The following is a 144,179-nucleotide window of genomic DNA, read 5'->3' as shown; positions in this document are numbered from 1 at the left end:
GTGTTCATAGCACCTTATGATCACAAAATTATAGTCCAGAGACTATGAGAGGAATTTTACGGAAAGTGCCAATCCAGTTTCGCAGCAAGCGTGGTGATGAAGGAAAACTTCTGAACCCAAAAAAGAAGGATTCTAAACGGTTTGGAGAAACAATGCTCCAACTAAGAGCAGATAAGGAGCTCTAACCTGAAGAAATAGAATGCCTTAAGATAGCTCTACATAAGAATGAGGTAGAGTTTGAATCTAAGGTATCATTAGAAGATGTCAAGAAAAGGATCAAAGAAAATTACAATGAAGATCCCTTGGTATGGGGGGATAAAAATCAACTCAAAGCTTGCCTTAAAATTAAGTAAGGCAAAGAATATGAATTTGTCCGTTGTAAGCCTATCCCAATGAATATTATTTATCAAAGGGATATGCAGATTATAATCAAGGAACATTTGGACCTTGGTTTAATCAAAGCAGAAATTTCACCATACAGTGGCCCAGGATTCCTGGTAAGAAATCATGGTGAAATAAAAAGGAACAAACCCATACTAGTTATTAATTATCAAGAGATTAATAAGATTCTAGAGTTTGATGGGTATTTTATACCTAGTAGAGAACATCTAATTAGTTGCATACGCAATGCCAAGATATTCTCTAAGTTTGATTGTAAGTCTGGTTTTCATCAGATTCGAATGGAAGAAGGAAGCAAAAAATTCACAGTTTTCTCCACACCACAAGGACACTATATCTAGGAGGTATTACCAATGGGATTGGCTAATTCGCCACATATATTTCAAAGGAAAATGGATAATGTATTTAAAGATTATTTCAAATTTATGTTTGTCTATATTGACGATGTTTGATAGCATCAAAAAATATGGAAGAACATATTAAGCATATAGAGATTTTCTCTGATGTTTGTAAAAAAAAAGGAGTGGTTCTCTCAGAAAAGAAAGCAGTTATTGCCACAAGAAAAATTGAATTTCTAGGAATAGAAATCGATGAGTCTGGAATTATTTTGCAAAATAATATAGTAGAAAAGATGCAAAATTTTCCAAACGAGTTAAAAGAAAAGAAACAACTTCAAAGTTTTCTGAGAGTTGTTAATTTTGCTGGAATGTTTATAAAAAACCTAGAAAAACACAGGAAAGTGTTTAGTCCATTATCAAAGAAAGATGCAAGATTTATATGGACATAAGAACACAGAAGGACTTGTCTATTTAAATGAGATTTGTAAAAATCTTTCGAAAATGGCTATTCCTCAATATGAAGATGATCTGGTATTATATACTGATGCCAGTGATCATTATGGGCAGCAGTTCTTACTAAGCTCACACCCGACGGAGAACAACCACACAGGTATTGCAGTTGTTTATTCTCAGATGCAGAAGCCATTAGATGACATATCAACGAAAAAAATATACTGATCAACAAACGGCCGATATTTTCACAAAACAATTACCAGAGATTAAGTTCTCTTATTTCCGCAATATGCTTGGATTAATTGATTTATCTTGATATATTTAGTTCTTGCGATTATTCAGTTTGTATTGCAGGAAATAAACGGAAATAAAAAGAGACAGTAGGTAATACAAAATAAAAATATTTCATTTAAACAACTTGCATCTTACATCCCTAACTCCATCTTCTACCACCCTCAACCAGTTGTGCAACCAAGCGGTCAGCTTACTGATGGAGGTACGTAAAAAGTCATATGAGGAAGCAATCTTCCTCAGAGTCCTCTGCTCTTTTAAGAGCATGAGGAGGTAAACGCCATCATCAGAGAAGGCGTATGATGGATCAACGACATAAAGGAGTCGCTGAAATTTCTTCAGGAGAGCCATCTCCTGAGCAGTAACGCCTCGTACTCCATCAATGGAGGACCGAAGCTCTTCGACCTTTGACCAGACTGCCAGCGTCTTCTCAAAAACGCTATCTTCATAAGCAGCCTTGCGAGAAGCTAATATTAACTCTTCAAATTCTTTCATTAGATCCGGCTCATTTTAACAGCCTACTTTCGCCATGTTGATATGTGTTGTGTGTAAAGCTAACCTCTATACCTGTTTTTATAGATAAAGTGATTAAAGGGTATCTCTCTCTCTCTCTCATGTTGACAGACACTAGAATTTAAAGAGGCTTTCTGATTAAGCCATCGACGGTTCATTATCCAGGATTAGTCTTTAATCCACATGTTTAAGGGGAAAAATTGTTAAGTCATTAATTAAATAGACTTCTCAACCGTTTCCTCCTAACTACATTACGCATATGATTAATTTTACCTGGGCGAGACACTTCCACATCATTGCGTAAAAATTACTCAACTTTTCAACTGCTTCTGAATGACGTGACAACTTTCACTTTTTAAAAAATTCAAATAAATTCTTTTACCGCCGCCCAAATTGTTCAAAATTTACAAAACACTCTCCACTAATAGTCCTCCACGTGGACTAACTAGTGATAATCTGAACCGCAAATACATACTCTTCATTTGCAACCGTGCTGAGCTTACCTTGCTATTGCAAACTCTATCACATATTCATCTAACCTGCAGGTACTAAGTTCGAACACTTGTGTTAAATCAAGAAAATGGCTGCCTCAATTTCTCATAATACAGTCGCTATTAACTTCGCGTCCATATTTTCCATGCCCAACAAAGCAATGAAAGCCATGTTTCGCACAATCAAAAATTCTGGGCTTCGCTCCTTTCTGGGCTGCAGCTACCAATAATCAGACACACTACTAAAGACATTCTTCGAGTCTGCCCACATGAAGAACGGTGAAATCATTTGTGTTGTCGAAAAAAAAAGACTTCTGTTCACACAGAAGATGTTTGCTGAATTGTTCAGCTTACAAACGGAAGGAGTAACTGATTTCTCTACACTGCCTCATGGAAATATTGATATCTGGCGTAGTGATTTCTCATACACAAACTCTCCAATTTCACATCCCACTTGTCAGAAACGTGATTTAAAAATTGAATACAGACTGCTAGCAGATATCGTCGCCAAAGGACTACTTGTCAAAGCCGGTGCTTATGATAAAATCACTTTGGAGAAATTTCTGGTTATAGCCACTATCTCATCAAAATTGCAGGTTAACTGGTCTGACGTTCTCTTCAGAATATTGGTTACCATGATCAACAAAAAAAACCAATCACAAGGGTTTGTGGTTCAAATCTGCCACATTTTGATCGACTCCGGGGTTCAACCGGTTGATATGATAGATGTTGGCAAAACTAAGCTCTTCAACTGGATATCGGTTGAAAAATTTATCCAAAAGAATCGACCGGCTAAGGAGATAATCTCCATAAAGACTGAAACCGGGGAAAAGTTTGTCAAACAAAAGAAATCATCCACAACCATTTCAACTGCCAAGGAAACCAAGAGAAAGCTGGTTCCAAAGACAAGCTCTGATGATGAGTCCAAAGATGACGTTCCAGTTGCTCAAGTTTTCAAGAAAAAGAGAACTGCACAGCCAACCAAGATAAGATTGGTCAAACATCTTTCGGCTCCACTTGTTCCTTCCCCTATCCCTGCGATCTCAGTCATGAAACAAAATGGGATTCGTATTGCTGAAAAAGAGATTGAATCGTCTTATTCTGGATTCCCCATCATTCTCTCTTCAGATAAGGGCAAACAGGTGATGATCGAAAATCCACCTCTAAACAATGCAGTTCATTCGGCCATAGTACTAGCTAGCAAGCGTGTTAATGAGGCTGTCCAGAAAAAGATAAAAATGTTTGACAGATGGGTTAAGTATCGAACTGCTGTAACGTTTGATTCTCTACTTGAAACCGGCAAAATTAAAGCATCTGCTAAGCTAGAGCGGTCCATTTTGGAATGGACAGAAACGGCTGATATTCAAACCGCTCTTCAACAAAGAGACTTTCTGGAACTTCAAATGAAGGAAAGCACTCTCTGAATCATCATCCGGTTGAAAAGAGATAATTTTGACCCTTTTTGTCCTACTGCCAAGGATGATTCGGCAGTCATCTCTAAACTTGAGATGGACGCATTGTCACTGGCTATGAGAGTCGCCCAAATGCGACAAGATCTTAATCTCCCCACTGTTACAGATCAAACAAAGTTAGACTCTCTAATGGAAATTCATGAAGATCTAAGCTCTGAACAGTGTCCAGTCATCCCTACTGAAAAGGACTCCTCATCTATCTCTCCCAATACACACACTAAACCTCCTTCAACAGTATTTACTGTACCGACTCAATCGGGTGATGCAGAAACACAGATTCATCAGATTGCCACCGGTATTCCATCCGTGTCTCCATCAATCTCTGCAATGGATAAGTCTACCCAACCGCCCACACGTGATCCCTCAGCTGATCAAAAGGTTTCTGTTGATGCGGCAGAAATATTTTTATCTGACTTTGATAAAGTTGTCACATTTCGGGATGATCCAATGATGTCTTCACCAGTTTCTCCCACCAAGGATGATCCAAAATCTCCCTCAGAACAACTATTGTCATCACTCAAGGAAGCACATATAACTCAGATGAATGATCCTTTGGTGCATGTAAATTCTCCTCCATCAAGTTCTTCGCCAACAAAGCATGAGGCACCAACTGAAACCGGCTCTAAAAGCTCTGCCTCGGCTGAGTATATTGATCACATCATTGAGAATATTACAGCTGAACTACATGAACTAGAACCGTTACAAATTGCTGAGAAGCTGCCCTCCTCTCAATTGATCACTCTCGAGCACAGCTGATTATCTGGAGAAGACAAACTTGAAGAACATGTATCTCAAGAAGAAGCTCTAGAAGAAAGCTATCAACAGCGAATTCTAGCAAGATTGATCACTATGGATCAATCAATTCTGGCGTTCAATCACAGACAATCTGATCTACAAGAGGTTTTCGATCAGTAAAGTCGGCTGTTCGCGCTGATATTTCCAACATAGAAACAAGTTTCTCTATCAAGCAAGCCAAACACAACTCTAAACATCTCAACATGTGCCTTGGTCTTTCGGAGCAAATGACTCGACTGCAGACAAATCTTGAACAACGCCTCGATGCCCAAGGTGCTCAGCTTGCGGAAATTATGACTTTCCTCGTACACGGGGATGTCAAAAAGGGAGAAAGAGATCGGCAAAAGGCAATTCAAGAAGCATAACTATCTGTACTGAAGGAATTACATGAGTCAAGATAAAAGAAAGACAAAGCTAAATATGGGGAACAAAGTTCAGGTTCAAAGAAGGGAAATTAGTCATCTCGAACAGTTGTGAAACATTTTGAATATTGTAATTTCATTCACTTAATGAAATACAATTCTTTCGCTCATACTAAATCTTATTGTGAATAAATCTTCCAACTGGGTTTTTTCATCACCAAAAAGAGGGAAATTGTTGAAGAAAATATTATTCCCAAGAATTTTGGCGTATGACAAAAACTAGACAACACTGCGGTTCATATATATGACATTATATCAGTTCAACCGTCCAGCTCAAATAATGATGTACCTTTCTAAACCGGCCTAAGCTAAAAGGAGTCTCAACCGCTTAACAGAATTGGATCATTTAAAGGACCATTTATTACTCAAAGACATTCTCTGACCGGTTTAATACATTCGAAGTATTACATCATCTTGAGGTCAATGTATATACATCTGCTCCAAGATTGATTAGCATTTATGATCTTTTCCCAAAGAAGAGAGACCAAGTATAGACTGCATGTTCTGATGCTAAATACAGTTACTATAAAAGGAACTCCTCAGGAAAAGCACTTCAGAACGGTGCTGGGCAAAAGGAAGATTAAATGCGTTCATTAAAGAACATTTAATGCTCATAAAGACGACAGAAACTCATCTGTTCAGAGTTTCAGGTTAACGTTGCTATGTCCTTCCCGACCGTTAAGAAAATCGTATATATTAACGGAAGAGTGTGCCAAGAAGGAGCAGTTCTTTTCAGCTCACAATTGAATCATAACAGCTTGCTTGCATACTTGAAAACATCTCTGAGCGCTCCTAAAAGTTTACATACTTATTCGCTCAAATCAGCACGCTTTCAACAGCAAATCTTTTGATCATCTTAGGATCATTTTCTTGCTACTCACATCAAACCGTTCATTCTCATCAGTAACCTGTTGGTTATTAGATCAAGTCTTGTTATCTGGTGAACTGAGTGTTCTTAATATCCAGAAGTGTAAAGTGATCACTAAGAGTTCCAATACAGGCAGTGTGATAAGTCCTGATTGGAGTGGGCTGTTGCAAATACGTTGTAAAGTCAAAGTCTTTTAGTGGAATCCTTCCTGAAAAAGGAAGAAGGGGTGACGTAGGAGTATTTAATCTCCGAACATCCATAAATATCTTGTGTTATTTACTTATCACAAGCTCTTACATTTTTAACCGCAATTTGTTAAGTCTGCTAAAAGTGTTTGAACCGTCATTGGAATTTTGAACCGTTTTCCGCACTCATCAGTGGTTCAACTTTCCAACCGTTTGAGAAAGAATTTTCAACCGCCTAAAAACGTTTGAAAAACTAATTTTAATTAAGAAAACTTGAAAGAGTTCATTCATCCCCCCCTCTAAACTCTTTCTCGATCTTTAAAACATTTATTATAGATTATAATTCTATTCTTAAAATAAATTATAAAATTTCTTTGGGACAGATTCAAAAACCAGTTTATCCTCCTCAACAATCTTTTATTATAGAAATTAATAATAAAATTTTTAATTTTACTTTTTTTTCAAAATTATTTGACAATGATTTGTTACATGAAACGTCTGCTATTCGTTTTACTTAAAACGTACTAGAAATTTTTTTTCCTAAACCTCACATAGCATCAGCCTACCATATAATTTACATAAAATATTTTTGACATCATTTTAAAATAAAACAACAAACATTTTACTAAATCTAAAAATAACATTTGAAAAGCATAGCTCATACTATAATTTCTCAAAAATCACTCATAAATAATCGTCGTAAAAATATCTTTAACATAATTTAAAATCATAAAACATATACTACTGCGGAAACTAGCGTCGGTCTTCGGGTTATGTACACCTTCAGTCCAGCAAAGTCAACCATCAAGACCTCCATTATCATAATTAGCATAATCACATGCATCAATCACAGGTAGTGAGTCTAAAGACTCAATACACCATAATCTTGATAACAAATAATACATATACATATCACATGCAACAGTGAAAAATACTTGTACTTAAAAATATTTTTTTCATGAAGATGCATAAACTTTAAACATAAACATTTCCATAAACATTTCATGATGCATAAACTTTAAATAAAAATATTTTCATGATGATGCATCAACTTTAAACATAGAAATTTTCGTAAACATTTCATAAACATTTTCGTAAACATTTTCATATTATCCTCAACATATTAATATGAACATGCATAACATAAACCTCAACATTTTCCTTTTCCTCATTTCATAACATAAATCCTTTCATCATGAGCATATGCATATTTATTTTTTATTGAATTCAGATCGTTAATTGTGACTTTCCGCAAACCTCAAAAATTCGATGGATCCATCTACATGAAACCGCAGTACTGGGCGACGGGGAACACCAGCAACATTCTCACCGGTTAACTGGGCCCTGGCCTATCCTCATCGAATGGAAATACGATCGTCGGGGCTCCCTCGGGGGCCTTCTCCCATAGAAGGGCTCCCTCTGGGGCCTTTTCTCACGCATGGGTTCCCTCTTGGGCCTTCTCCCAAAAATGGGCTCTCTCTAGGGCCTTTTTCTCTCACGATACTCTCATTCTTACATCAAATCCTCATATCCTCAATAGCCAAAATTACTTGACTTCCTTTAACGTTTTACATTTTCATCACTTCATAAAAATCATGAATTTAATATCATTTTCTTTTTAAAAACAAGCATGCAACATATCTTTTAACGTTACCGTTTTATCATAAAAATCCATAATCGTTTAAACTAAACATTTGAACATATTAAAAATCATAAACATTTAAAATGACATTTTAACCTCAAAACCGTTAAAATAACATTTTTACATATTAAATCATAAACATATAAAATTCCCTAAACATTTAAAACATCATTTTAACATATAAAATTTCATAAACATCTTTAACTACAGAAAATAATCATATTAGCACATAAAACAGCATTCAGGGCTGTAAGGCCCGAGAATTTGATTACCGTAATCGGAAATGATTTGGGTGTATTTACCGTAATCTGAGATTAAGCTGGAATGATTTATTGAGTAATGGAGATGATTATGGATAAAACGGATCAGACCGGGACAGACGAGAAAAGACACGAATTAGGTGCGAGGGAGGTGCCACTCGCGCACATGCGCGACGTGATGCGCGAGCTGTGCGCGAGTTGGGCAGAAGATCCCGCGCATATGCGTCCACAGAACCTCGCGCATATACACCGAGGTGAGGCGCGCATATGCGCGAGAGATGCCGAGACACACGCGCCGAGAAATGGTGTCTCGCGCATATGCGCGATGTCAGTGCGCGCATATGCGCGAGTAGTCCTGTAGCCAAAGTTTTGAGACAGAACCTTTGGCGCATATGCGCGGAGTTGAGGCGCGCATATGCGCCAGAAGTTGTAAAGCAGCGCATCGAGACCAGTAGGTCTCGCGCATATGCGCCGGTTGGGGTCGCGCATATGCGCGAGACATGCAGATTAAAAATCAGCCACGTTTTATTGGCAAGAGATTTGATATATATATATATATATATACATACAAACGTAAATACCGGCGCATATGCGCGAGACATGCAGATTAAAAATCAGCCACGTTTTATTGGCAAGAGATTTGATATATATATATATATATACATACAAACGTAAATCTTGAAGGAAATCGAGGGAGAAGCTCGAGGAAAGAGGAAAAGGGTTCCAAATCGTAAAATTTTGATTTTTACGAGATCCGCCCGTCTGATTTTAAATCCGACTTCAGTACTGTGTTCCTAGCGACGACAGCTACAACTGGACGTAAGTTTTGTTACATTTAGATATCGTTTGAAATTATGATATTGTCAGAATCGAATAGAAGTCATATATGATGTTCTTGACATGTTAGACATCATAGAATCGAAGTCAGATTAAGAAACAGACTGGTTATGTAATTGTTATGATTTTTGGAATTGATTAACTGAGATTCGATATCAGATTTGTATTGTTATTGGAATTATGAGTTGCACCGATATTGATTATGAGTTCTGGTATTATATCTGTGATGTTGGAATTGACGGGGTTATCGGGACTGTATTTTTATGCCGTCAAAACATCAGTAAATTGATATTGATCAGATTCGGTATTGACTGAGATGGTATTGTGATATCATATGTCGATGGGCATTGATCAGATTATGTTTTGATTTGAGTATTAATCAGAACAGGTTTTGAACTGAGTTGTATACTGATATTGCGTCTGTTCGGTATTGTTATTACCAGAGTGAGAATGGACATGATTGAATGCAGGACTTCGTCTTCGTCAGAGCGAGAAGATAAATGTATAAATTAATGTTGAGTTGGGATTGCACAACTCGAGTGAGGTTTGGCTCGAGTTTCCCTAAATCACATACTTTATCTTATTGTATTGATTTGATTGATGTACTTGTTCTCTTGATTTATAGAAGCAGGTATTAGACGAGTAATCTTGTGACAGAAGTGCCCGATAGTGGTGGGATCGCCACGGGCACATTGCACAATGTCACAAGATAGTGTATTGGCGATTGTGCCAAAGTCTGTCACCGGATGTTTGGCTATCGATGTGGATAGAATTATAACTTCTTCTATTACTGATGATCGATATTATATCGATGTGGATAGAATCGGAGCTTCTTCTATTAATGGTGATCGGTACCGTATCGATGTGGATAGAATCATAACTTCTTCTATTACTGGTGATCGATATTATATCGATGTGGATAGAATCGGAGTTCTTTCTATTACTGGTGATCGATACTATACCGATGTCGATAGAATACGAGCTTCTTCTATTACTGGTGATCGATACCATATCGATGTGGATAGAATTGGTATTTCTTCTATTACTGGTGATCGATACCCTATCAACGTGGATAGAACTGGAGTCTTTTCTATTACTATTGGTCGATATGGGAATGCTAACTTCTGGAAACCGGGATCCCTAGACTAGGATTGAGTCTAGTCTTAAATGTGAAGTCATGAGTCTAACTGACAGTTATATTGATTCATGTTGATTATGTTCCTGAATATGGTACATATTGATTTATGTTCCTGATGATGGTACATGTTTAGAATAGGATTTATTCTTGATATGGATTTATATTCTGATTTGAATACATGTTAGACATATTTGTTATATGCTTTTATATTGTTTTTATGATTGCATGTAAACATGATTTATACTGAGAATATAATTCTCACCGGAGTTATCCGGCTGTTGTCTTGTTTGTATGTGTGCATGGCAACAGGTGGGATAGGATCAGGGTCAAGAAGAGAAAGAGGCTGGACGAGATAGCGTGGAGATCCGGGCTTCGAAGCAACTTAGGATTCAGCACTGATATATATAGTTGAACCTAGTTGAATTCTTGTAGATAATACAAGATTTGTATGTTTATGTTTAATATGTAATTTGAATTGAATTACATTACGTTTCCGCTGTGTATTTTAAAAAAAAAATTTAGACCCTGTTTATTATAATTATTTGAATTATTCCTAAAGACGATTAAGGAATGAATTAGCGTCCGGGTCCCCACAACAGGTGGTATCAGAGCATTAGGTTCCAGAACAGTAGGTTCTAGAACTGTAGGTTCCTGAGATTGAGATAGAAGAGAGTGAGCGGGGTAGAATGTGTTTTCTTTCCTGCATGTGATTGCTAGCATGTGATCTACTTATAATGTGGAATTACATTGTGTATGCTAGCATGCTATTATGTTTACTGTTTTTAAATACATGTTACCTGAATACCTGAGTTGATTTGGTAATATGTCTGATTTGAAAATGAATCAGAACCAATTCTTGATCAGAAGGTAAGCTGATCAGGAAGGGACTGAAATTGATTTATCTCATGTGGTACTAACCCTTGTGATAATCAGATATCCCTCCCAGAAGAATTAGAGAATTGGGTAGTACTTCGATTGATCAGATGGATGAGACAGAAACTTTGATGGAAACACAGATGAAGAGGTTTCAATCGTTTCAACCGCCGATTTTGAGGGGTACTGAGATTTTTGAAGAGTGTGAGAATTGGTTAGATGATATAGAGATACTGTTTGATTCACTTGATTATCCAATCGAACAGAGAATTAAATTGGTGCCCAATCAGTTACACGAGGTCGTTAGGAGTTGGTGGATTACAACCAAAAGAGTATTAGAACAGAGAGGTACTGTGATTTCATGGGAAATATTCAGAACTGAATTTTATCGAAGATTTTTCTCAGTTTCGTACCGGGAGAACAAGAAAGCAGAGTTTGAGAGTTTGAGACAAGGCCAACTGAATATTGAAGAATATGTTGCGAAATTCTCTACTCTACTGCGTTTTGCTCCTAATGTAATTGGGAATGATGAAGCTGTAGCAGATCAGTTCATCAGAGGATTGAACTCGGAGATAGTTGCATTGATGAATATGCAGCGACCTTACCATTTTGCTGATGCCTTGAGTAGAGCGAAGAGAGCGGAGGCGAGTCTGATTAGACAATTAGGAAGGGTGTGTGCGATGCAACCCCAGACACAGCAATCCCCTCTCCGATTTGGTCGCGGCAGCACGAGTGGAAAGCAAGATTTGCTGAAAGCTCGAAAGAAACCATTCAAGAAGTTAGGGAATGGACTGAGCGGTTCATCTAGCTCCAGTAGTTCTAACCCGAGTTATACTGGAATTTATTGTAAGACTTGCGGAGGGAGACATCCCATGGAACAGTGCCAGGGAGTGACTGGTCGGTGCAATATCTGTAAACAGCAGGGACACTTTGCTAGAGTCTGTCCACAGAGAAGTTCCCGAAGATTTCAGGGAGCAGAATCATCTGGTGGTAGTGATCGAGGAACAGACCCAGGACACATGTGATGATATAGTGGCAAGTAATAATCTTTTATGATTATGTTGCATATGTATTGATATATACTAATGCATTCCATACGATTATCTTTGACTGAGTTGTATTGATATATGTTGTACCTGCTGGGTCTGTATTACTGTAGTATGGATCTTTGTCCCTTTTGGGGAGAGGAATTGATATCAGTGAATTCTGTGATATATTGGGTACTGCAGTAAGAAGAAAATGAGATTGAATTAGATTTTATTGTACTTGTGTTATCTGATTCTGATTACATTATTGATATTAATATGCTAACAAGTACAGAACTATTATAGATTCTTGCCAGGATATGGTAAGATTCGGACCTGAAATAGCCAATGAACGAATGATATACGGTAAGGATTCTCGATTTTGAACTCCTTGATATCCGTATTATGTATGATTCGATGATTATCGAAAAAAATGGAGTAATTCCTTATGTATTCAGTTGATTACTGAAGTTGAGCCTATCTGGGAATGATTTGTCAGTAGCAGGAGAGTTGCTATAGTCGTTCCAAATGAATTCAGGGTTTGTCTTATATCAAGGAGAGTGACTTCAGCCTTGATTTGATATCAGGTATGGATTTCGTTTTAGACTTCTGTACAGAATGATATTGATTGAATTGAAAAAAATTGAGATGTCAGTTAGAAGATTTACTGCCTGAGAGTTAGAGTTACATCTGATTATGTGTTTCTCTGGGAAATACTTCAGTTCTGTGTATGGGTTGATAAATCCTGTGTTCCGAAGTGTTCTGATGACCTTATGCTCATTGTATCTATGAGATCTTGATATATTCGCAGCGTATGATTGATTGAATCGAACAGTTGAAATTTGTATTGAATATTCTGGGAACTGAGATTGTTGTATACAGAATTGTTCGGCTATGAATCCAAATTGCAACAGATTATATTCAGAGTCTGTGATATCTAAAGATAGTATACTGATTGATTATAGCACAGTTGAGACAGTGATCAGATTGTTCAGAACTTGATTTCGATAGTCAGAACAATGTGTCAATCAGAATACCAGGTAGGTAATGCTTTATTTTATATAATTAGCTGATTTAATTGTGCCAGATATTTTGAATTTGAAATGACAGGTATTGTCAGATGCACCCAGTAGTAGATTCAGTATTATTCTGGTAACAGGAAATGTGTGATAACTCGAATGGACAATCTTGATGGAAATAAACGAAATCATTATGTCAGAATTTATATTGAAATGTCTAGATCGCTGACAGATGAAGATAGGAAGATAGAAACCAGGAAATTGTTTATACAGATTATCGATTCTTGAATAGAAATGGGGGTACATTTCTATGAATTTTGTAATGAAACTATCGAAAATCTTGCTATGACGGTGATATGATGTAATTATGATTGAACGATTGTTCAAATCGGCATATGTATATTGTACAGGATGACGTACAGGTATGACTAGATGACTGAGAGATATGTCAGAAAAGGGGTCAAATAGTATTGAATGCCAAAGTTGATTATATCATACCATGATTTTTGGTTGATTTTGGTACTTTTGGCAGGATATATAGCATAATTTGTCATCTATGGTTTATAGATTGACGGATAGTTGGAGTGGACTATCTAGATACTGGAGGATATCCAGGAACTGTAGTGCTGGATTTTAGCACTAGTGACCTGATGTCTTGTCACTTTATGAATTATTGTACAATAATGATAGCTATCAAACGAGCATGGAGATAGCTACAGACGAGACATTGTACAGTGAGTACTGCAGATTTTCGCTGAATGGGAACGATATTACGGTAATATCTGAGATTGCATTTGATAACAGCTGATGATATTGATTTGGTATGAGCTGTTGATTAGTATATACGGAGGTTGTATAGCCAGTATTTGCAGGTAATTTTATCAGAATGGTTTGATAGAATGAATTTGCTGAAGTAACCTCTATTATACATTCCTTCTTTATCTGATTTGATCGCCTGTGATTTCGAGGACGAAATCATATCTTAGATGGGGAGAAATGTAAGGCCCGAGAATTTGATTACCGTAAACAGAAATGATTTGGGTGTATTTACCGTAATCTGAGATTAAGCTGGAATGATTTATTGAGTAATGGAGATGATTATGGATAAAACGGATCAGACCGGGACAGAAGAGAAAAGACACGAATTAGGTGCGAGGGAGGTGCCACTCGCGCACATGCGCAACGTGATGCGCGAGCTGTGTGCGAGTTGGGCAGAAGATCCCGCGCATATGCGCGGAGTGATGGCGCGCATATGCGCGAGCTGTAGTATGCTTTGTCCAGAGAACCTCGCGCATATACGCCGAGGTGAGACGCGCATATGGGCGAGAGATGCCGAGACACACGCGCCGAGAAATGGTGTCTCGCGCATATGCGCGATGTCAGTGCGCGCATATGCGCGAGTAATCCTGTAGCCAAAGTTTTGAGACAGAACCTTTGGCGCATATGCGCGGAGTTGAGGCGCGCATATGCGCCAGAAGTTGTGAAGCAGCGCATTAAGACCAGTAGGTCTCGCGCATATGTGCCGGTTGGGGTCGCGCATATGCGCGAGACATGCAGATTAAAAATCAACCACGTTTCATTGGCATGCGATTTGATATATATATATATACATACAAACGTAAATCTTGAAGGAAATCGAGGGAGAAGCTCGAGGAAAGGGGAAAAGGGTTCCAAATCGTAGAATTTCGATTTTTACGAGATCCGCCCGTCTGATTTTAAATCCGACTTCAGTACTGTGTTCCTAGCGACGACAGCTACAACTGGACGTAAGTTTTGTTACATTTAGATATCGTTTGAAATTATGAAATTGTCAGAATCGAATAGAAGTCATATATGATGTTCTTGACATGTTAGACATCATAGAATCGAAGTCAGATTAAGAAACGGACTGGTTATGTAATTGTTATGATTTTTGGAATTGATTAACTGAGATTCGATATCAGATTTGTATTGTTATTGGAATTATGAGTTGCACCGATATTGATTATGAGTTCTGGTATTATATCTGTGATGTTGGAATTGACGGGGTTATCGGGACTGTATTTTTATGCCGTCAAAACATCAGTAAATTGATATTGATCAGATTTGGTATTGACTGAGATGGTATTGTGATATCATATGTCGATGGGCATTGATCAGATTATGTTTTGATTTGAGTATTAATCAGAACAGGTTTTGAACTGAGTTGTATACTGATATTGCGTCTGTTCGGTATTGTTATTACCAGAGTGAGAATGGACAGGATTGAATGCAGGACTTCGTCTTCGTCAGAGCGAGAAGATAAATGTATAAATTAATGTTGAGTTGGGATTGCACAACTCGAGTGAGGTTTGGCTCGAGTTTCCCCAAATCACATACTTTATCTTATTGTATTGATTTGATTGATGTACTTGTTCTCTTGATTTATAGAAGCAGGTATTAGACGAGTAATCTTGTGACAGAAGTGCCCGATAGTGGTGGGATCGCCACGGGCACATTGCACAATGTCACAAGATAGTGTATTGGCGATTGTGCCAAAGTCTGTCACCGGATGTTTGGCTATCGATGTGGATAGAATTATAACTTCTTCTATTACTGATGATCGATATTATATCGATGTGGATAGAATCGGAGCTTCTTCTATTAATGGTGATCGGTACCGTATCGATGTGGATAGAATCATAACTTCTTCTATTACTTGTGATCGATATTATATCGATGTGGATAGAATCGGAGTTCTTTCTATTACTGGTGATCGATACTATACCGATGTGGATAGAATACGAGCTTCTTCTATTACTGGTGATCGATACTATATCGATGTGGATAGAATTGGTATTTCTTCTATTACTGGTGATCGATACCCTATCAACGTGGATAGAACTGGAGTCTTTTCTATTACTGTTGGTTGATATGGGAATGCTAACTTCTGGAAACCGGGATCCCTAGACTAGGATTGAGTCTAGTCTTAAATGTGAAGTCATGAGTCTAACTGACAGTTATATTGATTCATGTTGATTATGTTCCTAAATATGGTACATATTGATTTATGTTCCTGATGATGGTACATGTTTAGAATATGATTTATTCTTGATATGGATTTATATTCTGATTTGAATACATGTTAGACATATTTGTTATATGCTTTTATATTGTTTTTATGATTGCATGTAAACATGATTTATACTGAGAATATAATTCTCACCGGAGTTATCCGGCTGTTGTCTTGTTTGTATGTGTGCATGGCAACAGGTGGGATAGGATCAGGGTCAAGAAGAGAAAGAGGCTGGACTAGATAGCGTGGAGATCCGGGCTTCGAAACAACTTAGGGTTCAGCACTGATATATATAATTGAACCTAGTTGAATTCTTGTAGATAATACAAGATTTGTATGTTTATGTTTAATATGTAATTTGAATTGAATTACATTACGTTTCCGCTGTGTATTTAAAAAAAAAAATTAGACCCTGTTTATAATAATTATTTGAATTATTCCTAAAGACGATTAAGGAATGAATTAGCGTCCGGGTCCCCACAAGGGCACTGCCATGACGATTACTAATTTTTAGGTGTAAAATGATCGTTTTACTCTTGGACGTAAAATTTCACCTTTTTGACATTTTCTTAATTTCATTGACTCTATCATATCCCAAATAATTATTTAAGCTTACATGAATTCTTTTCATATTTTTATTTGGCTTAAATCGATGACTTTTAAATTAATTTTTAAACATAACATATTAATGCGTTTTAATCCCGAATTAAACCAAGACTTAATATAAATTTCCCAAATTAAAAACTTAGACTTTTAATAATTATTTGAGCTTAAATATAATTTTTCATAATTTTATTAATCTTAAAACTAGGCTTTTCAGTTAATTCGTTAATTAGCGTTTCGTGCGGCAATTAAATCCCGGATAATTCCAAAACTCAATATTTTGATTCAAAATTTTAAATATAGCATTTTTATTATTTATTATACCCTTCCAAGTCATGAGCCACACCCGTGGACCGATGGATTCAATTTTTAGCCTTTTAATTTTCTTTTTTGACACCTTGTTGAACACACCGAGCCATCTCCTAATTTACTCGAGCCACGCCCTAGCCACCTCAAGCCAAACCCAAGCCAACCCACCAAGGGACCACCCTGACTAGCCGTGGCCCCTCGACCTAGCCCCTAACTCACGCACACACTCCTGGACAGACCACCATTCTGCACGTGAATCTCTTCCACAAGACTAGGACTTCTAGTTTGCTTAGGACTCAACCAAGCCATAAAACCACTGACCACCCATGACCTCCACTGACCCTAGGCCAGTACCAGACCCGCGCTACCCCCAGCCCGAGCCCTGAGCCACGGACAAGCCCAGCAAAGTAGGCCCCAGAAACTGCGCATGGTTGAAACTCACGCAAGAAGACTCCTAGTCATCCTAGGTCACCTCCAGCCGAGCCACCACCGAACCCACCTAACCCTAACCATCCCTGGACCAAGCCCATACCCAGCCCATAGCAGCCCAAGCCCTGGATCCCACGCAGCGAACCACCAAAGCATCACAGAAGCCTCGCGCGTAACTACTGCCCATGAACTCCATCATGTTCCCTCGAGCCACAACGCACCCAAGCTGCGCCAGCCCCTGCCCAGACCCTTGTGCACCCTCCTGGACCCCAATGAGTCAACCTATCCCAGCCCAAAGCCCTCTGGCCGAGCCCCTCACTCTCTGCAAGTCTGCACATCAAGCGCCTGCAAGTGTGCTCTCGGGCTAGGACTCCTTCCCAGCCCTTGTCCACGAGTCCTATCATGGCTATGTTGGATCTGGTTTTCTACACGCTCAAACGCAGTGGAAGTTTTAAAATTTTTTATTTATTTTGAAAATCAAAATTTTATTTGGTTTGTACGCTCGTATGATTTTAACAAAACATACATAGGATGTTAGAAAATTATACCTTTGGTGAATAAATCACTGGACTTCAACTAATCCGGTATAAACGGATTAGCTCTTGTTGATTTCCTACGAACTTTCTTCAAGGGAGTCCTTGTTTGATCCTCCTATCAAGTCCACGACTGAATTGTATGTTCATATTCCAAATTGCACTAGAAATATTGGAAGAGATTTACGATGGAGATTAATTATCGAGAGACGACTCAAACCCTAAAATATTTCAAGGAGGCCGAAATATTTGAGAGAGGAGGTGGTGTGATTTTCGAAAATCACTTTGAGGTGGTGGCTAGGGTTTCTCTACTCTACTCTTATTTATATTAACCCATGACCTAATTATCATAGTATAATAATTGGGCCTTTAATGAACATTAATTGGGTTGATTAATTAATTGGGCTAGTCATACTAGTTTAATGCATTAATCAAGGCCCATTAATAACTTTAATTATTTAATATGTTGGACTTGTACTCCTACAAGCTCATTAAACATATTATCCACCATATTTAATTAATTAATCAACTCAACTTTTGAGCTTAATAAATTAAATACACTATAAATTCAACATTTGAATTTAATTTTTAAATTATAAATTCAACTACTTGAATTTTCATCACCTCCAAAATTTAATATTTACTAAACCCAACATTTGAGTTTAATAAATTAAATTCTCAAATTTTATAAATTCAACTCCTTGAATTTATTCTCTCAAAATTTAATTATCATAAATTCAACTCCTTGAATTTACTATATAATATAAATTCAACTTCTTGAATTTATTCTCTCAACGGGAACAAACAATCCAGTACTTGTGTGACCCTCAATGGTTCAGGGATACAGCTAGCCGTGGGTTCACAAATCTTTGTGATTCAGGACATAATCCTTTATTCGGGCATACCCTAGTTAGCCCCATTCTTTTTATCATCACCTTGATCAAGAATGTCAGAACTCATTTCTGATTGCACCCATCGGATCATGGTAAGAGCGTCTAGTAGCATCGCCCCATGATCGATCCCCTAGGTATCACTGATAGTGCCTGCAAGAACCAGTCGATTATGATTAGCGTACAGTACGGTCCCTTCATCTCATATATCCCGATCGAATCTTCAACCATTGGTTCATCGAGAGTTGCATAATAATTCGATAACTATGTGATAACTATAATAGTGGCATCGCGTGTACTATTTGAGAACTCCTTCTCCAATGTATATCTCGTACTCTGATCAGAGATTCCATGCACTATTATTTCATTAGATCACATAGGATATACACACCCGTAGGTGAGCGATGAATCCCCGACTACAATGCACTGGCTTCTATATGTGTCGCAACTGTACCCAACCTCGCCACCTGATGACTCTCATGGAGCCGGTAAACGAGTCAAAGCACAGCCCTAGCATATAGAGCCTCAGTGTTGTCCCGGGTCGTAAGGACTAATGGTGTACAATCATAACCACGGACTTATCCTCTCGATGAATGATAACCACTTGGAAAGTCCGAGGGAGGGTTGTTCGGTATAATCATCATATGACTACCCATCTGCATGTTTGGACATCTCTATGCCCTTACTAAGAAACGCAGTACACAACATCACAGATGCTAGTCTCGAGCTCAAGCGACCTTTATCCATGTTTTAGGCGGCTGAATCGACTAGGAACGAATTTAGATCATGCAGTGTTTACAAACGAGATTCAACATCGAATTACGATTCATTTGTATTAAAGTATAATCAAGGTCTTTATCTATGTTTGATAACAGGGGTATACAGATAAAGAAATAACAAACCATGAAATGATGAATTATATTAAAATAAAGATTGTCAATTACAACCGAGTCAATAAAATCCCTAGCCAACAGTTGGCTTGCAGGGCATCTACTCTAACAGGCTAGGACACCTTCCTTGACCCCTCACGACTCTAGCCCAGCCCCAAATACAACCGAGCCAAGCTATGCACCATACATCCAGAAACCCGATCACCTATGGCCCAAACGTTCAAATTCGGTTTCAGCGTAATCGGTTGGTGTTTGCAGCGCGTGTATGTGTTCTTAGGACTCTTGAAATCGTGTAAAAATAATCCTTGATTCTCCCCTAATCATGGAAGCCCCTTTTTACATGAAAACAACAACTTTTGGATCACAAATCATGCCTTAGATTTCATGTTCATGCAAAATCGAAAATAGTTAAAAACGTCACTTGTTTTCATACAAAACATGATTAAATAAATAATATGGTGTGATAGATGATTAAAAAAAGAATATGGTGTGCCTTTGCATTTTAAACGCACGAAGACGTTGGCGATTTAAGAACGGCAACGACAAGACGATGGCTTGATTATTCCCTTTGCAAATATCGAACTTCCACTTGCAAATATTGTGTGTGTCGTGTATAGTGTGAAAAGAAGGGTCGTGGTAGTTTGTTGGGTGAGGGAGGCGTGTGATGTGTGTGTATTATGCGGGTGGTTTGTATTTTAAATACTAAATAAACCCCTAACAAGGCTTAGGCCCAATAAGAAAGTTAATTAGGCCCAAATAGCCCAATAGTGCTTAATTAAAATATTAAAAATAATTTTGTTTAATAAAGTTTATGAATTTATTAGCCGGGTTGCCAAAACGTTTGTATTTTTGTTGAAAAACCAACACCGATAAAATTTATGTCGCGGCGTATAAAATCACCTAAAAACCCCTTACTTTCAAAAGTAAGAAAAAGCATCAACCCTCTTTTAAATAATTAAAACAACTATTTAATAAAAATATTTTCTATTTTTCAGTCCTCGGTCTCCGTTCCTCGATCGCAACTCGAATAACCTTTAAAAATATATTTTAATGCAATAATGTGGAAAAGTATATTTTAAACATGTCAATATGCACAACATAATTAATACAATTAAAACATTTAATTGAAATACACAAGTAATTTAATAATTTGTATCCATATGGTTCGCGTGGACCTTCAAATTTTCGGGGCGTTACGATCTTCCCCCTTAAATTGAATTTCGTCCCCAAAATTCGCTTATCCTTGCTAATCAAAAGTTTACACTTAGTTCTAATATCCCAAAAATCCACGTTTTTGCTGCGCTACTCTTATAAAACTTAAGCTCTAGAATGTCCTTACGTCTGCTTGATCCCAAGTAAATTTTATTTCTAAATCCTTATTTGCAAATCACAACTTAAAAAGACTCATAATGACTTAGTGCTGTTACTATTATAACTTTGAGTTTCAACTTTTCTTACAATTCCTAACATTAAAAGATGGATGACCAGACTTATCGTATATTATTTTTCTTATTTATACCCAAAATATTCATCAACTTATCATATTTCAATCTTAAAATCCCAAACGCATCTGTTAACGCTTAGATTTCCAAGCCTAATATCGATTCATTCTTAAAAACCCTTGATTAACATTCCTTGTAATATTATAATCAATATATCTCAAGGTTCTATATTCTTAAAAGTCTGAATCATCGAAAATTCTTATCATTTAACACATTCAATTCTCACTTATCGCTAAACTAGTCCCCAGATTCCTTAACAATTGAAAATTAATTCTTAATTTCCTCAAAATTATCTTAATTGGTCCTAACTTTCGAAAATCCTACGATTAACCCATAAATTTTTGGCGTTCTTAATTTCCTTCTACAGATTTCCCATAACATAATTTCAAAATTTTATACTTATTTACCCAAAATCAATTCTCATAACCAATACTACACTTCCATCAAAACTTAAAATCCCAATTTATATGTTTTCTTACTCCCAAGTCATTGAAAATCCTCGAATCATTATTTCTTATGAGTAATTCCCCAAAATTAATTCAACTAGTAACCATGAATCATAAATATTTTTTTAGAAAATCTACGTGTCTCAAAGACATTCATAATATCCACGATTAACTTATGGCCCAAACAGTAGAACGTCAATACTAAAATCTGAAAATCAACATAATCCAATTCCACCACGAAGCCAACATGCGTTGAAATCAAATAATTTCTTATCATATCATATCACGTATAAAAATTCTAGAGCAAATAAAACATTTATCTTCATAAAGCTATTAAACATGTGACATAAACATATAATTCATGTACTTATGCACGTAACATCATATTAAATCATATAAAGCATGTAAAACTTACAAGTTTGAGGCTTGACGACTGATCTTCCCGGCACTGATGGTGGCACAACCCTTTACAGTACTTTTGCTCTGATACCAACTGAAACGTCTGCTATTCGTTTTACTTAAAAAGTGCTAGAAATTTTTTTTCCTAAACCTCACATAGCATCGGCCGAACCATATAACTTACATAAAATATTTTGCACATCATTTTAAAATAAAACAACCAACTAACATTTTACTAAATCTAAAAATAACATTTGAAAAGTATAGCACATACTATAACCTCTCAAAAACGACTCATAAATAATCGTCGTAAAAATATCTTTAACATAATTTAAAATCATAAAACATATACTAGTGCGGAAAGTAGCGTCGGTCATCGGGTTATGTGCACCTTCAGTCCAGCAAAGTCAACCATCAAGACCTCAATTATCATAATTAGCATAATCACCTGCATCAATCACACCTAGTGAGTCTAAAGACTCAACACACCATAATCTTGATAACAAGTAATACATATACAGATCACATACAACAGTGAAAAATACTTGTACTTAAAAATATTGTCTTAATGAAGATGCATAAACTTTAAACATAAACATTTCCATAAACATTTTCATGATGCATAAACTTTAAATAAAAAACAATTTCATAATGATGCATCAACTTTAAACATAGACATTTTTATAAACTTTTTATAAACATTTTCGTAAATCTTTTCATATTATCCTCAACATATTCATATGAACATGCATAACATAAATCTCAACATTTTCCTTTCCCTCATTCATAACATAAATCCTTTTATCATGAGCATATGCATATTTATTTTTTATTGAATTCAGATCGTTAATTGTAACTTTCCTCAAACCTCAAAAAGTCGATGGATCCATCTACATGAAACCGCAGTACTGGGCAACGGGGAACACCAGCAACATTCTCATCGAATGGAAATACGATCGTCGGGTCTCCCTCGGGGGCCTTCTCCTATAGACGGGCTCCCTCTGGGGCCTTTTCCTACGCATGGGTTTCCTCTTGGGCATTCTCCAGAAAATGGGCTCCCTCTAGGGCTTTTTCCCTCACGATATTCTCATTCTTACCTCAAATTCTCATATTATCAATAGTCATAATTACTTCACTTCCTTCAACGTTTTACATTTTCATCACTTCATAAAATCCATGAATTTAATATCATTTTCTTTTTAAAAACAAGCATGCAACATATCTTTTAACGTTACCGTTTTACCATAAAAATCCATAATCGTTTAAACTAAACATTTGAACATATTAAAAAAAATAAACATTTAAAATGACATTTTAACCTCAAAACCTTTAAAATAACATTTTTACATATTAAATCATAAACATATAAAATTCCCTAAACATTTAAAACATCATTTTAACATATAAAATTTCATAAACATCCATAACTATATAAAATAATCATATTATCACATAAAACAGCATTCAGGGCACTGCCATGACGATTACTAATTTTTAGGTAAAAAATGACCGTTTTACCTCAGGACGTAAAATTTCACTTTTTTGAAATTTTCTTAATTTCATTGACTCTATCATATCCCAAATAGTTATTTAAGCTTACATGAATTTTCTCATATTTTTATTTGGCTTAAATCGATGACTTTTAAATTAATCTTTAAACATAACGTATTAATGCGTTTTAATCCCTAATTAAACCAAAACTTAATATAAAGTTTTCAAATTAAAAACTTAGACTTTTAATAATTATTTGAGCTTAAATATAATTTTTCATAATTTTATTAATCTTAAAACTAGGCTTTTCAGTTAATTCATTAATTAGCGTTTCGAGCGGCGATTAAATCCCGTATAATTCCAAAACTCAATATTTTGATTCAAAATTTTAAACATAGCATTTTTATTACTTATTATACCCTTCCAAGTCATGAGCCACACCCGTGGACCGATGGATTCAATTTTTAGCCTTTTAATTTTCTTTTTTGACACCTTGTTGAATACACCGAGCCATCTCCTAATTTACTCGAGCCACGCCCTAGCCACCTCAAGCCAAACCCAAGCCAACCCACCTAGGGACCACCCTGACTAGCCGTGGCCCCTCGACCTAGGCCCTAACTCACGCACACACTCCTGGACAGACCCCCATTCTGCACGTGAATCTCTTCCACAAGACTAGGACTTCTAGTTTGCTTAGGACTCAACCAAGCCATAAAACCACTGACCACTCATGACCTCCACTGACCATAGGCCAGTACCAGACCCGCGCTACCCCCAGCCCGAGCCCTTGAGCCACGGACAAGCCTAGCAAAGTAGGCACGTGAAACTACGCATGGTTGAAACTCACGCAAGAAGACTCCTAGTCATCCTAGGTCACCTCCAACCGAGCCAACACCAAACCCACCTAACCCTAACCATCCCTGGACCAAGCCCAGACCCAGCCCATACCAGCCCAAGCCCTGGATCCCATGCAGCGAACCACCAAAGCATCACAGAAGCCTCGCGCGTAACTACTGCCCATGAACTCCATCACTTTCCCTCGAGCCACAACGCACCCAAGCTATGCCAGCCCCTGCCTTGACCATTGTGCTCCCTCCTAGGACCCCAATAAGTCGACCTATCCCAGCCCAAAGCCCTCAGGCCGAGCCCCTCACTCCCTGAAAGTCTGCACATCCAGCGCCTGCAAGTGTGCTCTCGGGATAGGACTCCTTCCCAGCCCTTGTGCACGAGTCCTATCATGCCTAGGACACCTTCCTTGACCCCTCATGACTCTAGCCCAGCCCTAGAACAACCGAGCCAAGCTATGCACCATACATCATGAAACCCGATCACCTAAGGCCCAAACATTCAAATTCGGTTTCAGCGTAATCGGTTGGTGTTTGCAGCGCGTGTATGTGTTCTTAGGACTCTTGAAATCGTGTAAAAATAATCCTTGATCCTCTCCTAATCATGGAAGCCCCTTTTTACATGAAAACAACAACTTTTGGAGCACAAATCATGCCTTAGATTTCATGTTCATGCAAAAACGAAAATAGTTAAAAACGTCACTTTTTTTCATACAAAACATGATTAAATAAATAATATGGTGTGATACATGATTGAAAAAAGAATATGGTGTGCCTTTGCGTTTTAAACGCACGAAGACGTTGGCGATTGAAGAACGGCGACGACAAGACGATGGCTTGATTTTTCCCTTTACAAATATCGAACTTCCTCTTGCAAATATTGTGTGTGTCGGGTATGGTGTGAAAAGAAGAGTCCTAGTAGTTTGTTGGGTGAGGGAGGCGTGTGATGTGTGTGTATTATGGGGGTGGTTTGTATTTTAAATTCTAAATAAACCCCTAACAAGGCTTAGGCCCAATAAGAAAGTTAATTAGGCCCAAATAGCCCAATAGTGCTTAATTAAAATATTAAAAATAATTTTGTTTAATAAAGTTTGTGAATTTATTAGCCGGGTTGCCAAAACATTTGTATTTTTGTTGAAAAACCAACACCGATAAAATTTACGTCCCGGCGTATAAAATCACCTCAAAACCCCTTACTTTCAAAAGTAAGAAAAAACATCAACCCTCTTTTAAATAATTAAAAACAATTATTTAATAAAAATATTTTCTATTTTTCAGTCCTCGGTCTCCGTTCCTCGATCGCAACTCGAATAACCTTTAAAAATATATTTTAATGCAATAATGTGGAAAATTATATTTTAAACATGTCAATATGCACAACATAATTAATACAATTAAAACATTTAATTGAAATACACAAGTAATTTAATAATTTGTATCCATGTGGTTCGCGTGGACCTTCAAATTTTCGGGGCGTTACGATCTTACCCCTTAAATTGAATTTCGTCCCCGAAATTCGCCTATCCTTGCTAATCAAAAGTTTACACTTAGTTCTAGTATCCCAAAAATCAACGCTTTCGCTACGCTACTCTGATAAAACTTAAGCTCTAGAATGTCCTTACGTCTGCTTGATCGCAAGTAAATTTTCTTTCTAAATCTTTATTTGCAAATCACAACTTAAAAAGACTCATAATGACTTAGTGATGTTACTATTGTAACTTCGAGTTTCAACTTTTCTTACAATTCCTAACATTAAAAGATGGATGACCAGACTTATCGTATATTATTTTCCTTATTTATACACAAAATATTCATCAACTTATCATATTTCAATCTTAAAATCCCAAACGCATCCGCTAACGTTTAGATTTTCAAGCCTAATATCGATTCATTCTTAAAAACTCTTGATTAAAATTCCTTGTAACATTATAATCATAATATCTCAAGGTTCTATATTCTTAAAAGTCTGAATCATCGAAAATTCTTATCATTTAACCCATTCAATTCTCACTTATCGCTAAACTAGTCCCCAAATTCCTTAACAATTGAAAATTAATTCTTAATTTCCTCAAAATTATCTTAATTGGTCCTAAATTTCGAAAATCCTACGATTAACCCATAAATTTTTGGTGTTCTTAATTTCCTTCTACAGGTTTCCGATAACATAATTTCAAAATTTTATACTTATTTACCCAAAATCAATTCTCATAACCAATATTACACTTCCATCAAAACTTAAAATCTCAATTTATACATTTTCTTACTCCCAAGTCATTGAAAATCCTCGAATCATTATTTCTTATGAGTAATTCCCAAAAATTAATTCAACTAGTAACCATGAATTATAAATATTTTCTTCGAAAATCTACGTGTCCCAAAGACATTCATGATATCCACGATTAACTTATGGCCCAAACAGTAGAACCTCAAAAAGTCGATGGATCCATCTACATGAAACCGCAGTACTGGGCGACGGGGAACACCAGCAACAATCTCACCGGTTAACTGGGCCCTGGCCTATCCTCATCGAATGGAAATACGATCGTCGGGTCTCCCTCGGGGGCCTTCTCCTATAGACGGGCTCCCTCTGGGGTCTTTTCCCACGCATGGGTTTCCTCTTGGGCATTCTCCAGAAAATTGGCTCCCTCTAGGGCTTTTCCCCTCATGATATTTTCATTGTTACCTCAAATTCTCATATTATCAATAGTCATAATTATTTCACTTCCTTCAACGTTTTACATTTTCATCACTTCATAAAATCCATGAATTTAATATCATTTTCTTTTTAAAAACAAGCATGCAACATATCTTTTAACGTTATTGTTTTATCATAAAAATCCATAATCGTTTAAACTAAACATTTGAACATATTAAAAATCATAAACATTTAAAATGATATTTTAACCTCAAAACCTTTAAAATAATATTTTTACTTATTAAATCATAAACATATAAAATTCCCTAAACATTTAAAACATCATTTTAACATATAAAATTTCATAAACATCCATAACTATAGAAAATAATCATATTAGCACATAAAACAGCATTCAGGGCACTGCCATGACGATTACTAATTTCTATGTAAAAAATGATCGTTTTACCCCTGGACGTAAAATTTCACCTTTTTGACATTTTCTTAATTTCATTGACTCTATCATATCCCAAATAATTATTTAAGCTTACATGAATTTTCTCATATTTTTATTTGGCTTAAATCGATGACTTTTAAATTAATCTTTAAATATAACGTATTAATGAGTTTAATCCCGAATTAAACCAAAACTTAATATAAATTTTCCAAATTAAAAACTTAGACTTTGAATAATTATTTGAGCTTTTTATTAACATTAAAACTAGGCTTTTCAGTTAATTCATTAATTAGCGTTTGGTGCGGCGATTAAATCCCGGATAATTCCAAAACTCAGTATTTTGATTCCAAATTTTAAATATAGCATTTTTTTATTTATTCTACCCTTCCAAGTCATGAGCCACACTCGTGGACCAATGGATTCAATTTTTAGCCTTTTAGTTTTCGTTTTTGACACCTTATTGAATACACTGAGCCATCTCCTAATTTACTCGAGCCTCGCCATCGCCACCTCGATCCCAACCTGAGCCAACCCACCTAGGGACCCTCCTGACCAGCCCTGGCCCCTGGACCTAGCCCCTAACTCACACACACACTCCTGGACAGACCCCCATTCTGCACGTGAATATCTTCCACAAGACTAGGACTTCTAGTTTTCTTAGGACTCAACCAAGCCATAAAACTGAAAGGGGATCGGTTACGGTGCCTGGATGCGCAACGGATGTTTCAAAAAAATGATTTTCAACAAGTGAAAAACGAGCACCCACTAGTAGTGTAGCAAATAGCAATAAAAACACAATATGACATTCATAGGGTGTTTAAGAGTATTACCTATCAATCTCAAGAGATTGATGATAGCTCCAAATAAGGTGTAAACACCTTAGCTCTTGAATGACAAGACAAATCTTCAAGCCGCCTTGTTCTTGGACTCCTTTCTTCAAAATTAGTTCCACCACTAACAATGTAGATCCACTCTAATTTATCACTAGAAAAATTAGAGCAATTTTCTTTGAGAAGTGTGTGCTTTCATCAACAAGTGAAGAAGCAAAATGGAGGAGAAAATGGCTATGAAAATTTCGGCCATGAGGTGTTGGGAGAGAAGGGAGAACAACTTTCCAGGTGCTTGAAAAGTGTTGTGTATCCCCAAGGCATGCCATGCCTTGGATGTGGAAAAAGTTGTCTCCCAACTCTTCACCTCCCCGTGCACATTTTATTTGGGCTTGTAACAATTACAAGGTCAGTGGACTTTTATTTAAATGTCTCAAATATTTAATCTTTACTTGATTTTACTCAAGCCCACTAGTTGAATAATTATTTCTAATTGGGCTCTACAAGGCCCAATGTTGTTTAATTAATTCAACATTTGAATTAATTTAATTTAGTCCATAATAATGTTTATGAAAATCATAATTTTCAAATACATTATTTATTTGGCCAACTTTTAATTTAGGAACACTTCCTAAAATTAAAAGTTACATTCTCCTTATAGAAGTCACACTTCTATTTTATTTACGCTTATAAACTCCTTTATAAGCGGTTCAACACATTGAACTATTTTACTTCTCAACGGGATCTAAAAAGTTAGCACTTGTGTGACCCTCAATGGTACAATGATACAACTAGCCGTGGGTTCACATCACAATTTGATTCGGGACTAAACATGTCTTTATTTGAGCATACCCCAGTTGCTCCATTCTTACTTATCAACTCCTTGATAATAAGAACGTCAGAACTCAAGTCTGATAGTACCCAACCAATCATGTTAAATGCCTAGCAGCATCGCTTACATGATTCCATCAAGTGATAGTGCCTGCAAGAACCAATATCTATTATGGTTGGCGTACAGTACGGTCCCTTCATATCATATATCCCGACCGATTCGACAACTATTGGTATATCGAGAGTTGTCAAAGAATCGATACTATGTGTCATGTGGTAGTTGCATCGATGGTGTAATCTATGAAACCCCTTTCATAATTACCACCATACTCTGATCAGAGATTTCATATTACATATACATGTGATCACATATGATATCCATACCCGAAGGTAAGCGCTGAATCCACTACTACAATGCATCAACTCCTATATGGTTCGACAAAACACCCAACCTTTCCACCTGATGACCCATGAGAGTCGGTAAACAAGTCAAAGTGTAATGCTAGCACATAGAGTCTCAATGTTGTCCCGGGTCATAAAGACTAATGGTGTACAACCATAAACTAGGATGTTTCCACTCGATAAGTAAGAACCATTTTGAAAGTCCTTTATGGAGGGTTGTTCAGTGCACTCTACAAGGAGCACCTATCTGCATGTTCGGACATCACAATGTCTCCTACCAATGAAACATGGTACTCACATCGCAGATACTAGTCTCAAACTCTAGCTGCCTATATCTTTCTTAGCGGCGGCTGAATCGACTAGGAACAGTTTAGAATATACAGTATTCCAAATATGAGTTTCATGATACTCATCATATGAGCTTCTCATATTCTTTTTACTATTTGTATATTCAAGGATTTTATCTATGCAACTAGCATGGGTATACAGATAAAGATGTGACAAAACAATAATTTCAAATATTATTAAAATAAAGATTGTTTATACATAGAGTTTCATTGTGAACACTCGGCCAACACTTGGCTCGACGGGCACCTACTCTAACAATCTCCCACTTGCACTAGAGCCAACTACCCATATGCTTCAAACCCATCGATTCGCGATGTTACTCGAATAATGGTCCAGGAAAAGGCTTAGTTAGTGGATCAGCAACATTATCTGCGGAGCCGACTTTGTCAATCGAGACTTCTCCTCTTTCCACAATCTCTCGAAGGATGTGGTACTTTCTCAATACATGTTTGGACTTCTGATGAGACCTTGGCTCCTTTGCTTGAGCTATAGCTCCCGTGTTGTCAAACAACACTGGGACAAGAGCAACTCCATTAGGAATGACGTCCAACTCTTGGACGAAATTCCTTATCCAAATAGCCTCTTTTGCTGCATCTGATGCAGCAATTTATTCGGCCTCAGTGGTGGAATCCGCAGTACTGTCTTGCTTGGAACTCTTCCCAGAGACAGTTGAGCATGAATATGAACCCAGAGGTTGACTTAGAGTCATCGATATCGCTTTGGACCAAGAACAATTCATTGGTCCTTCTCAAATACTTGAGGATGTCTTTCACAGCTTTCCAATGTGGAAGACCGGGGTTCGATTGATATCTACTCACTACACTTAGTGCGAAAGCCACGTCAGGACGTGTAGATATCATCTCATACATGATGCTACCAATCGCAGATGCATACAGAATGCGTGTCATCGCCGCTATCTCTGCATCAGTCTTGGGAGACCTAGACTTGGATAGGGACACGCCATGACACATTGGTGGATGTCCTCTCTTGGACTCATCCATCGAGAACCGCTTCACATTGGTATCAATGTATGTGGACTGGGTGAGACCAATCAATCTTCTCGATCTATCTCTATAGATCTGTATTCCCAATACAAAATATGCTTCACCCAAGTCCTGCATCGAGAACTTATCCGCTAACCATATTTTAGTTGATTGCAACATTCCTACATCATTACCAATTAGTAGAATGTCATCAACATAAAGCACCAAAAATGTCACAGAACTCCCACTGACCTTCTTATACACACAGGGTTCCTCAGGATTCTTAGTAAAACCAAACTCTTTGATTGTACTATCGAATCTGAGGTTCCAACTCCTAGATGCCTGCTTTAGACCATAAATAGATCTCTGAAGTTTGCATACCATATGTTCACTTCCGACAGATGTAAACCCTTCAGGTTGAGACATGTAAATCTCTTCCTTAATATCCCCATTAAGAAAGGCTGTCTTGACATCCATCTGCCATATCTCATAGTCATACCATGCAGCTATGGTTAGCAATATCCTTATAGACTTGAACATTGCAACTGGAGAAAAGTTTTCCTCAAAGTCAACTCCTTGTCTTTGAGTATATCCTTTTGCCACCAATCGCACCTTGATGGTCAATACCTTCACATCCACCCCAAGTTTCCGTTTGTAAATCCTTTTACACCCTATGGTAACAGTTCCCTCGGGTGGATCCACGAGATTCCACACTTGGTTCGAATACATGGAATTCATCTCAGATTCCATTGCTTCAAGCCATTTGGATGAATCGGCATCAGATAACGCTTCCTTGAAGGTCCTTGGATCACATCCATGGTTAGGCTCATCATGGCCCTCTTCAAGAAGCAGATCATACCTCATAGGTGGTCTCGAGACTCTCTCAGATCTTCTAGGAGCTTGTAACTCCTCTCTTGGCTCTTAGGGTGTGGGTTCTTCAATTGTGGGTGTCTCTCGAACCTCTTCGAGTTCTATCATCTCCCCTTATCTATCCAATAGAAATTCCTTTTCCAAAAAGGTAGCATTCCTAGAAACAAACACCTTTGTTTCTTTAGGATGATAGAAATAGTATCCAACTAAATTCCTTGGATATCCCACAAAATAACATAAAATGGATCGACTATCCAATTTATCTCCCACTACCTGCTTCACATAAGCAGGGCATCTCCATATTCTAAGATAAGAATATTTGGGAGGATTACCCATCCATATCTCATATGGTGTCTTATCAACTGCCTTTGAATGGACATTGTTCAACAACAGTGCCGCTGTCTCAAGCGCATATCCCCAAAAGGATTGCAGCAACTCCGTGAACCCCATCATAGACCGAACCATGTCCATCAACGTCCGGTTACGAAGCTCCGAAACACCATTCAACTGTGGTGTAGCAGGCGGATTCCACTGCGAGAGAATCTGATTCTCCCTAAGATACTCTTGGAACTCGGCACTCAAGTACTCACCACCTCGATCCGATCGAAGTGTTTTGATGCTTCGTCCCAACTATTTCTCTACTTCACTTCTGAATTCTTTGAACCTTTCAAAGGCTTCAGACTTGTATTTCATCAAATACACATACCCAAACCTCGAAAAGTCAACGGTAAAGGTGATGAAGTAGGCATGTCCATGCTTAGTGGTGATGCTAAGCGGACCGCACACATCGGTATGGATAAAATCCAATAACCCATTAGCTCCCTCCACATGGCCCGTAAAAGGAATTTTGGTCATCTTTCCTTTTACACAGGATTCACAAGTTGGGAGAGAATTAATATCAGACATATCAAACATGCCCACTCCCACTAGCTAGTTCATCCTTCTTAGGGAAATATGTCCTTATCGAGCATGCCATAATTGTGCCGAATTAAGAGTATCTTGCTTTCGCTTGTTTGTTGTTATTATTGCTTGGACATTTTTTAGTGGAATATCTTTCAATTTTAAGTTATAGAGATCGTTTTCAAGTTCTTTAGTACCAATTAAATATTCATTCTTGTAAATGTTGCAAACACCTTTGCTAAATAAACAAGAATAGTCATCTTTATCAAGCATAGAAATGAAAACAATGTTTTTCACCAAATCAGGTACAAACAAAACATCTCTTAAAATCAACTTAAAATCATTTTTCAACAATAAGTAAACATCTCACACGGCCTTGGCAGCAACTCTTGCTCCATTGCCCAACCTCAAGAAGGTTTTACCTTCCCTAATTCTCCTACTTCTTCCCATCCTTTGTAAATCATTACAGAGATATGAGCCACAGCCGGTATCCAATACCAAAGAAATAGAGTTAATTGAAATGTTTACTTCAATATAGAACATACCGTTTCCAGAACTCTTCTGGGCAAGATATTCTTTGCAGTTACGCTTCCAATGTCCAGGCTTTTCGCAGTGATGATAAATATCAGCAATCTTGTCAGCCTTTACTGGTGTGGCTGCCACAACGGGATTCGGAGCTTGCCTCTTCAAGGGCACGTTCTTCTTGGGACGTTGAAAAGAACGCTTCTTTCCCTTCCCAGGTGGACCAGTCTTCGTACCAGATGAAGAGCCCACATAAAGAACCGACTTCTCAACTTTTATAGAAGCCTGCATATAACACTTGGCTTTCAAGTCAAGGTCACACCATTCCTTGTAAGTCTGCAATTCCTCAGGAGTACAGTCAGTCGGAGCCTCAATAGGGGACGACTCAGTAAGTGTATACGCTATCCTTTCCGAATTCAAGACGATTTTCAGATTTCTTAGCCAATTGAGGTAATTAGGTCCGGTTAATACATGTTTGTTGAGTATTACAGATAGAGAATTTCGAATCGAAGACATTGTCAAAAAGTATTGAAAAGTAAAACAGATAAATGTTAATGACTATTTTTAAAATATTTAGTAAGATATGAAGTATGGACTTTTACTTCATAAATTTTTACTCCCACTGTTTTCACATTTTTCACTACCCTCTAGTGAAAACGGGAAACTCCTTTCCTCAGTAGGTATGTAAGGTCCAATTAGCAAATCATGATCCCGAATAATATCAACCAATCACAATTCCTAAGAGGTAGTTTTCAATTGCATCATCATGCAACCCTCTACGTAAACTTTTGTCTCACATTTGATTAGGACCCAATAATATGACGTCGTTCATCTTTACGTGTCAAGCCTTACCCATCGATGTTGAACTTTAATGGACGGTCGCCATGAGTTCCCTCAATAATATGGGCCGAAATCATGGGAGTTCCACGTAATTCACATCACCATGTCAATGGATGTCACAGCATTCCGGTGTCCAGGGCCCCCCAATAATATGAGCCGAGCCCCGAACACGGGTAGCGTTCATCATGCACCCATTGTCGATGGAAGACATGAAAATTATAAACAACTTTATAATTCCCTTTTTCGGGCTTGATATCAATTTTGAATCTTATTCAAAATGAGGGTTTTTTAATTTTGAAAGGTCTCATCATTAATTTTATTTAAAAGCTCGCCATGTTTGATCGTATGTTTGCCGGATTCATGCAACTTTGTTATTATCATAATAATAACGCACATACTCATTATTTATAACATATCATGCATTTATTATAAACAGTAAACAAAACAAGGATGATCAATCGCCCCAAAACTAATGGCCCATGTGAGCTAAACACGGGCCTAGGTCCAATCCTAGGGAAATGCATGGGATGCAAATGTAACTATTACATAAGCTTCCAATATTTACATGTCTTCGATCTTCATAATCATCAAGGCCACCATCTTCCAATCTTGATCTTCCACTATACTAATATTTACAAATAAATATCCATGGCAAATAGGGATACATCTCATGGGGTGGGAACGGGCCATAAACCAAGCTCACTCTATAAATTGATAATTATTACAATCATTCAACACAAAATATCCTAGCATACACCTAGCAAATTGGGCTTGGGCTTTTGATCATCCTTTATGCATAATATCACATATCATACACCATCAATTAATTATCACAATAATTAATTGATCCAATATTATATATCTTGATTCAATCACTAACCACCACGATTATAAACTAAATTAACAAATTATACAAACTCTTTTGTCTACTTTCTAACTAATTTATTTATAACCGAATTTCTTGTAAATCACCATTTACTATAAATAATTAAAGTCCAACTTCAATTATTTATTTTATGAGATAACATGTACAACTTTTGTGGATTTAAACTTAATGGCCAAAAAAATATTTTGGCTCATTTAAATTCACAAATTGTGTTAGTCATCTAATGGCCCAACAACTTCAAGGCTCATGACACTTTGATATTCCAAAAGACTTTTGAAAACCCTAGTCGTCATCGCCGTCGCCGGAGCTCTGTCGCCGGATTCCGGCCAACTTACAAAAAATTTTATTTTTTTTATATATTTTTCGAAGGGGGCCGAAGGGCTGCCCTTGCTGCCCGAAATGGGCAGCCCCTCAGGCAGCCCGAGCTGCCCGAAATGGGCAGCAACTTGCTGCCCAAACCCCAAAAACCGGCCTTCGATTTGTCGTTTTGATTGTCTCATGCGGTTAGAAATTGACCTAAATATAATATCATGTATTTGCTACACTAAAATTGTAGCCATAGCTCATGATACCACTTGAAAGGGGATCGGTTACGGTGCCCGGATGCGCAACGGATGTTTCAAAAAAATGATTTTCAACAAGTAAAAAACGACACCCACTAGTAGTGTAGCAAATAACAATAAAAACACAATATGACATTCATAGGTTGTTTAAGAGTATTACCTATCAATCTCAAGAGATTGATGATGGCTACAACTAAGGTGTAAACACCTTAGCTCTTGAATGGCAAGACAAATCTTCAAGCCGCCTTGTTCTTGGACTCCTTTCTTCAAAATTAGGTCCACACTTACAAGGTAGATCCACTCTAATTTTGCACTATAAATATTAGAGCATTTTTCTTTGAGAAGTGTGTGCTTTCATCAAAAAGTGAAGAAGCAAAAATGGAGGAGAAAATGGATATGAAAATTTCGGCCATTAGGTGATGCGAGAGAAGGGATAACAACTTTCTTGGTGCTTGAAAAGTGTTGTGTATCCCCAAGGCATGCCATGCCTTGGATGTGGAAAAAGTTGTCTCCCAACTCTTCACTTTCCCATGCACATTTTATTTGGGCTTGTAACAATTACAAGGCTCATGGACTTTTATTTAAATGTCTCAAACACATTTGAGACCATTTAATCTTTACTTGATTTTACTCAAGCCCACTAGTTGAGTAATTATTTCTAATTGGGCTCTACAAGGCCCAATGTTGTTTAATTAATTCAACACTTGAATTAATTTAATTATTTGGACCCTACTAGGCCCACTAGTGTTTAATTAATTCAACACTTGAATTTAATTTAATTTAGTCCATAATAATGTTTATGAAAATCACAATTTTCAAATACATTATTTATTTGGCCAACTTTTAATTTAGGAACACTTCCTCAAATCAAAAGTTACATTCTCCTTCACACCTCTATTTTATTTACGCTTATAAACTCATTTATAAGCCGTTCAACACATTGAACTATTTTACTTCTCAATGGGGTCTAAAAAGTTAGCACTTGTGTGACCCTCAATGGTTCAATGATATAACTAGCCGTGGGTTCACATCACAATGTGATTCGGGACTAAACATGTCCTTATTTTAGCATAGTACAGTTGCTCCATTCTTACTTATCAACTCCTTGATAATAAGAACGTCAGAACTCAAGTCTGATAGTATCCAACCAATCATGTTAACCGCCTAGCAGCATCGCTTACATGATTCCCTAGGTATCAAGTGATAGTGCCTGCAAGAACCAATCAATTATGGTTAGCTTACAGTACGGTCCCTTCATCTCATATATCCCGACCGATTCGACAACTATTGGTATATCAAGAGCTGTCATAGAATCGATACTATGTGTCATGTCGTAGTTGCATCGATGGTGTAATCTATGAAACCCCTTTCATAATTACCACCATACTCTGATCAGAGATTTCATATTACATATACATGTGATCACATAGGATATCCATACCCGAAGGTAAGCGGTGAATCCACTACTACAATGCATCAACTCCTATATGTTTCGACAAAACACCCAACCTTTCCACCTGATGACCCATGAGAGTCGGTAAACAAGTCAAAGTGTAATGCTAGCACATAGAGTCTCAATGTTGTCCCGGGTCATAAAGACTAATGGTGTACAATCATAAACTAGGACGTTTCCACTCGATAAGTAAGAACCATTTTGAATGTCCTTTATGGAGGGTTGTTCAGTGCAATCTACAAGGAGCACCTATCTGCATGTTCGGACATCACAATGTCCCCTACCAATGAAACATGGTACTCACATCGCAGATACTAGTCTCAAACTCGAGCAGCCTATATCCTTCTTAGCGGCGGCTGAATCGACTAGAACCAGTTTAGAATATACAGTATTCCAAATATGAGTTTCATGATACTCATCATTTGAGCATCTCATATTTTTTCTACTATTTGTATATTCAAGGACTTTATCTATGCAACTAGCATGGGTATACAGATAAATATGCGCCAAAACAATAATTTCAAATATTACTAAAATAAAGATTGTTTATACATAGAGTTTCATTGTTAACACTCGGCCAACACTTGGCTCGACGGGCACCTACTCTAACAAAAACCACTGACCACCCATGACCTCCACTGACCCTAGGCTAGTCCCAGACCCGAGCTACCCCCAGCCCGAGCCCCTGGGCCACGGACAAGCCCAGCAAAGTAGGCACCAGAAACTGCGCATGGTTGAAAGTCACGCAAGAAGACTCCTAATCATCCTAGGTCACCTCCAGCCGACCACCACCAAACCCACGTAACCCTTACCATCCCTGGACCAAGCCCAGACCCAGCCTATACCAGCCCAAGCCCTGGACCCCACGCAGCAAACCACCAAAACATCACAGAAGCCTCGCGCGTAACTTCTGCCCATGCACTCCATCACGTTCCCTCAAGCCACAACGCACCCAAGCTACGCCAGCCCCTAACCAGACCCTTGTGCACCCTTCTAGGACCCCAATGAGTCAACCTAGCCCAGCCCAAAGCCCGTGGCCGAGCCCCTCACTCCCTGTAAGTCTGCACATCCAGCGCCTGCAAGTGTGCTCTCGGGTTGGAGTCCTAGCTTGCTAGGACTCCTTCCCAGCCCTTGTGCACGAGTCCTAGCATGGCTAAGACCCCTTCCCTGACCCTTCACGACTCTAGCCCAGCCCTGGATACAACCGAGCCAAGCTATGCACCATACATCATGAAACCCGATCATCTATGACCCAAACGTTCAAATTCGGTTTCAGCGTAATCGGTTTGTGTTTTCAGCGCGTGTATGTGTTCTTAAGACTCTTGAAATCGTGTAAAAACAATCCTTGATCCTCCCTTACTCATGGCAGCCCATTTTTACATGAAAACAACAACTTTTGGATCACGAATCATGCCTTAAAAATTCATGTTCATGAAAAAACAAAAAAAGTTAAAAACGTCACTTGTTTTCATACAAAACATGATTAAATAAATAATATTGATAGACCTAAATTAATTGTGGCGATGAAAATCAAAACCAGCAGATCATTCGTTAAAAACAGCAGACATATGTAAAGCAGAATTTAGCGTATTGATAAACCAGAAGCAGTACACAGTTTTAACCAAGTAGAAAATTAGAAGAAGTACTAAGTTTATCATAACGGATATAGAATCAGAAGCAGAAGATAGGACTTAACGGGACTTAACGTCTTAACGAAATCAGCCTTAAATGTTACCGTTACTTTACCTAGTACCAGTATTAATTGCAGCATTAATTACTGTACGAAGTCATTTAATACGCTTTACCAATTTCAGTATAAAACAGGACTGATTGTTTTGTAGCTTTTCTGCAGGAACCCATTTCGGTAATAAAGCTGATTGTATCAGAAGACAGGAGACAATCTCTGATTATAGACGTTGGACTCAAGTTACCTATATATATGGAACAAACCCATATAGAAGAAAAAGCTGAATAATTTTCAATCCTATCTATCCAACGTTTTCTTGAGCAAATTGCGAATCTTTAAATATCTTTTAGCTCAACTTATAGAAAAGTAGCACACGCTTCATAGCATATATCCGATCTGATTGAGATTATCTTGTGTTACTGTTTCTTACACTCTTTAAAATCGCTCAAATATTTATATCTTGTTGAGAAGAGTTTGTAATCTGAAAAAGAGTCTTTTCCAGAACATTACTGTATTGTATTTCAATTGTGTTGAGAAGCTAAGAGTTTCAGTAGGCAAAAGGTAAGCCCTGCTGAAGTGGGTGTGTACAAGTTTTGTACTGTAATATCCAAAGTCTTTTAGTGATACCTTCTGGAAACAGAAGAAGGGGAGACGTAGAAGATTTTATCTTCGAACTTTCATAAACAACTACTGTCTACTGCCTACTGTTATTACTGTTTTCACTTACTCCATCGGATTGTTTCCGCACTCATTATTGTAATATGCTGGAACTATACACAACAAGATAAGCTATTATCTCTAGCAGGATTTTAGCATCTCCTTTACGTGAAAAAGTTTGAGAAATGGAGTTGAGTTTATTCACCCCCCCCCCCCCCCTCTAAACTCTACATCGATCCCCAACAAATATGGTGTGATAGATGATTGAAAAAAGAATATGGCGTGTCTTTGCGTTTTAAATGCACGAAAAAATTGGCGATTGAAGAACGTCGACGACGAGACGATGGCTTGATTTTTCCCTTTGCAAATATCGAACTTCCTCTTACAAATATTGTGTGTGTCGTGTATGGTGTGAAAAAAAGAGTCCTAGTAGTTTGTTGGGTGAGGGAGGCGTGTGATGTGTGTGTATTATGGGGGTGGTTTGTATTTTAAATACTAAATAAACCCCTAACAACGCTTAGGCCCAATAAGAAAGTTAATTAGGCCCAAATAGCCCAATAGTGCTTAATTAAAATATTAAAAATAATTTTTTTTAATAAATTTTGTGAATTTATTAGCCGGGTTGTCAAAACGTTTGTATTTTTGTTGAAAAACCAACACCGATAAAATTTACGTCCCAGCGTATAAAATCACCTCAAAACCCCTTACTTTCAAAAGTAAGATAAAGCATCAACCCTCTTTTAAATAATTAAAAACAATTATTTAATAAAAACATTTTCTATTTTTCAGCCCTCGGTCTCCGTTCCTCGATCGCAACTCGAATAACCTTTAAAAATATATTTTACTGCAATAATGTAGAAAAGTATATTTTATACATGTCAATATACACAACATAATTAATACAATTAAAACATTTAATTGAAATACACAAGTAATTTAATAATTTGTATGCATGTGATTCGCGTGGACCTTCAAATTTTCGAGGCGTTACATTACAAATAACTGTTAAATATAAAAATCAGATAATTGAAAAAACAGAATTATACAAATTTATATCTTACGATAATAGAAGAGGAAATAGTTTCTCTTAAATAAAGTATTGATAAAATTATTTTAGTCATTAATCAAATTAAACTAGATGTTCATATACAAACAAAAGAAGAAAATAATATTGTTTCTATTGCTACTTCTTCTATACAATCCCTTCCAGATATAAAAGATTTCAAATTTAAATCTTCTGTTTCTGATATAGAAAAATTATTAGAAGAAAAATTTAAACATCTTAATTTAAATACTCTTAGTGAAGAGTTTGAAAATATTGATAATCATTTTGATGAAAAAATTAATAAATTTAAATGGGTATATAAACCTACCCAAAATAAATATTATTACGATAGACCTACTCCCATGGATGTTCTTATTGAAGAACAAGAATATATTTTTTCTAATAGTTATAATCGAAAAAGTATTTATGAATGGAATATTGATGGTTTTAGTGATAAAAAAATTTATAATACTGCTCACAAAATGCTTATGTATAGTACTGTGTGTAAAACTTCAGGCAATAATGATAAAAATATTGTTATAATGATTATAGCAGGATTTACTGGCCAACTTAAAGGTTGTGGGATAATTATTTAAATCAATCTTATAAAGATGATATTATAAATTTAATAAAACTTGAAAATAATATTCAAACAGAAAATGTAGTATATTCATTAATAATGACAATGATTGAACATTTTACTTGAAGATTCACTGATAATGGTGAAAAAATTCGTACTTTATTAAGTAACCTAAAATATAAAACTCTTACTGATTTTAGATGATACAAAGATACATTTTTATCTCGAATATATGAGATACCAGACTGTAATAATAGTCTTTGGAAAGCCAAATTGATAGATGGTTACTTTTTCTATTTGCTGAAAGAATTAGAAAAGTTTTAAGAAAAGATGATATTTATATTACATATGAGAATTATACTTATGAAAAATTAATAAGTACTTGTATTCAAGAGGGTTTAGCTCTCTGTAATGAATTAAAATTAAATAATCAAATTAAAAGACAGAATTTACTTTAGAAAAAACAATTAGATAAATTTTGTGATCAATTTGGTATAGACCTATTTAATAAAGGAAAGAAGAAAATCAAAGATAAAAAAGAAAAACTTTATAGAAAGAAAAGACATTTGTCTGATATACAAAAAGATAGAAAAAAGAAAAAAAAGAAAGCCGTGATTTACGGAAAGCAGAAAAATATAAAGACAAAAATAAATTAATTATTTGTAGAAAATGTAAAAAGCGAGGACATTATGCTAATCAACGTTGGGCTAAAAACAAAATTAATAATTTAGATATTGATGAAAATCTAAAAGAAACATTATTTAAAATTATAATGGATTCAAATAATAATTCTGACAGTGAAACTAAAAGTTCGTTAGAATCTTATATTTCAGAAGAAATAATAGATAATGAATCAGATATTTCAGATTTAGAAGAATGTGATAACTGTATACAAGAAAAATCTTGTATAAATCATATAGATGATAAAAATGATGCATTTTATAAATTAATGTCTCAATTTCAAGATTTAAATCTTAATGTTTTAACAAATAATAATATTTTAGAATTTCTTAAAATGATTTAGGATTTAATATTAAAATCTACAATTATAGATCAAATGAAAAATACTGCTTCGACTAGCAATAATAATAATATTCTTGTTAAACAAGAACAAGCTTATTCTATGAAAGAAGTAAAAAAATCTTCTATAACAAAAATATAGTAAACAAAATCCAGTTACTATACAAGATCTAGTTAAAGAAATAGAAAATCTTAAAGAACAAGTAAAACTTTTACAACATAATAATAATAGTTTAAATGATCGTATTTCAATCATTGAAACTAATAATAACAATTCAGTTAATAATTCTGAAAGTTTTGATAATCTTCAAGATATTTCCTTTCCTGATCCAAATCAAAAATATTTATCTGTTTTAAGCATGATTATATCTCAAAATGGTATACCAATATTACTTTATTAATTGAAAATTCTTATAAGAAAATTTTCATTGCTATGATTGATAGTGGTGCAGATTTAAATGTTATACAGGGAGGATTAATTCCTATGAAATATTTTCATAAAACTACTCATTCTCTTTCTCATACAGGATGAGAACCTTTAGAAATAAATTATAAATTACCAAGAGTATATATTTGTAAAGATAAAAACTGTATTCAAACCAGTTTTTTATTAGCAAAAGATATTTTTAGCCAACTTATACTTGGTCTTCCTTTCATATATCAAATATATCCTTTAACTTATGTTGATGAAACAGGTATTATAGGAACTTTTTTAAGGTAACCCTATTTCTTTTAAATCATAACTAAACATGTTCATAGAATTTTAAATGAATTACAAGAAAAGATTGAAAGAAAGTCTTTTCAAATAAATTCTTTAAAAGAAGAAGTAAAAATTCTGACTATAGATGATAAATTAAAAAATCCTAAATTACAGGAAAAAATCAAAATTATTTATAATAAATTTTCATTAGAAATATGTAATAATCTTCCAAATGCTTTTTGGAATAGAAAGAAACATATTATTTCTCTTCCATTTGAAGAGAACTTTGATGAAAAGAATATTCCTACCAAGGCTCGTCCTTGTCAAATGAATTCGGAATATTTAGAATTATGTAAAAATAAAATTCATTCATTATTAGAAAAAAGTTTGATAACATCTTCTCAATCACCTTGGTCATGTATTGCTTTTTATGTTAATAAACATTTTGAGCAGGAAAGAGGTATTCCTAGATTAGTTATAAACTACAAACCTCTTAATAAGGTTTTAAAATGGATTAGGTATCTTATTCCTAATAAAAAAAAGATATATTAGATAGACTTGTAAATGCTATTATATTTTCAAAATTTGATTTAAAATCAGGATTTTGGAAGATTCAAATAAAGAATCTGATAGATATAAAACTGTTTTCAATGTTCCAATAGGACATTATGAATGGATTGTTATGCCATTTGAATTAAAAAATATCCCTTCAGAATTTCAACAATTATGAATGATATTTTTTATAATTACAGCAATTTTATAATTGTTTATATTGATTATATTTTAGTATTTTCAAATGATATTGAAACACATTTTAAACATTTAGATATATTTAAAAATATTGTTATTCAAAATGGTCTTGTTATATCAAAATCTAAAATGATTTTATTTCAAACCAATATTAGATTTCTTGGTCATATGATTGAAAAAGAGAAAATAATTCATATACAAAGAAGTATTGAATTTGGTTCAAAATTTCCTGACATTATAACTGATAAAACTCAGTTACAATGATTTTTAGGTAGTTTAAATTATATTTCTCCTTATATTAAAAATCTTACTAAGGATTCTGCCATTTTATATGACAGATTAAAGAAAAATCATTTACCTTGGTCTGGAAAACATACTATAACTGTTAAAAATATTAAAGAGAAGGTTAAAAATCTTCATTGTCTTATGCTTGTTAATCCCCAATGGGATTAAATTGTTGAAACAGATGCTTCTGATATAGGTTTTAGTGATATTTTAAAACAAATTGACCCCAAAACAAAACAAGAATATCTTATTCGATTTTATTCTGGTAAATGGAATTGTGACACCCTGTCTTGAAACTAGACCTCAAGGAATGCCACATTCCCTAATAATACCTCATAAGAGAATTCTGTCTCTTTAGAAGTATCACAGGCAGTAATAAGAACTATCAAAGAATTTTATTAGCGGAAGCGAAACGTACAAGTACTAGTAAATTACGATAAAGTTTTACATGTCCAAACTAACATAGACGGTAAGAGTGACAATGACATAAACATTTCAGACAAACTGACTCATAGACTAAATGACTTATTATGCCTTCCAGCAATTTATTCCAGACAACAACTGGCGGATCATACATCAACATTTCTTTCTTTATCCAAATCCTGGTTACCTGGCTCTGGAAATTACAATAGATAAAGAAAAATAGAGAGGTTAAGTCTTTAAGGACTTAGTGAGAATTAAATAAGGGTAAATATGATACTCAAATTTGAAAGAATGATACAATAGACAAAAGAATCAACATCCGGTTATATGAGTACACCAAAATAATGGTTAGTAAAGAATAACGAGCCAAGTGAACTAATATACCCGGACCAAAGTCACGTTGTTCAATGAACTCAATCTCCAGACCAAAGTCCGTTGTCCAGGGCTCTGTTTTTGTCAATCACCTTATCATTCAGTCATTCATTCATTTATTTGATGATTAACCAAAACTTCATTCAGTGGAAGCTTGATAAGAATCACATCTAGTATGATGATATTACAATGAGAATGTTACATTGAAGAATTCACTCATTTCGGAAAGGTAGTACCAGCATGAATAAGGAGTTAGTTCGATAGAAAAGGACATTCAGGATGGGACATATTTCATATGCATCAACGCGATTCAAAGATACAGAATTTATGCACAGGCGTAAAAAATCGATAATCCGTAGTGAATATCGTTAAAAAATATAACATATCATATCATAATTTCCAGGCCAAATGCCAAAGGCTATATAAGAAGAACGGTAAAAGTAAATTCCTCACCTTGAGACTTACTATAGATGAGAGTGAGAGTTCCAAGTTCAAGTCAATCCTATTGACCAATATGATTATCATTAGTATAGTAAACATTTTTTATATAGATTATCCCTAAATTTTTACCAAAATAAAGAATATAACTTCATAAACTTTATTTATTGACTAAAAGTTCATAAAAAAATTATTTTATTTCTTTAATATTTCTTTGTCAAAAATTATTTTCTAATAGTCAAAACTATCTTTTAAAATTTATAATAATTAATATTTGACTTCAAAAATTACAATATTTCCTATAACAACTCTTATTATAATATTAACTGAAAAGAATTCAAAATAGATAATATTTTAAATTATTTTATCATTAATCGATATATATAACATTTAATATATAACTCACAAAAATCATAATAAATAATTTGTGAGTCGAAAAATTATAAAACTTCATAACTACTTCCAATGATATATTTTTCAAGTATTGAAGGCTGTGAACATTTATACAAAGGTTTATAAGATCATGTAGATAGTAAATCATATCCGAAAATCATAGTATTTCCCTTTAAAAATTCACAGTAAATGCAATACTCATCCAAAATTTACGAAACTTGTACAGTAGCCTAGAATCATACAGAGCATGCTTCGGAAAATAAAATTTTCATTTTTTGCCGGAGCATGTTTTACACGCGCCGGTTTCGGCGGCGCGTGGCCGTCTTCAGGCCACCACGCGCGGCCACCCTTTTTCCAGAAGACGTAAAATACGATTTCCTACAACTCTTATGTTATAAGTTTTCTGAAATTCCCAGCCGAAACGTGCCAGAAAAGGAAAAACTAGTAAAACTCACACCCTGACTTCGGCTGCCGGAAAACACTATTTCCAAGGCCGATTCCGGGAAACCAAAGACATGAATGAGAAGTATGACATACAATGAACAAGTTTCGTGTTTAAACTAAGGTGAAATACGGTCAAGAAAATTACGAAATATGGGAGCGAAAACAGTACCTGAAAACCGAGTTTTCCGGCACTATTCCCTTCCCGGACAGTAGCGATTTCTGAATTTTAACGAAAAATCGGTTGATGATTTTTCGACACCTCATTTTGTGATATATTTCTGGGTAATTTGAGAGTCTTGTGGAATTTTTATAGAATATTTGGAAGGGTTTTGGATATATAAAGATATTTTTGACCTTTTTTCTCTACTTTTTGAGCTATAAACTCTCACCACTCCACCCTATACTAGACCCACTCCTTAAACTCAAAAATTCAGGCTGAGAACTCTTGAAATTCCTGAAGTGAAGGGTGCATTTTATAGGCAATGATCAAACCTTATCTCCAATCTATGATGAACAAATCTTGATCACCGGTTGGGCAAGAAGGGAGGTGGTGTGTTGGTTAAGCAACTATGATGATGGTATGTAGGTATGTATGCATGTATGAATGTGTGTATATAAATATAATATATTAGTTATTTCATTCATTTTTATATATATTTAAAATATAATAATTAATAAAATTTAGTAATTATAATATATGCAAATACCATTTAAGTTATGGGGTGCTACAATCTCCCCACCTTCAAGGAATCTGGTCTCCAGATTCGAATAGCTCTGGGTATTGTTGTCTAATATCCTCTTCTTTCTCCCATGTGGCTTCCTCAATGTTTTGGTTCCTCCAGAGTACTTTGACGAGTTGAACTTGTCTATTGCGAAGTTCTTTGATTCTCTGGTCAAGTATCCGAACAGGTTGTTCCTCGTATGTCAAATCTCCTTCTAGGGTTAAATGTGCAAGGTCCTCTATGGGTGTTGAGTCATTGAAGCATTTTCTTAATCGGGATACATGAAACACGTTATGTATTCCAGATAGTGTCTTAGATAGCTGGAGTTGGTAAGCTGCAGGTCCTATTCTTTTCAGAATTTCAAAGGGACCTACGAATCGAGGTTGTAACTTTCCTTTTTTTCCTGCCCTTCGGATTCCCTTCCTGGGAGATATTTTGAGGAGCACTTGATCTCCCACAGCAAATACTAAGTCCTTTCTTCTTTTGTCAGCATAGCTCTTTTGTCGACTTTGGGCTAATTGTATCCTTTGCTTGATGACTTGTACTTTATCAATTGCCTCTTGTATAATATCTGGTTTTATGGAACGAGTTTTCCCATCTTTGGTGCACCGCCATTCTTCAAGATCCCAGTTCAGTGGGGAACGATATTTTCTTCCATATAAAGCTTCATAAGGAGCCATTTGAATTGTAGCCATGTAGCTATTATTATATGCAAATTCTATAAGGGGTAGATGATTTCCCTAGTTGTCTCCAAAATCTAAAACACAGGTGCGGAGCATATCTTCCAAGGTCTGGATAGTTCTTTCAGATTGTCCGTCTGTCTCAGGGTGCAATGATGTGCTGAAATTCAACTTTGTCCCAAGGCATTCCTGAAGCTTCTTCCACAATCTGGATGTAAATTTTGGATCTCGGTCTGAAACAATTGTTGAGGGTATCCCATGCAAACGAATGATTTCTTTTTGGTATAGACCAGCTAGTTTTTCCACTCGATACTTACTACTCACTGGAATGAAGTGAGCGGATTTTGTTAAACGGTCCACCACAACCCAGATACTATCAAAGCCTCCTTTCATAAGAGGTAACCCTAACACAAAATCCATGGTTACAAGATCCCATTTCCACTCAGGAATGGGGAGCGGTTGTAAAAGCCCTGATGGTCTTTGATGTTCTGCCTTCACCATTTGACATGTAAGGCATTTCCTTACGAAATCTGCAACATCTCGTTTCATGCCTTTCCACCAAAAGTTTTGTTTTAAGTCTTGGTACATTTTGGCTCCTCCAGGATGGTTGGTGAATCGAGATCTATGAGCTTCTTCCAAAACTTTCTCTTTTAATGAGACGGGTACATAAATCCGTTTACGATAGCAAAATATACCCTGAGGGTTGGTGGTGAAATCAGAATCTTGCTCTCCTTTGGTCTCTTTTAGCTTAATTACATCGGGATCAATATCCTGACTTTGCTTGATTCTGGAGTTGAATTCTGGTTCGACTCTTAGTCCTGCTAGATGACCACGTGAAAGTATGTGTAACAAGTTTTTTGACTTGACTTGGTTAGTTCCTCTTCCTCTAAGATGGGCTATACTGGCTCTACTCAAAGCATCTGCCACCACGTTGGCCTTCCCTCGATGGTATAGTATAGAGCAATCATAATTTTCTAGGAATTCCATCCACCGACGTTGTCTCATATTTAACTCCTTTTGAGTAAATAAATACTTCAAACTCTTGTGGTCAATATAGATGTCAAAGGTCGCACCGTATAAATAGTGCCGCCATTTTGCTAGGGCAAAAGCTATTGCACCCAACTCCAAATCATGAGTCGGATAGTTATTCTCATGAATCTTTAACTTCCTTGAAGCATAGGCAACGACCTTCCCATTTTGCATCAATACACAACCCAATCCTTCTTTGGAAGCATCAGTGTAAACCGTGAACCCTTCTGTTCCTTCTGGTAGGGTTAAGACTGGGGCGCTAGTAAGCATATGTTTTAGCACCTGAAAGCTTTCTTCACACCTTTGGTTCCATTGGAACATATTATCTTTGCGAGTAAGTTGGGTTAGTGGGGCTGAAATTTTTGCAAATTCTTGGATGAATCTTCGATAGTATCCTGCTAGGCCAAGAAAGCTTCGAACTTCAGTTATATTGCATGGTTGCTTCCACTGCATTATTGCATCTATCTTAGTAGGATCTACTTCAAGACCATTCCCGGAAATTATGTGGCCTAAGAATGTCACCTTATCCAACCAGAACTCACATTTGCTGAGTTTAGCATACAATTGATTTTCCTTTAGTGTTTGGAGAACTGTCCTAAAATGATGTGCATGCTCTTCCTTGCTTTTGGAGTAAACAAGGATGTCGTCAATGAAAATGACAACGAATTTATCTAAATAGGGTTGGAAGACTCGATGCATCAGATCCATGAAAGTAGCCGGCGCATTTGTCAATCCGAACAGCATCACTAAAAATTCGTAGTGACCATACCGAGTGTTAAAAGCAGTCTTGGGTATATCTTCTTGTCGGATCCGCAGCTGATAGTATCCTTGCCTTAGGTCCAACTTCGAATAAACTTTGGATCCTTGAAGAGCATCAAACAGTTCGTCAATACGCGGTAGTGGATACTTGTTCTTTATAGTGACATTATTTAGATCTCGATAATCGATGCATAGTCTTAAGGTGCCATCTTTCTTTTTCACAAATAACACCGGGGCTCCCCAAGGGGATGAGCTAGGTTGTATGTATTTTCTGTCAACAAGCTCTTGTAATTGGATCTTTAATTCTTTTAATTCTGCAGGTTCCATTCGGTATGGGGTCTTGGACTTGGGCATAGCTCCAGGTGATAGCTCAATGGAGAACTCAACCTCTCTTTGCGGAGGCAAGGAATTTATTTCTTCCGAAAAAACCTCGGGAAAGTTTTGAACAATAGAGATTTCAGATATCTTAAGTTGATCATGTGGCTTATTGATTAGATAAGCTAGAAATCCCTTCCCTCCTATGATAGCCTGAGCTTCTTTGGCAACTTTTGGTGTTACGGGAAAATACTCTACCTTGTGGTTTCCAAATTTTGCGTTTCCCAAATTTGAGAGTTTTACTTTTTTGGAATAACAATCTAATTGCGCTTGGTATCTAAACAACCAGTCCATCCCTAAAATGACATCGTAACCTTGTATAGGGAGCTCAAATAAATCAGCCATGTATGTTTCCCCGTCAATTTCTAGAGGACAGTCTTTGTAAAGAACTTCACTAAGTAACTTATCTCCCATTGGTGAACTAACTTCCAAGATATATGGTAGCTTTACAGATGGTGTCTCTAGATGGTGAACAAAAGTGCTAGAAACAAAGGAGTGTGTCGCTCCAGGATCAAATAAAACTTTTCCAGTTTTTGAAAGCAGAAAAATTGTACCTTCAACTACAGCAGTGGGATCGATATCGTCTTCATTTCCTGTGAGTGCAAAAACTCTGGCTGGAATCTTCCGTTTTTGAGCAGTTGGAGTTTGTAAAGGCCGAGATTTTTGTGGACATTGTTGAATACGGTGTTGATCACTTCCACAAACCAAGCATTTCCCATTCTTTCTCCAGCATTTGTCTTCGTTGTGATTAGCTAACCCACAGTATCCGCATCTTTTCTTGTTAGTTCCTTCTCGAAAATTTTGTTTTGATGGTCCTTTTTTCTTGCCATGCTGAATCTCGTTTCCATATCTCCTCTTCTTTTGGTTATTTTTGGGGAAATTGGGGTTACGGGATCTTTTTTCTTCTTCTTCTCTCTTAAGGAGTGTTTTGATTTCTGATTCCACTCGTAGATCCTTGTTGACTGCGATATTATAATCGGTTACTTCAGAGGATAGCGTTGACCATCGGATCTCTAGTTTTAACCCTTCTACGAACTTTCTCGTCTTCCTTGGTTCGTCTTCCACGAATTGAGGGGCATAGTGAATTAAGCGGTGAAACTCAGCCTCGTACTGAGCTACTGTCATAGATCCTTGAACCAGGTCCATAAACTCTCTTTCTCGAGCGTTTCGCACAACTTGGGTGATATATTTTCCTTCGAATTCTTTTGTGAAGTTCTCCCATGTTCTGGGTGTATTGTTTTGGTTCCACTGATGATTTGTGACTCTCCACCAATTGTATGCAGCATCCTCGAATTGGTACGTAGATAGATTTATTTTTTGTTCATCAGAGAAGTTATGAACGGAAAATATCTTCTTGATCTTGGTCAGCCAAGACTCGACTTGGGTTGCATCCGAGGTCCCTTGGAACCTTGGAGGATTGAATCGAAGAAAGCATTCAAAGGTCCGATCGCCCGTAACCTGGTTCTTGGTGGATTCTGGCAATATTGAAAGGATTGTTGCATCATTTCGAGTATATGGCGAGGATTAGGTTCTTCTTGTGGTATGCGCTCCTCTCTACGCTGATGATTTTGCTCTTCTTGCTTCCTTGCTTGGTTGCTTCCATTCGAAGATGCCATGAAGTTGCTATAGTGGGAATTTTATTTCATAAATAAGAACTTATGCAATAACAGTTTAAGTTAATCAATAACACATACCATGATATAATTATCATATCACAAAAGCAGTCATCATTTAGAGAAAAATGGATAACTACTAGAGAATTTACCATTCAGTCAGAAAAGTTATAACATCACATAATTTACTAGACCTACTAATACGAGATATCGTTAATTGATACAAAAAAAAAAACAAAAGGTGATGATTTTTTTTTTTTTTGAAAACAGTACGAGTAATAATCAAAGTCTAGAACAACTCCTCAGTAGTAACGCTCGACTCGGCGACAGATGCAACCTCATCATCTGATATCTCGATGATAACATTATCAGCAATATCTCCAACCAAAGGTAAAGGGTCCTCTCCCCAAAATGGTCCTAGCTGCACTATCAATGGCGGATCATCAGGAAACTCCTCCGGGTCAGACTCGTACTCAGAGTCTGTCAGCCACCCATCCTCCTCTAAAGCAGGTGGTAATGGGGGTAACTCGGGCTCCTGAAGTGGAAGAACTGGTGGATCAGAAAGAGGAACAACTGGTGGGTCAACAAATGGAATGACTGGTGGATCAACTGGTGGGACGACTGGTGGATCAACAGCTAGGTGATCGGTAGGAATGTTGCTAGGTCCTGCTCCATCTCGAAGGCTGGTAATACTTGCTAACACTGGCTCTAACCCATAAATAGCATAGTCGAACATAGTACGAACCTGAGTAAGAATATAATCAAAATGAATCTCAGAGTAATACTTTGCTCTCTTCAGAGCTCTCACCTCTCGATCAACAAACCCGCGTAAATCAGACAGACTCAAGATCATCCTATATCTCTCATACACCGTTCGACCTATGTCACCCCTATAGGGTGGAATCTGTCTCATCAGTGCATCCTCCAATGGAGTGGGATAATACTCTGGAATCCCCATGGCATCAAGGTGCCATCTATAAATAGCTAACTGGTTCCTCATGTCTTGATTCTCTCGAGTTAAACGATAAATCTCTTCTTCAAAAAGGACTCGATCAGTCGCCCTAGCGGCCCTCACTCTATCGCGATCCTCAGCAATCTGAAGAGTAACATGGTCGGGATAATATGATAAACCTCGATCTCCAGGTGTGAAATTCAAGGTCGGGAAATCTGTACGGACATAAATAGTGTCTAAACGACCTCCCTGACTACTGGTAGAGCCGGACATCCTGTGATAAATTAATAAATTTATGGAAAAAATAATTAGTGATGAGCAGATATTAGAAAAAAAAAAATATAACTAATTGCATTTTACATTTCTAGGTAACTTATCCTAGCATGTTTGGCTCTTATACCACCTCTGTGACACCCAGTCTTGAAACTAGACCTCGAGGAATGCCACATTCCCTAATAATACCACATAAGAGAATTCTGTCTCTTTAGAAGTATCACAGGCAGTAATAAGAACTATCAAAGAATTTTATTAGCGGAAGCGAAACGTACAAGTACTAGTAAATTACGATAAAGTTTTACATGTCCAAACTAACATAGACGGTAAGAGTGACAATAACAATAACATTTCAGACAAACTGACTCATAGACTAAATGACTTATTATGCCTTCCAGCAATTTATTCCAGACAACAACTGACGGATCATACATCGACATTTCTTTCTTTATCCAAATCCTGGTTACCTGGCTCTGGAAATTACAATAGATAAAGAAAAATAGAGAGGTTAAGTCTTTAAGGACTTAGTGAGAATTAAATAAGGGTAAATATGATACTCAAATTTGAAAGAATGATACAATAGACAAAAGAATCAACATCCGGTTATATGAGTACACCAAAATAATGGTTAGAAAGAATAACGAGCCAAGTGAACTAATATACCCGGACCAAAGTCACGTTGTTCAATGAACTCAATCTCCAGACCAAAGTCCGTTGTCCAGGGCTCTGTTTTGGTCAATCACCTTATCATTCAGTCATTCATTCATTTATTTGATGATTAACCAAAACTTCATTCAGTGGAAGCTTGATAAGAATCACATCTAGTATGATGATATTACAATGAGAATGTTACATTGAAGAATTCACTCATTTCGGAAAGGTAGTATCAGCATGAATAAGGAGTTAGTTCGATAGAAAAGGACATTCAGGATGGGACATATTTCATATGCATCAACGCGATTCAAAGATACAGAATTTATGCACAGGCGTAAGAAATTGATAATCCGTAGTGAATATCGTTAAAGAATATAACATATCATATCATAATTTCCAGGCCAAATGCCAAAGGCTATATAAGAAGAACGGTAAAAGTAAATTCCTCACCTTGAGACTTACTATATATGAGAGTGAGAGTTCCAAGTTCAAGTCAATTCTATTGACCAATGTGATTATCATTAGTATAGTAAACATTTTTTATATAGATTATCCCTAAATTTTTACCAAAATAAAGAATATAACTTCATAAACTTTATTTATTGACTAAAAGTTCATAAAAAAAATTATTTTATTTCTTTAATATTTCTTTGTCAAAAATTATTTTCTAATAGTCAAAACTATCTTTTAAAATTTATAATAATTAATATTTGACTTCAAAAATTACAATATTTCCTATAACAACTCTTATTATAATATTAACTGAAAAGAATTCATAATAGATAATATTTGAAATTATTTTATCATTAATCGATATATATAACATTTAATATATAACTCACAAAAATCATAATAAATAATTTGTGAGTCGAAAAATTAGAAAACTTCATAACTACTTCCAATGATATATTTTTCAAGTATTGAAGGCTGTGAACATTTATACAAAGGTTTATAAGATCATATAGATAGTAAATCATATCCGAAAATCATAGTATTTCCCTTTAAAAATTCACAGTAAATGCAATACTCATCCAAAATTTACGAAACTTGTACAGTAGCCTAGAATCATACAGAGCATGCTTCGGAAAACAAAATTTTCATTTTTCGCCGGAGCATGTTTTACACGCGCCTGTTTCGGCGGCGCGTGGCCGTCTTCAGGCCACCACGCGCGGCCACCCTTTTTCCAGAAGACGTAAAATACGATTTCCTACAACTCTTATGTTATAAGTTTTCTGAAATTCCCAGCCGAAACATGCCAGAAAAGGAAAAACTAGTAAAACTCACACCCTGACTTCGGCTGCCGGAAAACACTATTTCCAAGGCCGATTCCGGGAAACCAAAGACATGAATGAGAAGTATGACATACAATGAACAACTTTTGTGTTTAAACTAAGGTGAAATACGGTCAAGAAAATTACGAAATATGGGAGCGAAAACAGTACCTGAAAAACGAGTTTTCCGGCACTATTCCCTTCCCGGACAGTAGCGATTTCTGAATTTTAACGAAAAATCGGTTGATGATTTTTCGACACCTCATTTTGTGATATATTTCTGGGTAATTTGAGAGTCTTGTGGAATTTTTATAGAATATTTGGAAGGGTTTTGGATATATAAAGATATTTTTGACCATTTTTCTCTACTTTTTGAGCTATAAACTCTCACCACTCCACCCTATACTAGACCCACTCCTTAAACTCGAAAATTCAGGCTGAGAACTCTTGAAATTCCTGAAGTGAAGGGTGCATTTTATAGGCAATGATCAAGCCTTATCTCCAATCTATGATGAACAAATCTTGATCACCGATTGGGCAAGAAGGGAGGTGGTGTGTTGGTTAAGCAACTATGATGATGGTATGTAGGTATGTATGCATGTATGAATGTGTGTATATAAATATAATATATTAGTTATTTCATTCATTTTTATATATATTTAAAATATAATAATTAATAAAATTTAGTAATTATAATATATGCAAATACCATTTAAGTTATGGGGTGCTACAATCTCCCCACCTTCAAGGAATCTGGTCTCCAGATTCGAATAGCTCTGGGTATTGTTGTCAAATATCCTCTTCTTTCTCCCATGTGGCTTCCTCAATGTTTTGGTTCCTGCAGAGTACTTTGACGAGTTGAACTTGTCTATTGCGAAGTTCTTTGATTCTCTGGTCAAGTATCCGAACAGGTTGTTCCTCGTATGTCAAATCTCCTTCTAGGGTTAAATGTGCAAGGTCCTCTATGGGTGTTGAGTCATTGAAGCATTTTCTTAATCGGGATACATGAAACACGTTATGTATTCCAGATAGTGTCTTAGGTAGCTGGAGTTGGTAAGCTGCAGGTCCTATTCTTTTCAGAATTTCAAAGGGACCTACGAATCGAGGTTGTAACTTTCTTTTTTTTCCTGCCCTTCGGATTCCCTTCCTGGGGGATATTTTGAGGAGCACTTGATCTCCCACAGCAAATACTAAGTCCTTTCTTCTTTTGTCAGCATAGCTCTTTTGTCGACTTTGGGCTGATTGTATCCTTTGCTTGATGACTTGTACTTTATCAATTGCCTCTTGTATAATATCTGGTTTTATGGAACGAGTTTTCCCATCGTTGGTGCACCGCCATTCTTCAAGATCCCAGTTCAGTGGGGAACGACATTTTCTTCCATATAAAGCTTCATAAGGAGCCATTTGAATTGTATCCTGGTAGCTATTATTATATGCAAATTCTATAAGGGGTAGATGATTTCCCCAGTTGTCTCCAAAATCTAAAACACAGGTGCGGAGCATATCTTCCAAGGTCTGGATAGTTCTTTCAGATTGTCCGTCTGTCTCAGGGTGCGATGATGTGCTGAAATTCAACTTTGTCCCAAGGCATTCCTGAAGCTTCTTCCACAATCTGGATGTAAATTTTGGATCTCGGTCTGAAACAATTGTTGAGGGTATCTCATGCAAACGAATGATTTCTTTTTGGTATAGACCAGCTAGTTTTTCCACTCGATACTTACTACTCACTGGAATGAAGTGAGCGGATTTTGTTAAACGGTCCACCACAACCCAGATACTATCAAAGCCTCCTTTCATAAGAGGTAACCCTAACACAAAATCCATGGTTACATGATCCCATTTCCACTCAGGAATGGGGAGCGGTTGTAAAAGCCCTGATGGTCTTTGATGTTCTGCCTTCACCATTTGACATGTAAGGCATTTCCTTACGAAATCTGCAACATCTCGTTTCATGCCTTTCCACCAAAAGTTTTGTTTTAAGTCTTGGTACATTTTGGCTCCTCCAGGATGGTTGGTGAATCGAGATCTATGAGCTTCTTCAAAAACTTCCTCTTTTAATGAGACGGGTACATAAATCCGTTTACGATAGCAAAATATACCCTGAGGGTTGGTGGTGAAATCAGAATCTTGCTCTCCTTTGGTCTCTTTTAGCTTAATTACATCGGGATCAATATCCTGACTTTGCTTGATTCTGGAGTTGAATTCTGGTTCGACTCTTAGTCCTGCTAGATGACCACGTGAAAGTATGTGTAACAAGTTTTTTGACTTGACTTGGTTAGTTCCTCTTCCTCTAAGATGGGCTATATTGGCTCTACTGAAAGCATCTGCCACCACGTTGGCCTTCCCTGGATGGTATAGTATAGAGCAATCATAATCTTCTAGGAATTCCATCCACCGACGTTGTCTCATATTTAACTCCTTTTGAGTAAATAAATACTTCAAACTCTTGTGGTCAGTATAGATGTCAAAGGTCGCACCGTATAAATAGTGCCGCCATTTTGCTAGGGCAAAAGCTATTGCACCCAACTCCAAATCATGAGTCGGATAGTTATTCTCATGAATCTTTAACTTCCTTGAAGCATAGGCAACGACCTTCCCATTTTGCATCAATACACAACCCAATCCTTCTTTGGAAGCATCAGTGTAAACCGTGAACCCTTCTGTTCCTTCTGGTAGGGTTAAGACTGGGGCGCTAGTAAGCATATGTTTTAGCACCTGAAAGCTTTCTTCACACCTTTGGTTCCATTGGAACATATTATCTTTGCGAGTAAGTTGGGTTAATGGGGCTGAAATTTTTGCAAAGTCTTGGATGAATCTTCGATAGTATCCTGCTAGGCCAAGAAAGCTTCGAACTTCAGTTATATTGCATGGTTGCTTCCACTGCATTATTGCATCTATCTTAGTAGGATCTACTTCAAGACCATTCCCGGAAATTATGTGGCCTAAGAATGTCACCTTATCCAACAAGAACTCACATTTGCTGAGTTTAGCATACAATTGATTTTCCTTTAGTGTTTGGAGAACTGTCCTAAGATGATGTGCATGCTCTTCCTTGCTTTTGGAGTAAACAAGGATGTCGTCAATGAAAATGACAACGAATTTATCTAAATAGGGTTGGAAGACTCGATGCATCAGATCCATGAAAGTAGCTGGCGCATTTGTCAATCCGAACAGCATCACTAAAAATTCGTAGTGACCATACCGAGTGTTAAAAGCAGTCTTGGGTATATCTTCTTGTCGGATCCGCAGCTGATAGTATCCTTGCCTTAGGTCCAACTTCGAATAAACTTTGGATCCTTGAAGAGCATCAAATAGTTCGTCAATACGCGGTAGTGGATACTTGTTCTTTATAGTGACATTATTTAGATCTCGATAATCGATGCATAGTCTTAAGGTGCCATCTTTCTTTTTCACAAATAACACCGGGGCTCCCCAAGGGGATGAGCTAGGTTGTATGTATTTTCTGTCAACAAGCTCTTGTAATTGGATCTTTAATTCTTTTAATTCTGCAGGTTCCATTCGGTATGGGGTCTTGGACTTGGGCATAGCTCCGGGTAATAGCTCAATGGAGAACTCAACCTCTCTTTGCGGAGGCAAGGAATTTATTTCTTCCGAAAAAACCTCGGGAAAGTTTTGAACAATAGAGATTTCAGATATCTTAAGTTGATCATGTGGCTTATTGATTAGATAAGCTAGAAATCCCTTCCCTCCTATGATAGCCTGAGCTTCTTTGGCAACTTTTGGTGTTACGGGAAAATACTCTACCTTGTGGTTTCCAAATTTTTCGTTTCCCAAATTTGAGAGTTTTACTTTTTTGGAATAACAATCTAATTGCGCTTGGTATCTAAACAACCAGTCCATCCCTAAAATGACATCGTAACCTTGTATAGGGAGCTCAAATAAATCAGCCATGTATGTTTCCCCGTCAATTTCTAGAGGACAGTCTTTGTAAAGAACTTCACTAAGTAACTTATCTCCCATTAGTGAACTAACTTCCAAGATATATGGTAGCTTTACAGATGGTGTCTCTAGATGGTGAACAAAAGTGCTAGAAACAAAGGAGTGTGTCGCTCCAGGATCAAATAAAACTTTTCCAGTTTTTGAAAGCAGAAGAATTGTACCTTCAACTACAGCAGTGGGATCGATATCGTCTTCATTTCCTGTGAGTGCAAAAACTCTGGCTGGAATCTTCCGTTTTTGAGCAGTTGGAGCTGGTAAAGGCCGAGATTTTTGTGGACATTGTTGAATACGGTGTTGATCACTTCCACAAACCAAGCATTTCCCATTCTTTCTCCAGCATTTGTCTTCGTTGTGATTAGCTAAACAACAGTATCCGCATCTTTTCTTGTTAGTTCCTGCTCGAAAATTTATTTTTGATGGTCCTTTTTTCTTGCCATGCTGAATCTCGTTTCCATATCTCCTCTTCTTTTGGTTATTTTCGGGGAAATTGGGGTTACGGGATCTTTTTTCTTCTTCTTCTCTCTTAAAGAGTGTTTTGATTTCTGATTCCACTCGTAGATCCTTGTTGACTGCGATATTATAATCGGTTACTTCAGAGGATAGCGTTGACCAGCGGATCTCTAGTTTTAACCCTTCTATGAACTTTCTCGTCTTCCTTGGTTCGTCTTCCATGAATTGAGGGGCATAGTGAATTAAGCGGTGAAACTCAGCCTCGTACTCATAGATCCTTGAACCAGGTCCATAAACTCTCTTTCTCGAGCGTTTCGCACAACTTGGGTGATATATTTTCCTTCGAATTCTTTTGTGAAGTTCTCCCATGTTCTGGGTGTATTTTTTTGGTTCCACTGATGATTTGTGACTCTCCACCAATTGTATGCAGCATCCTCGAATTGGTAGGTAGATAGATTTATTTTTTGTTCATCAGAGAAGTTATGAACGGAAAATATCTTCTTGATCTTGGTCAGCCAAGACTCGGCTTGGGTTGCATCCGAGGTCCCTTGGAACCTTGGAGGATTGAATCGAAGAAAGCGTTCAAAGGTCCGATCGCCCGTAACCTGGTTCTTGGTGGATTCTGGCAATATTGAAAGGATTGTTGCATCATTTCGAGTATATGGCGAGGATTAGGTTCTTCTTGTGGTATGCGCTCCTCTCTACGCTGATGATTTTGCTCTTCTTGGCTCCTTGCTTGGTTGCTTCCATTCGAAGATGCCATGAAGTTGCTATAGTGGGAATTTTATTTCATAAATAAGAACTTATGCAATAACAGTTTAAGCTAATCAATAACACATACCATGACATAATTATCATATCACAAAAGCAGTCATCATTTAGAGAAAAATGGATAACTACTAGAGAATTTACCATTCAGTCAGAAAAGTTATAACATCACATAATTTACTAGACCTACTAATACGAGATATCGTTAATTGATACAAAAAAAAAAGGTGATTATTTTTTTTTTTGAAAACAGTACGACTAATAATCAAAGTCTAGAACAACTCCTCAGTGGTAACGCTCGACTCGGCGACAGATGCAACCTCATCATCTGATATCTCGATGATAACATTATCAGCAATATCTCCAACCAAAGGTAAAGGGTCCTCTCCCCAAAATGGTCCTAGCTGCACTATCAATGGCGGATCATCAGGAAACTCCTCCGGGTCAGACTCGTACTCAGGGTCTGTCAGCCACCCATCCTCCTCTAAAGCTGGTGGTAATGGGGGTAACTCGGGCTCCTGAAGTGGAAGAACTGGTGGATCAGAAAGAGGAACAACTGGTGGGTCAACAAATGGAATGACTGGTGGATCAACAGCTAGGTGCTCGGTAGGAATGTTGCTAGGTCCTGCTCCATCTCGAAGGCTGGTAATACTTGCTAACACTGGCTCAAACCCATAAATAGCATAGTCGAACATAGTACGAACCTGAGTAAGAATATAATCAAAATGAATCTCAGAGTAATACTCTGCTCTCTGCAGAGCTCTCACCTCTCGATCAACAAACCCGCGTAACTCAGACAGACTCAAGATCATCCTACATCTCTCATACACCGCTCGACCTATGTCACCACTATAGGGTGGAATCTGTCTCATCAGTGCATCCTCCAATGGAGTGGGATAATACTCTGGAATCCCCATGGCATCAAGGTGCCATCTATAAATAGCTAACTGGTTCTTCATGTCTTGATTCTCTCGAGTTAAACGATAAATCTCTTCTTCAAAAAGGACTCGATCAGTCGCCCTAGCGGCCCTCACTCTATCGCGATCCTCAGCAATCTGAAGAGTAACATGGTCGGGATAATATGATAAACCTCGATCTCCAGGTGTGAAAGTCAAGGTCGGGGAATCTGTACGGACATAAATAGTGTCTAAACGACCTCCCTGACTACTGGTAGAGCCGGACATCCTGTGATAAATTAATAAATTTATGGAAACAATAATTAGTGATGAGCAGATATTAGAAAAAAAATATATAACTAATTGCATTTTACATTTCTAGGTAACTTATCCTAGCATGTTTGGCTCTGATACCACCTCTGTGACACCCAGTCTTGAAACTAGACCTCGAGGAATGCCACATTCCCTAATAATACCACATAAGAGAATTCTGTCTCTTTAGAAATATCACAGGCAGTAATAAGAACTATCAAAGAATTTTATTAGCGGAAGCGAAACGTACAAGTACTAATAAATTACGATAAAGTTTTACATGTCCAAACTAACATAGACAGTAAGAGTGAAAATGACATAAACATTTCAGACAAACTGACTCATAGACTAAATGACTTATTATGCCTTCCAGCAATTTATTCCAGAAAACAACTGGCGGATCATACATCGACATTTCTTTCTTTATCCAAATCCTGGTTACCTTGCTCTGGAAATTACAATAGATAAAGAAAAATAGAGAGGTTAAGTCTTTAAGGACTTAGTGAAAATTAAATAAGGGTAAATATGATACTCAAATTTGAAAGAATGATACAATAGACAAAAGAATCAACATCCGGTTATATGAGTACACCAAAATAATGGTTAGTAAAGAATAACGAGCCAAGTGAACTAATATACCCGAACCAAAGTCACGTTGTTCAATGAACTCAATCTCCAGACCAAAGTCCGTTGTCCAGGGCTCTATTTTGGTCAATCACCTTATCATTCAGTCATTCATTCATTTATTTGATGATTAACCAAAACTTCATTCAGTGGAAGCTTGATAAGAATCACGTCTAGTATGATGATATTATAATGAGAATGTTACATTGAAGAATTCACTCATTTCGGAAAGGTAGTACCAGCATGAATAAGGAGTTAGTTCGATAGAAAAGGACATTCAGGATGGGGCATATTTCATATGCATCAACGCGATTCAAAGATACAGAATTTATGCACAGGCGTAAGAAATCGATAATCCGTAGTGAATATCGTTAAAGAATATAACATATCATATCATAATTTTCAGGCCAAATGCCAAAGGCTATATAAGAAGAACGGTAAAAGTAAATTCCTCACCTTGAGACTTACTATAGATGAGAGTGAGAGTTCCAAGTTCAAGTCAATCCTATTGACCAATGTGATTATCATTAGTATAGTAAACATTTTTTATATAGATTATCCCTAAATTTTTACCAAAATAAAGAATATAACTTCATAAACTTTATTTATTGACTAAAAGTTCATAAAAAAAATTATTTTATTTCTTTAATATTTCTTTGTCAAAAATTATTTTCTAATAGTCAAAACTATCTTTTAAAATTTATAATAATTAATATTTGACTTCAAAAATTACAATATTTCCTATAACAACTCTTATTATAATATTAACTGAAAAGAATTCAAAATAGATAATATTTGAAATTATTTTATCATTAATCGATATATATAACATTTAATATATAACTCACAAAAATCATAATAAATAATTTGTGAGTCGAAAAATTATAAAACTTCATAACTACTTCCAATGATATATTTTTCAAGTATTGAAGGCTTTGAACATTTATACAAAGGTATATAAGATCATATAGATAGTAAATCATATCCGAAAATCATAGTATTTTCCTTTAAAAATTCACAGTAAATGCAATACTCATCCAAAATTTACGAAACTTGTACAGTAGCCTAGAATCCTACAGAGCATGCTTCGGAAAATAAAATTTTCATTTTTCGCCGGAGCATGTTTTACACGCGCCGGTTTCGGCGGCGCGTGGCCGTCTTCAGGCCACCACGCGCGGCCACCCTTTTTCCAGAAGACGTAAAATACGATTTCCTACAACTCTTATGTTATAAGTTTTCTGAAATTCCCAGCCGAAACGTGCCAGAAAAGGAAAAACTAGTAAAACTCACACCCTGACTTCGGCTGTCGAAAAACACTATTTCCAAGGCCGATTCCGGGAAACCAAAGACATGAATGAGAAGTATGACATACAATGAACAACTTTCGTGTTTAAACTAAGGTGAAATACGGTCAAGAAAATTACGAAATATGGGAGCAAAAACAGTACCTGAAAAACGAGTTTTCCGGCACTATTCCCTTCCCGGACAGTAGCGATTTCTGAATTTTAACGAAAAATCGATTGATGATTTTTCGACACCTCATTTTGTGATATATTTCTAGGTAATTTGAGAGTCTTGTGGAATTTTTATAGAATATTTGGAAGGGTTCTGGATATATAAAGATATTTTTGACCATTTTTCTCTACTTTTTGAGCTATAAACTCTCACCACTCCACCCTATACTAGACCCACTCCTTAAACTCGAAAATTCAGGCTGAGAACTCTTGAAATTCCTGAAGTGAAGGGTGCATTTTATAGGCAATGATCAAGCCTTATCTCCAATCTATGATGAACAAATCTTGATCACCGGTTGGGCAAGAAGGGAGGTGGTGTGTTGGTTAAGCAACTATGATGATGGTATGTAGGTATGTATCCATGTATGAATGTGTGTATATAAATATAATATATTAGTTATTTCATTCATTTTTATATATATTTAAAATATAATAATTAATAAATATTAGTAATTATAATATATGCAAATACCATTTAAGTTATGGGGTGCTACAGGAATAATGCCCAGAAAAATTACTCCACAATAGAAAAAAAATTTGGCTATTGTCATATATATTTTAAAATTTCAAGATGATTTATATAATCAAAAGTTTATTATAAAAATTGATTGCAAATCTGCTAAATTTAGGTTTAACAAAGATTTTAAACATGATGTTTCTAAGCAAATGTTTGCAAGATGACAGGTTTATTTAGCTTCTTTTGATTTTGAAATCATTTATAAGAAAGGCGAAGATAATCACCTACAAGATTTTTTAACTCGAGAATATTTATTTTAATGTCTTTATTTACAGATATGAATTCTCGAGGCAGAGGTGAGTCCTCTTATAGAGGACGAGGTGGTAGGGAAAAACTCCCTAATATTAAAGCACAGCATGACAAGCAGAGGCTAATAGCCCAAATCTTATCTAGCTCATCCAGTAATACTGAGCAGAATAATGAGTTATACAATGAATTTCAAGAATTCTTGAAACAAAAGTAGAGAAATAATACAGATTCTCAATTTTCAGCATCATATGCTAATATCATGAAAGAAGATGATAATGATTCTGCTCTATATACAGAGACAAAACATCGTGAATTAATTTTTTTATAGAAGAAAAAGATACTCAATGAGAGAAAACTCCATGGAATATCATGGAAAGATACTTAACCAATACATCACATGTATATGGTTCCTACAAACAAAGAGGATTTTATGAAAATCTTCTTTTATCTACAAAAATGTTGATATAACTCACTTTTTCAGCAATACCCAACAAAAAGGAAGTTATAACTTCTCTAAGTTCATTATCAAAAAGATAATATCTATTGAAGAATGAAATGTATCTCCATTGGTTGAAAAAAATTTTATTCTGATACTCATAAAATGAGTTTTAAATTTAATTTTTGGGATTATCTTGAGAGTTTTAATAAAATTCTATTTTATGAAATGAGAAAAGGAAACATACATGGTTTCTAAAAATCTGTGAAAATGTTTTCCATTATCTTGTCCCAAATTGTTTCTTTATATGTTGGAAGATTTTTGGTCCATCAGCAAAAATTTTGCCAGAGGTTTTTATAAAATCTATGAATACTTGGTTAAATGTTTCTCCAAATATTAAAAAAAAAATTTTCTGAACAATGGATAGATGGAAAGAATCTATGTCTATATTTCATGGAATTTTGAATCCCATGGATCTGAAAATGGCAACCAGAATTTGGTTATACTGATGAAGGAATCCCTTCCCTCTGGGAGTTAGCTCTACTAAATTTTGGGATAAATTATTAAGAAAAGATCCAGCAACTAGAAAGCCTTATGGCTCTGACACTCTTCATCAAATTGAGGAAAAAATTTCATTATACGAGACAGAATTCAATAATCAACAAGAGAAGGAGAAAGCCTCTATGAGTCCTTTTAAAATTCTGACTGAGAAATATTCTGAGATATATTCAAAAGAAAAAATGATTGAAGTTTATATTGAAAAAATGAAGAAGGATCTTTATAAGAATATTGGATGTTCCGATTCAAAATCTGATAAATGTATGGCATCTGAATCCAGTGAAAATCAATTTATCCATCTAATGCAGATGCAAGATGCACAAGATACAGAGGATGATATTCCTCAATTCTTTCAAATTAATAATATTTTTGAAAAATTGAAAAATTCCATAAAGGACAATATTAAATATGATTAAATTATTTATCTTTAATTATGATCGTTGGTAGTTGAATCTTACTATTCATAGCTGGTGGCATATCACATCAACAAGTGGTGGAATATCACAATCACTATAGACTTTTTGAATTTTGTAACCATGTTACTAGTTGCTTTAATAAAGCACTATATTGTTTATATTTTTAGTTGGAATCCGGGGTTTCATGTCTGGCTCTTCCATCTATAGGTTCATTCTGTGTTCTTAGGAGGACACGGTCGAGTTTGCTCCCCTCTATTCTCTCTTGTAAAAAATAAACTCTTTTGAAGTATATTAATAAAAGTTTCATGTTCTGAACACAACTATGTAAGTTTATATTATTTTATTTTCTGTTTTTATTTATTGTTTTAAATTTATATTTCAATAGCTTAGCCTGAATGACAGGCTAAAGTATTCGTGCTAAATTATTATCTTACTATGACATGATCTATATTTTATTGTAACTTAAAATTAAATTGAGATAATAAAAGATCTATTTAAATTTTAGAATTTAATGTAATATAAGGTTTGGTTGGTTAGAACGTAAGGTAAAAAAGATGAATCAAGAAATGCTAAACACAAGGTTCGAGTTTAACCAAGAAAATAATAAATTCATGTTGTAGCCCTTCAGCCTGCTTAGCCGAGATATATTGTTTAAGGCGTTTATGAGTGATTTTTTATGCATTTATGTTTATGAGGTGGACCTCGGTAAAATCCTCTGTTGTTTAATTTTTTTTATATATATTTGATAAATCATTTTATGTTTTTGTAAAAGTTCCAAATAATAACCTTATATTCATTATTATTCTTGAATTTAAATTCTTCATTTTCTTAGCTCAGTATGAGTTGAAAATGGTATATAGGCTGAAAACCAATAACCTCCATGTGTGCGAAAACCACTAAAGAAAAATTTGGTAAAACAATGTCATGTATCAGATTCACTTTCATTTATTCACTCATGTACCTTATTATTTGAATTATATAAAATACATAATACATTCCATATATATATTTATTTAATAAAAATAAGTAAATAATATTAATTATTAAAAAATATTAATATATTGATTGATCAAATAAAATATACCGTATAATGTGGGTATAAATCACTTGCATCCATATATTCATTGTACTAGAATAAAATGCATTCAATGTATGGTGATGAAACGAACCACTACATAAATTACATGAGAATATAAGAAATCAAACCATATTTAAAATTGAAGAAAAAACAAATAATAATAGAATAGATTGTTTTAGTTATAATATTTGTAATTTTAGAAAATTATTATTTTATAAAGATTATTAATTCATCGAATATGAAATATAAAATACGAATTGTTTGTTTTATTTATTGTATTTTATGGAGTTTTATTTTTAAATATTTTTTAATAAAAAACTACTCCCCTTTAAAAAAACAAAAGAAGAAGAAAAAGTGGAGCTACACTGAAAAGTCCAAATTGTCGAGAGTTGCCTGATTTATGCATCCGATTTCAAATCTCTCTCTTTTCTCGGCGTCCAGATGCACATCAATGCGTGTGTATCAATGAATCTTTGGTCCTAAGTGATCTGTTTTGTGGCTTTCATCGTCAAGAGAGGAATTGACTACTGGAAGTGCAGTGCACAAATATATAAAGAAAAGCTAAGAAATAATGGCGGCTGGAACGACCCGGAAGATTTCAGCAGCCTCTGCAAGGGCACACACCCGGAAACTGAAGCCAAAAACGAGTTCTTCGATTTTTTCAGGTGGGATTTTCGTGATTTTTCCTTTTCCATTTAGTTTGTATGGTTAGAAATTTTCGATTTAATGCCGAGTTGGGTTTTGTTGCTAGTTTTTATCTGAACCGTAGAGCGGGCTGAATATAATCGAGCTTCAGGTAGTAGATAATGGTTGAAAGTTCTGATCTTGATTTTGAAAATTGAAAATTTGAGATTGTTGTATTTATACTTTGGAATGGAGGCCTTGGAATTTGTTGTAATCTGATTGTAATACATATAGTTTGTGATTAGATGAATGGATTTAAAATTTATAGAATAAATATATTTTTATTGATTCGATATTTGAAAAAAATATTCAAATTCTTCTCATTACTTATTTACATTATAATTATTTATATTAATCAGAATGTATTTCAAATCTTTAAATGCATTTGAAATCCATCATGAATACTGCAATTGTACGTGGATTTTAATTTTCTCTATTTAACTTAATTAACGATGATAATAATTTCGAAGTCCCAGATTTTGAATGATTCAATCTAAATACAATCGTAATTAATTTCGGAATTTTCTTTTCTAACTCATGGACAAGAGAACTTCAGTTGCTCTTGAGCATTCCGATTGATAAACTATGGTTCTTGGTGCTTATTTGTTGTTTTCAACTAAATGTGTGGAATTTTGGCTTTAGGATGCATTAATAGAACTGTTCGGTTCATGAGTATTGCAATTTGTGCGGCTTCCTTCTTTCAATTTGAACTTGGTAGTGGCGTAGTGCTGATTGTGTATATTCAAAGCTATAAATTTTCAGGGATGTTCAAGAAAATCTTGCTGGTTTGCTTTATGGGGATTTTTGCATGGGCGTACCAGGCCACACGACCTCCTTCGCCAAAGATATGTGGTTCCGCGGATGGGCCTCCAGTTACGGCATCAAGAATTACACTTAATGACGGGAGATATTTGGCTTACAAAGAGTATGGTGTTCCAAAGGATAGTGCAAAGCATAAGATAGTTTTTATCCACGGGATCAATAGTTGTAGGCATGATGCTGCTGCTATAACTGCATCCCTGTCCCCAGTAATGACGTTTCCTTCATGTATCAACTGTTTAGGCATGGTATTAGATTATGTGGACTAACTTTTTTTTGTTTTTTGGTCTTCATTCTTAGCATGTTGTTGAAAGTCAAGGAATCTACATCGTTTCATTTGATAGACCTGGTTATGGAGAAAGTGATCCTCACCCATCCCAAACAGTGAAGTCCTTAGCGTTTGACATTGAGGAGCTTGCTGACCAGTTGGGATTAGGTTCCAAGTTTTATATTATCGGGTTTTCAATGGGTGGGCAGATTGTGTGGGCATGCCTCAAGTATATCCCTCACAGGTATATATATTCCAAATTGGGTTTTGGATTGGTTTTTTGTGAGATTAATTAGAAGGATGTCTTGTTTAAATTCATCAATGAATTTCGCTCTTCTCCATGAATTAATTATTATTTCTTATCCAGTTAAGTAATTGCTATAGTTTCTTGTAATTATGGTATCTTCTGAACCTGAATAAGTAATAATGTTGTCTGTAATGCCAAACAGGTTGGCTGGAGCAGTTCTTTTAGCACCAGCGGTGAATCATTGGTGGCCTGGTATTCCTTCAAACATATCAAAGGAAGTATATTATCAGCAACTTCCACAGGATCAATGGGCCCTTCGTGTTGCTCACTATATGCCATGGCTTACCTACTGGTGGAACACCCAAAAATTGTTTCCTTTTTCGAGTGTTATCGCTTACAGTACAAGTGTTTTGTCTAACCAAGACATAGAACTTGGGCCTAAAATTCATTCCATTAGAAAGGAGTTTGAGGTACTGGGTTGTATACTCTATAAAATCTACACACACATTCTATGCTATACAATTGGAGAAATCTCTGAACTTCTTAACTGAGATTTTTACCTCTCGCAGTTAATCTTTCTGCTAATCTCATTTCTTTTATCATTCATCTTCCATAGTCCATTTTTTGAACAAACTTTTAGAGCCACAACTTTTAAGTGTTGACTATTTCCAGTGAACGCGGTTGGTTGGCAACAACTGCCACACGCAAGATTGAAATGTAATGAGTTGGAATCTTTCACCATTTAAAATATATGAGTTTCATCATTTTATCATTGGCTGTAGCTCTGTAAATAGTGGATGACCCTTAGTCCCACCAGTACCGCCCGCAATTCGTTTCTCATAAAATAGTGTCTGAATGTGAATTTTGTTTTGCTCTTTTGTTATGATCAGGCGCTGCCAAGACAACAAGGAGTGTTCGAGTCTGCTCTTCGTGATTTGATCATTGGCTATGGGAATTGGGAATTTGATCCCACAGATTTGAAGAATCCATTCCCTGAAAGTGAAGGTTCTGTCCACTTGTGGCAGGGGGGTGAGGATAAACTTGTCCCCGTTAAAGTGCAGCGTTATATTTCCAATCAACTGCCGTGGATAAAGTATCATGAGTTATCTGGTGCTGGTCATATGTTTCCATATGCAGATGGAATGTCAGATTCAATCATTCAAACACTGTTAGGTACAAGGAAAGACCCCTCATAGGTTTGTTGATCATTACATGTTTTGGCTATTCATCGGATTCAGAATATTCGCCAGCTGATCGAATCCTTGCTGGAGCTGCTTCCTGTTCTGTTTTGTTCCGTTGTTATTTTGACTATATTATTGTATGGAGTTATGGAACATGAACTTTTCCATTTGAATTGAAATGTGAGACAGGCAATGCTGTGAAGCGATGTCGTCCTTAAAATTTCAAAAAATTGCAAAAAATTGTTTTTTTTTTTTTATGTTTATATCTATTATATATTTATAATTTATATATAAATATGTGACCGTGAATTTCTATTTATCTGCTTATTAATTGCTTGCTTTAAATATATCTATTTTTCTCCTTATTTATGTATTGAACATGTGTGGTTGTTAGTATTTAATTTTTTTTATGTCTACGAACATTATAATATGTTATTTTTTATCCAATAATTTAGATATTTTTTATTTATATTTTCATTATTAGTATTAGGTTTTTTTATTACTCATATTATAATATGTTATTTTTAATCTAATGATTTAGATTTTTTTATTTATCTCTTTATTATGTAAATTAAATTAAATAAAGTTTGGAAATAGTCCATTGTTGAATAATGAATTTTTTTTGGTGTCTTGTTAATTTTTTTCATGTCTTCATTAATTTTTTTTGTTGACGTGCTATAACTTATGAGTTTAATTATTTTTTTTTTTTGCAAATGTTTATATTTAAAAAGTATTTTAATAAAATATGGTCAAAAATTTTATTGTGATATATTTTTATATATAAAAAAAATTCTAATTTTTAGATCTATTTACTTGTGTCTATATGTGTTTAAATTAAAGTTTTTTGCAACCAACATTTTGTGCGATTTATATTTATAAATTATTTGAATAAAACACAATAAAGATAGTAGTGATTAGAATCGTCAATTGGGTTGGGTTCGTCGGTTTAGCCCACACCACCATATAATTTAAGTGGGTTGAGTTGAAATTTAGTCAGCTCATTTAAAATTAGGTCTAAATGAGCCCGCACAGGTTAGGGGTGAGCATTTGGTCGGTTCGGTTACCGACCGAACCGAATTAGCCATAACCGAACCGAACCGAAATATTTATCCATAACCGAACCGACCGAATTAATTCTCATAACCGATGAAAACTGAACCGAATTAAAATCTGTTAATTCAGTCGGTCAATTAGCTTTAAAAAAATTGTGATTTAACTTTAATTTATAATTGTAATTTTTCTTGAACACTACAGTTTAGACAAATGCATAAAAACATAAAATCACACACATCACAAATGTACAAATTTTGTTTGAACACAATTAATACATGTTTTTTATAAAATAACATAACATGGCGGGCAGCGTCTCGACCGATGACGAGAGATGGGTGGGCGGCGGATGAAGTCAAGAGGGAGAATAGAAAAGTGAGAACGAGAAAACCAAGGTGTTTAGAATTAGGATTTATTTTAAAATTAAAAATTCAAAAATATATATAAATTGATAAATAATAAAAATTTATTAAATAATAGTATGTATTAATTCGGTTAACCGATTTCAAATTTTTAAAAATCGTAGACGATCCAAATTAACCGATATAACCTAATTTTTTTTAATTTGAAAAACGAATTTCTGAAATAACCGAACCGAATTTCCAAATTGGCTCAGTTCGGTCGGTTAATTCGGTTTAACCGAAATCTTGCTCACCCATACGGGTTTATATTAAATATCTATATCTAATATTATCGATTTTCAATCATGAATTCTTCATGTAAATGAGAGAATATCGTCTTGATTTTAAAATTATGATGTGAGTTGTTGAGATATTTTGGTAATCACTGAAAATGGAGTTTCAAAGTTGAAAATTGAATTGTGTTTTTGGATTCCAGACAATATTACTCGTCAACATATTATTTTTAAGTTATTTTTATCATTATCATGAAAGATAAATATATTTATTACAATATATAAATATTATTATATTTTTAAATTAATATTCACTTTGATGTTTGAGATGTATGGGTCTTGGCAAAATGAGAAACAATAAATTCAAGCAAACGAATAGACAAAGTATGGGGCGAAACAAGAATTATGTGGTAGCCGGAATTAAAATATAAATAAATAAATTTTTAATGATTTTATCGATGTGAAGATGCATAACAATTCTTATATCATAATATATAAAATTTAAACCTTATAAATGAAATAAATCAAACATATATGAAATATACAAAATCATACAAATACAATCAAGTAATTTATCGAAATTGTGTTTTATTCTACAAGAATTCTTGTCAAACTGAGTGATTGTGGATTTAACATCTATTAAAGCAGCAAACTAAAGAGTGTGTCAATCAAACTAATTGAGTAACCACATATTCTTGAATTTCCTGATTAGTTTTTTATCATGATAATTTATTTTATTTAATATTTTAAATCATAAAGACATCGTTACTATAATTAAAGACACTATTTTTTTTTAAAAAAAATGTCAATAAGAACTCAATCACTAACTCATATGGAAACACAATTATCAACATACTATATTGAAAAAATACTAACTAATTCAGCAAATATGCTGAAAATTTTCTAATTAATTAAGGAAAATCCATTTACAATATTCATATGTGATTTTTTTGGACTGATACCATTTGTTTCGTAAGATATTCATCGCAATTACTTATAAGTATGTTAATATTTAAATATAAATTATGATATATATTTTTTTCTAAAAATTTCTTAAATAATTATTTAGTACATTTATTTGACACTTCAATATTAATATTTTAAAATATATTAGTTTTATATGTTTATTGTATGCGTGCAACACTTCTAATCTTGATTATAAAAATTTGATAAAAATTCTAAAAATGAATTAGGTAGGACATAAAAAATTACATAATTAAACAAAAGACAGAAAATAAAAACTAAATAATTGTCTATTAACTATACTAATATCACTTCTAAATATTGAAGTTGGAGAGAGTGGAGGCCATTATTTACTAAAAAAATCAAAAGCTAATATTTGAATGAGTTATACTGGTTGACTAACTCACTGCAAAGTTAGTGAAGTAAACGTGAAGGACAAAGTGAGTAAATAAAGATATTATAATGAGCTAAGCTGAATGAAATTCATATATATAAGTATCTCACTGGTTATAAGTAGATAACTTGCCTTATGCTTTGTCACTGTACAAAGTGAAAGTTCATGCATTGTAGTGTTCTATATTTTCTTAATTTTTCTCTTGATATCAAATTTAATTCTACCATATATTGGTATTTAAATATATCTTAGAATTTTTTCTAAGAACCTAATATTAAATGTGATCAATTAACCAAATAATTATTATACTTTGTACGCAACAATAAATAGATTAATATATTTGAAAATAGAAAAAGTAATGTATTGACAACAATAAAAAAAAATGTTAAAATTAACACTTTGATTATCCAATATCAATATTAAATTTAACATCTGTTTATTGAGATAAAGAATATGATGATAACTAAAAATAATAATTTATTTATCATTGCGAAGGATCTTTTGCAGAGCACCTCCAAAAGCTGCAATAGCTCGTGTTTTAAGAATGTATACATCGATGAATTAGATCGAGTTGGTATAGAACCAAGTGGAAAACACTCGAAATGATTTAAGAAACACTGATATATTTATATATCTTGTGTAACTGGATAACCAAAAGAGTAGATTAGTTTTTGAATTCATTAGTTCAGTTATGGTGATAACTGAACCAACGGATGCTCTAACTAGTTAAATTAGTTTGAAAACAATAGTTAAATAGTTAAATACACAAGATATGTTTATGGATGTTCGGAAACTTCAACTGCTCATACGTCACCTCTTCTACCACCTCGGGTAAGATTCACTAGAAGACTTTGATCGATACAAATACTTGTATAAACCCACCCAGCTTAGGACTTACCTACTGTCTTAACTGAACTCCTAGACTAGACTGAAGGCAACACCTTCTAGTCAACACTTCTTTAATGTCTATGTGAGAAAGACTACATACACAAGTTTAACGTCTTTGCGCAAAACGGTATTTGAGTGGTGGTCTGTGTGTGTGTGTGAGAACTGATATCTGAAAGCTACCCGAAAGTATTCTCACACACTTAGGAAAATATGCTTATAATCTAAAGCTGATAACAAGTTTAAGTGTTCCCTCTAGGGGTGTTCATCGGTCGGTTCGATTATGGTTTCGGTTTTTTATTTCGGTTTTCGGTTTTAGAAATATATAATCCGATATCCGAACCATTTTCCTTCGGTTCGGTTCGGTTCAGTTTTCTACCAAAACGGTTCGGTTATTTCGGTCGGTTAATTCGATTTTAATATAATTATTTAAATTAATAATATAAATATATTATAAAATATAATATGTTAACTTTTTACATGTTTTCTTAGTGAAATATTTAAATATAATGTCTAAATTAATTAAACAAACAAAATATTGTCTAAATTAATTAAACAAACAACAATCACCTAAAAATTGTTCAAAATAGTTCTTCGTTCACTAAATATCATATCAAAATATATAATATCAATAAAAATATAAAAATAATTATTAATTTATTGAAATTTCGGTTTTTTCAGTTTTGACATATATAATCCGAAACCGAATCAAATAAACTTCGGTTTTAATATTTATATCTGAATTACTAAATTCGGCTTTCGGTTCGGTTCCATTTTCTGTTTTTTCGGTTTTATCCGAAGTTTGAACACCCCTAGTTCCCTCGACTGGACTGAATGCTTCTCTCTTAAGCTGATATGACTTCGAAGCGTGCCCTTTTCTTTTCTCTCTTGTATTGTGTATCTCTTCACTGATCTTCACCCTCTATTTATAGGCGCAAAGTTTGATCGTACAATGAGCCTCAATTATTGTATCCGTTGCATTTTGAATGTGTTTCTCGAAATTTGTCTTGTTCTTTCTGGAACACTTTTGTCTTTCAGTTCTGATGCAACGTCCATTATTGTTCTTTGACTGGACAAATGTTTTTGTACATTTGCGCATAGCTGGATTCCACTTAGTTCAGCTTGTCTTGATCTGCAACTGATTTCTCCAAACCGATGTTATGAACTGGTCTTCAGTTATGCTGATGAAATCAGTTGACTCGTCAGTTGAACTGATTTAATTCTTGTTCAGTTTAACTGATCTTCAGTTGGGCTCTTCATCAGTTGAACACTCCTTCAGCTGACCGGGCTTCTGAGGTTCTCCTGCCGAACCACCTATCAACTGAACAATCAGTTGAACTCATTTACGACACATCAATTGAACTGGTCTAGTTTGGTTGATCAGTTGATGCTTTCAGTTGGCGTCTTCGACAGCTTCAGTTTTGGCTCGTAACTGATTATTTCGGTTTCAGTTATCTGTGCACTAAGGTAGATTATTAAAAACAAACAAACAAGTTTTGTTCACATCAAAATTAAGATTGCAAACATGAAATGTTCCAACACATTGTAATGTAATAATATTGTAATCGTTGTTCAGAATCAAAAATTGGTGCACTTCAACTTTTTCATTGAATTGTATAAATAATTCTCTCAATATTTTTAGTTGGATAAATACGTTAAATATATTAAAATTAAATAGTAGAATTTAATAATGAGTAGAATGTGTTCGTTCAACTTTCAATTTGGGTTTCCGGATTTTGTCAACATGCTATATATTTTTTATTTTAAAATATAAATTATCAAATAGATGAAAATGATTTTTTTCTCTACTACTTAAGTGGAATATCAAGTATATACTCTACTCAAATGTCTTATAAATTCGTATGATAAAGTAAAATGTTGCATAAATATATTTGTTGGGTGCAATAATTGATCTTGTTGGGTAGAACAATTGAAATGTTGCGCTTGAGCTGCTGTATTATTTAAAATATTTGAGTTGCATTGTTATCATTATCTATAATTTTTAGTAAAACAGTAAACGTTTGATCCTACAATTGATATTAGAGCAAATGTCACGAGTTTAATTCTCATTTATTGCAATTGGTGCAATTATTATGAGATAGATTGTTGAGTACAATAATTGTCTCTGCTGGGTCGGCGTTTGAGTTGTTGTTTGGTTTAAAAGATTTTGATTTTTATCGTTACCATCAGCTATAACTTTTGGTAAACCGACAAACGCTCGATCCTACATTATTCGATTGTAAAACTAGATGAAGCAAGTTACATCAACTTTTAGTTTTGAATTGGTTCCTTATATGTTACTTGATTTTTAAATTTAGAAGCATTCTTCATTTTCTAAATATTGTTGTAGATTGAATTATAATGGATTCTTTTCAAATTGAAGAAATACACAATAAAACTCATGTAAGTATTATTAACAAAAACATTGAAATTAAATATTGGATTTGTTGATCATCAAAATAAGAAATAAAAAAAGTTCGATCATTGAGTGAGAAATGAGATATTTAAAGAAAGCTATAAACGCCACAATGAAATAGTGCACTTATATATATTTATCAGCGTATTTTACAACTAAAAGGTCAAAAAAAATTTCCATATATTATTTTTATATCATATTTAAAATAATTATGAAACGAATTTTCAGTATTTTGAGTTGGTCTTTGTTATGAAAAATTATTGTGAATAAATTGAATTTGAAAATTCTTATATCTATGTATATCACATATTAATATATCAGCTTAACTCCAGGTAATAAAAAACTACATAATGAACTTATTCATCTTTAATGTATACAAAATATATATTGAAAATATATGTCGATTAAGACAACGAAGTAGAATATATGTTTACATATAACCAAATTTATAAACAAGAAAAACAATAAATAAAAATATTTTTATAGACATGAATAATTTTTTTTTTTTACAACTTTTTACAGTGAGATGAAGAAGATAAAAGAAAAAATATATTAACTCTGTTGTTTTACACAAAAAAAAATTGAAATGAAAGAAGAAGTGTAATTTATCAAATGAATTATTGCACTACATGAAGCAAGTCGTGAATGTGTGCGGCTAAAATCAATGACCGAACATAAACAAATCTCATGAGGTTTATCATTCGACAAGAAACATGTGATACTATATGAAAATAATGCTGCACGTATTTCTCAGATGAAAAAATGATACATAAAAAACGACAGAACTAAATATATTCCAGCAGCTACAAAAAGCTAACAAATAGATATACAAGTTCTATTTGAACCACAGATCGAGTCTAATTCAAAATACACCTGAACCCAAAAATCAAAACCAAAAGCACTTGTAAACTCATAACAAAACCCAAAATCTACTTCCATAAACAAAATTGAAAACCTAGGCTCAGAGATTACCATCAATCAACCCCTATAAACTGAAATAGAGTTAAAAATGAGATCTTCAAGCCCTAAAGTACACAAGGAAAGCAAGAAAAAAGGCTGGAAATAGAGCATATGCTCACACGCAACAGGTAGGAAGAAATGGAGCAGCTTAGACGAGCTCGGTTTATACTTCTCGGAATGAAATCGAACAAAGGACCACCTGGACTAGCTTGTGCGATCTCCAGCGACTTGCTTTTGGTCGGAGCGAAGATGGTGACCGAAGGAGATGAGTGAAAGAAACAGACGCGAGAGACTAGGGAGAAAAAGAATGAATTGGGCTCCCAAAAACAAAAGCACACAAACATAAATACATGAATTTTATTATTTAGCCCAAAATGTTACACGTGAGTCGGTCCAAATATTTACAATTTCTGTGTGTTATTACTTCAATATATATTTTAATATCTTCTATAATTCTGATATTTTCTAATACATATTTTTAACACACAACTAAATTTATTAGACTTAATTATTCTAATTTCCTACTTTAAAATAATTATTTTTAATTATTGTCAAATATTAGTTAATTAAATTCGGGTTCTGACAAAATGAATCGGGGACACGTATTTTTTTCCCCTTAATCAAATTGATTTTTTTTTAAACTCGGCCCAAGATCAAGAGTTTTATTTTTTAAAAAAATATTTTGGGTCAAAATTGTATTATTATTCATTTAGTTGATTGTTAACAAGTTCAATTAGATACTAGTAGGCTCCTTAGTTTATTTTTATAATTAAACTAAGTTGGTCATTTAAAAAATGTTTAGAGGTTATTTTGAGTTCATTATAATTAGGTTTGGCTTGTATCGTCATATATAATTATACAAATCATATATATATTTCATCAGTCTCAATTATATAGACTTACTTTTTTCACACAGATTTAAAAAAATCATCACAAAATAAATTGTACACAAACTTCATAATTTATATCAATCTAATCATTTTAAAAAATAGTTGCATATTTTTCAAGACATAATTAACAGAGTTATATTACTAGGAAGAACAGAAAAATTATTACTAAATATAGTACAAGTTTGAGACAAAAAACGATGTAGCATATATAATTGAGACGAGAGTTATTTGTCATTTTAGAAGATCATTTTGATTGAATTCACCCTCAAATTTGAGAGCTCTACGAGTCATTTGGGATTTTCAACCCCTTTTCGGTACTTGTGACCGAACATGAACATGCAATGGTAAACTTTTGTTTCTTTCAAATATGGATACCTTTTATTCTTGCAACGATTATAGGCAATGAGTCAAGATACGTATTTGGATATTTTCTGTTCTTGTTTCATTATAGCGATGGGTCGAGGTACGATTTTATATGCCAAGGTTCTTGTTTCAATTATAGACAACGGGTCAAGGCAGAATCACATACAGAAATTCTTGTTTGGATAAGCAACGGGTAGGATTTTGTATCAAAACATCTTCTTCTTTTTTGGTTTATTTCCCAAATTTAAATTTAATCGACTCATGATGCTCCCATAATTTCCCTTTTGAGTAGTTCTGATATTCTAGTAATGAATTTCCTCGTATAAGAAGCTTACAAGTCTTCATCTTCAAGTGATGTGATTCTACAAAACCAACAAGTACTATTGTATGTCAATTCAAAATCGGTTTGATCTTAAATTGATAACATCAGAGTTTTGGGAATCAATCGAACTTGGTTGAACTATCTTGGGGATGGAAAGTTGAATGTCATGAAATATCTTAAAAAATTGCGTTGAAAGGTCATAGTTCTGTACCTCTGTTTTTTTTCTCATCCTACATATTTGGAAATAAGCAGTCAAAATATTAAAAAAAACATTGGATCGGGATTATGAAGATAGGATAATGCGGTCGTTATGTCTCTTGCTTTGGCCGACTCTTTAAGAATGGTTGGAGCCCATTTGTTAATGCAGATGTTGAGGTAAGAGTGGCCTTCAATATGCTTAGGGCCTATTAAAAAAAAGGAATCCTGTTAGATATGGAATTTTATGCTAGTAAAGAAGACTGTTTTTCAAGGCTAAAATCTTATTCTTACCTCCTCCATACCAATGTCAAGCTCCTGCTATTAGAGTAGATGACCTACAAGCCAACTGTTGGCTAGGGATTTTATTGACTCGGTTGTAATTAACAATCTTTATTTTAATATAATTCATCATTTCATGGTTTGTTATTTCTTTATCTGTATGCCCATGTTATCAAACATAGATAAAGACCTTGATTATACTTTAATACAAATGAATCGTAATTCGATGTTGAAACTCATTTGTAAACACTGTATGATCTAAATTCGTTCCTAGTCGATTCAGCCGCCTAAAACATGGATAAAGGTCGCTTGAGCTCGAGACTAGCATCTGTGATGTTGTGTACTGCGTTTCTTAGTAAGGGCATAGAGATGTCCAAACATGCAGATGGGTAGTCATATGATGATTATACCGAACAACCCTCCCTCGGACTTTCCAAGTGGTTATCATTCATCGAGAGGATAAGTCTGTGGTTATGATTGTACACCATTAGTCCTTACGACCCGGGACAACACTGAGACTCTATATGCTAGGGCTGTGCTTTGACTCGTTTACCGGCTCCAGGAGAGTCATCATGTGGCGAGGTTGGGTACAGTTGCGACACATATAGAAGCCAGTGCATTGTAGTCGGGGATTCATCGCTCACCTACGGGTGTGTATATCCTATGTGATCTAATGAAATAATAGTGCATGGAATCTCTGATCAGAGTACGAGATATACATTGGAGAAGGAGTTCTCAAATAGTACACGCGATGCCACTATTATAGTTATCACATAGTTATCGAATTATTATGCAACTCTCGATGAACCAATGGTTGAAGATTCGATCGGGATATATGAGATGAAGGGACCGTACTGTACGCTAATCATAATCGACTGGTTCTTGCAGGCACTATCAGTGATACCTAGGGGATCGATCATGGGGCGATGCTACTAGACGCTCTTACCATGATCCGATGGGTGCAATCAGAAATGAGTTCTGACATTCTTGATCGAGGTGTTGATGAAAAGAATGGTGCTAACTAGGGTAAGCCCGAATAAGAATAAATGTTATTCTGAATCACAAAGAGTTGTGAACCCACGGCTAGCTGTATCCCTGAACCATTGAGGGTCACACAAGTACTGAATCGTATGTTCCCGTTGAGAGAATAAATTCAAGAAGTTGAATTTATATTATATAGTAAATTCAAGGAGTTGAATTTATGATAATTAAATTTTGAGAGAATAAATTCAAGTAGTTGAATTTATAAAATTTGAGAATTTAATTTATTAAACTCAAATGTTGGGTTTATTAAATATTAAATTTTGGAGGTGATGTAAATTCAAGTAGTTGAATTTATAATTTAAATAATAAATTCAAATGTTGAATTTATAATGTATTTAATTTATTAAGCTCAAAAGTTGAGTTGATTAATTAATAAATTAAATATGGTGGATAATATGTTTAATGGGCTTGTAGAGGTACAAGTCCAACATATTAAATAATTAAAATTTTAATGGACTTTGATTAAATTAATTAAACTAGTTGGACTAGCCCAATTAATTAAATCAAGCCCATTAATGTTAATTATGTAATAAGGTTATTATTTTATTATAAATAATATATGCAAAGCTCAAAACCTAGCCACCACAACACAATTTACGTGAGCATCCACCTCCAAAAGAAAGAGTTTTTCGGCCACTTGGTTTTGAAAAAAAAATATTGTGCCGTCTCTCAATTTTTTTTCTTCTACGCGAAATATCTTATGTATTTTTCTAGTGCAAATTAGAAGAGGAACATACTATCTAGTCGTGGACTTGATAGGAGGATTTTTTTGAAGAAAGTTCGTAGGGAATCAATCATCAAGAGCCAGATCTGTAATACCGGATCGGTTGGTGTCCAGTGAATTAAGTTCACAAAGGTATAATCTTTAACATCCTATGAATGTTTTGTTAAATCATACGCGCGTCCAAAGCATAATTATTTTGATTTTCAAACTAAAATAAAATTTTTAAATCTTTCGCTGCGTTTGGGCGCGTAGAAAACCAGATCCAACACTTGCTCCTCGACATCAAATACAGGAATTCTCATCTGGTCAAGAATGGAGATGATGGATATTGAAGCTGCAGTGTGCACTTCCAAATCATTAGTCACGATAAACACCATGGGGCCTTTAACAAAGCTGTCCTGGCCTTTTGGGTCGAATGTCGTTATTGTATCAGGGCATACCTCAGAGTGATTACACACAGATAATTTGATTTCATTACGTACAAGCCACTTTTCGAATACAGGAAGCTTTTGTTGGCTAAGAGAGAAAATCTGGTATTTTGAAAGATAGTGAGGAGCAATTTGGGGTTCCAGTAGTTTGGCTATTGTGTCCCTAGACTTCATATACTCTACGTTTTCTGAATCAGATACGCTCCTGTATAGATTACTTATGCTCCCAAGGCGAGTGCTACTGCCTAACAGAAACTGAACCTGTCCTAAGGGAATGGTGAGCAAACTCAAAATAAAATCAATGAAGTCATGCTGAGTTTGAGGAAACAGAATCCTATTAGTTGATTTTTGCACGAAGGCTTTCACAGTAATCTTCTTAGAATCTGAACTTACGTTTTGACTGGGTTGAGTCCGAGGTAAAGCATCTGATTCACATTTAGCAGATGCAAAAAACTTTCTCGTTTCACGGAGAGTACCACTATCATCCGCAGAACTCATAGGGAGAACGATATCTGTTATTGGAGTTTTGGAAAATAAGGATCCCTTGAGCAGTTCCATTATCTGACACATGCACAAAAAAAAATGCATACTTAAGAGAGGAGCGATGACGTGGGAGAAATACTTGCTAGTCAATGTAACAAGGATTTACCTCATTCTGGCCAACAATCAGAGTTCTTTCCTCGAGTGCATTTGTGTCTTTAATACCATTTAGTTTTAAAATCCGTAAAACTAACGTTGGCGAGTTAGTCAGAATCTGCATATCATCAGTTAAAATAAACAATGCAGTTGGCACTGTAAAGACACTTTTGACTCCACATTCGGATCCAACTCGTACGTCAGTCCTGCTCATCATATTTCCTGAATTTGTACAACGGCAATTCATGTTATAGTACATGCTCACACACGTCATGTTCCCACACTTAAAGTACCGGGTGGGGGTGTATCATCAATCAGGAGTTTTAGTCTACTACACTCAATTTCGGATGAATTTCTTGGATGGAGCAGCATCAGTTTACCCGCCTCTGTCCAGAAATGATTACCATCCATGTTCAGTAAACCCGCATACAAAGAGTTCAAACTTCCAAAAATTGGCGCATTCTTTCCATAGTGCTTGACGAGGAGTCGCACTATAGTTCCCAGTGGTAATGTTAAGAAACTCAGTAGAACATCAGCGAAATCGCTATCTATTTAAGCATATAAAAATTTGTTGCTTTCTTTGATCATCCTGACTCTTAAAGTGAATTGAACCTCCTCTGCTGCAGCCATGCCTGCCCTTGAAATCAAGAAACAGGGGACTAAGATCAATGACAATAACTTACATGAATCATTATTAAAATGATGCATATCTGCTGTCATTAAACTTTACAGGGTTTCATAACCAACAGTCAACACCACAAAAAAATGATCCAATGAAATTCCTAAACTCCTCGGCCATATTGCCCGCAAGAATTCCAGGTTCAAATGACAGAATTTGGCAAAAAAATTATTAATCTTGCACTAAAAAATCATGCAACTTCCGAGAAAAGTAGTTTATCCCCCATCTTCTTTGCATTGGGGATCTGCTTGAAGTTGACTAAATAAAGACAGAATTTAGCCCAAAAAAAAAATTTCAATATTCAACAAATCTGATTAACTTAAACTTCAAAATCGGCACTTCGAACGATCCAAACTGAAAATTGTTTGAAGCGTAAATTAAAGCCTGAATAACCAGAAAACATCTGTAGGTCGCACAAAATTGCAAGCGGAGATCATATGAATCAATCAAGTTAAATTTATTTTGACCATGAAAAAATTTGACCAAATTCTCATTGAAATCAACAAACAAGATGAGAATAATATGATCAAGAGACAAACATTTTAAAAAAATCCCCACCACAAAATATCCAAACTAAACCGCAAAAAGCCGAAATAATAATCATATCCAACACCCATGAATCACTATTATCTCAACTATGTATTCATCTCCTTCACTTGAATCAATCAATACTTTAAAAGTACAAAGATTTAGCGCACAACTACAAGAATCAACCTACTTCGACACCAAGTATATATATACAAATTTGAATTTCGTAAACAAAATAGAGAGTAAAAATATTAAATTATATTTTAGCGTTTAAAAAAAAACAAAAAAATTAAATGTTGCACGAATTTTAAGAATGTTACCTCTAACAGTTGACTGTTGAGAACCTGTTGTTTGAGAGTTTTCGATTTATAGAAAACTCGCACCCTCGTGGAAGATGTTCAAAGTTAAAACTGTAGTTTATGATGATAAGATATTTTGAATTTTAAAATATGACAATCTTTTCACGATTAAATTATCAAGATATTGTTTTATCAAAATATAATTTTGCAAATCTAAATATTTACAAATATATAGTCAGTAGATAATATAAATTATGTGCATAATTAAATCTTTTATTTAACCCTTAAGGTTTATTTCATCCTGTGGACATTACCCCATGATAGGATGGATGACCAAGATTTGTCCATGCATATATAGGACCCGTTTTTTTTTTTTGAAATTGTATATGTGGCAAGATCTTACCCATTGAAATGAATTGAGGATAGTGCCCACATAAATAGGATCTTGTTAACCGTCACTTAATAAGATAAGATTTGATTAATAAATCTTTCATGCCGAAATCGCATCTATCGTATCCTTTTGAAAAAATTAGGTATACCTCAAAGCAAGAGGTGATGTGAAATCCTATGATTTTTCCTACGTCATAATTTTTTCCACAATTACAAGAAAGTAATGCCTTGACCTGATAATAACCTCGATGGGATTAAGAAGTGAATCGTGTTTTAATTCAGTGAAATGATTGATTCCAAAATATTATTTTGTTCATATTAATGAACAAAATATATTAGAAATTTTTCTTCCTTCTTTCTTATGATACTACGGCCGAACCCTAATATCTATAAAAATACATTTTGCATTATTTAAAATAACTTACCAACTAATTATTTGAAAATCTCAAAAATGCAATTCAAAATATAAAATCATAAACGTCAACCAAACCTAAAACAAGCATTTTTCAAAATAAACTATAAGCATCTTAAATATCTCAAAACCACTCAAAAGCATAAAGTTATAAAATTTTTAAAGTAATCTTAAATCATAAACATAATGCGAAAAACTAGCGACGGTCCTCGAGTTGTGTGCACCATCAGTCCAACTAGTTCCACTATCAAGTCCTCCATCATCAACAACATCATGCTCACCTGCATCGATCACACCTAATGAATCTACTGACTCAGCGAACATTAACCATGATAACAAGTAATACATATACGTTAACAAGCAACAGTGGAAGATACTTTTAATAAAATAGCTTTTCATGAAAATGTACAACTTTAAACCTTTCATCATAAACATTTATTTTCATCATATAAGTATACTTTTTCCCTTTTTATTGGATTTAAATTGTTTATTATGACTTTCGTATCAGCTATAGTTCGATAGATCCATCTACGTATAACCATGGTACCAGGCGGCGGGGAGATCAGCGACACTCTCCCTTGTCAACTGAGCCTTAGCCTTACATATCATCATAATATTCATATCATCGTATTAGTCAGAATCAAGTCACCTCCTTCAACCCTTAATCACTTATAAAAATTCATGCATAAATATATATATCATATTTCTTTTAAACCAAGCATGCAACACGTCTTTTAGCATTAACACTTTTCATCATAAGATTTCATAAAAATTTAAAATAAACATTTTAACATTCATTACAATATTTAGAGCACTGTCAGGACGTCTAACATTTTTCAGGTATAAAATGACTGTTTTGTCCATGAAACCCTTACTTTCCCAATTTATCCTTAGACCTTAAAATGACGGCCCAAATCCATCCAAACTTAACATGACACCTTAAAATACACCCATAAATATTTCTTAGATGTAAATTTACGCTCCTCGACTACTTTCCCAATTTGTTTTATAATTTAAACGTACGTCTTGATTTTAACCCGAATCAACTCGAAACTTAACCAAACCTTACCAAACTTGAACCATAGCTTATTATCATCTAACCATACCCTATACAACCCAAATCAAGCCAATTACAATCTTTGAACAAGCCCAAAATGATGGATCGTGTCGGGGCACCTTGAAGGTGCTTTGAACACAATATCTTCAATGAGCTGTAATAGCTCGTGTTCTAATAATGTAAACACCGATGAATTAAATCGAATTTGGTTTTAAACCAAGAGAAAATACTCGAAGTAATCCTTCATTAAGAAAGTCGATCAGTTTAAAACTTTTAGTTTGTGTTAACTGAAATAAAGGGGATCAGTTCTTGCATGTATCAGTTCGGTTATGGTGAGAACTGAACTGATAACTATTCGAACTGATCAAATTAGTTTAAAAAAATAGTTAAGCAGTTATTTACACAAGATATGTTTATGGATGTTCGGAGACTTCAACTGCTCCTACGCCACCTCTTCTACCAACTTGAGTAGGATCCACTGGAAGACTTAGACTTACAATGCTTTGTACAAATCCTACTCAGCTTAGGACTTACCCTACTGCCTAACTGAACTCCTAGCACTCAACTGAAGGCAGCACCTTCTAGCCAACTGTGAGGCCCATTTACTCTAATGACAATTAATGATCAAACAATAATGGTTTGATTTAAAGCTGCAGCGGAAAAAGGTTTAAAATGCTTTAAAACGGACCTCAGGGCCTTGAAAAGTTTCGATGACCTCCCCGTAAGTAGGACATCCTGAAAACTCAAGCAGCAATTTATATCAAAATATACTTCAACTAGATTCAATAAAACAAAAACCGAAGTTAAACAACCTATAGCCGCACTGGCCAGGACTAAGCAGAAATTAAAACTTACCAAATACTCACCAGATCATAAATATCACAGAGTCGACTCAGAACATCACAAAACAACCAAATACTACTACAGATACACGGGGCATCTCCCCGGTAAATAAACTACAATACAAGACTGAAACAACTCAAGACATACATATAGACTAACTGGGAGATTCCACTGAACAGAACCAAGCAATCCAACCTCAATCCCGAGCTCCACTGGCGGAACCCCGGCCTGATGCTGCAAAACGACTCGGGAGATCTACTATGGTGCCCAAAAGCAACCACAGCAGCCCCCCCAGTAAACAACTGAGGTTAGAATTCTGGTATGAAACAGTTCAACAATAACAACAATAATCATAAATCATGCATAATCGTATAATAAAACGTAATATGCAATGCATGAAAGGCTCAACGAATAATCGGGATAACAGGAGCCAACAAACGGTACGATAACAACTAGAATAATGCTCGAGCAACAACACAGGGGAGCTACATCGTCATGCAGCTAAACCGCCCAGCCAAGTATGCGAGGTATGCCAAGCTGTGCTGAATAACACCCCTGACTCGACCTCCATACAGCTGATACGGTATAACAGGATGGCACAACAGAACGAACTAGATGACACAATCCCAGCGCTCATCTCAAAAAGCTGCACTAACCACGAGATTGTTCAATCACATTTATGCTCTAATGTGTATATGTGTAAGGTCCAAAATTAAGACGACGTAATCCAACCGCATGCGAATCTAGGAAATTATGAAAAAATTGAGTAATTAATTGATTTTAGTTGCTAATTAATTATGTGACATACTAGTTTACATGATGAATTAGACTTTTATTATCATCATGCATTTAGTGGTATTTTTAGGAATATTCAAGTGACGATCGAGGAACGGGGACCGAGGGCTGAAAATGAAAAATGATTATTTTTAATTATTTAAAATATGGCCGATGCTTGTCAGTATTTTCGAAAATAAGGGTTTGGAGGTGATTTTATACGTCGGGACGTAAATTTTATCGGTGTTGGTTTTTCAACTAAAATACGAGCTTGCTGGCCACCCGGCTAATAAATTCACAAATTTATTTAATCAAAGCTATGATAATATTTTATTTAAATCCTAATTAAAACTAATGGGCTTAAATTTTAAGGCTTGATAGGCCTAAAGCCTAATTAGGAGTTAATTAGATATAAAATATATTAAACCCTACATTTTGCACCTCAAAAACAATCGGCCATCTACTTTGAAAAATCTGAAACACTTCACACCCCAACCCCACGGCACACGCTCACAATTCCAAGAGATTTTTGAAGGGTGCTAAGAGAGCAAGCCAAAGGATCCTCTCCGTTCTTCGTCGTCAACGGTTTTTCGTGCGTATATAACGCAAAGGCACATCTTAATCTCCCTTTCATCCATCATATCATATTATGTTTTGAATTAATGTATGCATGAAGATCATGAAAGATTGTTCAGAATTTTCGAAACTCATCTTGTACATGCATTGAACTTTCGATTTTATGCCACTTGTTGATGCTTCGATTCACGTTTTTTTATATACTAAGGGGCTGCCATGATGTCTAAGTAGGTTTAAGTAAGGTTTACATGTATTGAAGTCCCACACACCACGCAAAACTGGACAGAAACTAAGCAAAAAGAAACGAGAACAGCTTGAACCCGAGAACCTGCTGTCATGGGTTTTGGGGTTCGATTTTCATGAGGGAAAGGGGCGGCTTGTTCTTGGCCTGGTCTAGCACTCGGCCAAGGTCCTTCATGAGTCAGGGGGAGAGTCCTAGCCAAGATAGGACTCGAGTCAAGGGCTGGGGAAGAGTCCTAGCATGGCTAGGACTCTACCGAGAAATCAGTGGCAGCGCTGTGATGCCTTCGCACGGCTTCAGGGGTGTATGGCTCGATGCATGGGGCACATGCTGGGCAAAGGTGATGCACTAGAGTCCTAGGAGGGTGTACGAGGGGTGGTACAGGGGCTGGGCTCGTTGGTTCATGGGTTGGGGAGCAAAACATAGAGTCCTTGCATGTGTCAAGTTTCGGCCAGCTTAGGTGTATTTTTGGGTGCCACGTTTTTGGCTTTAGGATGGTTTTCTTGTCAAAGTTAGAGTCCAGTAGGTTACTTTGGGATGTTGGGCAAGTTTTGGCTCGACATGGTCCGGGGGTAACTCCTGAAAATCAAAAGTTGGCTCGGGGTCGAAGTTTAAGTGTCAAATAGGGCTTTCAAAAAGAAAAAAATTGGAAAACGACTCACGGGGGTCGAGTCGTGGTCCATAAGGGCTAAAATGATGTAAAAAGACTAAATTTAGAATTTAGAAATTTTATATTAAAGTTTGGTATTTTTCGAGATTAAAACACCGTTAAAACAATTAATTAAAGATAATTGAAAAAGTCTAACATTTAAGCCAAATAAAATTATGGAAAAATTCATGTAAGCTTAAATAATTATTTGGGAGATGTTAGAGTCATGAAATCAAGAAAAAAAGTCGAAAACGTAAAATATTTAGTCCAGGCGTAAAACAATCTTTTTACACCGGGAAATTAGTAAAGGTCATGACAGTGCCCTAAATACTGTTTTTATGATATTATGATTATTTTTAAATGTTTATGAAATGTTCATGATTAAATTATGATTTTTAAAATGTCTATTTGATTTTTATGATTTAAGTAAGACATTTAAAAGACATGTTGCATGCTTGGTTTCAAAAATAAAATGTTATGTTATGCATGATTTTTATAAAGTGGTGAGAATATAAATGTTGAAGGAAGTGAAGTGATTGTGACTAATTCGTTAATGATGGCGACGTCGTGAGGGTTATGGTCCCAGTGGGAGCCCGATGATCGTGTTTCCATTATTACGAATATGAGGTTATGAGGTTATGAAGTTTGAGGTAAGAATGAGGATATCGTGAGGGGAGAAGGCCCCAGAGGGAGCCCATTCATGGGAGAAGGCCCCAGAGGGAGCCCCGACGATCGTATTTCTATTCGATCATGTTAGGCCAGGGCCCAGTTGACCGGTGAGAGTGTTGCTGGTGTCCCCCGCCGCCCAGTACTGAGGTTTCACGTAGATGGATCCATCGTCATGTCATGTCATGTTGAGGAAAGTCACAATTAACGATCTGGATTCAACAAAGGAAAAAGAAAAGGAAAATGTTTATGATCACATTAAAGGTTTTATGTCATGTTGAGGAAAAAGGAAAAAGATTAAGGTTTATTTATGCATGTCATGAAAATGTTTATGTTTAAAGTTGATGCATCATTATAAAGATATTTTTATTTAAAGTTTTATGCATCATGAAAATGTTTACGAAAATGTTTATGTTTATGCATCTTCATGAAAACGATATTTTAAGTACAAGTATTTTTCACCGTTATATGTTGACTGTATTACGTATTACTCGTTATAAAGATTATGATGTGTTGAGTCTTTAGACTCACTAGGTGTGATGGATGCAGGTGGTATTGAGGGAGGACTTGATGAGTGATTTGACTGGGCTGAAGGCGCACACAACCCGAGGACCAGCGCTTCTACTTTTTCCGCATGATGACTTTTGACTCATGCTTTATGATTAAAGATTTTTAAGATTATTTATTTATGCATTTGAGAGATTTTTGAGAGGTTTAGTATGGGCTATTCTTTTCAAATTATTACTTTTTAGGTTTGGTAAATGTTTGACGATTTTATGCTTTAAAATATTTTCCTTTGGATTTTTAAATAGCAGTTGGATGTTTATTTTTAGAAATGATGTCAAAAATATTTTATAGATCGGCCGATGCTAAGTGAGGTTTAAAAAAAAAATTCTAGTACTTTTAAAGCAATAAAAAGGGCGGGACGTTTCAATATGCCTATCAGCCACACAATGATCCCGAGATAAACAACAGTGCCAGATAACAACGTATATCAACAATGGGCTAACAAGAACGATAGGGCTCAACATGAGTGTCATAATTGTATGTCCGATGCTAAATACCAATAATATGTCATAATAATAAACATAGATCACAACGAAGACATTTAACAATTTACAATCGTCAACAAGTCATAAACACGATGCATGTAACACAGAATGACAATCAAGCATAATTTATGTTTTACCGTCGTATGTTACCGAGCTATAACATACCTATACCAACTTTACAATCCAATATCAACTTTACTTCAAGACTCTCGGCCTAAACAAAACCACAATAAGCTGATCATGAAAAATACATTCCACATCAATGTCCGATTTGGCACAAAAGAGCATAAAATTCATATCTCGCTCAATATTAACTCAAATCAATATATGCCAAATGAAAATGAAAGATAACTTAATTATCTAAGTTTCTTTAGTTGAAACCATCTTCAGAATCTCAATAGATTATTCTCAGAATTTTCAAGAACACACTGCTACTTCCGAATTCGAGGACAGAATCTCATACACTGAGCAGTTCCAGAAAAACAAGCATAACTTGCTCAATTCTTAATGGAATTTAATGAATCTTATATCATTATGAATACAACACATAGCTCTACAACTCTTCTTTGAATCACAAGTCCAGAATCCGAGCGCATGACAAAAACTCGAATTACACTCGCTAATTTACGCAGCTCCAACACAGAATTCTATTTGACACATTTTGGTAGAAAAATCATATCAAATCTGTTTCTTATCACAATTCGATGATTCTAGTGGCTATAAACAGAAAACGTAAACCACTACAAAGTTTATTTAGGTCATTTATACAAATTCAAGTTGTAAAAATCGCAGCAACACAAAACTCTCACCCCAAAACCGGAAGAATTCGCGCAGAAACAGAGCACTGGAACAGCAGCTTAGATCTACCGAATCCTTGCTCAAACTTCACGATTTTTGGCTTGAATCGAAGCTTAGGATGTTAGGAAGACACCCCTTTGGACCGATTGAGATTTCGACGCTGGACGGAGGAGATATCTTGATTTTTCCACAGCCGCTACACAAGTGACGGGAATGGAGTTCTTTCTTCTTTCTTTCCTTTTCTCTCGATTCTTCCTTCTCTTATTTTGTAAGTTGTGTGTATGTATATGTATATATATATATCTTGTGTATTTGGTTACTAAAATAGTAACTCAAGCTCATATATCCCGGTCTGTATTTATTTTGCTCTCGTGTGTTATTTAAACTCTATATGTATTTTATATCGTTAAATTCTCTGATATTCTAAAATACATATTTTTAACACACTTCTATAATTATTTGGCATAAATAATTATTTTAATTTACAACTCAATAATTATTCTAATTATGCCAAATTACCGGATAATTAATTACAGGGCCTTACACCAACACTTGTTTAACATCTATGTGTCAGAGACTACATATACAAGTTTTACGTCTTTGTGCAAGACTCACTCAGATTATCAATATGCTCTTTAGTTATGCATATGTGAGTGGAAGTGAGTGTGTGTGTGTGTGTGTGTGTGTGAGAACTGATCTATGAACACAACACGAAAGTGTTCTCATACACTAAAGGAATTGTGTTTATAATATAAGCTGATAACATGTTGAAGTATTCCCTCTGGGATGATCGCTTCTTGTAAGCTGATATAAATTGAGCGTGCTCTTCTTCTTTTTTCTGCTTTTCACACACTCGTCTTTCTATATGTCTATGTTTATGGTCTTGGTCTTTGTATTTATAGAGGCAATGCGGCCGTACACCAAGACTCATCAAATATGTTCGTTGCAATTTTAATTTGTTCCTCGAAGTTTTTCTTGTACGCATTCTGGAACATTTTGGCTTTAAGCTCTGCTGCAACGTTCTTTATTGTCCTTTGACTGGACAATTTCATTTTTAATGTTGTGCGCAGCTGGATTCCATTTGTAATGCCCGAGATTTTGATTATTGTAATCTGATATGATTTGTTGATAAATTGATATGGTTATAGACGGAACGGATCAGACCGGGACAGACGGAATGAAGATTGAACTACGTGCGAGGATGAGACCTCGCGCATATGCGCGACCCCGCTGGGAGCATATGCGCGAGGCATGCAGAGAACCTCGCGCATATGCGCGACATGTATCTGCGCATGTGCGCGAGGGTACCCGAGAGTTGTGAAGGACCTCGCGCATATGGGCCGAGTAAGTGCGCGCATATGCGCGAGCTGCCGAGAAGGAAACTGCCGAGACCAGTAGGTCTCGCGCATATGCGCCGGTTGAGGACGCGCATATGCGCGAGACGTGTTGCACTTAGGGTGAGCCATTTGCCCTTGACATGCAATATATATATATGTTAAGCTATTCATTTCGAGACTTAGCAGTAAAAATCAAAATTCAGAGGAAAGATTTGATTTTTGATACTAGAATTCAAATTGCGAGAAATCTGTCCGTTCGATTTTCAATCCGACTTCAGTACAGTGATCTTATTGTTACAGGCTTCAACTAGACGTAAGTTTTCTTATGTTTTTATATGATTGAAAATTATGATGTTGAAGGAATCAGATATGATTCATATATGGTGTTCTTGATATGTTAGACATCGTATAATCGAAACCGAATTGAAGAACGGATACGGTATGGAATTATTATGACTTTTCGAATGAATTTAACTGAGATTGATATCAATTGTGTTATTATCGATTATGAGATGTTGGGATTGATATCTGAGTGATTTGTATTGCTGGGTATATTGAGATGGTACAGTTATGCTGTTGAAACAGAATTTGATTCAGTTCTGATCATATCCAGTACTGATCTGAGTTGTATATTGATACGATACCTTCGATATTGTCATTGCCAGATTGAGTATTGACGGATTTGAGTCCGAGACTTCGACAGAGTCAGATTGAAAGAAAGAAAGGTATAAATCAATGTTGATTCGGGATTGCACAACTCGAGTTAGATTTAACTCGAGTTTCCCAAAATCACATACTAAATGATTATTGCATTGATATTTGCAATTCTTGAGATTAGTATGCTTAGTCTATTGATTTATAGCAGAACATGTATCGAGTTGTGGGCTGATGTGCCTAGTCATTGGCTGATGTGCCAAATCTTCGGCTGATTCACCAAGACACTGGATGTTTGGTTTATATCGATGTCGCTTAGGAATTGATTCATTCCTATCGCTGAAATTTGGTATATCGTACCAATGTCCAGGAACCGGGATCCCTAGATTAGAGATGAGTCGAGTCTGAGATGACGAGTTCAGAGTTTTATTTACAGCTTTATATCGATGCATTTCTTCTGATTTGATACATGATATGGATATGTGTTTTATGCTTTTATATATGCTTTTATATGACTGCATGTTTACATTGTTTATATTGGGATGTATTTCTCACCGGAGTTATCTGGCTGTTGTCTTGTTTGTATGTGTGCATGACAACAGGTGGGACAGAATCAAGGTCACGAAGAGAATGAGAGATTAAAGATTAGCATGGAGATCCGGACTTAGAGTAGATTGATTTTCAGTACTTGATGTAGTGGCTGAACTCTAATTGCATAAACATATGTTGTACAGGATTTGTACTTTATGTTGATATTTATATCAGATTGATTAATTTACGTTTCCGCATTTGTATTTTAAAAAAAAAATTAGACCCAGATTAATTAAATGATCCTAATAATGATTAAGAAGATGGATTAGGTTCGGATCCCCACACCATTAGATAAGCTTGTCGTGTTCTGCAAACTGATTGATTCCTAACTGATTCTCTGAACTGGACAGTTGAACTGGTTTGATGAAATCAGTTGGCTCGTCAGTTGAACTGATTTCACTGATTCAGTTGAACTGGTCAGTTGGGTTCTTCATCAGCTGGTCAGACTTCTGAAGGTCTTCTGTTGAACCATCTACCAACTGAACAATAAGTTAAACTTGTCTTTGATATAAAAGTTGGACTGATTCAGTTTGATCAGTCAGTTGACACTTTCAGTTTGCGTCTCGATAGCTTCAGTTTTGGCTCGGTAACTGATCAGTTCGAAGCCTGATCAGTTTCAGCTTCTTACGCACTTAGTTAAACTCATTAGAAATAAGATAACAAGTTTTGTTAATATCAAAATCAAGATTGCGAACATGAAATGCTCCAACATAAACCATGCTGGAATTTCTGCACATATTATCTCAAAACCCTAGCTTGTACATACCTTCATGTCCCTCGACTCCAGCCCTTTAATCACCCTGTCCAGCCCCTAGCTGACCATCCTAGGACAATGAATGAACCCTAGGGAACCTACTGGACCGAGTTTTGAGGAACCTAGAACCCACAGCCCTCAACCCGTGACCTAACCTTGTGAGACTCCCCCATAATTGCGTTTCAGCCCTAGCCTTCGAACCAGCCCTCATGCGATCAGCCTAGGACCTTGACTAGCTTCTCTCAGGACCCTTGAACATGTCCCTACAGCAGCTAAGAGCCGTGCCCTCCTAGGAATCCAAGTTCGAAACCCTATTCCCATGCAAACCCAATTTTCATTCATCATATCAACCCATATTGTCCAGCCCTTAAACATGCACCTAAGGACCCTTAACCATGTGAAAAAATGTCTCTTCTAGTAAACCTACCATGGTAGCCCTTTTGTGCATCATAAACAAGATTTTTAAAAGATGAAAACTCTAGTTTTATCATATTTATGCCATAAAAACGAAAATAAAATAAATGTATTATGTTTTTCATGCATATATGTATCAAAACATATAATATGGTAAAAGATGATTGAAGGAAGATTAAGGTGTGCATTTGCATAATTCACGCACGAAATACAACTTGCGATGCGAAAATGTTGGCGGCGAAATGTGGGAGGAAGCTTGCTGAATTTTCCTTCAAAATCACATGGATATGGCTTGAAAGTATGGTGTGTGGTCGTGTATGGCTGCTGCCATAAGAGTCCTAGTGCTTTTGATGTTGTATGCGTGAGAATGGTGTATAGGTTTAGGATTTTAGAGCTTATTTTATAAATAAAATACATGGCACAAGTTTAAGCTAAATAACCTAGTATAATAGGCCCATTCGATAGTATTTAAAATATTTTGTTAAGGAAAGTTTTCGAAATATTAGCCGAGTTCCCAAAAAGTCCCTATTTTTGTCATAAATCAAATAGTAGTTTAAAATACAACTCAGCGCGTAAAAACACCTCAAAAGTTGCCATTTTCGAAAATTCCATTTAAAATATACCATATATTAAATAACTAAAAATAATCATTTAATAAAAATATTTTCCCTTATATGGTCATCGGTCTCCGTTCTTCGATCGCGTCTCGAATAACATTTAAAACACAGTTTTATACATTCTAATATAAAACCACATTTTAAACATGTAAATATACCTACCATATTCAATAAATGCAATTAAAATAATTTATTTAGGTATTTTTCATTTTTCCTAAATTTGCATGCAGTTGGATTAGGTTATCACATTTTGGACTTTACAATTCCTCCCTCCCTTAAATGAAATTTCGTCCTCGAAATTAAAACTTACCGAATAACTCTGAGTAGCGACTCTTCATGTCCCTCTCAGTTTCTCAAGTAGCTTCTTCCTCCGAATGATTTAGCCACTTGACTTTGACTGTTTGAATAATTTTGTTTCGGAGCTTTCTTTCTTGTCTATCCAAAATTTTTATAGGTCTTTCCTCGTAAGACATATTCGGAGTCAACTGTAGGGGCTCATAATTCAGTACATGTGAAGAATTCGACATGTACTTTCGCATCATCGAGATATGAAACACATTATGCACTCCAGCTAGCGTTAGTGGCAACGCCACTCTATAGGCTAATGTTCCAATCTTCTCTAGAATTTCAAACGGTCCTACGAACCTCGGACTGAATTTGCCTTTCTTGCCAAATCTCATAACACTCTTCATAGGTACTACTTTCACAAATACATTCGTCGCTTGTCGGCATAGCTCTTTTGTCAGCTTTGTGCAGTCTTTATACTATCTCGAATTTTGATTACTAGCTCCGCTGTTTGCTTGATCAAGTCCGGACCAAATTCCTCTCTTTCACCAACCTCGTCCCAATATATAGGTGATCTACACTTCCTCCCATAAATTGCCTCGTAAGGAGTCATTCCTATAGATGATTGGTAGCTATTGTTATAGGTGAACTCCTTTATAGGTAACTTCGGTTCCCAACTTCCTTGGAAATCAATCACACAAGCTCGGAGTAGATCCTCCAAATTTTGAATCACCCTTTTAGACTGACCATTGGTTTGAGGATGAAACGCTGTATTGAACAACAACTTCGTTCCCATCGCTGCATGCAGTCTTTCCAGAAAGACGATGTGAACCTCAGATCTTGGTCGGAAAAAAGAGACACTGGAATCCCATGCAGTCGGACTATCTCTCGAATATACATCTCTGCATACTATATTAAGGTGAATGTCGTCTTAATAGGTAGAAAATGCGTTGATTTCGTAAGACGATCAACTATCACCCAAATGGCATTAAATCCATCGGTAGTCCTTGGAAATCCCACTACAAAGTCCATCGTAATATTTTCTCATTTTTACTCGGGAATAGAAAGTGACTTAAACTTTCCTGCTGGCCTCTGATGCTCTGCCTTGTCTTGTTGGCATGTCAAAAATTCGGACACAAAACTTAAGATGTCACGCTTCATGCCAGGCCACCAATACAATGACCGCATGTCCTTATACATCTTCATACTTCAAGGATGAATTGAGTACAAGGTATTATGAGCTTTCTTCATTAACCTCTCTTAGTGAATCACCTCTAGGAACCCATAATTGATCTCGGTATCGAATTATGTCATCCTCCTCAGAATAGAGCTTCCGACCTTTAGCTTCATCTCTCATCCTTCATTTTTGCAACTGCTCATCAGAAGACTAATCTTCGCAGATTCTATCCCTCAGAGTTGACTGTACTGTCATAGTAGAAAGATTAGGAGCCTTGCTCCTAGCATACACTACAAGGTCGAATCGCTAAATTTCCGCTTGCAATGGTCTTTGAACTGTCAATTGCGCGATGACTGCTGTCTTTCTACTCAAAGCGTCCACAACTACATTAGCTTTGCCCGGGTGGTAGCTAATATCGCAATTGTAGTCCTTTATCAACTCTATCCATCTTCGTTTCCTCATGTTCAACTCTTTTTGGGTGAAGAAGTTTTTCAAAATTTTATGATTAGTGAAAACCTTGCACTTCTCTCCATATAAGTAATGTCTCCAAATCTTGAGAGCAAATACTGCTGCTGCGAGCTCAAGGTCATGAGTCGGGTAATTCTTCTCATAAACCTTCAACTGTCTTGACACATAAGCTATCAATCGGTTATTTTGCATCAGGACAGCGCCCAACCTAAGTTTCGACCTTCTGTGTAGAGAACATACTCTCCTTGCCCTGGTAACATCGATAGAACTAGCACTGAAGTCAATGTGTGGGGACCCGGACGCTAATCATCTTCTTAATCATCTTTGGGATTTAACTATCAATTAAACTAAACAGGGTCTAAAAATTTTTCTTTTAAAACACAAGTGCGGAGCGTAATGGAATGTAACTAATATACATCTCAGTATATAAGTACAATAATGTACAACAATTATTCAAACTAGTCTAAGGTTCAACTACTAAATTTCAAGAATTAAACCAAGTCTACAATAAGTCCGGAATCACCACTCTAAACTCGTCTTCTCTCATCATCTTCTTGACCCCGATCCTGTCCCACCTGTTGTCGTGCACACATACAAAACAAGACAACAGCCGGATACTCCGGTGAGAATAAATCCCAGTATAAAACATGGTAGACATGCATATACACAATATAAATCATAAAGCATATTATCATGCATAAAATCAATAACAATAGGTTTCATAGTCTATGAAACCAAATCAAAATAAGCATGCAGTAACAATGAGTTCCATAATCTTTGAAACCAAAATAAAATAAGCATGCAACTCAATTCAATTCATATCTTGACTCGACTCGACTCTAACTCTAGGGATCCCGGTGTGAATAAGACGTCACTGTCTGTCACCTATCCTCCCAATCGGGGTGATGGTACGTCTTATTCCTAGACTTCGGTCATGTCTGTATCGAATGTCTACAATCGGAAGAAATCTGCTCCTATGCGTCGATACCACCGAACATCTAGAAATTTGGCAAATCTGCCAATGACTCTTATATCTTACATGCTTGAATATAAATCTATAAACAAAGCATAATCATAACAAAATCTAAACAACAATTTAGTATGTGATTTTGTTGGGAAACTCAAATTGAATCTCATTTGAGTTGTGTCTTCCCAAAACAAAACATGAATTATACCTTTGTCTTCCCGGTCTGACGAAGACGAAGTCTTGTATTCCAATCTGTCCATACCCAGTCTGGCAATGACAAGTCACATAAATACCATATCAGTATATAACTCAATTCAAGACCTGTTCTGATCAATACTCAAATCAGTACATAATCTGATCCATATCGGAACAATGTACAATCTAATTCATATCAACGATATCATGCTACAATCGAAATCATTACTGAATCTGGTCAATCTAAATCAACTGATGTTTTGACGGCATAACAATACAGTCTCGATAACCCCGTCAATCTCAACATCGCAAGTATAATACCAGAATTCATAATCTCAATATCGGTACACTTAAAATCAGTAACAACACAACTCTGATATCAAATCTCAATCAATTCAACTCTGAAACTCATAACAATTGTATAAACAGTCTATTCTTTAATCTGACTTCAATTATACAATGTCTACTGTAGCAGAAACATCATATTCGATTCATATTCAATTCTGATAATATCATAATTTCTAATCATGTCTAATCGTAACAAAACTTACGTCTAGTTGTAGCTGTCATCGCTAGGAACTCGGTACTGTACTCGGATTTCAATTCGGACGGACGGATCTCCAAACTCTTCAATCCCAAATCGAAATCCTACCTCAGAGTCTTTTTCTCGATTCTTTACCAAACTTCTGAAGAAGGAATCGGTTGTATACGTATATATATATTACATGCAAGATAAGAAAATGTGGCACACTCCTTTGTGCAGCACGTCTCGCGCATATGCGCGACCACCATTGGCGCATATGCGCGAGACACAATTCCTTGGCGTGTGTCTCGGCAGTTCTCTCGCGCATATGCGCGTCACTCTTCCGCGCATATGCGCCCAAGGTTCTGGACGTTCCGCGCATGTGCGCGCATTCAAGCCGCGCATGTGCGCGCATGGTCCTGTCTTCCTCGTGCATGTGCGCCCATACATGTCGCGCATGTGCGCGGGGATTCTTCCTTGCACCTCATGTCAAATCTTCTTTCGGCTCTCCCGATCTGATCCGTTCCATTTATAATCATCTCAATTAATAAATAAATCATTTCAGATTAATCTCAGATTACAGTAATAAAATCTCGGGCCTTACACAATGCGTGCTTCAGCTTCTCAAAACTCCCTTGGTATTCCGATCCCTAAATTAACTTTGCATTCTTATTTGTCAAAGCGGTCAAGGGTGCCGCAATAGAAGAGAATCCTTAAATGAAATTCTGATAGTAGCCATCTAGATCCAAGAAGCTACGGATCTCGGTTACGCTCTTTGGTACTGGCCTTTCTATAATTGCCTTGACTTTGCTTGGATCGACTTCAACTCCATATCTAGAAATAATGTGGTTTAAGAACACCACTCTCGAGCCAAAACTCGCACTTGCTGAACTTAGCAAATAACTTTCTATCTTGCAACAATTGTAGAGCTGTTCTCAAGTGCTGATTGTGCTCTTCTTTGCTTCTCGAGTAGATCAGAATATCATCTATGAAGACTATGATAAATTGATCCAGATACGGCTGATATACGAGATTCATGATATTCATGAAGATCTCTGGTGCATTGGTCAACCCAAATGGCATCACCATAAACTCGTAGTGCCCGTATTGAGTCCTAGAAGCCGTCTTATGAACATTGGACTCCTTCACCTTCAGCTAATGGTATCCCGAATGAAGATCTATCTTCCAGAACATCAATGCTCCTTGTAATTGATCAAATAAGTCTTCGATTCTAGGCAAGGGATACTTGTTCGTGATGGTGACTCTATTCAGCTCTCGATAATCAATGCAAAGTCGCATACTACCATCTTTTTTCTTCACAAATAATACCGATGTGTCCCACGGAGAACAACTACGGTGAATAAAACCCTTGTCCAGCAATTATTGAATTTGATCATTTAGTTCTTTCATTTCAGCAGGTGCTGGACGATATGATGCTTTAGAAATTGGCACAGTGCCCAGCATGAACTCAATAGAAAATTTCACCTCTCGATCAGGTGGAATGCCAGAAACGTCCTCAAGAAAGACACTATGAAAGTTTCTGACAACCTCAACATCCTCTAGCTTCTGGCTGGCTGGAACAGATGCTGAAACAACACATGCTAGAAAGGCTTGACAGTACGTCTCATAAGCTTCATTGCACAGATGCAGGAGATAATGTGCGGTATTTGCTTGTTCCTCACTGTCTCAAAGAGAAAAGATTTCCCACTAGACGGTCGAATTGACACTGACCTTTGCCAAAAATCTATCGAAGCTCCATTAATAGATAGCCAATCCATGCCAAGAATGATGTCGAATTAAGGCATCGGGAGTACGATGAGATTTGTCTGAACCACATTTTTTTGCAAACGAAGCTCCAGAGTCTTCATAATGCTTGAAGTGACCATTTGATCACCATAAGGAATAGAAACTTTGAAGCCCAATTCCAAATCCTCGGGTGTAATCTTTAGTCGCTTGACGAATGTCTTGGATATAAATGAGTATGTAGCTCCCGAATCCAGCAATGCGTACGTAACTGCACCTAAAATGGATATCCTTCCTGCGACAAACATAACAACAAATCCAATCGTGTAGAACTTAAATAATTTCTATCATTAATTAACAAAAATTTCTTGAAAATTAACACTTCGATCCTAATATTTCTCGAAAGTGCACAATTTTACATGTAAAATTGTGCACTTTCGAGACAAATTATTTTTGAAAAATTGATTTATACCCCTTAAAGTTTCAGATTCTCTTCATTTTAGTCCTTAAGTTTTCGAAAATTTGCATTCTAGCCCCATAAAGTTTCGAATTAAGTCAAATTAGGCCCTAAACTTTCGGTTGAGCCCTTTAAGTTCTCGGCCTAGTGCAGTTTAGCCCCATAAGTTCTCGATTTTGCACTTCAGCCCTTATACTTTCGATCTTTGCAATTACGTCCCTATAATTTTCGAAAATGGCCATACATGCCCCAAAAATTTTCGTTTTTTCCCCCAATTTTAAGCCTTAAAATTCTTATTTTGGCTCCATTCATTCCTTTGCATTATTAAAGCTTATGCTATATGCTCAATTTCTATATTTCTCAATATCGTCCTTTAAATCCAAATATAGCCTTAAAATTCTTATTTTGGCTTCATTCATTCCTTTGCATTATTAAAGTTTATGCTATATGCTCAATTTCTATATTTCTCAATATCGTCCTTTAAATCCAACTATAATAGAGCATGCAACCTATTTTCCTCTAAGTTCTTCATTATTTCAATCAATTTCCATAACCAATTTAATATTTCATGCAACAAAAGCAATATAAAAATATTAAACAACTAATTTACCGGTGATTAAAGTTCTCATGTCCTCCTCAATTGTGGATATCTTGTCTCCCAAAGTCATCTTGTTAATCGGTGGCGTTGGTGGTCCAGGGGGGTGTCTTGCTCGTTGATTATATGACACCCTTTCATATCTCATTTCCTCTTCTAATGTCCCATGTTCGGGGTTTCCAGTGAATACAATGATTGGTTCCTTGGGCTTTAAAACCTGTTTATCCGGCCCCCATGTCACACTAGCAAGATTGCATAGTTTTGTGATAACATGTGGACAAGGGAGACCGACGGTGATGAGACCTGTGCCCGGATGCACTATAGACCCATGAATTATTTTTCCTAAATCTACCTTCTTCCTTGTCATGATGGCAAAGACCAACACCACCTTGTCCTTAATAACTTCATTTTCGTGGGTCAATGGCATGATTCTTGCCAAAATAAAAGATGCACAACTTCTTAGGTCATTGATCATTTCAAATTTCTTTAAAGTGACAAGAGTTCCCTGATTTATTTTCTATTCCTCCCCATCAATACACAAGTCCCTAATCACGACACCATAATCTACTGTCCTAGCCATATATGTTGTGTACTCATCTCTATCAAAGCTCGGTAGATTGTAAATCAAATTGATGGTGTTCGAGTCAAAGGCCACGAGTTTTCCTTGCACCAACACCTTATAATCCTGATGCCTCACTTGCAAGTTGGCATAAGATTCTCGACCAACTGATACAACATCTAGTGGGGATTGAGCCAGTTCGGTCCACCCTCTATTTAAAATATCCGGAACCAAAGAATATCTAAGGGTATACATGTCTATTCCTCTTTCCTTGATAATCGGCCGAGTCAAAGTGTTCTCATAAATGCCTTGTGCTTCCTCATTCTAAAATTTATTTACATCATAGGTGTGAGATGAGGAAGCACGGCCCTTCGATTTCTTTTCGGAGGCATGAAGACACAACAATAATTCCTAACAATACAACTAAAAATTAGATCTAGGTATCTACTCTTCCAAGAGCACTATATACCCGTATATACTGCAAACAAAGTTGAAAGGAAAGTGTGTTCACCATAGAAATGGTTAACTGGAGAAGTTTAAGTAAATCTGAAAAAAATTTCACCGAGAAAACTTTTGGCCGCTTGGACCAGGCAGTGTGAAGCTGGTGATCGGCGAGTCATGGTCGGCCGGCGGCGGGTCGAGAGATGGTCACACGTTGGTCGCAGGAAAACAGGTGTGGTGTGGCGGCCGGTGAGGCAGGGGAGAGAAAAGAGTGTCTTTTTTTGTGTTCCAAATAAAACGAAGATCTAATCTTTTAAAAGAGGCCTACACGTGGTTGCGCGATGTTTACGCGCAGGCGCACACGTTTTTTTGTGTTTTGTTGGGAAGTTCTCGCTCACGGGTGTGAGGATATATCGCGTAGGGGCGCGCGCACTTCTGTGCTGCATTGTGTGGCCATTGTGCGTGGGTGCACTGATATATTGTGCAGGGACACGCTTGGTTCTGTACTCAGACCCCTTTTTTTCTTCTTTTTAACCTATAGAAATTTTGAAAATTAACTTGAATAAGTCATCCGAAAACATACGATCAAAGCAAATTGAACTTAAAGATACAAATTAATTATAAGTCATGAAATATTTATGGTTGTCTCCCACACAACGCTTATTTTATAAATCCAAGTTTATTCTTGAAAGAAAGTGCTATCTTCATTGCCCGACTCCATGACACAAAATTTCCACCGATGAGCGGTTGTGAGACGAGGAGCCCTGGATTATCTGAATTGATAACATAGAGAAAAGAAGAATAGGGTTTCTTATTGAAAACGTATAAACAACCTAAAGAGTTTATATAGTTAAGGTTTACAATAAAAGTAAAATAGACTAAAGTATCCTTAGATACTAATAAATATAATATTACTAATATAATATAACTAATATTCCTCCTCAAACTCACGATGCTGCAGCGATAAGCAGTGAGAGTTTTTCAGACAAGAAACGGAAGCGCGAAGCCGAGAGTGCTTTTGTAAACATATCAGCAATTTGCAGATGAGAAGAAACGAATGGCAATGTGATGGTGTCGGTCTGTAGGTGGTGGCCAGTGACATGACAATCAATCTCGATATGTTTGGTTCGCTCATGAAAAACTGGATTGTGTGCAATCTGAATAGCACTCTGATTATCACAATGTAACGGAGTAGGGTGACAAAGAGAAATACCCATATCAGCAAGCAACCGGCGTAACCAAACTATTTCACAGGTATTCGAGGCCATGGCACGATATTCTGCTTCTGTAGAAGAGCGAGATATGACATCTTGTTTCTTGCTCTTCCACGAAATAGGTGAGTCACCGAGGAAAATACAAAATCCAGTGGTCGATATGCGATCCGTAGGATCACCAGCCCAATCCGCATCAGAATAAGCACGCAACTCTAACGAATACGTAGAAGGGAACAAAAGACTGTGAAATTTAGTGCCCCGAAGGTACCTGAGAATACGAAGAACGGCAGCCCAATGAACTGTAGTAGGAGCAGTGACAAATTGACTAACCACATGAACATCATGCGCAATATCAGGTCAAGTCACAGTAAGATAAACCAAACTGCCTACAATGGTACGATAGAGACTGGAATCTGTCAAAGGAATGCCATCCGACGGAGAGTATCTAGCATTAGTCTCAAGGGGAGTATCAACAATCTTGTTGTCAGTGAGTCGAGTACGCTCAAACAAAGCAGCTATATACTTTGATTGAGATAAGAGATAGCTTTTGAGAATAGGCAACCTCAATTCCCAAAAAATAACGTAGCACACCCAAATCTTTCATAGCGAAGCAACGTGCCAACTCAGACTTCAAAGACTCAATACCATTATAATCATCACCAGTAATTATCATGTCATCAACATACAAGGATAATAGAATACGACCTGTCATTGTACGCTTGACAAATAATGCTGAATCGTGGTGACTAGGAAGAAAGCCAAACGAAGTAATCACCATGGAAAACTTCTTAAACCAGGCACGTGGTGCTTGTTTGAGGCCATAAAGAGCTTTGCGAAGTTTGCAAACTTTACTAGGTTTATGAGCTACACCGGGAAGAGGCGTCATATAAACTTCCTCATGAAGATCGCCATTCAAGAAGGCGTTCTTGACATCCATTCTGAGATATTTTCCATTGGCAAACAGAAGCAACTGCAATCAGAGTGCGAACAGTCGTCATTTTTGCAACAGGGGCAAAAGTTTCTTCATAATCCATGCCATACTCCTTGGAATAGCCTTTAGCAACAAGTCGAGCCTTGTACCGTTCAATAGATCCATCGGATTTGGTTTTAATCTTGTAGACCCAACGAGAACCAATCGTATGTTTTCCGAACGGCAGCGAAACCAAATCCCATGTATGAGTCTGGTGTAGAGCAGTAAAATCCTCAGCCATAGCAGCCTGCCAAAGAGGATCACGAACTGCCTCTCCATAGGAAAAAGGCTCAGAAAGACGATGAACAGAGGCAACAAAAGAAGCAAAGGAAGTAGAATAAGAAGAGTACTCAAAATCAGGGAGTTTAGTAGACTTATGAGTACGAGTAGACTGACGCAGAGGAGGATCGTCCGCAATCTCATCTGACAACTGGGTGGTAGTAGGAGCAGGGGCATGAGAGGTGGATGCCTCGTGAACCAAAGTATCAGATAGAACTTCATCGGGATCAGTATCGAAGGGATCAATACAAACTAATCTGACTGTGTCATGTGATGAGAACTAGCAGGAACAGAAAAGAAGGGAATATGCTCTAAAAACACAACATGACGCGAGACATACAATTTTTGACTAACTGGATCGAAACAACGATATCCCTTTTGACCAACACCATAACCCAAAAAAACACATAAGGCGGACCAAGGAGACAATTTATTACGCTTAACATGTGGTCGGAGAACAAAGCAAGTACAACCGAAGACGCGCAACGATGAATAATCAGGTGAATGACTATATAACTTTTCAAAAGGAGACAAACCAGAATTATGAGATATTTGAATTCTATTGATCACATGAGCAGCTGTAAGTACTGCCTCCCCCAAAAACTCACTTGGAACCTCGGCTGACAACAAGAACGAACGAGCTGTTTCAACAAGATGGCGATGTTTTCTTTCAGCAACACCATTTTGTTGAGGAGTGCCTGTACACGAGGTTTGGTGGATAGTCCCATCAGAAGCAAGTAACTGAGAAAATTTTTTAGAAGTGTATTCACCCCCCAAATAACACCGAAAACATTTAATGACAGAGGAATGTTGGGTTTTCACAAGGGCTCTAAAGTTACTATATATGGTAAGAAAATCAGACCTGTGTTTCATAAGATAAACCCAAGTATAACGAGTGAAATCATCAATGAACAAAACATAATATCTGGAACCCCCTTTGGTGGATACAGGAGAAGGTCCCCACACATCAGAATGCACGAGATCAAATGGCGCAATAGAAAAAGAAATATTTATATAAAAAGGCAAGGCTGAAAATTTAGCCAGTTTACAACCACGACAATCAGAAATATCATGACTGGATAAATGACCTAAAACTCCTGTAGACAAAAAAAACTTTAAACGAGACGCAGAAACATGACCCGAACGAGAATGCCAAAGATAAAAATCAGAAGACGAACAACTCAAACGAAATGACAACAAATCCACACTAGAAGCAGCAATATCTGAGATTTGGAGCTCATCCAAAACATAGAGTCCCCCTTCCCTACGGCCTGTCCCAATCACCTTCTGAGATTGCGGTTCCTGAACACAACAATTGGTAGAAGTAAAAATAACTGAGAGACCAGAATCACACAATTGACCAACAGATGCAAGATTTAAGGTTGGACTAGGAATATGGTATACATCTGATAGAGATACACGAGATGTGCTAACAGAGCCAATTCCTACCAATGATCATTGGAGTACCATCGGCGGTCATGACAGACAAAGAGGGAGCAGAAGTAACAGACGTAAAAGAATCAATATCAGGAGACATATGATGAGAAGCGCCTGAATCTAAGATCCATAAGGGAGACGATTTACCTGAATTAGCAGACAAAGACAAACCTTTAGGAGAGGAGGCTGACATGGCATGAGACTATGAAGTAAGGAACTGCTGAAACTGCTCAAACATATATGGATCCAAAGACGGGGCAGCAACTGCATTGTTAGACTGAGGTGGGCGATACGGCCATGGAGCAGTCTGCGACGGGCGTTGTTGTTGCGGTGGTCGTTGTTGCTGTTGTTGCTTGCCTTTACTCAGCAATTTCGGACACTGAGCCTTCCAATGACCTTTCCCCTTGTAGAAAGCACATTCATCCGGAGAGACCTTAGGAGCTGATCTGTTTTGGTTGCTAGGCGGAGACTGTTGAGGAGCAGCAAAGACAGATGGAGTCGTAGGTGTGACAGACACCTTATCTACTTTAGACTTAAGCCGAATCTCCTCTGCTAACAGTTCATTAACCACTGAATCAACAGATGGAAGAGGAGAACGATGTAGAATTGTCCCACGCAATCCCTCAAAATCATTCCGAAGAGCCATCAAAAACTGTACCAGACGTTGTGCTTCTCTACGAGAAATATACGGTTCAAATGCTCGCAGCTCTGCAGACTCAGTGAGAGCCAACTGATCCCAAAGATTAGTCATGGTAGAATAAAATTCTTGAATACTCATATCATTCTGCTGAAGTGCGCGAATATTTGACTCCAATTGATATTGTTTGGCGAAATTAGATTGCGTATACAATCTAGCCAGATGATCCCATACCTCTTTAGCCGTCTCATACTTAGCCAACTGAACACCAATGGAGTGAGTAACAGAATTGTTAATCCACGTAATAATCTTCGAATTATCAGCCTCCCAATTGTCAACCAAGACCGCATAATCGTTTGTCTGGTCGTCTGTAGGTTTAACCCGCACACCTGTAACATAGCTCCACATAGATTTTCCACGCAAAAAATTCTCCATAACATAGCTCCAATACGTGTAGTTTTTACCATCCAATTGATTGCTTATCGACTGAAGGGAATTATCCTTACGAATAGCCATAATGAAAGAGATACAGAGATGAAATCCTTGAATCAACACAATTTGAAATCCCCAAATAACCAAATCAACAGAGTCGAAAGATCCAAAATTGACAAAATCCAATCAAACAAAGCGAGAACAAATCAAAGTGAAAAAACTGAAAAACCGAAAATTCCAAACCCCAAAATTGCAGTCCCATTTTTCCCTAACATAACAGTCTTAGAAAACAAAAAAAAAAAAAACAATCTCCACCGTTCAGAATGTACCTCTATATGTTCTAAACCAATTGTCAAAATTTCAAGACGATCCAACGGTTGAAAGGTGAGAAATCGCAAATCTCGTCTTGTTGCTCCTGAAAATTCCGAAAATCCGAAAAATCCCCTTCTTTTTCTTTTCAAATCTGAGAAACGTAATTCGATCCCCAATAACTATAGACTGGATTAACAGTCTCTCAAAACATCAAACAAATTTATGGGGCGGCTTTGATACCATGATAACATAGAGAAAAGAAGAATATGGTTTCTTATTGAAAACGTATAAACAACCTAAAGAGTTTATATAGTTAAGGTTTACAATAAAAGTAAAATATACTAAAATATCCTTAGATACTAATAAATATAATATTATTAATATAATATAACTAATATGAATGATGTAAGAAATATGGGCTCGTTGGATCATCACAGTAGATCGGAGAGGTAAATTCCATGCCGCAGAGGTATAGGTTGCCATAGATCAAGAGGCAATCAAGTGAAGGGAAAGCACCGAACAAGCACAAATAGAAGAATGAGAGAATCGCCGATCAAGAACAAATCGCAGATTGTGAGTTGGTCGGAAGCACTACTGATCCATATCTTATGAAGAAGAAACAATTCATTTCACTAATTGAAGGACGAAAAATGAATTACGTACAGTACACGCATACATTGATTTCTAATTATATATATGCTAACTAATTAACTGTTTTCTAACAGACTAGCTATACTACTGTATTATATCTAATAGACTTAGACCAAATATATTGCTCGCAATGTGATCGTAAATGCTGCTAAGTTACCAGGTTATGATCAAATATATGTTCTAACTCAATAGATTTTGAGCTAGGTCTAATAAAGAATGATAGGTGATTCTGCATAAAAAAACAAACAGATAATATGCTAACTTGGTGACCTTCTACAAAGGATTTATACCCCAACTTAGGCCTTCTAGGATCATGGAAAGTGTTCATGCTTTTGACGTTGGAGCAGGTACGAATTTGCCCTGACTCGAAGTTTGTCATGAATTAAGAGTCATCTTATAGTGAGAAATGGGAATTAGAGGCAAAGTAAAATATTCAGCTTTTATTATTTCACAGATAATTATGCTAGCTTTGTGGAGAAAACAATTCGAGGCATGATGCTGCTAGTAGGCATGAATGGCTTCATTCATTGGTCATTTAGCCAGAAAATGCACAAAGAAGTCTCAATACAAACTTACAAAGTATCCTTCGTAACAAACCAAATTTAAGCGAAATATGAAAACATTGCAGTGCGACACTAGTGTAGCAGGATAGAGATGGGATAATGACTGCATCATTTCTTTTGCTTTGGCTGTCTTGTTAAGAATGGTTTAAGACCATCAGTTAAGGCACCAGTTGATGTAAGAGAGGCCTTCAGTATGCTCAAAGCCTGGAACAACAAAATATATCCCATCATAGATAATGTAGAGTTCTGAGAGCAATAAATCTTTCTGAAAAGAGCCTGTTTAAAAGCTAGAACCTTACCTCTTCCATACCAATATCAAGCTCCCGTTCCTCGACATCAGATAGAGGAATTTTGATCTTGTTAAGAATGGAAATGATGGAGGTTGAAGATGGAGTTGACACTACCAAATCATCCGTCACCATAAACGTTGTGGGTCCTTTAACAAAGCAGTCTTGGCCTTTCGGGTCGATCATTTTCAGTTTACGACAAATACCTATGGGAGTCGACACAGATAATTTGACCCTATTACTGTTACATAACCGATATAATTCAGGAGAGCTTTCTTGGTCAAGTGAGAAAATCTGGTAGGAGGACATACAGTACAGAGGAAGTTGGGGTTGGAGCAATCTAACGATTGCCTCCCTAGACTTCATATGCTCTCCTATTTCTAAATTAGATATGCTCCTGTATAAATTACTTATGCTCCCAGCACAAGTGTTACCGCCCAAAAGAAACTGAACCCTTCCTAAGGGAATGGCAAGAAAACTGAAAAGAAAATCGACCAAGTCTTGCCGGGTTTCAGCTAAGAGAATCCTATTAGTTGATTTTTGCACAAAGGCTTTTATATTAATCTTCTTGGAATCTGGCCTTACATTTTGACCATTCAGGGTACGACATAAAGCGTCTGTTTCATAGATAGCAGACGCAGATAACCTCTTTCTTTCGTTAGAAGTGACGGCCTCGGTACTTAGACAAAGAATTATATCTGTTAATGGAGTTTTTGAAACTAATGATCCTTTGAGCAGTTCCATTATCTGGAAAACAAAACACAAGATCATAGAATGATGAACCGAATACATTGGAGAAATAATCCAGTCAAATGTAAAAGATATTAACCTCTTTCAACCCAACAGTAAGAGTTCTTTCCTCGAGTACATTTGTGTGTTCAATACCGTTTAGTTTCAAGATCCGAAAAAGCGATGTCGGTGAATTAGCCAAAATCTGCAAATCATCAGTTAAAAGAAAGGAAGCTGTTGGCGCACTAACGAAACCTGTCTCCATTTTGGGTTCAATTTCTAAATCTCTCCTGATCATAGTCCCCGTCGAATTTGGACACAGACATTTCACTTTATTGTACATGCTCACACAAGTCCCGTTACAGCATTCAAAGCACTGGATGGGAGGAATATCATCAATCTGGAGTTTCAGTCTGCTACATTGAATCCCAGATGAATTTCTTGGATTGAGCAGCATAAATTTACCCGCCTCGGTCCAGAAATGGCTGCTATCCAAATCTTGTAAACCTGCATACAAGGAGTTCAAACTTCCAAGAATCGGTGCGTTGCTTCCATAGTGCTTGATGAGGAGTCGCACTATTGTTCCGAGTGGTAATGTCAGGAAACTCAATAAAACGTCAGCAAAATCGATATCTACTTGGGCATATAAAACTTTGCAGCTTTCTTTGAGTGTGATGACTTTCAAAGAGAACCGAACTTCCTCGGCTGCAGCCATGTTCGTAGTTGAAGGGATGAAGAAATAATTATTAACATTGATTTTACTAGATAGATTGCATATACCTAAAGTCCAACAACGCGTACAAAAAATGCTCCGATGTAAAATTCCGTGATTAATTCCTGAAAGAAATATCTTATTTCTTGTTTATTTTGTTAACTTGATATTTAAGATTTTTTCTTTCTAAATTATAAGATATTGAGATATTGCTTGAGATATTCCTAGATATTATAAGATTTGATTTTAATATAATATTTAACTCTAAAATATTTTATCCATGTTTGAAAGAATTTTATGCATATTAAACTATTGATTCCATGTTTGTAGGATTGATTATATGGGAAGATAATGTGGTCAAGATATGGTTGCATATATACAGAATAATAAAAGAAGAAGGGAGAGGCTTTTGACGGGAATTTTGCTATGCTGCTGCTAGAGTTTTTCTGAAGATTCACAAAATCAGTATTGAAAGTTTTCATGTGAAGACTTTGTGTGATTGATTCACATAATCAGAGTGTTGCTGATTAGAATTGAAAACACTCAAGAATAACACTGTGTAAAGTGTTGGGTGAAGAGTGGTTTCGTTTGGGTTTAAGCAATACGACTTTTTGTTTTATGCATCTAGTATTATTTTGAGATGCATTTTAATTCCTTGGAGTGTCAAGGAATTTGGTTTTTGTTATTTTCACTAGTATTGTTTTGTGTAAACGATTTACATATTTTCCTAGTAAATTTTTGTCATGAGGCATTGCACAAGTATTCGTACTTGTACATAATTTAGATCTAGTGTTTATTGATTAAAAGATTACGTGTGTGTTAAATAATCGATTTCCGCTGCATGTTGTGAACTGGTGTTGACAACACCAGAGCACAACACTAACTCTTGATACACACAATAAATTAATTTTCTGCACGTTTATGACCAACCGCCCTTTCAATATCGACTTTCCACCTTCATCTGTAAGTTCTGTTTCCTCTTCAGTCCAATTGTCCCCGTTCCCTAAGAGGCCTAGGTTCAAATGGATGTGAAGAGAATCTATTAATCTTCGATTAAAAATAGGGAAAATGATTTTTTTTTCTTGACTTGTCCAATTTTGCATTTGATCCAATTAAGTTTTTAAATTTTTGTTTTAGTACATTACTTTTTAATTTCGGCTATTTCGGTGCAGTTTTTAATATGGTTTAATTTTGTTATTTTGGTTTTCAATAAAAATTATAATAATAAATTCAGTTGGTGCAGTTTGATCGAAAAAAATTAATAATTCGATTGATTTTTTAGGTTTAGTCAATTTGCTTATAATCGTATGCTTACCCATTTGCAATGTTCTGAAAGGCGTCACTTAGGTGTTAGACGGTTGCCATCGCCTCGATTTTTAGACAATTGATGATTTTGGGTGTTATTAAATTAGGCCTCCTAATCGTCGCCTAGGCCACCCAAAATCCGTTTGTAAAAAGATTATTTGACATATTTGCTCATCAATTTGTATCGGATAAAGATGAAAAATATATCATGAATTTTGATATTGAATTCGATAAAGATGAATTATCGATTTGTAGTCTCATGAGTAACTTCCCATTTTGAGATACTCAAAATTCATATAGCTAATCTAATTTCTTCTTTGAGGAATGATGAAAATTTAACTATAGAAAAAATCATGAACATGCACCACATTTTTTGAGGCTCGTGTTAGAGTAAAATAATTGTTTCTTTTAGAATTATCGAAATATAGTATTTGGACTAATGTACATTTAAAAAGATTGAGTTGCATGATTACCACCAATTGATCTTTTGGTAAAACGACTAGAAAGGATAGTCTCATTTCTTATTCTTTTCGATTTCGCTTCTAATGCAAACAAAAAGAAACAATAATAATGAATGTTAAGTGTAAAATGATGATGAATTTGTTTACAAACACTAAAAAACAATTCTTTTATTAAAAATAAATTGTGCATAAATTCTATGCCAATTTCTTGAGTTCTTTTGCATTACGTAATGTGAACTTCAACCAATCTTAATGAATTATGATTTCATTTGTTATGCATAAATCCTATTTTATGGGTCTGAAGTTAAATTGAATTTTTTTTGCTTTTTTCAAATAGGGTTTCTTGATCATATATACCAAAATACTTAGAATAAACATTATATTATAAATTTAAAATTTTGATAAAATATAATATAAATGTTAAAAATATTATAATAATAAATATGAAATTCAAAAGCTTAATAAATTCTCCGAATATTCAATTTTATAAACAAAATCGTCTTATTTGTATATTCAAATCCTGATCATTTTTTTAAAATATTTTCAAAATTTTATATTAATCGTTATATTTGAAATATTTATGATGATAACTACAAAAATTATAAACTTTTATTTAATAATTATTATATGAGTTTATTTGAATAATAAAATCGTTCATGTGCATGCATTTATTTCATTACTATTTTTTAAGTTTTCCATGTGCAATGAATCTTAATATCAATTAATGAATAACTATAAGAGTATTATAACTGCTATGGAAAAATCAAATTAAAATTTAAAATAACAAATAATAAATAAAAACTTAATCCATTTAAAGAAATTAAAAGGTTAATAATTTCAGTTATTATTTATTCATTTATCATGAGAACTCATTTCATTTATTATTTCTACGTAAATATTAGCTAATAGAATTATACCATAAACTATGATTATTGCATGATTTTGTTTCAATTTTATTGAAAGTTATTTCTATTAGGATTGAGCAGTTCATTTTTACTTCTAAAAACTTTCAAGTGATTTAAGATTCTAATTTCATTGTCATTCCGATCGCCATGTAATAGAATGCGATAGAAAACATAACACGAAATTAAACGGAAATTTCTTCCACAGATTCAGGTTGATTGCAACCATTTAAAAAATTGATTTATGGGGTTTTCCTAAACAAATTAAGAATTGTCTTGAAGGGAGAAAGGAGAAATTAAAGGAAAATAAAATCTTCAGTTATTATTTGAATGCATCATTTCTTTTGCTTTGGTTGTCTTGTTAAGAATGGTTTAAGACCATCAGTTAAGGCACAACTTGATGTAAGAGAGGCCTTCAGTATGCTTAAAGTGTTGGGCGCCGTTTTCTCACATTCAAGGTTCAGTAGAAGTTTAAAAATTTCACGTTTCGTTCTATTCTTGGGCGTCGTATGTTTAAAACTATTCATAATTAAGATGTTATGATTTTTTTTTCTTATGCGTATATTACGCTTGAACTCCAAACTATTCTAAATTTAAAACGGAGATAGTTCTTCTTGTAAATCCCTACGAACGAAACTCCGGTTTTGATCGTCTAATCATGTCCACGATCAAAGACTAGTTCTTCGCTTGGATTGAACTAGAAATTGCAAGTGATTTGTGCGTTGAGACAATGGCCTCCGAATTTCCAAAATCCAGAGACAGTGCAGCGACGGCGGCGCGGCGAGGGAAGAAAAGTGGTGGCCAAAATTTTCACCAATATTTTGTAAAGTGGCCGAGACCTTGGTTGCAAAGGGAAGGAGAGTTTTGTGAACTTTTGTGTGTTTTAATTGTGTGCAAAAGTTTCATTACGTTTTATGACCCCTCATGGTGTATACATAGAGCGTGACTCCTGATCCCATCAAAGTCCCTCTCCCACAAGAAGTCCTAGTCCTTGTCCTATTAGGACTCTATATTTCATTATGTTAAAATTCTCATATTATTAATATATAAAGTATTTATCGACTTTTAGTAATAGATGATATATTAATACCGTATGTACACATATTTTAAATCATCATATAAAATGTATATATATTAATTAAATTAAATAACAACTTATATCATTAACTTCTTGGTTAATTTAATTCTAGACTCCTCTAGAACATTTATGAGAATTTGTACATATTAGTAGTCATTACTACTAGTACAATCATTTAATCGTTTATTCTCAATTCACTAAATAAATGATTCCAAAATCATTATAACTCATATCAACGATCCGAGAAATCCGATGTATCAAGGATTCATGTCTTGTTGATATAATGAAAAATGAAAATTTCGAAGATCAAAATTTTTACTCACTATTTTGGGCAGCTGCCAATTTAATGAACTTCTTCACCAAAACAGACAATTACACTCTCCTTCCTTAATTAGCAATTAAGCTAACTTCCATTTCTTTCATACTATAGAATCAACTTATAAACTCCTTTATAAGCATCATGTTTAATCTCCATCAAACTATAGTCGCTAAATTCAACTTCTTGAACTTTGACTTTCTCAACGGGAACACAAAATCTGATATTTGTGTGACCCTCAATGGTTCAAGGATACAGCTAATCGTGAGTTCTCATCTCCATATGATTCATAATAACATTTGTTATATTCGGGTTTACCCTAGTTAGCCTCATTCTTTTCATCAACTCCTTGATCCAGAACGTCCATCAGATCATGGTAAGAGCGTCTAGTAGTATCGTCTCATGATCTCCTAGGTATCACTAATAGTTCATGCAAGAACCTTAAGTCATGATTAGTGTACAATACGGTCCCTTCAACTCATATATCCCGATCGAATCTGCAACCATTGGTTGCATATTAATTCGATAACGATGTAATTTATCCTTGAGTAATAATAGTAGCACAGTACATACAACTAGGAAATCACATTTTCCTAAAGCACATTTCTTGCTCTGGCTAGAGACTCCTTGCACTATAAACTCATCAGATCACATATGATATTTTCACCCATAGGCAAACAGTGAATCCCCGACTACAATGCATTTGCTCCTACGTATTTCGAAATCATACCCAGTCTCGCTACCTGATGACCCTCAATGAAGTTGGTAAACTGATCAAAGTGCATGCTAGTACGTATAGCCCCTATATTGTCTCGGGTCAAAGGAATAATACTGTACAATTATAACCGCGGACTATTCCACCTGATAAATGAGAACCACTTGGACAGTCCGATGGAGGTTTGTTCAATGCATCATCATATGATCACTCATCTGTGTGAATGGACAACTACATGTCCTTGCCAATGGAATACGGCGTTTATATCACAGATGCAATTCTCGAACTCGAGCGACATTTATCTTTGTTTTAGGCAGCTGATTCGACTAGAAACCTGTTTAAAATATACGGTACCCTTCCTAATTTGTTTCATGATCTTACGTTGGGAGGCAGACCTCATGATACTTATTGTATATTCAAGGACTTTATCTATGTAGTTTGCTTGGGCATACAGATAAAGTATAATGCCATATTTGAATAAAATCGTAAAATATATTTAAAATAAAGATTGTTTTACATTAAAGTCAATAAAGATCAAGCTACAAGTTGGCTTACTGGGCACTTAATCTAACACAAAGTCTAGCATGTCATAATTATGTTTGATTTAGACAACTTTTTTTTTTGTTGAAATCATTTGGACATTGTTTAATGAAATATCAACATATTCTCTGAAGTCTAGCTATTTCTAGAATACTTCAAGTCTAGATAATTTCCAATGTTTATCTTTTTTCCAGTAGAAACAAACAGATTTTGACTTATCCGGCTTTGTGGACCCTTTAAGTATCCCTTAGAGCTTGCCTAATATTGGTTTTTTTTTTTCTTGTAAGGAGCATCACGTTTCTTTTCTTTACCTGGTTGGTTATTTTTTGTCCATGTCGAGAAGTCCATTAAGAAAGCAACATTTTCATTCTTTATGGTGGCCTCGTAAGTCATAAGTATATTGACTAGCTCTTCAAAGCTAGCATATATCTTATTCATTTTGAAATTTACAAGGAACCCATCAAATGAGTAAGAGATTGACAACAAAACTAGCTTAAGGAGAATGTGATTCGCTCGTAGTGGACTCTCCCTGCCACACCCGAGTTGAATAGTGTGTCAAAATGTCGTAATCGAACATTGATGGATATGGTTCGATCTACGATGAGATTCACTGAATTGTCGTCATCCTTTTGAGGATTTGCGCTTGAGACTGATGCAATGTTGTTAAACCAAGTCCATGCAAAAGCAGTTTATAAAACTCCATATGGAATATAGATAAGAAAACCTCCCAAATATTCTTTTTAAAGAACATGGAAATGTTCTGCTTTTGTGAAGCAGACAGTGAAATAAATTAGATAGTAAAGCCAATTTGTAGTACTTTGTGAGATATCTAAAGAATTTTATTGGATATTATTTCTCTGATCCAAATGAAACAGAAGTTTTTGTTGTAAGGAATGTCACATTCTTATAGAAGAAGTTTCTATTTGATAAAAAAATCAGAATCATAGAACTCGAAGAGATTCGAGAACCACCCACTTCTAAAATAGTAGACCCACACCCAAGTATCCCGTTGAAGAAATACAAGCTCTTAGGAGATCCAAAAATGTCTCAAAGTCATAAGATGATGAGCATGCTTCTTGAAGAAGACCAAGATGAGCTCATTCCTGGATGTGATCAAAGAAATTTCAAAGAATCATTGTCTGATGTCGATTCATCTAAATGGCTTGAAGTCATGCAGTCCAAGATGAACTTCATGTATTCGAACCAAGTATGGTTCTTAGTAGATCCACCTGAGGGAATTGTTCTCATAGGAAACAAATAGATTTACAAAAAGAAACGTGGGGCGGATGAAAAGATAATGACATTCAAAACAAGATTGATAGCAAAATGATACACTCAAAGGCAAGTTATTGACTATGAGGAAACTTTTTTTCCAATCGTAATGTTCAAGTCCATTAGGATATTGTTAGTCATAACATCATAATATGACTATGAATTTCAGTAAAATCCTGATCCATTGCATTGCTACTATTAGGAATTTTTGCTTTATTAATACTTAATAGTATAGTTAAGTAACAATGTTGCCGTCAATTAAGGATAAGTAAGTAATTAAGATATTTATTTATTTTTTCTTATGTTATTATCATTTACATCAACCTCATTGTAAATATATATGAAATAAATAATTTGTTTTTTTGTTGCGTTCCATTTTTCGCCATTTTTACTTTATATTCTACTAATTTATGTTTGTTAACATTAATTACAACCCAATTACAAAATTTTTAGTTCGATTGAAAGTATATATTGTTGTTTCTTCTCATTTATTTCATTTTATTGCATATGTTACCAATTTATTAGAATAATTATCAGACTAACAAACCAAAAAAGTTCGTAACATTATCATTAAAGATTGTACATTTTTTAGGATCAATTATGTCTCACCTACACATTAAAAAATTTACATAAAATATGACAAAATCAATATTGTAATTTTAATTCTATTTCTAAAATAATTATATAAAACAGGAAATACTAGTACTTCAGTATGTGGTTGAAATACTTTTCTAACATTTCTATCAAATACAACATAAAGATTCGTGAGATATATCAGTGATTCAGTGTGCTTCAGAAGTGACCTTTGGCCATTTTTTACAAAGGCTTTATTCCCACAACTTTGGAAGAATGTGATGCATGTTACGTTTTTTATGGTGGTGCAGATTCGAATCTGCCCCGATCGAACCATTGTCGCTTCGATTCATTGACTTCTTAGTACTCTCTCGCGTTTGTGTTATTCTCATGCAAGCTAAGAAGTTCGTCAGAAGCGTGGGAGCGAGATACCAAAGAACAAAACCGATTGTGAAAGCAACTAGAGAAGAATAAGATCCACAAAAGTTTTCACAAGGTAGTAATGCTAATTTCGTGAGGGAAACAATTCAAGGCATGAATGATGGATCATGGATGCATGACGGGTAATTTCAAGAGGGTCGTTCACCCCACATGTATTGATAAATATTAATAGTATACATGTCATTTTTGTTTTCCTTATTTCGAATTTAATTATTCTTCAATTTAGGAAAATTGTGCTATGACATACATTGAACGAGACAACGATACGTTTAATCGAACTTAAGTTCAGTGCATGAGTGAGAAAGATCAAAACAAATTAGACAATTGCATTAAAAAAAACTCGGATATTACACATTCTTCGTAAGAAACTAAACTTCAAGCTTCATCGGATTGAGATGTGTGACTGCTCTTGCTTTGACTGTCACTTTAAGAATGGTTTGAGACCTTCGCTTAATTCACAAATTGAGGTAAGAGAAGCCTTCAATATGCTTAAAGCCTACCCAAAAACAAAAAAAGAATGAATCCCATTGCATGCAAAAGTTGTGAGAGCTGCGGATCTTTCAAAAAAGAAGACTGTTAAAGCTAAAAACTTACCTCTTCCAACCCAACTTCAACCTCCTTCTCCTCGACATCATGTATAGGAATTTTCAAGTGGTTAAGAGTCGTTATGATAAAAGTTGAAGATGTAGGAGACACCACCATATCATCACTCACCATAAACGTCGTGGGTCCTTTAACAAAACCGTCTTCGCCTTTTGGGTCGATCATTTTCATTTGAGTATAACCAGAACCAGGGGAGGCAGATCCAAATGATTTGACCCTGTTAGAGTCTTGCTGCTTATAAATCATTGGAGAGCTTTTTTTGTCAAGAGAGAAAACCTGATGCAAGGAAAGATAATGCGGAGGAATTTTTGGTTTAATTAAACCAAAGATTATCTTAATATGTTTTAGTAATTCCAAATCCCTCATGCTCCAGAACAAATTATTTATGCTCCCAAAACAAGTGTTTCTGCCTAAGAGAGACTGAACGCTTCCTAAGGGAATGGCGAGCAAACTGAAAAGAAGGTCAATGAAGTCTTTACGGGCTTGAGCTAAAAGAAATCTATTAGTTGATTTTTGCACAAGGACTTTCACGGTAATCCTCTTAGAATCTGAACTAATGTGTTTTCTCCTCTTACTCTTAGGTAAATCGTATGCGGAGAACTCTTTTCCTTCATTGGAAGTAGTAGTAGCTGAGCTTATCAGGTGAACCATATCAGTTATTGGAGTTTTGGAAACCAACGATCCCTTGAGCAGTTCCATTATCTGATGAGAACAAATATAAATGAAAAATACGAAAGTGATGAAGCAAAGAGGTGGGAGGAATACAAGCAACTCGATGTAACAAAGATTTTCCTCTTTCAACCCAACAATCAGAGTTCTTTCCTCGAGTGCATTTGTGTCTTTAATACCATTTGATTTCAAAATTTGGAAAAACGATGCTAATGTATTAGTTCGAATCTGCAAATTATCAAGTAAAAGAAAAGACGATGTTTTCTCAGTAAATACGCTTTCGTCATCACTTTGGGCTTCGATCTCCAAATCTGTCCTGGTCATTGTATTTGCTGAATTCGGACAAAGACATTTCACGCTGTAGTACATGCTTGCACACGTCCAATTGCCGCAAACGAAGTACTGGACGGGAGGAGTATCATCAATCTGGAGTTTTAGTTTTCTACATTTGGTTTCTAATGAATTTCTTGGATAGAGCAGCATTAGTTTACCCGCCTCCGACGAGAAATGACTACTATCCAAATTCAATAAACCTGCATACAAAGAGTTCAAACTTCCAAGAATTGGTGCATCGTTTCCGTAGTGCTTGATGAGAAGTCGCACTATTGTCCCAAGTGGTAACGTTAGGAAACTCAGCAAAACATCCGCAAAATTGCTATCTATTTCAGCGTATAAAACTTTGTTGCTTTCTTTGACCATCATGACTTTCAAAGATAGTTGAATTTCCGTTGCTGCAGCCATTGTCGTAATCGAAGAAATGAAGCAATCTGATAGAAGATCAATGATAACAACAACCTCGTATTTTTTAATGGTTTATTGTAACTGTAAAATAGTGTTGGGTAATGAATCGTTATCATTTATTTAATTTACTGTATACTAACATTAATTTTACTCAGTTTCATAACCATCGGTCCAACAACACAAAAAATGGTCTAAATTCCAATGGAATTCCACGAGCTTTTATACCACAGACTTTCCAGTTTCCAGATTCATTCGCAAGTGGCCCACGAATTTATCAGTCGGGAGCCACCAATTAATAAGGACAATGTATAACTTCTGAGAATAATAGTTTATAAATCTTCTGCTTGCGTTGAATATCTTCTTCTTGATAAGAACAGACCCATTGAAGGAAACTAAAGAAAGAAAGAATTTAGCAAAAGAATTTCAATGATCAATTATTAATCCGATATACTTAAACTTCCAAACTCTCGCATCGAAAATTTTAATCCAAACTAATTGACAGAATAATTTCAAGTAAAAAAGCAAGACGACTTGTTAACCAAATACTGCTAATATACAACCAACATAGAAAGTATAACCAGACAACATCTACATTCGAAATCCTTCAGCGGTACAAATTCCACAAAACCACACATTTAGTTACACCAAAAGGGATAAAGAACCAAGAAGCAACTACTTCGAAATCAGAAATATATTTAGATGACATCTTATTACAAGTATAAGTTTTTTTATTTGCAATTGACCAGAGCTGCCCAGAGCTGCCCGATGATCTATGATACCACCCAAAGAATATGGATCAGTAGGCTTGCAAAACAGGCCTCTTCCCGAGTCTCTTGATTTCCCTATCCATTTGGCCTATAAGCATTAATCCAAACATCTTGTAATCACACATCGTAGACCAGAGAGGGTGCATAAAAATTTCAGGAACATTCCCTTCAACAAAGAAATGGCTTCCCCAAGCCAACCCATACCCAACCAAAGGAGCGGCTAACAGAAACCACAAGCAGTTGAATATCAATGCACATATCAAACACATGCTACCGAACAGTGTCCCAAGGAAATGCAAGCGCCTTGTCGCTGGTTTCGAGTGCTGGCTCATGTAAAAAGGCCAGAACTCTTCCATGCTCCTGAAATTCATTTCTTCCAAGTAAAATTTGGGTCTTGCCGTCATGGTGGGGGAAAGTAACAGAGAATTTTGATGGGTTCGATCAAATTTCTTGAACAGGTAGATCAAGACTGATGTTTTTTTCTGATTTCTTGGCCGGGGATTTATAATCAACGGAAGAAGGAAGAAACCAAAAAACGACTGAGGAAGGTGACGCAATAATTAATGGAGGGAATGAAATGGGAAAGTTTGGTGATGAAGCTGGATGGATCCTCAAAGTTCAAATCTTTATTGATGAATCGAATCGAGGATTAAATCGTTCGAGTGTCACGGTTAAATCACAGTGTAATGTGTTCGCATTTTTTTTTTTTGTGTGCGATTTAGAAAAATCAATTATTGGGTCTAATATTCAATTCTAAGCCAATTATTTTGTTGGAAAAAATTTGTGTAAGACGATCTCACGAGCCATATCTTATTTGGGTCATTCATGAAAAAATATTATTTTTTATGCTAAGAGTATTACTTTTTATTGTGAATACCGGTGTGATTGACCCGTCTCACCGATAAAGATTCGTGAGATCGTCTCACAAGAGACCTACTCTTATTTGTTAATTGTACAAAATTAGAAATTTTTATTATAATCAAAATTTGATGATAGTACAATAAAATGGTTTTTTGCTTTCGTTTTTAGTCTTTTTTCTTGTAATTTTAATGTAACTACAAATATAACATCTACGTTCAACTCCACAACAATAATATGCGATATTATGTATATTATACCCGATGTCACGTTATTATTGCTAAGTGTTAGGTTAGTTTCTAGGAGACAATTGATTAGAAGTGGGAAAAAGATCAAATTATCGGATTAATAACAAATTTTGACGATTCAGATGACCAAAAATGAAAACACATTACTTTACATTATCAACCTACTCGTCATAGCATTGAAGTAAAATAAATAAATCGATAAAAATAAAACTTATGCTTTAATTTTGACATTTACTTTGATAGGAAATTATAATTTTCTTTAGGTAGTAATTATAAATTTGTAGGGATGTTACCTTACTAAGGTAATAACATTTAAGAATAGAAATAAATTGGCATTTGTTGGATCTAACAAAATTTGACTTAAATGCAATGTAACAAGGTGTGTTTCAAATGCTAACGATCAAAAATCGTGACGAACGTGCTCACGATTTAAACACATTATGTACTCACGATCAAAACACCTGACATACATATTATGGCAAAACCACGAGCGGTACACGGAATTCCTAATTCGTAGGTGGATTTTGTAGATTTATAGTTTTATTTCCTGAAAATATATTTCTTTTTATTACTTTTTCAACATTCAAATTTGAACATTAGTTTAAGTAATTTCATGTTCCTTTGTCTGAGTAATTTATATATGAAATGTGACCTAAGATATTGTTTTTGGATATTATATTAAACTTGAAAATGGACCACACATAAGGCCCATAAAAATGAGTGTGTGGCCCAATATAAGACTACACGAACTTGGGCTCCTTTCGCCCGATCATGTTTCTAAAATCGATCGTTTAATGTCTTCGGTAATGTTATGGATCTGGTCCTGACAAGGGTGCAAATGGAAATGGCTCGCGAATATTTTGAGTCGGATGAAAAATTGTAAGATCCTTATTTTATATTATTGATTTTGAGTCGAACTCGAATATATTCGAATTTTCTTTTTAAATCGAATTTGAGCTTAAATTAGTTTGTTTAGTAGTTTTTGAGTCTCTTGAGATTTTTTATTAATATAATATAGCTATATGTAAATAAAAATATTCCAAGATTTTCGAGTCTTTATTTTCCGTCAATAGGTCAAATGCCTCGCAAATTATTTCAAATATTTCAAGTCGAGTTCGAACTCAAGCTCTAATTACTGGCTGATCCGAGTCAAAAATATTTTATTTGTTTGAGATTGAAATCGAGCTCAAATTATATCCTTGATTTTTAAAAAACATTTGTCTCAATTTGGTTCATCTGCGCTCGATAATTTTGGTTTCCGAGTTAGCTACAATATAATCGATTTCAACTGAACTTAGTTTATCTAATTCTAGTTATTGTAAAGAATTATTAAATGATTATATTGCAAAATCTGATCAATGTGTGATATTCCGAATCAGTCTTTCTAATTTTGAATGTTTATTCATTTATTTCTTTTAAAAGATTTTACGATCGTTGTATGGACCCATTCGAAAACACGAATATTTACTTTTATAAAAAATTAAAAAAGTGTTCGATAATTATTATAATAAATTAAAAATAAGTAGTTTAGTTGCACAAATTAATTTGTAAATATCTACTTCACTGAGGTATGGGATTCTACCACATAAATGAACCAATAGGCTTGTTAAGTTATTCTAAGCTCAATTAGATAAAAGTTCGTTTGAACTCATTTAGTAATTCTTATTAAGATAAACGAACCAAACTCAAACTTTACAATATTTAGTACGTTAGCTCATGAAAAAATTGGTCAGGAGGCTCGTGAATCAGCTGTTGGATAAAAAATAATAATAGTTTTGATATTTAATTTATAAATTTTACATTTTTATTCATGAAAAATAAATAAAAATCTATTAAATATATTTATCAGAATAAAATTAAATTTTTAATAAAAATATTATAATTTTCTTTAAATATAAAATTTGTTTTTGATTAATTTAATTCATATTTAAATTTATATTAATTAATCTTATTTGGTTGGATAAAAGTTCGAATAAACCAATGAGTCATTAATATATTCGTTAAATAAAACTCGATCTCGACTCGATTATAAACTATTCAAACTTAAACATTCAAAAGTTCGACACGATTTGATTACATCCCTATATTATGGGTGTCTTTTTTTTTTAGCATTTCATGTACACCAATAGATATTCGCATAAACATCTTGTTGAATATATTAAATACTTCCACGATATTCATATGAATATCTTACGATGCTCCTAAGATGCCCACAACAGATGTCTAAGAATATAAAAATTACTACTCCAACATCTTAAAATGTAAAGTTGAATTTACGGTTATAGTTGTGATTCTATATGTGGGGACCCGGACGCTAATCATGTTCTTAATCATCATTAGGACAATTTAATCAATTATAATAAATAGGATCTAAATTTTTTTTTTAAATTGCGGAACGTAATGGAATACATGCAAATATACATATCAATATATTAAAAGTACAAGTCTGGTACTATATACAATCATTCGAGCTAAGGTTTAATAACTACATATCAAGTATTCCAAACCCTATCTCAGATCAAAGTCCGTAGTCTCCACTCTAATCACGATCTCTCTTCATCTCCTCGACCCTGAACCTGTCCCACCTGTTGTCATGCACACATACAAACACGACAACAGCCGGATAACTCCGGTGAGAAATAAATCCCAGTATAAATCAACGAAACATGCAGTTATATCAACAATGTAAAAGCATGTAAAACATGTAACAAATATTAGTAACATGTAACAAAATCAGAAATATAATCAATATAAAATCGCCAATCAGACTCGTGACTCCACGTTTCAGACTAGACTCAATCCTAGTCTAGGGATCCCGGTTTCCAGACGTTGGCATTCCATATCGATCACCAGTAATAGAAGAAACTCCAATTCTATCAACATCGATATGGTATCGATCACCAGTAATAGAAGAAACTCCAATTCTATCCACATCGATATAACCAAACATCCAGTGTCTTGACCTAACCGTCACAGACTTTGGCGTTTTCACGAATTTCCTATCTTGTGACATCGTGCAATGTGCCCGTGGCGATCCCACCACTATCAGGCACTTCTGTCACAAGATCACTCGTCTAATACATGCTTCCTATAAATCAATAGAACAAGCATATCAAATCAAATCAATAAATACAATCATAATAATAAGTATGTGATTTAGGGAAACTCAAGTATATCCTACTTGAGTCGATCTCCCAATACCACATTGACTTATACCTTTCTTTCGTAGTCTCGGTCTGACGAACTGGAAGATCTGAATTCAAGACTGTCTCTATCAATCTGAAATGACATATCGAGAATCATAATATCAACATTCCATTCTCAATTCAACATTGAATCTGATCAATCTGAATTTAATTCAAAATCAACAGAATAACGGAACAATATGAATATTCCCGTCAATACAACCTCAACAGATATTAATTACAAATCATAACCCATATCCAATATAGTCTGTAATCAATTCATAGTTAAAATCCATCCAATTTCATTCGATATAATCAGAAATTCATAACAATTCCATAATCAATCTGTTCTTCGATCCGACTTCGATTATGCAATGTCTAGTATTCCCAGAACACATCATAATGATCAAATAATAATTCTCCCAATACATAAATTTCAAACCATATCAGAAAGTAATGAAACTTACGTTCTTGTGTAGTAGGTGACGAGAGGATCTCAGAAATATGTTCGGAGTAAAATTCTGATAACCGGATCTTGTAGAATCAAAAATCTAACACAATATGAAGCTTTAGGATTTCTCTGAACTTTCGTTCGTTTTCTTGGCTGGAATGAAGATTGTTACATATTATATACATCCAACAAGCATGGCAAGGACAAGTGTCCACTCAAATCCAATATTGACTTTAGCCCCTGAATTCTTCACTATTTGCAATTCAGCCCTCAATAACTCTTTTTAATTCAATTTCAATCCTATGGAATTGTAAAACCATGGAATATGACTCAACATTCCAAAATTCATAATTTTAATAATCTCAGATTAAAATAATAACATCTCGGGCATTACAATTCTCCCTCTCTGAGACACGATTTCGTCCTCGAAATCTCAAGCAATCATATCACAGGCAATCAAACCAGAAATAATAGAAACTAAAATAGTAAACTCACATTAGTGGAATAACTCTGGGAATTCATGTCTCATATCTGATTCAGTCTCCCAAGTAGCTTCTTCAATGCCATGACGAGTCCACTGGACTTTCACAAGTGGGATGGTCTTTGTTCTGAGTTGCTTTTCTTTACGATCAATAATATGAACCGGTTTCTCAATATAACTCAGAGACTCATCAAGCTCAGCCTCGTCTGGCTGGATAATATGGGAATTATCGGGGAGATATTTCCGTAACATAGATACATGAAAGACATCATGTATTCCAGATAGAGAAGGCGGTAATGCAAGTCGATAGGCACGATCTCCTATCTTCTCGAGAATCTCATACGGCCCAATAAACCGTGGAGACAGCTTCCCTTTCTTGCCAAATATGACAATTCCTCTGAAAGGTGAAATCTTTAGGAATACTCGGTCTCCAACCTCAAATACCAACGGTCTTCGTCGAATATTGGCATAATTGGCCTGCCTGTCCAGAGCTGTCTTCATTCTCTTCTGAATCAGCTTTACCTTTTCTGTCATCTTTCTGATCATATCAGGTCCAATCTCAGGAACCTCAGAGATATCATCCCAATACAGAGGGGATCTGCACTTCTTTCCGTACAATGCTTCAAATGGAGCCATCTCAATATTTGTCTGATAGCTGTTGTTGTACGAAAATTCACAAAGTGGCAATGCATCTTGCCATCCAGTGCTAAAATCAAGCACTACAGCTCTCAGCATATCCTCCAATGTCTGGATCGTCCGCTCTGACTGTCCGTCAGTCTGTGGATGATATACGGTACTCCGATGCAACTTCGTACCTAGAGCCTGCTGTAAACTCTGCCAGAAGTGCGAAGTGAACCGAGGATCACGGTCTGATACAATCGACTTCGACACTCCGTGCAATCTGACCACCTCTCTAACATAAATCTCAGCCATCTGGTCATACCTGTATGTCATCTGGTACGGAATAAAACATGCTGATTTGGTCAATCTGTCAATCACGACCCAAATCGCATCACCACCTCGGGAGGATCTCGGTAACTGCGTCACAAAATCCATGGAAATGTGATCTCATTTCCATTCAGGAATCGATAAACTGTGCAGTAGACCTCCTGGTTTCTTTCTTTCAGCCTTTACCTGTTGGCAATTCAGACATTTTGACACAAATTCTGTGACATCAGATTTCATTTGCTTCCACCAAAACTGTGTCTTCAAGTCATTATACATCTTTCTGCCACCAGGATGGATACTGAATCGACTGCTGTGCGCTTCAGTCAATATCTGCTGTTTCAACTCTGAAACATTCTGTAACGTCCCAGATTCGACGACTGTCCTCACTGTATCAAGACGAGTCTTTCCAGCGTGCTTATATCCTCACTCACACGCACCCTGGGAAACTTCCCAGGAGGTCACCCATCCCAAAATTTCCCCAAGTCAAGCACGCTTAACTTTGGAGTTCTTATGTGATAAGCTACCGAAAAGAAATGTATCTTCGTGATATGAGTAGTACAAATCAAATTTTTTAAGCCTTCTTCAACTGTACAGTCTATTACATTGAACAGTCTCGGAATCCCCCTCATTCCGGTGTGAGATCAGTTCATTCATGTTCCCTCCACCTAGAAGCCTGCCAGGAGCCGCTCATTGTCCGTGCAACCTTATGGAACCGGCGATCACCTCCTGCCCTCTTCGGCCCCGGGCCTCACATGCCCACCAGCTTCCGCTTGGTTCGTCCCCGAACCACACCGTACTAAGAGAGGTCTTTTAAGCCTTCTTCAACTGTATAGTCCATTACATTGAACAGTCTCGGAATCCCTCTCACTCCGGTGTGAGATCAGTTCATTCATGTTCCCTCCACCTAGAAGCCTGCCAGGAGCCGCTCATTGTCCGTGCAACCTTATGGCACCGGCGATCACCCCCCGCCCTCTTCGGCCCCGGGCCTCACACATTCGGCACAACAAGACGATTATTCACATACAGTACATCCTCACGTACCTGAAACTCTGATTGATGACCTGATCTGACCATCTCAATCGATTTCTGAACTTTCTGATCAACTTTCTGAGCCGCTTTAATCTTCAAAATCAGCTCTGATTCAGCTTGTATAGCATAAAATCTCAACGGTCTACAATCTGTCTCAAATATCAATCCAGACAAACAGCAGTCTTCAATCAAATTCGAAACACCTATTGTCGATAAGGATAAAGCACATACCTTTCGACTCAATGCATCAGCTGCTGCATTGGACTTCCCCGGATAGTATTTGATTTCACAATCAAAGTCTTTCAGTAAATCCAGCCATCTTCGCTGTCTCATATTCAGTTCTGATTGTGAAAACAGATATTTCAAACTTTTGTGATCATAATAAATTTCAAATTTCTCACCGTAGAGGTAGTGTCGCCATATCTTCAAAGCAAATACAATGACTGCCAATTCAAGATCATGAATTGGGTAGCGAGTCTCGTGTGGCTTCAGCTGTCTCGAGGCATAAGCAATCACATGCCCTCGCTGCATCAACACACAACCCAAACTTCTGTGAGAAGCGTCACAATAAACAACAAATCCACCAGTACCTGAGGGGATAGTCAGTATCGGTGCACCGGTCAATCTTTTCTTCAATTCCAGAAAACTGGACTCACAGTCTTCTGACCACAAAAACAGAGCATTCTTCTGAGTTAACTGAGTAATCGGTTTGGCAATGCTCAAGAAATCTTTAATAAACCGACGGTAATATCCTGCCAAACCCATAAAACTGCGAATCTCTGGCACTGATGTCGGTCTCGGCCAAGAAATCACAGCCTCAACCTTGCTGGGATCAACTGATATATCATCTCCGGATATGATATGACCCAGAAATACTACCTGTCTCAACCAGAACTCACATTTTGACAATTTGGCATATAATTTCTCAGCCCTCAGAATTCTCAATACAGTCCTCAAATGTTCAGAATGCTCAATCATATTCTTGGAATAAATCAGAATATCATCGATGAATATGATAACAAAATCATCCAAATATTTCTGAAACACACGGTTCATTAGACCCATAAAAACAGCTGGAGTGTTTGTCAATCCAAACGGCATAACAATGAACTCATAATGTCCATACCTGGTTCTGAACGCTGTCTTCGAGATATCAGAATCTCTGACTCTCAGCTGATGATATCCAGATCTCAGATCGATCTTGGAATATACTGAAGAACCCTGCAACTGATCAAATAAATCATCTATACGAGGTAATGGATATTTGTTCTTTACTGTTGCTTTGTTCAGTTGCCGGTAATCGATACAGAGTCTCATTGAACCGTCTTTCTTTCGAACAAACAGTACTGGAGCACCCCAAGGAGACACACTCAGTCTGATATACCCCTTGGCCAGTAAATCCTCCAACTGTTCTTTCAATTCTTTCAACTCAATCGGTGCCATTCTGTACGGAGCCCTCGAAATCGGAACTGTATCTGGCATCAACTCAATGCTGAAGTCTATCTCTCGAATCGGAGGCAAACCAGGAATCTCATCTAGAAAGACATCAGCAAACTCACACACACCACTGGCAAATCCGCCAATGATGGACTCGATTTCAGTAAATCAACTGAATAGACAAGGAATCATTCCGCTCCTTTCTGTAACAATCGAGTCATAGACAATACAGATATCAAAGGAATTCTAGATCGAGAACCCTTACCATAGAATTTCCACTCATCAGCCATCTCAGGTCTGAATCTCACCATCTTGTGGAAACAATCGACAGTAGCTCTGTACTTGGTCAACATATCGATACCGATAATACAGTCAAAATCAGACAACCCAAGCACAATAAAGTCTAACTCAATTTCATGCCCATCATACTGTAGTATACAATGTTTAACAGATTTCACTGATATCAAACCTGTCCCCAACGGAGAAGAGACAGACACTACAGAAGACATTGACTCAATAGGCAAAGAATGCATCAAAGCAAATTGCTCAGATATAAATGTATGTGATGCACCAGTATCTATCAATACATATGCAGGATAACCAGAAATAAAACAGTTACCTGCAACAACATCGTCAGGTGCCTCCTGTGCCTGCTCCTCAGTCAAAGCGAACACTCTGGCCTGCTGTCTCGGAGGCTGGCTCACTGTCTGGCTTCCTCCTGGCCTCTGCTGTGACTGAGTAGACGGTGCTGGCTGGAAAGAATGAACAGCAGATGGTCGTCTCCCTGTCTGAGCCACTGATCCAGATGACTCTGCACCCTGTGATCTCTGAGAATCTCTCTGAGGACAAACTCGAGCAAAATGTCCCTGCTGCCTACAAATACGGCAACTGCCGAACACTCCTCGGCACTGCTCAGTGGAATGCTTCCCTCCACAAGTGCTGCAATAGGGTCCTGTATAACTCTGGCCCTGACCAGTCTGTCTCGAGCCACTAGAACTGGAAGAACTGCTGCCAGACTTCTTGAATTGCTTCCCTCTAGCTTTCAAGAAATCCTTCTTTCCGCCACTATTGCTGCCACTTGCAAACCGAGGAGGTGGTTGCTGTGGTCTCGGTGCTTGTGGCACAAACGAAGCTCCTCTCTGTCTTATCAGACCGGCTTCGTCTCCCTTGGCTCGGTTCAGGGTATCAGTAAAATTATTCGGTCGCCCTGTGTTCACCAATGTAAAAATCTCGGGATTCAAACCATTGATGAACTGATCCGCAATAGCTTCTTCATTCTCGGCCACATGTGGAGCAAATCGCAACAGAGTAGAAAATTTAGTCACATATTCCTCAATGTTTAGCTGGCCCTGTCTCAAGTTTGCAAACTCCGTTCCCTTATCCTTCCTGTACGACACTGGAAAGAATCTCTGATAGAATTCAGTTCTAAAGACATTCCAGGTGACAGTCGTACCTCGATGTTCCAAGGCCCGCTTTGTGGTAATCCACCAGTTCTTTGCCACATCATGCAACTGGTGCCCTATCAGTTTCACTCTCCTCTCATCAGTATAGTCCAAGGACTCAAACAACATCTCTATATCATCTAGCCAACTCTTGCATTCCACTGAATTCTCAGTACCCTTCAGAGTTGGTGGATGGAACGACTGAAACCTTTTCAATAATGTCTCCATAGGAGTAGCTGTAACGTCCATTAGAGGATTCGAAGTACTACCCTGTTCTGGTATTCTCCTCGGAGGCATATCTGATAATCAAAAGGGTTAGCAACCAAATACACAAATATGTTTCAGTCCTCCTCCGATCATCTTACTGCTGATCCAGAATCGGTGCTGATTCATTCTCAATAACACATGTTTTCAAATCAAGTCAGATAAACATGCATTATAAAGCAGTAAATCATGCTAGCAATCAAAAGCAGGAAAGAACACACATTCTACCCCGCTCCCTAGCTCCTATCTCAATCTAAAGGATCTATCGCTCTGATACCACCTGTTGTGGGGACCGGGACGCTAATCATGTTCTTAATCATCATTAGGACAATTTAATCAATTATAATAAACAGGGTCTAGATTTTTTTTTAAATTGCGTAACGTAATGGAATACATGCAAATATACATATCAGTATATTAAATGTACAAGTCTTGTACTATATACAATCATTCGAGCTAAGGTTTAACAACTACATATCAAGTATTCCAAACCATATCTCAGATCAAAGTCCGTAGTCTCCACTCTAATCACGATCTCTCTTCATCTCCTCGACCCTGAACCTGTCCTACCTGTTGTCATGCACACATACAAACACGACAACAGTCGGATAACTCCGGTGAGAAATAAATCCCAGTATAAATCAACGAAACATGCAGTTATATCAACAATGTAAAAGCATGTAACAAATATCAGTCACATGTAACAAAATCAGAAACATAATCAATATAAAATCGTCAATCAGACTTGTGACTCCACGTTTCAGACTAGACTCAATCCTAGTATAGGGATCCCGGTTTCCAGACGTTGGCATTCCATATCGATCACCAGTAATAGAAGAAACTCCAATTCTATCAACATCGATATGGTATCGATCACCAGTAATAGAAGAAACTCTAATTCTATCCACATCGATATAACCAAACATCCAGTGTCTTGACCTAACCGTCACATACTTTGGCGTTTTCACGAATTTCCTATCTTGTGACATCGTGCAATGTGCCCGTGGCGATCCCACCACTATCAGGCACTTCTGTCACAAGATCACTCGTCTAATACATGCTTCCTATAAATCAATAGAACAAGCATATCAAATCAAATCAATAAATACAATCATAATAATAAGTATGTGATTTAGGGAAACTCAAGTATATCCTACTTGAGTCGATCTCCCAATACCACATTGACTTATACCTTTCTTTCGTAGTCTCGGTCTGACGAACTGGAAGTTCTGAATTCAAGACTGTCTCTATCAATCTGCAATGACATATCGAGAATCATAATATCAACATTCCATTCTCAATTCAACATTGAATCTGATCAATCTAAATTTAATTCAAAATCAACAACATAACGGAACAATATGAATATTCCCGTCAATACAACCTCAACAGATATTAATTACAAATCATAACCCATATCCAATATAGTCTGTAATCAATTCATAGTTCAAATCCATCCAATTTCATTCGATATAATCAGAAATTCATAACAATTCCATAATCAATCTGTTCTTCGATCCGACTTCGATTATGCAATGTCTAGTATTCCCAGAACACATCATAATGATCAAATAATAATTCTCCCAATACATAAATTTCAAACCATATCAGAAAGTAATGAAACTTACGTTCTTGTGTAGTAGGTGAAGAGAGGATCTCAGAAATATGTTCGGAGTAAAATTCTGATAACCGGATCTTGTAGAATCAAAAATCTAACACAAGATGAAGCTTTAGGATTTCTCTGAACTTTCGTTCGTTTTCTTGGCTGGAATGAAGATTGTTACATATTATATACATCCAACAAGCATGGCAAGGACAAGTGTCCACTCAAATCCAATATTGACTTTAGCCCCTGAATTCTTCACTATTTGCAATTCAGCCCTCAATAACTCTTTTTAATTCAATTTCAATCATATGGAATTGTAAAACCATGGAATATGACTCAACATTCCAAAATTCATAATTTTAATAATCTCAGATTAAAATAATAACATCTCGGGCCTTACACTATATGGTTCCAATTATCATCCATTCCAAACAGTTCCGGTTCGATTTTTTTATTTTTAGAAAACTAAACCGAACCACTAATTCTAGTTTCAGAGGCGGTTCACAGTTCCAAGAGAACCGTAACCAGGTCTAGAGTATACCGTCTACTGATCCACCAGCTACTCAGCTACAAAATCTACTTCAGTAGGCATGATGTAAGAAACGGGAAAAAAGGGAGATTAAATTTCAAATTCGAGAACATGACAACACTCGCAAAAACCATTAAAACGATCTTATGCTGAGATGTAGAGACCTATAAATCCGTGTTTGAAAATTTGCGGAAAATTTAAAATTTTTCTTTTTAAATAATTAAAATTGCCTCATTCATAAATGAACTGATAAATAAAGTTTGATAATCAAAATTGCAGCGGAAGAAATTAACATTTTTGAATAACAGTAAAAGTTTATCCAACGACAAACAAAATATTTGAGCAATCAAATAAGAATAAATGCTGAACTGAGGTCCTCGGGTCCTACTACTGCCGACTCGAGCTGACTCATTAGTCCCCGCCCTCGATCCCGACATCATCAGCACCTACAACAATCAAGTCTAGTGAGTCTAAAGACTCAACATGCATATATCGTAAATAACAAGTAAATAAATAGTAACATTGCATGGAAGTGAAAATATCATGTCATGAGGCATATCGTAAAATGTCGTGTCATGATTAATTATAATATGTGCGTCACTGAACTTGGAAATCATAAATGAAAATGGTTGCTCCTCGGAGCCCTGTCATGAAATAACTTGTAATAATTTTCTGGTGAGATTATGGTCTACGCAAGTGGTCCCTGAACTGAACTGAACTGAGCTGACCGGTAACTAGCGACCAGACCGGTAACTGGCGATCGGGTTTAATAATGTACGTCTGATCAGACTACTGCCACAGTATACTGGGTGAAACAACTGAACTGACCGGTAACTGGCGACCGGGTTTAATAATATAGTAAAGTGACCACAAGCAATATCGCATAAATCTCAAAATGAATATTTTTGCACGTAATATAATTAATTAACATAATTAAATATCCTGCAATAATTTTACTGAATAGATTGGATCGCTCCCAGGCTCGTTGAAACCTACATATGCCATGAAAAATATGCAATAGCTTTTACTTGACCAAACTATGCAATTAAATCCGAAAACTGAGACAATTGCGCCTACGACTTCGTATTTAATCATGACTCCATGCCAACCCGAACCAACACCGAACCATCAAGTAGTCATGATTAAAATACACCTTAAATGATGAAATAATGCTCCTAAAGTGGTGAGGGTCAAAATCTAGGTGAATGGAGGCCAAAACATGAAACACTCTTTCGAGAGTCAATTTGGCACATCGCACCGTAAATCCTCATATGACCTCAAAAATGATCCGAATCACAAACGACCAAAAACATGACCTTCCTAACTTAATGAGGCACTGTCCAGTCCAAGGCCATAGGCTAAAAGCCAACCAAGAACTCGAACGAGCCACCGAACCATCGCATCACTTGCTGTCCACAAAATACAGCAACATTCTTGCGTTTCCTTACGTCGTTTTCGAGACTACCGGCCATTGGGGCTTGAACCACCGACCAGAGGCTCTTACCAACATTCCAAGGAATTATTTGAACCATGGATAAGGGCCCTAGGCCAGCCACAATTCGCATCACACCAACGACCATCCGAAAGTTCACCCGCGAGCACCTTTGCATGCGCGTGTGGTGTTGTGCTTCGTTTGCTGTCTCGTGTCGTTCCAGTGGCCATTTGATTGACCATGGCACTATTTAGACATCTAGGGGTATGGTATGAACCATGGCTAAGGGCCATAAGCCAACCAAGATTCACAACTTTCCACAAAAGTCGAACCATACTTGCTGTAAAAATAACAAGCCGAAATGGGGAAAGGGGCTGTTCTTGCGTTTTATTTAAAAACCGATTCACCATGGACCAAGCCTCCAAAAGGGTGACTTAGTCACGTCTTAGACATGCTAGGGAAGTGTTCTAACCATGGCTATAGGCCTTTTGGGCAGCCATGATCAGAAACTTTTCCCTTTGACAGCAAACTGAATTTTCGAAACTCAAATGGACACAAATGGGGAGTTGCTGTCATTTTCTCAACTTCCAGCGTTCATGGGGTGACATGAATGGACCAACATGGTCCTAATACATCCTATTACATGTCTAGATGTTTCCTTGGGAGCGTGGAATCGAACCAATACCTGAAACCATCAAAACAAATGAAACTGTGAAGCTTGAAATGGAGGGGCCGAAATCTGCATGTTTATTTTTCTGAAAATTCTTGGTGTGTTTCGGTTTTTGCCATGGAAATGATGATCATGTAATGAAAATAAATGATAATAGGACTTGATTGAAGAGTCAAGGAAGAACATATGCATGCCTAGTTTCGTTTGAAAGAAAAACGAAAGAATAAGACGATTCGGCGCGGAGGAGGTGGAGTGATCTTGCTTCCTTGTTTCTTACTCGATTCCCTCTTGTTTTAAGCTATGAAACCCACGGTTTTAAGGCTCTGAAAGTGCTCTCAGATTTCGGTGATAGGGAGGGGAAAATATTGGTAAGGTGAGTGAGGGAATGGTTGCAAATTTAATGGGAAAATGCAAGACCAAGTCTCCTATTTTGAAATTTGAATTTTGGTTGATAACAAATATTTGTTGGGGTGTTTTGTTGGAGGCTATGATTGAATCCCACATGTTTACAAGGCTAGGATGTTGCTCATTAATTAATTAATTAAGGGTGGTTAATAATTAAAAAGGTTATCATGCTAGAATATCAAAGAATGGGTCAAAGGTTAGTTGGCAAAGAGATGATGTCTCACTGGGGGGGGTAGCCGAAATTATCAAATAAGTGGAAGGGGATATATTGTTCAATTAGTAAATTTTAATCCTTTTAATGCCTTACATATCCTTTAAGTAATTTAGTGAACTAACCCCTTAATTATGGAACTTAAATGAATTTATTTTCTACTCACCTCAAGTTGCTTAAATAAATCCTTAAACCTCCTTTAACTTAAATTAACTTACTTGCTAGCTTAAATAAATTCTGGAAATATTTTCTGAATCTTAAATTTTATCTCTAAACTCCAACTCCAGTCCGGCCTCACTGAATTAACTGAAATGATAAAAAAAATTAAACTACTACGGAAAATAATTAAATTAAACAAAAGCATTTAAATACTCATGCAATAAAATCATTTTAATTTAAATACTAGAATTATGCATGGCTTATACGTAGTCTAAGTTACGGGTTCTACAACTCTCCCCCCCTAAAAGAAATTTCGTCCTCGAAATTAAAACTTACCGAATAACTCGGGGTATCGACTCCTCATTTCCAGCTCAGACTCCCATGTAGCTTCCTCCTCTGAATGGTTGAGCCATTTGACTTTCACTCGCTTCACCAGCTTGTTCCGAAGCTTCATCTCCTGCCGGTCTAAGATCTGCACTGGTCTCTCCTGATAAGATAGGTTCGGAGTAAGCTGCAACGGCTCAAAGTTCAAGACATGCGAAGGATTTGCCATATACTTCCTCAGCATAGAGACGTGGAACACATTGTGTACTCTAGCCAGATTCGGCGGAAGAGCCACACGATAAGCTAACGTCCCAACTTTGTCGAGGATCTCAAATGGTCCAATGAATCTCGGACTGAGCTTCCCTTTCTTCCCAAATCTCATGACACCCTTCATAGGTGCCACCTTCACAAAGACATAGTCGCCGACAACAAACTCTAGGTCTCTCCTCCTCTGATCTGCATAACTCTTCTGTCGACTCTGAGCAGTCCTCATCCAATCACGGATCTTGACTACTACATCGGCAGCCTGCTGAATAATCTCTGGACCCAACTCTGCTCTCTCCTACTTCGTCCCAGTGAACAGGAGATCTACACTTAAGGCCATATAGTGCTTCATACGGAGCCATACCAATAGAAGACTGGAAGCTGTTGTTAGTAGGTGAACTCTACTAATGGCAAGTTCGACTCCCAACTCCCAGAGAAATCCATCACACAAGCACGGAGAAGATCCTCCAAGATCTGAATAACTCGCTCTGACTGCCCATCTGTCTGCGGATGGAAAGCTGTGCTAAACAGCAACTTCGTCCCCATAGTCGAATGCAAACTCTTCCAAAACGAGGAAGTAAAACTGGGATCTCTGTCAGATACGATAGAAACTGGAATACCATGGCGTCGGACTATCTCCCGGATGTACAACTCTGCATACTGAACCATGGTGAAAGTCGTCTTAATAGGCAAGAAGTGCACTGATTTGGTAAGACGATCTACAATCACCTAAATAGCATTCGATCCTCTGACTGATTTCGGCAAACCGGTCACAAAGTCCATGGTAACATTTTCCCACTTCCACTCGGGAATAGGAAGAGGCTTGAGCAAACCTGCTGGTCTCTGATGCTCGGCCTTCACTAACTGACAAGTTAGACACTCGGATACAAATCGTCTGATGTCCTTCTTCATACCAGGCCACCAATACAATAGCTGCAGATCTTTGTACATCTTCGTACTCCCTGGATGAATAGAGTACGGCGACATATGGGCTTCTGATAAGATATCTGCTCGGATAGAGTCACTGCTAGGGACCCATATCCTGTCTCGGTATCTCGCAATACCATCGCTGACTGAATACAAGACACTGCCCTTGGCCTCATCTCTCTGCTTCCACTTGGCCAACTGCTCATCTGCTGACTGACCACTGCGAATGCGGTCCAAAAGGAAAGACTGAATGGTCAAGGTAGATAGACGGGGAACTCTCCCTTGAGGATATGACTCTTGATCAAATCTCTGTATCTCAAGCTGAAGAGGTCTCTGAATCGTCAAATGAGCCATCACTGTGACTTTCCTGCTCAATGCATCCGCAACTACATTAGCTTTACCCGGGTGGTAGCTAATGTCACAATCATAGTTCTTCACAAGCTCCAACCAACGCCTCTGACGCATATTCAGCTTCTTCTGCGTAAAGAAATACTTGAGGCTCTTGTGGTCGGTAAAGATCTGGCACTTCTCTCCATACAGATAGTGCCTCCAAATCTTCAAGGCAAAAACTACTACGGCCAACTCTAGATCATGAGTAGCGTTGTAGCGTACCGTACTTTTACCATTCAAAATTTGCGGAAAAATTTAAAATTTTCTTAATCATAACATAACCTTCAAAGTTTGCCATAAAATATCTCAACCAAGTCCCCCATAAGACATGGTTGCTCAAAATAACTTCAATAAAATTTGCTCACAAAAGGTTTGCTCAAAGTGTTTCCCTCAAAACATGAAATCAGAGTAAATTAACATTTGCATAAAAACATAAACATTGCGGTTCTCGGGTTAGCCTCCCGCTCAGTCCAAGCCTGCCCCTTGGTCGCCACCTCCTGTCTCCTCATCAACATACTCACCTGCATTGATCAAGTCTAGTGAGTCTAAAGACTCAACACGTATAAACTGGGAAATAGCGAGTACTACATAATAAAACCGCATGCAACTTTAAAAATAGAACATACATACTTGAACTTGAATTTAACATGCTCGAATCTTGAACATCGTGAGCTTAACTTAGACGTGCCATCAACATGAGCTTTTCTTAAACATTCTCGTAACATAAACTTGAGCGTATAAAGCATAATTTTGCGTAGAGGCATGTTTCAAAGTAAGTGACCCACAACATAATAAGGCCTGATCAGACACACCACAATATTGGGCCGACAGAGACGTATCCACTGCCACATACATAAGATCCCCGTTCATAAGTTTAACGGGTGGATTGGTCCCTGTTCATAAGTTTAACGCTTTCCAATCCCGATCTGAACCCGTTCATAAGTTTAACGGGGCGGAGAGGTCCTCGGCCACGTTCACCGACTTCCAAACCCATTTATACATTTGGTCACAAGCAATTAGCATACCTCAAAACTTTAAAATGTTTTCTTTTGCACGTCATCATACTTACTTGGCGTTGAGGGATTCGTTGGATTTCGTTTGGGGCCGTTGCTGTAACATGCTAACATGAGCTCAAAAGTTTAACTTGCGTGACTTAGACGTAATCATCATGCCTATACCTAAGCTCAATCGCTTACTTAGGACATGCTAAAATTCCCACGACTCGACCATGTAAATCAGTGCACTAAACCAAGACATCAAACCTCAAAGCATACATCAATATTTTTCCCAAAATAAGCAGTACACGGACCCGTGTACGGGTCCGGGTAGGTTTGGTAAAATGTGTGCGAAGGAAAAAGGGAAGGCACAAACCCCGTGCCTGGGTCCGTGTACAGGTCCGTATACATACTGTAAAATGTGTCGTGAAGAAAAGGAATGGCACGGACCCCGGGTCCGGGTCCGTGTCAAGGTCCGTGTACTCTCGGTTTCTTGGCATTAAGGAGGAAACAAAGGCACGGACCCCGTGTCAGGGTCCGTGTAGGGGTCCGGCTAGCCACTGCATGACGTAACCTGCGTGAAAACCTTAACATGACATTTCTTTCTTCCAACCAACCCAAATGGACTAAGAATCGACACCCCGAGACCCCTCCTAGGACACTATAGCACTGAATCAAACCTTTAAAAATACTCCAATACGACTACGTATCCCAAACGATGCAACAAACCGTGAACACGACAATTGACGAACAAACCCATCATAGAACTTTTAATGCATAGAAGTGCCTACCAACACGAAATGACAACCCAAAAATCATTCCAACGCCACACTAAACATACTTAGACGCAGCAACGATCACCCGTCGATCCCCAACGAAGCCTGCAACAAATAAACTTCAAGAACGCATCATTATCATAATTTACTGAAAACGTAGTTTGAGCAGTCCCACGAAAAACACCATAACTCACTCAATTTTTATTCAAATCACTCGAATTTTATATCAAATCGAAGGTATCAAAAAGTTCTCCATTTTTTGTGTTGAAAGTTTTCTCAAAATCTCGACCGAAATTTCACAGTTTTAACAAGAACAGTAAAAACGGGATTTAGATCTAAAATTTTTCCTTCAAAGTCGATCCAATCAATTAACCGCTCAAACTACGAACATCATACATGAATTTTTACGCATAAAAACAACGCAACGCATAATATGACATGATCGACGCAGCAAAGGAGAGATTATACATGCCTTTTAAATCTTAAACATTACCGAACCGGCGATACCGAAGCGGAGATGGAAGCGAGGTTGATCTGGGACGACCGTGGCGCTAAAATCCATGAAGAATTCACACGAAAATTGCTGGAATAATATCAGAGGAGGGGCGGCTGCACTAGAGTAGGAAGAACCCTAGGTTTTTGCTTCTAAAAAATAAAAGCTAGAATGAATTGTTTGTGTGTGTGTGTTGGCCGATAATTAGTGTGTGAAAAAGGTGTGTGTGCATGAGTTTAGTACTTAGGGAAATATATTTTTGCTTAATCAATCAATTTAGGATTAAAGAGTGGTTTAATTAAATTATTAGGTATAAAAATAATACTAATCCCCTTACTTTAACTCCAAATAATTTTCAATAAAATAATCATTTTAGAAACTTAAAATTCCTCAATACTTAAACTTAAAATAAACTCCTCAATTAAAGTAACACACCCAAAATGCTAATTTTAAAAGTTTTAAACTCTTAAAATTACTAACTAAATGATTTAGGCTTAAAATGCTGAAACTTAATAAATTAATTTAAAACGCCCCAAACTCAACTTTAAAATAAAATACCACATTTTAAATTGCCAAAATCGTCGCCGGTCTTTTCCCCAATCCCGCCTCAAATGATCGCCTGAAACATGAAACTCGAAAGACATTTTAACGTGCATCACAATAAACATGACTAATTTAAAATAACACATTTAAATAAATTATGCATGGCTAAGAAAATCATTTTAAATTAAATAACTGATTTAACAAATAAATAATGCATGGGTTTTACGTGTACGAATTTGGGCTCTACAGTTCCTCCCCCCAGTTATAAAAATTTCGTCCTCGAAATTAATTCTTACCGAACAACTCCGGGTAGCGAAGTCTCATATCTGCCTCTGACTCCCAAGTGGCCTCTTCCACTGATTGGTTTAGCCACCGAACTTTGACTAGCTTAGTCACTTTGTTCCGGAGCCTACGCTCTTGCCTGTCTAGGATTTGGACTGGTTTTTCCTCATAAGAAAAGTCTAGAGCCAGCTGCAACGGCTCATAACTCAGAATGTGCGAAGGATTAGCCAGATATTTCCTCAGCATCGAGACATGGAACACATTGTGTACCCCGACCAGATTTGGCGGAAGGGCAACACGATAGGCTAGTGTCCCAACTCTGTCCAAAATTTCAAACGGTCCAATGAACCTCGGACTCAACTTGCCTCTTTTGCCGAATCTCATCACCCCCTTCATAGGTGCTATCTTGACGAAAACGTGATCACCAACGGCAAATTCAAGATCTCTCCTCTTATCAGCATAACTCTTCTGACGACTCTGGGCGGTCTTCATTCTATCACGAATCTTGGCCACCACGTCTGCAGTCTGCTGAACTATTTCTGGTCCAAGTTCCGCTCTTTCTCCGACCTCGTCCCAATGAACTGGTGATCTGCACTTTCTTCCATATATGGCCTCGTAAGGAGCCATACCTATTGATGATTGGAAGCTGTTGTTGTAAGTAAATTCCACTAGAGGTATCTTAGACTCCCAAGTTCATTGAAAATCAATCATACACACTCGCAACAAGTCCTCTAAAATCTGAATCACTCGCTCAGACTGGCCATCTGTCTGCGGGTGAAAAGCTATACTGAAAAGCAACTTTGTCCCCATGGCTGCATGTAAGCTTTCCAGAAGGACGATGTGAATCTCGGGTCCCAGTCGGACACAATTGAAACTGGGAATCCATGCAGACGGACTATCTCCCTGATATAAAGCTCCGCATACTGCGTCATGGAGAATGTCGTCTTCACTGGCAAGAAATGCGCTGACTTGGTGAGTCGGTCCACTATAACCAAAATAGCATTAAAACCTCTGACTGATCTAGGCAACCCAACCACAAAATCCATAGTAATATTCTCCCACTTACACTCTGGGATCGGGAGTGGCTTAAGCATCCCTGCTAGCCTCTGATGCTCTGCCTTCACCTGCTGACAAGTGAGGCATTCTGACACAAATCGGCGGTTGTCTCTCTTCGTCCCTGGCCACCAATACAAAATCTGGAGATCCTTATACATCTTGGTACCTCCTGGATGTATAGAATACGGAGATGCGTGTGCCTCTGTCAAAATATCCTGTCTGATCGATTCACCACTAGGCACCCACATTCTACCTCTGTATCTCACAATCCCATCTGACACTGTATAAAGAACACTTCCCTTGGCCTCATCTTTCAGTCTCCATTTCTGTAGCTGCTCATCTGAAGACTGTCCTGCCCGGATACGGTCTAGCAAATCAGATTTGACTGTCAGATTAGACAGCCTAGGAGCTCTGCCCTCACGATAAATCTCTAGACCAAACTTCTGAATCTCAGACTGAAGAGGTCTCTGCACTGACAACTGCGCTACAACTGCCACCTTCCTGCTCAATGCGTCTGCGACAACATTAGCCTTTCCCTGATGGTGGCTAATTTTGCAGTCGTAATCCTTCACCAGCTCTAACCACCGTCTCTGTCTCATATTCAGTTCTTTCTGCGTGAAGAAATATTTGAGACTCTTATGATCGGTGAAAATCTGACATTTCTCGCCGTATAGGTAGTGTCTCCAAATTTTCAGTGCGAAGACAACGGCGGCTAACTCAAGATCATGCGTCGGGTAGTTCTTGTCGTGCACTTTCAACTGCCTGGAAGCATAAGCTATGACCCGAACCTGCTGCATCAATACTGCGCCTAACCCGAGCTTAGATGCATCGGTATATAACACAAAGTCTCCTTGCTCTGATGGCATGACTAGCACCGACGCAGAAATAAGAGCTTGCTTCAACGTATCGAAGCTCTTCTGACATTCATCACTCCACACAAATTTGGCATTTTTCTTGGTTAGTGAAGTGAGCGGCACTGCTATGGACGAAAACCCCTGAATAAACTTTCGGTAGTAACCCGCTAAACCCAAAAAGCTGCGGATTTCAGATGCATTCTTTGGCTCAACCTATTCCTTGACAGCTGCTACTTTCGCTGGATCCACCTCGATTCCACTGCTAGATACTATATGCCCCAAAAACGCTACTTTCTGCAACCAAAACTCGCACTTACTGAACTTCGCAAATAACTTGCAACTCTGCAAAATCTGTAAAACTGTCCTCAAGTGCTGGCTGTGCTCCTCATGGCTCTTCGAGTATATAAGGATGTCGTCAATGAATACTATGACGAATTGATCGAGGAACGGCTGAAATACTCAGTTCATGAGATCCATGAAAATTTCTGGAGCATTTGTCAATCCAAATGGCATCACCAAGAACTCGTAATGCCCATATCTGGTCCTGAAAGCTGTCTTGTGGATATCTGCATCCTTCACTTTCAGCTGATGATACCCTGATCGAAGATCTATCTTGGAGAACATGGTAGCTCCCTGCAATTGATCAAACAAGTCTTCGATTCTAGGCAACGGATACTTATTCTTGATCGTTACCTTGTTCAGCTCACGGTAATCGATGCACAGTCTCATGCTTCCGTCTTTTTTTTTCACAAAGAGCACTGGTGCGCCCCACGGTGAGAAACTCGGGCGGATAAACTCCTTGTCTAAGAGCTCCTGAATCTGCTGCTTAAGTTCTAACATCTCTGCTGGAGCTAATCTGTACGGTGCCTTAGATATTGGCACTGTGCCTGGCATGAGATCGATTGCAAACTCCACCTCTCTATCTGGTGGAAGGCCTGCGACGTCGTCTGGAAAGACGTCTGGGAAATCTCTGACTACTGGCACCCCCGATACAGAAGGAGTGGGCACGTCCGGTGCTGAGATAATGCTGGCCAAGAAGGCTTGACACCCCTTCGAAATGAGTCTTCGTGCCTGCATGCAAGAGATCACGCGCGGGAAACTCTTCCATCTGGCTGGCTCAAAAAGAAACTGCTCCATGCCCAATGGTCTGACTAACACTGATCTCTTCTGAAAGTCGATAAGAACTCTGTTCTTAGTCAGCCAGTCCATTCCCAATATGATGTCGAATTCTGGCATCGGCAATAGGATTAAATATGCATATACTAGGTGGCCATGCAGTTCTAGATCGATATCTCTGACCACACTGGTAGCTAACAGCTCTTCCCCTAATGGGACTGTCACTGAAAAGTTCACGTCTAGGCCAATGGAATTGAGGTCCA

The 144,179-nt window shown here is 36.3% G+C and overlaps 7 protein-coding genes and 1 long non-coding RNA gene across 10 annotated transcripts; 1 reads left to right on the top strand and 7 right to left on the bottom strand.

Annotated features, from left to right (window-relative positions):
* Positions 1–46,445: 46,445 nt before the first annotated feature.
* On the bottom strand, positions 46,446–47,120 carry LOC142505023 (uncharacterized). The gene has a single exon (XM_075617849.1). It carries the CDS (start codon positions 47,118–47,120, stop codon positions 46,446–46,448), a length of 675 nt encoding a protein of 224 aa, XP_075473964.1.
* A 19,035-nt stretch (positions 47,121–66,155) lies between these two features.
* On the top strand, positions 66,156–69,210 carry LOC142505689 (uncharacterized). The gene is made up of 5 exons (XM_075618770.1): positions 66,156–66,474; positions 67,256–67,521; positions 67,613–67,824; positions 68,030–68,297; positions 68,718–69,210. The coding sequence occupies exons 1-5, from the start codon at positions 66,381–66,383 to the stop codon at positions 69,021–69,023; spliced, it is 1,146 nt and encodes a 381-aa protein (XP_075474885.1). The 5' UTR covers positions 66,156–66,380; the 3' UTR covers positions 69,024–69,210.
* Positions 69,211–78,053: 8,843 nt separating this feature from the next.
* LOC142506077 (uncharacterized) lies at positions 78,054–82,777 on the bottom strand. Of its 3 annotated transcripts, none has more exons than XM_075619222.1 (5): positions 82,722–82,777; positions 81,208–81,826; positions 80,400–81,119; positions 78,375–78,398; positions 78,054–78,289 (listed from the first exon to the last, which is right to left on the bottom strand). In XM_075619222.1, exons 2-5 carry the CDS (start codon positions 81,466–81,468, stop codon positions 78,194–78,196), a joined length of 1,101 nt encoding a protein of 366 aa, XP_075475337.1. In that variant the 5' UTR covers positions 81,469–81,826; positions 82,722–82,777; the 3' UTR covers positions 78,054–78,193. The 3 variants fall into 3 exon arrangements, with proteins under 3 accessions (XP_075475337.1, XP_075475338.1, XP_075475336.1); XM_075619223.1 differs by lacking the exon at positions 82,722–82,777 and adding an exon at positions 82,432–82,553; XM_075619221.1 differs by lacking the exon at positions 82,722–82,777 and having other exon boundaries at positions 81,208–82,412.
* An 852-nt stretch (positions 82,778–83,629) lies between these two features.
* On the bottom strand, positions 83,630–102,205 carry LOC142505857 (uncharacterized). Its single transcript, XR_012804506.1, has 2 exons — positions 102,057–102,205; positions 83,630–83,783 (listed from the first exon to the last, which is right to left on the bottom strand). It is a non-coding gene; the product is annotated as an uncharacterized LOC142505857 (long non-coding RNA).
* Positions 102,206–105,598: 3,393 nt separating this feature from the next.
* LOC142505850 (uncharacterized) lies at positions 105,599–106,900 on the bottom strand. The gene is made up of 2 exons (XM_075618974.1): positions 105,983–106,900; positions 105,599–105,700 (listed from the first exon to the last, which is right to left on the bottom strand). Exon 1 carries the CDS (start codon positions 106,878–106,880, stop codon positions 106,038–106,040), a length of 843 nt encoding a protein of 280 aa, XP_075475089.1. The 5' UTR covers positions 106,881–106,900; the 3' UTR covers positions 105,599–105,700; positions 105,983–106,037.
* A 1,459-nt stretch (positions 106,901–108,359) lies between these two features.
* LOC142506257 (uncharacterized) lies at positions 108,360–110,234 on the bottom strand. The gene is made up of 3 exons (XM_075619457.1): positions 109,547–110,234; positions 108,730–109,464; positions 108,360–108,634 (listed from the first exon to the last, which is right to left on the bottom strand). The coding sequence occupies exons 1-3, from the start codon at positions 110,159–110,161 to the stop codon at positions 108,539–108,541; spliced, it is 1,446 nt and encodes a 481-aa protein (XP_075475572.1). The 5' UTR covers positions 110,162–110,234; the 3' UTR covers positions 108,360–108,538.
* A 7,868-nt stretch (positions 110,235–118,102) lies between these two features.
* On the bottom strand, positions 118,103–119,784 carry LOC142506256 (uncharacterized). Its single transcript, XM_075619456.1, has 2 exons — positions 118,356–119,784; positions 118,103–118,257 (listed from the first exon to the last, which is right to left on the bottom strand). Exons 1-2 carry the CDS (start codon positions 119,772–119,774, stop codon positions 118,183–118,185), a joined length of 1,494 nt encoding a protein of 497 aa, XP_075475571.1. The 5' UTR covers positions 119,775–119,784; the 3' UTR covers positions 118,103–118,182.
* A 448-nt stretch (positions 119,785–120,232) lies between these two features.
* Positions 120,233–121,260, bottom strand: LOC142505453 (uncharacterized). The gene has a single exon (XM_075618435.1). It carries the CDS (start codon positions 120,943–120,945, stop codon positions 120,571–120,573), a length of 375 nt encoding a protein of 124 aa, XP_075474550.1. The 5' UTR covers positions 120,946–121,260; the 3' UTR covers positions 120,233–120,570.
* Between the last annotated feature and the right edge of the window lie 22,919 nt (positions 121,261–144,179).

The sequence above is a fragment of the Primulina tabacum genome, chromosome 10 (genome assembly GCF_025594145.1).
Source record: "Primulina tabacum isolate GXHZ01 chromosome 10, ASM2559414v2, whole genome shotgun sequence".
Classification (NCBI taxonomy): domain Eukaryota; kingdom Viridiplantae; phylum Streptophyta; class Magnoliopsida; order Lamiales; family Gesneriaceae; genus Primulina; species Primulina tabacum.
This window is presented reverse-complemented; position numbering and strand designations above follow the sequence as displayed.

Bases quoted from the DNA above. Each gene is read 5' to 3' on its own strand.
- LOC142505453 (XM_075618435.1), bottom strand. From the start codon at position 120,945: ATGACGGCAAGACCCAAATTTTACTTGGAAGAAATGAATTTCAGGAGC.
- LOC142505023 (XM_075617849.1), bottom strand. From the start codon at position 47,120: ATGGCTACAATTCAAATGGCTCCTTATGAAGCTTTATATGGAAGAAAA.
- LOC142506257 (XM_075619457.1), bottom strand. From the start codon at position 110,161: ATGGCTGCAGCCGAGGAAGTTCGGTTCTCTTTGAAAGTCATCACACTC. The intron at 109,465-109,546 runs GTTAATATCTTT...TTTGTTTTCCAG, and splicing joins TTACTGTTGGGTTGAAAGAG to ATAATGGAACTGCTCAAAGG. The intron at 108,635-108,729 runs GTAAGGTTCTAG...TTGTTGTTCCAG, and splicing joins TTGATATTGGTATGGAAGAG to GCTTTGAGCATACTGAAGGC.
- LOC142506256 (XM_075619456.1), bottom strand. From the start codon at position 119,774: ATGGCTGCAGCAACGGAAATTCAACTATCTTTGAAAGTCATGATGGTC. The intron at 118,258-118,355 runs GTAAGTTTTTAG...GTTTTTGGGTAG, and splicing joins TTGAAGTTGGGTTGGAAGAG to GCTTTAAGCATATTGAAGGC.
- LOC142505689 (XM_075618770.1), top strand. From the start codon at position 66,381: ATGGCGGCTGGAACGACCCGGAAGATTTCAGCAGCCTCTGCAAGGGCA. The intron at 67,825-68,029 runs GTATATATATTC...AATGCCAAACAG, and splicing joins CTCAAGTATATCCCTCACAG to GTTGGCTGGAGCAGTTCTTT. The intron at 68,298-68,717 runs GTACTGGGTTGT...TGTTATGATCAG, and splicing joins CCATTAGAAAGGAGTTTGAG to GCGCTGCCAAGACAACAAGG.
- LOC142506077 (XM_075619222.1), bottom strand. From the start codon at position 81,468: ATGACGTGTGTGAGCATGTACTATAACATGAATTGCCGTTGTACAAAT. The intron at 81,120-81,207 runs GTAAATCCTTGT...TGCATGTGTCAG, and splicing joins TGATTGTTGGCCAGAATGAG to ATAATGGAACTGCTCAAGGG. The intron at 78,399-80,399 runs GTGTTGGATCTG...CTCTAATAGCAG, and splicing joins TATTTGATGTCGAGGAGCAA to GAGCTTGACATTGGTATGGA.
- LOC142505850 (XM_075618974.1), bottom strand. From the start codon at position 106,880: ATGTGGAGCTATGTTACAGGTGTGCGGGTTAAACCTACAGACGACCAG.